Consider the following 144179-nt stretch of genomic DNA (forward strand, 5'->3'; position numbering starts at 1 on the left):
TTTGTTCCTTAAGGACTTGCTTCCTTCTTATCTACCTCCCTGAGGGGATCTCATAGATAAGTTTCCTGGCTTTTGTCCTCTCTGCTTTTGTGCCTGCTTCATCTTTAGGTTATGGCAGCTGCAGCCTCGTCTCACAGAGATTGGGAGAATAGAGGCAGAGAGATGGGAATGAGGAGTAATGGAAGAGACATGAGATGGGGAAATTGAACAGGGCCCGTTCGACCCCCAGCAAAATGTTTCCATTATGGGGAGCCAGGGCATTTTATGCAGCATTGCCCTAAATTACAGAGGGAGGAGAGAATCATTCCATTGATGACATTTGGGGATGGTGAATAGGGGAGTCAGGAAGTTGTTTTTTAACTTAAGGTCCCACCAAGAACCCTTGAAAAATTTAAAGGTGGGACCTCATGAGGAAGAATTGGTGCATAATTTAAAACAAAGTTTGATTACTGCCCTTGTGTTGGCTTTACCGTCCCTAAACAAGCCCTTCCATCTGTTTGCAACGGTGAGCAGAGGAACAGCTTTAGGAGTCTTAACTCAAAATTGGGGAGGTGACAACCGGGGCCTATTTGTCTAAACTATTAGACCCAGTAATCAGAGGATGACCAGTTTGTGTACAGGCAAGTTGCAGCCACTGCTATTTTGGTGCAGAAAAGCAGAAAGTTAACTTTTGGAGGAGCATTGGTGGTAAGCACCCTCACCAAGTCAGAACAATTCTAACTCAAAGGGCAGGCAGGTGGCTTATGGAAAAAGATGATTTAGTTTCAACTACTGATTCCTGCCTCAATCCAGCCACCTTCCTGTGGAAAGGAGAAACAGAGAACCAAGATCTTGAACATGATTGTTTATATCCAATTGTTAATGGGGAAGCTCAAAATATAGAGGAGGCAGGGTAACTACCAAACACATGGTCTGCTCAAACCTGTGAATTGTATGCTTTAAATCAAGCCTTGCAATTATAAAAATAAAAAAAAAAGAAGAAGGGTACTATTTATACAGACTCAAAGTATGCATTTGGAGTGGTTTGGAAAAATTTGGGATGAACGAGGAATGATCTAACGCTTAGGAAGTATGGCTGTGTTGGAATATATACTGTGGTTGTCCTCTTCTTTATCTTTTCTCAGAAATAAAGGTCTTCTAGCACAAATACCATCCTTAGAATTTGAAGTCCACAATATCCAATAAACCACCACCTTACAGTGAGAGTAGGTTCCTCTTAGAGGATTTAGCAGAGAACCCAGAGAAAGGGAATGTGAAAATACGCTTTCCTAGTTGGAAGGGTTGGAACCTCATCACCCACTCAGAAGAAATGTCAGGAGCCAAAGGCGACAAGAAGTTGCAATAATGCTACAAGAGCTTGACAGTGTCAATAATAAAAGAATAAAAAGAAAAAGGGTGGATTGTGAGAGGTGGTTAAAATATGTTATTATTGACAAAGAAATAGTAGCTTGAGCATGCTAAGAGTGCAGCTGTGTGAGAGAGAAGGAAGTAGTGTTAAGTGTTATGGTTATCAAATAGTGGCAGATGGAGAGGAAGTTGTCTCCTTGTGTGGGACAATGTAAATAAATACTAATTTAACCTGGGGCAGTCTTTATCAGTATAATGCAATTAGCTGAAACCTTGAGCAAATTACCATAGACTTGCAATGGATGAGGTGGGAGGGACCAGGAAGAAATCATATAGCGGCCGGAAAGACTGTAGACCCTGAGTACCTTAGCCAATGGGGAAAAGGGGAGGGACTTGTGATCGGGAATGTATATAATTAGGCCGGAGTGTGTGTGTGGGGGTGGCTTCTTATTTGCAATGAAGCCCACCAGCCTTTGCAAACGCTTCCAATAAAACTTTACTTCTGACTAACCTAGAGAGATTTGTGGTGCTTGTTTCACACACAGAGTAACCTGAGGTTATCAGGGAAATTGGTCCTTATTTATATGGGTGATTGGTAGATAAGTAGCAAATCTCTCCAAAGTTGAGAATACAATAATACATGGAATGTGAATAAAGTATTTACAGGATTAGAAACTTGCAGATGTTTCATAACCCAACTAAGTAACATCATCAGTGCAAGTGAGTGTGGGGTTTGCTCCCTGTTTATACAGTAGCTTCCCTTGCCAGTGTTGGTGGAGGTGTGGTTTCTCCTTGGTAGTTCCTTGATCGATTGTTTTCTGCTTGATTGTTGGTCTAGTGTTAATCCCTGCTTATCTTTTTGTTGTCTCTTTTGAATGGTGTGTCTATTACAACCACAGGGCATCCCCATAGCACACAAACCAACCAAAGCCCTCCAAAACATCTTAAGTAAACAAAAGACCCAGTAGCCCAGGAAGAAAAAATAGGAGTTAACTAGAACATATAGTACAACATACAGTAACAGCCACTATGTAGGACAGACAGGCAGAAGACTAGCAGAGCACATCCATGAACACCAACTAGCAGAAGACATGATGAAAACTCCTTAATCGCACAACACATGGACAGACTCACCCACAGTTTCAACTAGGAAACTGTCAGCATCCTAGACCAAGCTAAATCCAAAAACACTAGGGAATTCCTGGAAGCTTGGCATTTAGACAAAACAGCCATCAACAGACACATAGAAATAAACCATATTTACACACCATTCAAAAGAGAGAACAAAAAGCTAAGAAGGAAACAAAAAAGACCAGAACACATCCCCTCCAGGAGCCAGTGCCCAGATAAGCAGGGATTAACAACAGACAATCAAGCAGAAAACAATATCTATATATACAGCCATATACATTCAAATAAATAAACTTCATCTGGTCTTTTTGGGGGGGGGGTGTGCTTTCAAAGTCAGTATTGACTCCTGGCAACTGCCTGGACTAGTCCCTGCAATTTTCTTGGCAACCTTTTCAGGAGTTTATCACTGCCTTTTTCCCAGGGCTGAGAGGGAGTGACTGGTCACCCCGCTGGCTTCGTACCTAAGGCAGGAATAGAATTCACAATCTCCCAGGTTTTAGCCTGGTGCCTTAACCACTACATCAAACTGGCTCTCTCATTTGATCTATACATACACTGAATATGGATATTTAATTATTTCTATTTCTGTATAAGATTACAAGTACTTTTGTTTGTTTATTTTTTGGTTTGTTTTATATTTGAAGTTTTGTGTTCTCATGCATATCCTTTGAAAACCAACATATTTCTCTTTCTTATTAGTCAGTGATTTTCCCTTGATGACAGCACTAGTCATAGATCTTATCAATGGAATAAATCTTTTCTAAACAGTACTGGACAAGCCTCATAAACTGCTGTTAGCTGGTTTTATTTGGAAGGGGTGAGACTTTGCAAGATAAAAATCTATTCTTCAGCAAACCTCTCATCAACAGGTTGGAGTTACCATGCTCAAGGGAAGTGACAGAGTAGCAGTTACATAGAGTAGGTTTTTTTGGAAACAAGTTGGTCCACTAATTCTGAATAGCATTAATAAGGGGTTCTTTTTTCTCCTCCACTTTTTTGGGAATACTGTAGTTAAGATTAGTGGGAAGGGGACTGGCCACATCATCTTCAAATTTTCACTGGTCATCCTTTCAGTTTTTTCCTCTCGTATGCAAAGTTGCTTCCTATACCAGTTACCAGATTTTTTTGCTTCCTATCCCCAGAAACTCAGCAGCTACTAAATACTCCTAGCAGCTGCAGCCCCATCCTCCAACCCCTGATTGTAGAGAATACATTCTTTCCAAATACCTCCCATCCTAGTCAATAAATTGTAATCATTGTAACTGTAATCATTTTGAAAGAGAAATAGGAAAATTTATTACTGCTTTTTTTCTCACTCCTCACATAAGCAGGCTGTTACAAATTCTCCTTGCCAGGGTTTTAAATTAAGTGCCATACAGTATTTAGCACCAAGTAAGCTGAATGCTTTTCAGAGGTTGTAGATTCATATAAAGAGAATTACAGTAACCAATGTAACTGATTCAGGAGTAGTTACAGTTGGCATATTAAACATAATTCTGCAAACACACTTCTTACTCAGTTCCCAAGGGAGAGTTGTTGCTGAGAGGCAACAAGCATTCCCAGACTACTAACCATTTTTTTTAATGTATTTATTTGTTTATTTAAAATATTTGTATGGCTGCTCATCTTAAACAACTCTGGGTGGCTCACAACAGCAGTAAAACCAGTAACTATAAAACATAACCATAAAACAATAAAACAGTAAAATGATAAAAACAAAAACCTTCACTTTAACCATCCCCCTAGGATGCCCTGCAGCTAGCTCCAATTACCCTCATTCCATTCTTTTTATCCTGTCCTGTCCTATCCCTGCACCTTCGTAAAAAGCCAGGGCTTGATGGCCTTCCAAAAGGCTAAAAGGGTGGGGGCCTGCCGAATCTCCTGGGGGAGGGTGTTCCATAAGGTAGGGGCATGCTTCTGAGGTCCCACTAGTGGCAGGATTTTAAGGACGGATGTGCCTACCCTATCCAATCTATCTAGTAGGACAGGCAGATATTCTTAGGGAGAGGCAGCCCTGCAAATAACCAGGTCCTGTGCTATGTAGGGCTTTAAAGGTGATAACCAGCACCTTGAATTGCACCGGGAAGGAAACTAGGAGACAGTGCAGCTCACGCAATAGAGGTATAATGTGAGCGAACCTATGAACACCCAATACTGTGTGCGCCACTGCATTCTGGACTAGTTGTAACTTCCGAGTGGTCTTCAAGGGCAGCCCCATGTAAAGCACATTGCAGTAATCCAAACGGGAAGTGACTAAGGCGTGAGTGACCATGAGTTGTTTTTTCAGGAGAAATACAACTCTATCCAGCATAGACTGTACCCCAGTCTACAAGTCTACTTTTTAATTGGGCAACAGCTTCTCTGTTTTGTCTGGAGTTCAGTGTATTTTCCCACATCTAGTTCAATGTTGAGCTTAAGTTCAAGAATCTGAATTACGTTACAACATTTGTTTTCTGGTAAACATTTCTGGTAAAATGTTGGCAATTGCCTAGAGAAAAAGGTTTCTAAAAGAATCTTATGTGCATTCAGTTCTAATCATAACCATTATTGTTTAGACTGAGCACAACTATTACCAAAATACGAGAGTCTGACAAAGTGCAAAGGACAGTAACCTAGTATGCCCTGTCTCCTCTAGGACATATGCTGTTGGGGGCTATAGAAATACTCCTTTGAGTCAGAGCTCATCTTCTCTGGTCTGGAGATCCTGGCAGATGGGTCAGTGCAATCTTGTGTTTCTGATTTTTTTTATAGCAGGAAAAGATAAACACCATTCTGCATAGAGCATAACTCTGTATACATGCTATTCATATAGTTTTAATAAAGTTATTTATATTGTTTACTTGTAGTTCTATGTTTAATTGGCTATATCAACATACACAACACATCTATTTCCTGAGTTGGAGGTTCTGGTCAAGATGGCTGCTAACAGGCAATTTTAGGAAAATTGCTTAAATTAATTCCAAAACTTGAATGAACGAATGAATGGCTTTAGACCTTTTTTGACAAATGACTGGTGGGCCTAGAACTGTGTGACTATTACTCCTCTTTTTTTCTCCATTGTAAACAATGGGAGACCAGTCGCACAAAAAAGACACTTATCTGAGCTCCCATTGCCTCCTTCCTTAATCTGTTTGTGTCTTCTTCTCCTTCTCCTTCTTTTGATTCACCACAAAAGAAAGCAACCCTTATTCATCTTGGTGCCCTCCAGAGGCATAGGATTACAGTTCATGGTTCAGTTAGGCCAGTGTTTTTCAAACTTGGCAACTTTAAAATGTCTAAACTTTAACTCCCAGAATTCCCCAGCTAGCATGGGCTGGCTAGGGAATTCTCGAAGTTGAAGACCACACATCTTAAAAGTTGCCAAATTTGAAAAACACTGGGTTAGGCTATTTTAGATGTTGAGAAGGGCTCTCTGGAGGTAATGTGCATTTCAAGGCGTGGCAGGGTAAGGGCAAGGATGCTGCTCCTCAGCAGGGCCCCCGGCTTCTGCTCCAGCCTTCTGCTTTGAAATTCCCACTAAGTCTAGCCTATGCCCTTTCGCTTCTTTGGAGGCGCCCACTCCAGCCTTTTCAAAGAAGTCGGTTTTTCTTCCCAGCTCTGGAGCCGCCCATCTCAGTATAATTTTTGGAGTTATCAATGCCCATCATCTAACTAGCATTTTCCCTTTAGCAACTGAAGCAGCGTTTCTCAAGCTTGGTAGCTTTCAGATTTGTGGACTTCAACTCCCAGAATTCCCTAGCCAGCCCAAGCGGCTGGGGAATTCTAAGAAAGTCCACATATCTTAAAGTTGCCAAGTTTGAAAAACGCTGGAAAACGTTTCCTCTGCAAATCTCGTGCTTCCCTTTCCCGCACCTCTGTAGCAGAGGAAACAAGCCAGATCACTCTACAGTGTGCAGTCCTTCCAACATGAAGCCTTCGGTGCTACGCCGAGAGGCCGATAACGGGAAGTGACGTAAAGGCCGAGCGACGGCAGTGACGTTTTCTTTGCCCGCCAGGGAGGGACATTTCCTCCACTTCAGAGAACTCGTGCGCGTCTCTGCAAGGAGTCCGGAGGCTTAGCCATGGCGCCGGGCGGTCAGATGGGGCCTGCTGGCGGGAGCTCCGGCGCGGTTACCCCTGAAGGCCTGCGCGGCTGGATCCGAGGAGCTTACCGCTTTGCCACGGACCGCAACGACTTTCGCAGGTGAGAGAGGTATTGAGGGGCTACGGTCCTCGACCAGAAAACCCTCTGGAAAAAGAGGAGGGAGCGCCCTCCGCTGTTTAGGCCAAGGGCCTCTCGTACCCTGTAAAGTCGTTTTTCTCTATCCACATGCTGCGGCTGGGACTGCTGTAGGTTAAAGCCCAACAATCTGAAAGATACCAGGTTGGAAATAGATCTGCCCTTGATGTATCGTCGTTCTTGAAGATGGCATTTGGAAACTCATGAAGAATCAGACTTTTAGGGGTTACTAGTTATGATGGCTGTATGCTTACTCCATTTTCAGAGGTGATAAGCGCACCATTTGTTCACGAACACAAAGTGTTATTGTATATTCATGTCCCTCTTGGAAGCTTTCCATAAGTGTCTAGTCACTGGAACTACCGCTAGATCTGACAGGCCTTGAGGCAGTTAATCTCTTGTGTTCTTAAGGTATACAGAAGAGCTAAATCAAAACAACAGACACCATCCCTCATCTTATGTATTTTTTTTATAGCAATATTAAAAGACTTGTGGTTAGTATACCTTTCCTCAAAAGGCAGTGGAGAACACACAGATCATTCCTGCAACTTAGAAGATGCTAAGAAAGTTACTTGATAGTGTTGTTAAACTGATTATGTTAGGAATACCTTTTTAGTGTCTTTAGGTAGAAAATTCTGTATTAGGACTCTAATCAGTATCAGCTCTCATTAGCTCTCATTTGTATTTGTTACAGAAACCTCATAGTTAATCTGGGACTCTTTGCAGTGGGTGTCTGGGTAGCCAGAAACTTAACAGACATTGATTTGATGGCACCACAACCTGTTGCATAGCAGAGGTGAGTAGCCAAAATGATAGAAATATACCATAGTGTGTAACTTCTTGTTTCTTCTCATTAAGTAGATTATTCATTTATGCCAAGCCCAATTAACTATTAAACAGATTGCACTTGTTCTATGCAAGCATAATTTCTTAAACATGAATGCAAACTGTTTTGTTAGTATCTTCAGCAAACCACGATGCCAAAATGACAATATTTATCTAGTGACATCATCCCATAAGTGCCACAGTTATATATATTTGTGTCCCAATATCTGATGCAAGTACATAAGTCATGACATGACATCATGCATGTTTTGTGATTTGCACATCCCAATCCTTTAGTGTTCTATAAAACTGTCACATTCATGATCTTTGGTTACATTGAATATCAGCCTTCCATTATAATTTTTTAAAATCTGAGACTAGGAAAAAAAATTGTTTATTATCATGAGTAAGAAAAATACTTTATCAAAAGTGGAAAATCAATATGCCTTTTCTAATATTGACACTAAGTAATTTTTCTTTGGATGGATTTTTCTCCTGCCCTTGAGTTGGGCAGGAAGAAAGTTTTACCAAGCCTCAGGAAAAGGCAGGTGGCATTGCTGCCCTCACAGAAAGTAACATGGGTAGCAACTGGTTCTCCAAAAACAGCTATGTGAAGAGTCCTGCCAACCCTGAATGGGAGGTTCTGTCCTGCTACATACAAAACAACATAGGGGGGAAATTACTTAGCCCTAAGATGCAAAGAGAAGGTAGGGTTTCAAAGCAGCATTCTGCCTCCTAGTCAGAAATCCTCAAAGAGACAAAGTTGCTTCAGCACTTTCCTCTTTCCCTCCTTTCCTCTTGTGCATTTACAGCACAAAGTATGTTATTTCCTTCAGTGAAGGCCTAAGTCAGACACAAATAATTAAATGCTTTTCTCAGCAGAGGGGGCAGCAGACACTCAGTTTGTGTCTGATCATTGTTGGCCTGCAGCTTGCCAAAAGAGGTTGCTCTGATCTCTTTTTACATTTGGAGTGGCTGGTGGGTAGGTAAGGAAGATTCAGCTTTTCCCAGCCTGGTTTCTGGTATAACCAGAGGCAAGGAGACAATTGGAATTCAGCCCTTCCCCTTTTACTAGTTGCTACAAGCTACACTTCCTCCCCCTACCAAAGCTTTTCTTCCTTCCTGTTCTCAAGGCCCCATGTTTAGTATCCAATGCATGGAATTTCCATTCTGGAATTCAAGGGCTCAAACAAGTAGCTGCAGCAAGCTGACAGCTGGCTGCATACTTGCAGAAACATGAATGACAAGCCTCAAAAGTAATTCTTTGCAGAGGCAGGAATCCATATTAGGTCCTACAGAGCCATTTGATTTGTGTCACATAGGAGTATCAACCTTCTGGTAAATGTGAGGTTGGTCTTCTGTGAAATCAATATTTCTTTAAATGAATTAAAAACAAAATCAGGCAATGCCGATGAAGTCCCTCTGGCAGCCATAGCAAAACTAATTGTCAGGTGGGAATTACTCCTACAGCAGGCCAGTTAGAGCCCCCCAAAATCACCACCTTCTGGAAGCTCCTCCATGTGCATGAAAATGTTTGCATAGGAGGTTTTCTTCCCTTTTCCCAGGGAAAATTCTACTTGCAAGCCAGAGCACCTTGGACCAGCTTCAGCCTGCTCCTCCAGTGGGCTGGCAATGAGATGGAGGCTCTGCTCTAAGGGTATATCCTCAGCAAATGGTAAGTGGGGTAACTTTGAGCTGAGGCAAGGAGGCTCTGTAGTTGACTCCTACTACAAAAACCCTTCCACCAGTTCTAGCATTTCTTATGCCTCAGCCATTTTAACATAGAGGGGTGGTTGGATTTATTGTTTTTACAGGTAGTCCTCACTTAACCATTCGTTTAGTGACCGTTCGAAGTTACAACGGTGCTGAACAAAAGGACTTACAACTGTTGCAGCACCCCTGCAGTCACATGATTGCAATCTGGGTGCTTGGCAAACAGCTTGCACTTACAAGAGTTGCAGCATCCTGGGATCATGTGATCACCATTTGCGACCTTCCCAGCTGGCTTCTGGCAAGCAAAATCAATGGGGAACCACATGATTTGCTTAACGGGCAGAGTGATTCGCTTAATGACTGCTGCAAAAAAAGGTTGTAAAATTGGACGTGACTCACTTAACAAATTTTCCAGTCCCTTGAGGTTGTTAAGCAAGGACCACCTGTATTTGAAACTGCAGAGGAAAAAATACTACCAAAGCCTACAGTTCATGAACAAATAGAACCATTAAGCCTGTTTAGGCTTTTGTGGCAAAGTTTGTTCACATACTGGAATATATAAATCTGCATACCTAAGCAGGCATTTTAGTATAGGTTTCTAATTCTACTTGAATTTGTCTGAAAAAAATACATTAAAGAGAGAGATTTGGTATAAAAGAATATTTGGTGGTACTTGGAAGACTATTAACTGTTAAACTGATCACAATGATCCTTGTATCCCTAAAACTGCAACCTTGCTGACAGCATACAGCAAACATTGTGATGTCTTTCTTGATAAGTGGATTTGAAAGTTTAATCTGTGAGATGTTAATTCCGTGGCCTTCCTGAAAATATTAAAGTATACAATCTTTCTTAAAATCTTCATTCTTATCACTAAGCAGTTGTGGCATCTCTATGATTAGCTATATAATTTTAAAGTCTGAGTTTTTAGGATTTCTTTTACATTCTCCCAGCATAAGAATTTGAGAATGAGAGTTGTGTCATATAGACTTCTACCAGTTACAGATTATATGTATTTGTGAGAAGACTGTATGTTGCTTTTTTTATTTAGCTGAGCAGTGCCATCACCCTCTAATTTTTTTTACCATTGCAATTTTTTTACAGATTTTACAAATCTGAACTTCCCTCCCCTGTATGAGAGAAAAAGCAAGAAGAATTGGAGAAAACAGAGGCAATATTTTACCTGTACATCATTCTTCATTACGCTCAATTCATTCTTTGGCGGCATTAGGTTTTATACTCAATAGTAATAGACCACCATTTCTGTTTTTGCTAAAAGGTTTTTGATATGTACATTATTTTACAGAATTTAACTGTTAGAGTCTGACCTGAAATGTGAAATAAAGACATGCCAGTGCACTGGACTTTTTTCTTTTTAATAGGAAATTTCAGCTTACAAAAACAAGGTAAAAAGAGTAGAGATTTACAAAATCATAAAAACATGATTCATATTTCACTTTTAAAGAAGTAACAAGTCCCAGTCCTGTGTTTAAGTAGGACTATTAACTATTGAACGGAAAAATACATTTTAAAAAGGCCTAGGTGAGGGTTAATAATGGCAACTTTCAGCCGGCATAACAGTTGTGTGGTGCTTTGAGTTGATTGTATGTTAAACATGGAAAAAGAATTGTGTTGCATAGCATTTTGATTCCTTGACTTGCTCTATGTGCCTTTCAAGTTAACTGGAAACTATTTATGAAAGATGTACATTTTTTTTAAGTTGAGATGTTTTGCCTCTTTTGGAAGGTTACCACTGCCATTGCAAGGCATCTTTTAACACATTAGTTAGCAAAATAGAATGATTCTTCATCAGAGAACCATTTCCTTTTTCAAAATGTGGATAAAAGATAGCTTAATCCAAAAGAAACACAAACCAATGAATGTATCAGTTGCCGTCAAGAAGGAAATTAGAGGACAAATTCTATGAGGATGGAGTCTTATCTGCCAAAATTTGGGGAGGTATGTTAATGGACAGAAAGGATGTAATGCTGTCAGAGCTTAATTTAGTTTGTTCATAATGGCTGGAAAATGCCCATTTCCACCTTTGTGTCACTAAAGGTTCTTGCATTAAAAAAGAACTTTAAATCCATCTCAACATATCAGTTTAGAAGTAGTTCAAAAATAATTATCTAGTGCATTGGTGGATTGTTGGATATTGACAGGTCTGTCCTCTTTTGTCCACTTCCATTCTACAAAATCTTGCAGTAGAGGCAATATCATATACAGCAAGTGTAAGTCAACTTCAATAATTATACAAGTAGTAGTCAAAAGTGAAGCTGTAAATTACTACTCATAATCAAACTGTTCTCAAAGACAAACCTTTAACACTTTTTACTACTCTTAAATTAAAATTAGAATAATTTAGCAATAAGAAGAAAGTGACTTCGGAGAATTCTTGCATTTAGAAAATACCTTCTTTAAAATCAACCTTTCACTGTGAAATAGGGTTGTTTTGGTGGCAAAATGTATTATTTCTCAGAGAAGACCTATTGAATTTTGTACACTGAAAAGCCAAAATCTAATCCAAGCTCTTTCAGCATATTTTAGGTAAAATAGCAATTTTCTATACAGTTTTGAAAAGCAAGCAGAAACAAAGCCTACTTAATTTTTAGGCTAATTAGACTAAAATCCTAAATCTTACATTTTATGGAAATAGGTTCTCTTCGAACTGATTGGAGTGGGAATAGAATTAAGCTTCTTTGCTGGCAGAATACTATCTGGTGGTGGAGTAACACCATCAACTTTAAACCCAGACTGCCTCAGCTACCACTTCACTTGGTATTAGGTAAATTGTGAGTCTCTTTCCCAATTGTTAATGATGTATTCTGCAGTACTGATACATCAGGATTTCCTAAGTAGTGGTAAACATTTTACTAAGGTCACTATACATCTTATAAATATTTTGTGTGCTGGATTCCTAAGTAACAAAATTGATTTTGCCTTAAATGTAGGATTGTAGCAGTATTAGGAACAAGTTTATGTTTGTGTTCAGTTCCAATCATTTCAATGTATGCTGCACTGGATTTTTAAGGAATCTTACAAGACACTCTGTGTTAGGACTGCTACATAGCATTCATGATAGGAGAATTTTATCATTAAATATATAGATGTAATAACCAGGTCTTTCACCTTATTGCATGTGGGAAGACTACAGGCTGAATGTGTAAGAGAGGCCATTCTAATTTCACTAAGGAATAGTGGCAACTGTGATGTGAATTTTTGGATTCTTCAACTGATAGCATATGCCTAATCCAAGCCTTTCTGTTCAAAAGAGAATGGGTTTTGTTCCTCCAAGTAAAGTCCCATGAAATATTTTAACACTGTTAAATATTTCCCTGTTTATAGTCTCATTTAAAGTGAATTTGAAGAGCACAGTTCAGCCTGCATCTTGGTAGCATTGTCGCATGTTCTGCACTACAAATAATCAGCCGGACCCTATTGAGAAGTATTACAACTCAAAATAGGCATATTACAGCTATGGAATAGTAACCATGAATAATCTTATTCAAGGGGCTGTATTTAAGAACATATTTCCAGTTATTAGACTACTAGATGTTATGTCTAATTTCATGAAATAGTATTCAGTAGATGGTTGATTTTATTATTTTTATACTCATGTGCATGATACATACTATTAAAGTATTATCTGCATGAAGATATGTTGAGTCACTGTCATCTTTAACTAGAAGTAAGAGAAGGAATATCATAGCAAAAGAGAACCTTTATCTTGCAAGGCACCAGTCAGTAGTTTAAGAGCCTTTTCCAAATTGCTTTGTGAATAAGTTGCTCTAGGGATTCTTATCATTTGTGTTTTAATTATGAATTACTTGCTTAAAGAGGAATAATCCTACCTCAAAAAAAAAAAAAAATTACAAGGATTTAACACAAAACCCAAAATGATCTACTTTTGAGCAAATCATTTGCATCATTAGAAATACAGTATTTAGACATATACAATAAAATACATCAAGTTGCTGGTAGGAAACATTTTCCTATTCACATATAGATATGAAATGTAAAAAACAGACAAAAAAACAACCCAAACCTGCTACCAAAGTATTGTAAAGACGCAGATTTGGGAGTGAAGAAACTAAAAACTTGTGTCCCATGCAAAATGTAGTTAGGTACAAGGCACCATTTTAAACTTTAAAAAATTGTTCATAAAGTTTTATCAGGAGGCAAAATTAATCCTATACCCAACTTTCACCCGATTCATAAACATAATATTCAGTCAGCAATACTGTTGGATGTGTCTGCAATTTGTGCTGGGGATAATTGTTACTTTAAAATTCACTTGTTCACTTTCTTTCCTTAAGCATAACATTCACAAAACATAATGGAATTTTACAATCAGAGATTGTATCTATAAAAAGACATGCTTTTTTCTTAGCATCTCCTTATGAATCCATACAACACATTTATTTGTGCATTTTAATTTCTGTGTGTATAAACTTTCCCTGAAGTGAATGAAAACAGCTCATTCAAAAGCAACAGCAATAAAAAAAGAGCATCTCTGTAGTCAACTTTACCATACAACAAAGAAATATGCTGGGATATTGTCCTAATTTATTTGCTTGATAAAGTTGATAACATTTTCCATTGTTATCTAATAGAAAAAGAATGTCATTATTTTCTTTTTTTCCTTCTCCCTACACATTTAGTTTTGATTAGGAGCTGTTTATTCTTCTGCAAATTTTAGAGATACAGATGTATCAAATTAATAAAATCTGATTTATATTAATACTCCTTTTTAAAAAAACGATGTTCTGAATTGCTTCACTCAATTTTATATTTCATCACTAGTTTTGGCAGTAGGCACAGAATTAGCTTTGTTCCGTTGTATTCAATGATTTTTAACTGTAGCCAGCTTACTCCTGTGGGTAAATTTAAAGGCTGTTTCCCAAAGACGCTTATGCAGAAGTAAGTTACTCAGGTTAATGGGCTTGCTTCCTAGTCAGCATAGTTAGGATCATGTAACTCTTAAGGTGACTAAACTGCTACCATGGTTTAGCAGGTATGTATGTGCTTTTAGTCATATCTTTGCTGGTATGCAGTGACTTGTGTGAATGAATCACTGTTCTATGATAAATATTTTCAAATCAGGGCTGGCTGATCCTGTCAGCCCTGCAGTTAATACATATGCAAACAAAGGAGTTGGATGTGGCTAGAAAATTAATAAGGGAAGACGTATTATTTGTTATTCTGTTAGGCTTCCATTATAATGGCAATAGATAGAATTATCGAGAAAAGTCAATTATTACATTTCTGCCAACCAGGACACTTTAAAACAGTGTACACAGAATAGCAAGAACACTGCTTGTAGCAGATAGATATAAAAGAAACAGCATAAAAATGCTATACACTATCGCTTCCAAATAAAAGCTAATATTACAGAAACCTCACAGTGTTGGGAACAGCAAGCTCAATTCAAAAGTAAGTTACTTCCATCTCTCAAGATAACTTTTAATTGCACATTTTTTTTACATCCCATGGCACTGTTATTCACATGAGAGGCTATGACTTTTCAAATCTTGGGAAATGTGAAGCATTCATGACTATTAATACACCCACATCTGAGTGCCCTGTTATCTTCCGCCCCACGTGTCTCCTGTAACTCTCAGATGTTCCTACTTATTCAAATATGGACGCAGTAATCAAAAGGTGAGTATTAACGAAAGTGTGCCAGTTATTAATCAATTTCTCTAGTTGTGCTTTTTTTTTCTTTTTTAGAGGTGGGTAACCTCTGAGGTTTCTGCAGTTCTGAATACCTCATGATACATTCCATATCAGCCATTGTCACAAGGACAAGAAAGAAGGCAGATGGGCACACAGGAGAGCTCAACAACTCAAATTACAGAATCCAAAAACTAGAGCCATTGAGAACTCTCAAGATTGCCTAGCTGCCAGGCAGCATTTTCCTTTCTTTATGGGAGTCGAAACAGCTGGAATGTTACATGCTAGATGCTCCTGGTGATGTTCTGAATTCTTGGGGTGGGGTAGAGTTGGGGGAGCAAGATGTTTTATGGCACTGAATGAGAAAGTAAGAAAACAAATATGGGGAGAAAATGGAATGGATAAGTGTTTGTGCAAATGGGAGTGCTTGAAAGATCTTAATTTATAAAAATGGCTGCCTTTCATTTTTGTTTTGAGATTCGTGAATAGAGGAACAATCTGAATGATAATTTGGAAGCAAAATAAGTGAAGTGGCCACTAGTCTGGACATCAGCCCTGACTATCTTTCCCGGAAATAGTCTTTCAAAGCCTTTCACACTGTAAAAATCAACAACAGGGATCTAGTTAATTTATCATTAAGAATGCTTCTGCTAAAAAAAAAAAAATTCTGGAATGGCAATTATGTTGTTTTATGAGTCACATCTGGGCTCCCATTTGACTGGAGACCACAATCTAACAGAATCAGAAAGTGAATCATAGAGTCAGGACTAACACTGCATGCAAGAATCCCACGCACTTCCAATTTAGTGCCATAACAGGATGAGAAGAGGCAAGTCTGTAGGCTTTTCTTTCATTATTTTGTGATTCAGTTTCATCAGGAACTCACTGATGGACTTAGAAATACAGGTTCAGAGTTGCCACAGGAAAGCACATGAAAACACTGCATATGCCAGAACCGTGTCCATTTTTGTTTTTAAAACCTCCAGCTTGTCACTACCATGCTTGAATTGGGCTTGCTGCAGATCTCTGTAAATGGCATTTCCCCCTACTCTGCTGAAAGCCAAATCCTATACACAGCAATTTATATTGGTTGGCTAGCCACAACACACATCAGCTATTAATGGCCTTGTGAAAAAGCTTGCATTTTTCAAGGCTATGTACAAACCAGCAAAAGAATCCATTTCATATACCTTAAGTGAATAATATGGGATTTGTATGCTGTTCATCAGTATTTCTTAACTGAAAGGCAGCAAGTTGCATAGCCGCAACTGAGGTCTGTGTTTTCCAGGTACACCCTTCACAAAGAACTGAAACAGTGGTAATTGTGAAAGGTTAACAATTAAAAGTAACCATGATAAATAGCATGTTAGTGATACAGTATTTAAAGTCCAGATGAAGCAGTCGTGTGCCTTTCCCTTAGACATATATCAAGAGTTTTGATGCTAGATTTCTGGAGCTGTGTGTGTATTATATCTCTGAGACAGCAAGAACAACAACTGAGGGAAAAAGTCTTTTCTCAATAAGACTCAAAAAAAAGAAAAAAACCCACAAAACCATCTTTTTAAGACTCCCAAAAACACAACAAAGGGGAAACTGAATGGAAAAATGGTCATGAAAAGGAGGATATTACTAGGGGGAAGTGATCCTGTCTCTCTGTGTGATGGCTACTATATTCCTGACCATTTTTTTCTTGTACATGAGAAAGCATTACGGATTTAGGATAAGAGTTGATTTTTTAAAATCTGCTTCTGTTGAACCATGTGTCCTTTAATACTTGTAACCTAAACTTCACCGTTAACCTGAATGGATTCACATGACCTATTCATGCAGTGATCATCATATGATAACCAGTACATGATGAAAACCTTGAAAGTAATGTATCCCATATTAACTATTATAATTACACAGGAAAAGTTAGGTTGCAAATTCAGTTTAAGTAACTGTCTTGTTAGCAACTGTTAATAATAATGTTAGATGGGAAAGGAAAACAGTTCCTGTAATTTTTAGCACAGATTCAAATTGAAATATGTAACAAATTACTCAGATGTGTATACAATTTCCACTTTTGTTCATTCCAACAGACTGGAGTAATTGTAGGGTACAAAAATTTGTTTTGTTACACAAAAGGATATAAACAAGGACCAATGTATTTTCCCAGTGTAGAAAATCACTGCAAGAGTTTTAGTACAGTACAATTCTACCTAAATTACGTTGGATGGAAAGAATGATGTATGATAATTGGCAAGTTATTTACACCAAGAGGTGCAACAACAGTTCACCACATCAACAGAACAGAGATAGAATTCTACTGTACCTGTTCATTTATTTTCTTAAGTAATGTATATATTTATGGTCAGTTTGATGGCTTTGTATCCTGGCTGTACACAGAAGTTTTGGATGTGCCTACTTTTTCATGCCACATAGCTATTCCTCTTTGAAAGAAGATAAATGGTTCTAGACATTGGAGGTTGTTACTCTTTGTTTGGAGGAGGAAGGGTTTACAAATGCATCTGCCCTTAAAAAAAATAGATGTTCTGCTACAATCTCATAGAACAGAGTTGCACATAATAGGAGGACAACTTTTCCAGACTGTGGATCCAAAATTCCTGCAGCAGTATTTGTTCCTGCCTAGCTGAGTTAACTCCAAAGGCTTTTGAAAAAGAATCAGTTGATTGAGATAGTAATGTTTCCTTTCAGGGGAGTGTCAGTCTTCTAACATTGTGTTTGGACAGCACCTGAGCTTGAAGTTGTGTTTCTGAGATACTTGCTCTGCCCTGTATAGTTCTTTGTGTATAAAAAAGAATGTACGCTTGGGTTTTGCATACCTCCTCCACGCTACATACATTCAGTTTGGAGTCATTGCAGTGGACCCAAAACCCTAAAAAGGAGAGAAAACAGAGAATATTAATGGCAAGACTATGGTCCAACAAATTCTTTTTAAATGGTCCTTGGAGGAAAGACATCCAAAGAATAATGCAATCAGTTCCATATGCCCAAGGGAAGGTTGAGATTCTCACTGAGCCTTAAGAAGGCTCTCTTGATCTTTCTGTTCTTCTGTTTCATTGATACTTCTGAGTGATGGGGAAAAAAATTATAGTTCTTTGTACAGAAGGCTGGAAAAATGTAATACAAACATTTTATAAAGAAATGCAATAACTAATGGTTTGGGGAGGAAGCAATTATATTCTTCATTCATAGCAGATTTCTCAACAAGTTTGTTTTTCAGCTTGAGCAGTAGAAATGTCAGTTCTCTCTAACTCTCTGTCTCACACATATACAAACACAACAAGCAAAAAATGCAAGCCTGAGAAAGAGAGAAAGTAACCTCTTTGTAAAAAGCAAGGAATAAACTTTCTTCTCATTGGGTTTAAGCTACAGAAAGCTAACACATTTTTTGATCCTAGTGTTATTATCAATGCACAGTGAAAGCTGAGCAATATAAACTCACACAGAACAAGTATGTTTTTATGGAAGAGATAAATCTATAAGATGCATTAATTTTTTCCCCTGTAATAAGGCTCACGCACCTCCCTCCGTGTTGTAGCAATATGCCGTGTAATGTCCTGAGCCAAACCCTTTCCCGTGATGCATCACCACAGCCGAGAGGTCATAGACAAAGGTCTCTTTGTCAAGAGAGGAGAAAGTATCCCTGCAGCAGTAAGGTTCCATGTTTAATACCTGGTCAAAGAGGACATGGACCCCAATCTTCTCACGGTGATTACGTCCAGACCACCTGCAAATTGAAAACATTTAATCAAAAGGACTTTTAAAATGGTGGAGAACCTCATGCATCATAAAACACTTATATTTGAAAAAGTTTAATATTCTAGTTATTGTCACTATTGTATACAGTACCTTTTCAATTGTATGCTTTTTCAAATTTACTTGACATTAATTTAATAATATGTGTTTTTAAAACTTTGTTATAAAATAACTTCTCTGATATAATATTTGAAAACTATTCTGCTTTTATTTACCAAATCCTTGACATATTTTCTGAAATAGATTATCAGTAAGATAAATGTAATTATGCTAGGACTGAGTTTGTACTTAATGTCCTGGGAAACTGCCAACATTGATTATGCTGCCAGATATATAGATACAGATATTGATATATATTTCCAGGAAGGGAAGGATATGTCTTTCTCCCTTAGAAACCTCTGATGAGAAGAACAATAGTATGTATCTAGTCACCATCAATTGACACAATAAAAGAACTCTCATTCCTACAGGTTAATACTACAAGAAACGTTTTCTGCTATGGCTAAATCTAGTCACAGAAATGTGATTTTTAAGAAACTTTTCAGAAGCTTCAAAGAAAGGGAGGCAACAGAATTATTCAACAACTATATAATTATAAAACCTTCAAAGACCAGAAGTGAGTTTCCCTTTACTGTAAACTGATCATTAAAAGATACATGATGCTGATGAACAATTTCTTCCTAATTTTCCTAATTAATTGTGCAATGCTTTACAATTCACTGCAATCTGCTTTGGGGGTATCCCCTGTTTAACAAACATCAGCATCCACAACTGAAGCAGTAGTGCTATTATAATGAGTTGCTTCCAACATAATGTTTGGCTTCAAACCCACAAAGTGCTGCAATTGTATTACTAGTATTTTCAACTGCTATGTGTATGGACATACTCCATTGGCAGTGGCACTCCTAGGCAAATGGATGAATAATTTTCTACCATGTCTATACCCTAGGTTGACACAAGTAGATTTTAATGTCAAATTTTGAAAAGTTTTCCCTTGAATCGCAACTTGAAATAATTCCAGCATACAATAATTTGAATCCTTATACAATAATTAGAAGAGGAATCAACAATTGTTACGAATATAGCAGATACATAAAACTTGGGAAATCTGTTTAGAAAAGCAAATATACATGAAGAAGTAATATAATGGACTTTTTTTCAGAATTATTCAGTAGCAAACAGGATACTAATCTTTTACTATGTACATCACATATTTACAAGTAGCTACCTCCTTTGTGCTCTGTAATAGTTCTGACAGAAAAATCAAAGAGTAATGTAAAACTTCCAATTATCTTCAAAAATAATATGGCATATATGGATTATATTTTGAGGTCTAGAAATAATATAGTTATAACCATACTGCCATTTCAGATACAAAAACGACTCCACATCTCCATGACCTTCAATTCACCTGAATCGTTTAAGGTGCAGCCGGAGGACCTGAGGTAGTCTGTAGATCATTAACTGCTTTTTAGCTTCACTTAGAATAAGAGGTTTGGGAGAAGACTTCCGTCGTTTGCCTATGTAACATTTAAGAAAGACACAAAATCTGATGAGTTAAAGGGGAAATCTTCCAAAATAAAAGTTGCACACAACAAATTGTCTCTCCATTTTCAGCAGCCATAATCTAAACAATAAAGGTGGGAAGGATAAACATTTCTGGAATTTCTGCATATACCTTTTTCAACAACTTTTAGTTTTGGTGGGGTTTGGGGGAATTGCTTTTTTAAACTGTAATATGCCTATTTTTAGGGCTTACTCTATGGTTTTCATAGCTTCCCACCTCACAATGGTGGGAAACTGTACATTTTCAACAAACATGGTCAAGGGGAATTCCAAGGACCACAAAGAAGATGTTCAAGTGGTATGAGGCTTTGAGCTACAGGTTGCTTTCTCTTGAAGTATGGTATTGCAGCCTGATTTCTTTAGCCATATGTAGACTAGTTATGGATTTCAAAACCAGCTCATTTGTCATTTCATGCAGGAATTATTTACAAGCAGAAGAGTTATAAAAAGAGAAATACAAGGTGCATTCTCTTACCCAGAATTAATTTTTTAAATACCAATTAAATGTTAAATATAGTGGGAATGAAAAATAAGGGACAGGCATTAAACAGTCTGCCTCTCTCTTTGCTATTTAAAAGACTGCCTATGTCAAGTTCAGTGTTTCCCTTTCATAGCTGCCTCTGTGGGAACCAAAATATATGCACCATTCTTCTGAGCTTGTGAAGTGGAACATGAGACCCGAATACATGCATTGTACCAGTGCATTGCCAAGTTCAGAGTAAAGTTTCAAATGCAGAAAATTCATGACAGGTACCTAGTATGAATCTGAAATCTGCCTGCTCCTAGTCATCTATATATACTGTAGCATTTTGAGAAATCATGGCATTACTAGACTTATTCTTCTTCAACCATTACAGGTGGTCCTTGAGTTATGACACCATTCAAAGTTACAATGGCACTAAACGAGTACTACTTATGATTAGTCCTTGAAGTTTCGGCTACCGCAACATCCCATGGTCACGTGATCGCCATTTATGACCTTCCCTGCCAGCTTCCCACAAGCAAAGTCAACAGGGAAGGTCGCAAGTCACTTCTGCTGTTTTTTCTCCCGAGGAGCCCCACTATGGAGTATGAGATCCCAGAGAGCCCCCGCTCCACAGTGCTTGCCCATGGCCCCCACTGGTCTGCCTGTGGCCCCTGTTGCTCCACCCACACTCCATAGGGCCTGCTGGTGGCACCCCCCCCCCCCCGCGGCACCCGCACACACCCCTGTGCTTGCCTGGGACTCCTGCCTCTTCCTGCTTAATGACCTGCACAATCCTGGGGTTATGATGGCAACCAGAACTGCCAGGATTGCCATCCCTAAGTGATGCGGTCACGTGACATCACACTTTACAACTGCATCACTTAGTGACAGAAGTTCCAGTCCCAAATGCCATTGTAACCTGAGAACTACTTGTATTGCTTTCTCCCCATATGCCATTCCTTTCACTTTTCAGAAAGTAAAAAATCCTAAAACTAGGGTAGCTAGACTATTGATTATATATGTGCTTTTGGTTGTACTCCAAAAACTGGATAGTTTCCAAACAGAGAATTAGCGTGGAAAAGATTTAATTATAAATGTAACAATTATTCCAAAGACACATTTAATTATTTTTCCCTTTCGTCTTTTCAAAGATTAAAATTTGATAGCAAAATCTGGAAGGTTTCTAGGGACTATCGCTAGGGTTGTAGGGCAAGGTTGGGCAATGTTTTAATGACCAGGGGCCACTGTACATTTTTTTTAAGGGGGCAGGATTACAATGGTTGATCAGTGAAGCAAAGTGGGCAAGATCATGGCATATACTCTTTTTGGATAGGCCCAGATTTTTATGTTTTTTTCTTCTTTGTAGAGTGGGGATTTAGGGTTTTGTATTTGCTTTTCAATTAAACTAAGCTTATTTATGCCTTAAAAACATAGGTTTTGACTGCCTCCTAAAAATGGCAATAAACTGTATCTCTGGTTTCTGACAACAGTGGCTGAAAAAAATTCTGGACATTCCAAAACAAAAGCTTAAGGGCTCCATGCAATTGTGGAGCCTCATCCAGCCCTGTCCTTTTTAAGGGACTATAGCTAACTATTTCTTTCCTTTGAGAGAAATCAGTCTCTGTCAAGAAATGTTGTTTTCTTGTGTCTCCAGCACACCTATTAGACATCTCAGCAATCTGGCAGAAAAATGATAGATTTATTTTCTTTGCTTTATTTTTTTTGGGGGGGGAAGGGAGATACAAGGCACCGCAGATCTGTTGACAGTTCTTTATGGGAGTGAAACTCTTCTACAATCTATGATCATCTGCAGTCATTGATGATATTATGTAAATATCATTATTAACAACTTTCCTGAACTCTTTCGTGGTAATTTAAAAATCATAAAAGAGAACCTATATCAGCTTTGCTCATCTGGTATTATCTAGATGTGCTGGACTTGAATTTCCACATTTCCCAGCCAGCAGGACTTATGGCCATACTGACTGGGAATTCTATGACTTGACATCCCATACATCTGGAAGCACCTTTTTGAAAAAGACTGAGCTATAGAATTATAAAAGCATATAAGCACATTTCTCATCAGGTTCAATGAGAACATATACCAAAATAGACTTTTCTTACTGTTACACTGGTCACATGCATAAATTCTCCCTTCCAAAGCTTCTGTTTCTGTGAATTTGGCCAACATTTCAGTCAGCATGCACTCCGTCTGATTAACAGGCACAATCCCTTTATTGATAGAGTGATAGCGTTCAGGAAATTCCAGGGAAAGATCCCAGAAGGGTTCCACAGTATTGGATTTATAGTTACACGTTATACAAGTGACCTATCAAGCAAAAAAGAATATCAGAACATTTCAATAGAGACAAAAATGGTGATTCCCATGGACTTTTTTTCCAGTCTGAATGAGCCAAATCTGTAACCATCCATAAGATAGAGATTCTGTTTTAAAATTCTCAGATAAAAGGAATCATCTTAAAAAAAATTATACTGTGTGATTTTATTACCTTCATACAACTCTTTAGTATAAGATGTGATTTTACTACCTTCACACAACTCTCTACTATAAGAATTGATTTTGCCCTATTGAAATCTGTGCCTAATACAAAGACTATTCTGTTAACATAAAATCCATCAGATGTTAATTTTAAAACGTTTTAAAAAATCAAACTATTTAACAATTAAGCAGGAGTAAGCTGAATGTGATTTCTAGATCCCTGGAATTACCCAGTACTGCACTGCTGAAATGTGGTCAACTGCTAAATAACAGTAGCAGGACTGGGGTAGGAAAGTATGTATGTATGTATGCACACGCGCGCACACACAAACACACATCCTACCCTCCATCCCCATTCCAACTGTGCCCTGTACAGTGGTATGGTATTACTGTTCTGTTCCTCTGGCCTTCAGCTGACAGAAAGGAAAAAAAAAAACAGAAAAAAAAGTGAGGCCTCCAGCTGGAAAAGGTGCCTATTACTACATTTGAACTTTCTTTTCACTATAATGAGAAACATTCAAGCATCATAAAGGTAGCTTATGTTTAGTCATGAATGTTCCTGATCTCAGTACCATTCCAAGTACCTCCTCAATATTATAATATTGATCATGTCATTGAACCCTACTCTTCCAAACTGAGAAACAAATCTAAAACATAATATATGGCTTGTTTAAGTTGGTCCTTCTCCAAAAAGCCAGGAACAGTTGCTAAAAAAGCAGCTGGAATGAATGGGCATGTTCACTACTATCCATCAGCTATACTTCCCAAGCAGTACAAGCATAAACTCCAGTTCTTTAATGTATTTGTATGCTCAAATGTATTTTACTTATTATATAACGGCAGTATAGCTCTTCAATACATAAAGAGTTCTTTTTGTCTATTTTCTTCCTAAAAAGAACAAATATGATGCATGTATTTATCATAACAGTCAGTGACATAAAACAGGTTAAATAAAGAAAATGTGTTATTCAATTTGCCAGGTTTATGAAACTTGGAGGCAAGTTGCAACACTGCTCTATGTAATACAAAATAATGATTTGACAGTATATGAGCTTCAGCTTTGAGCAATCCCTCATTATGACTTTTTCCCACACTTCCAGTGTTAGGAAAAGTGGTGGACTGCTATAGATAGCCTGAACATTAGGGAAGAAATCAGAGACTGTAAAAGACAGCAGAGTTCGCAAGACTGAAGCTCATTAAGCATAATGCCAAACTACAAGGATCTGAATTTACACAAGAACCAGCTCATAATATCTATATAATATGTAAGTGAAAAAAACCCACAGAATATTAAATGCTATTTTAAAAAAAAGGTAATTGTTTTTGCAAAGATCCTTTCTGACTTAAAATGTAAAGCCAGCCTCATTTTATCAAAATATTCTTTTGAAGAAATAATAAAGCTTGTAGGAGTCATATGAAAGTATGGCTGGGATACTTAAGGATGCATAATCAAGGAAAGAAGAAAGAACAGTCCCACCTATAGTGGTCATAAAAACCTTAACAGCAACAAGAGCCTGAAGGGGATGAATCAAATCAAACCACAAACACACACACAATTCTCTGCTAAATTTTAAAAGCCCATCTTTGGCTGAAACTAGAGAAAAAGAATCATGCAACATTTATACTGCATTGGAAAAATATCTTAATTCTTTTTCTATGTACGAAAATAAGTATTTCTGGCTGGGCAAAGGATTGGATAACATGCATACCTGACTGAGTAGCTGCCCATGAAATATGGTGTTCACCACTTTCAGGACCTGCTTGGTAAGCTTCCTCTGTGAAAAAGGGATGAGGATCCTGCGTTTTGTTCCTTCAGATTCCAGCTCTTGCTGCACTTTGTCCAACAATTCACAAAGAAATTCCTGAGCATCTTGCTGATCATAACCCCGAAATGCTGGAATCAAACTCCACACAGAGTGTAACATGGCAAAAGGAGACACTGAAGCCCACTTCCCAGACCACATGACTCTGAAGAGTGTGTGCAGTTCATGACAAAGAGAGATGTGCTTTGAACTTGGCTCCTTGGGCTGTATTAGTTCTAAACTTTTGCTTATTGAGGACCCCCCATTTAAACCAACAGACAGGTTTTGCCTGCCAAATGAACCCAGTTGATCATTTCTGCCTGACTCAGTAGGAGTAGGTCCACTGACTAGCTTTCCAGACATTCTAGATTTTCCAATCACAGTCTTAGCTAAGAGTTCTTCAGTTTCACAAAGATCCAGCGTCAAGAAACATTCTCTAAATTTCTGGAGGTGACTTAATACTTGAAGGATAGAGTTCATGTAGCACGTATTTCCCAAATTCTTTAGTCCAGTCACACCAGGAGTCATGAGAGGTTTACGCCGGATGGAATAGAATTGCTTGAATTTGCTACTCTGCACTCGTCTTGAGGTAGGGGAACTTGCTTCCATATCTCTGAACTTCCGAGGAATCAGATTCTCTCTGCGAATGTGCGATAAAAGCCTAGCACTTTTTCTTGGAGGAGTGTTTGCCAGCTCCTCCAACAATCTCCGTTTCATCTCTTGACGCCGCTGCCTGGCCACTTCTTTTTTCCTCTCCAGTTCTTCCATTTGCTTCTTTTGTTCTAGTTTTCGCTGGCCTCTAGAACTCTTATCAAACCATGTTCGCAATGCTTTTGCAAGCAACGACTGCCGTCTATACCAGAGAGCAGTAAGCATCTGAGGTTGTCCCTGAGGGGCTCTTTGATGGTTGCAAACATCTTCCCCCAAAGCCATTGACCGTAGTGTCCTACCACTTCTAGCAGAAGGATCATGCTTCTGACTTTTAACCGCAGACAAAGAACTCCTCAGTAATTTCAGGTCACCCTCGGGATTATCATTCAATACATAGTCTTCACAAAGGTAACAAAATACATACAGATCATTTACTTCCATAGCCAAAGGATGCCTGGTCTCTTCAAAGTGTTTAAGTGCATGGTCCTCAATATATCTTCCACAGGCCACATGGGAACATTTTAGGCAAGCCCAAATGGATTCCGTGGTGTTACAGTCCATGCAGTGCCACTTCTGGGGGTTCAGAATGGAATGATCCTGGGCAAGTCTTAGCCGCCCAACATGTTTGCATCTATCCATGTCTTACATAAAGCTCCACTGCTTTAACCTTACAAAGTAGGCAGAAAGGAATGTGATTACTGCACACAGTCAAAAATATATCATACAAATTCTAGTATTTTCTTTACAGTATCACATATTTGTAGAGTTTAATAAATTAATAAAATAGGGAAAAGGAGAATGGATAAATTCCAGGCATGTAATGTTTTACTAATTATCTGGTCACTACAAGTTTGTTTTTGTGGTATAGAGTAAAGCAGCCTGCTGGGAAACTAGTAGACTGTGCAGTTGGTTTGGCCACTGTGAGAACAGATTGCTGGACTAGATGAGCCAGGAGTCCAACCTAGCTGGACACTAATTATGTTTTTATGTTTTGTGTGTGTATGTGTATGTATATATCATTCAATTAATTCCTGTTGTCACATAAAATCCAGGAAAACTCATTAACCAAGGTTGGTTTCTAATTTTGGATTCAGCATGGATATTTAAATTATATTAATGTTGTTTCATATTTTGGCTTGTTCTGAAGTTACACAATATTACTTTCCCAGTTTACACAAAGCAGGAAACTATTATGAATGAAATATTGCATTGTTTACAGTGTAAAAGGAGTGCAAAACAGCTGTCTGCATGGATACCTAAAGTCTTGTATCTATTAAATACTGTCTGAAGATAGTTACAAGGTCCAAATCTGATTAAGTTCCTTATAACTATGGCTTAATGAAATAATTCTACTTCAAACTAAAACCTTTCCCTTCTACTGTAATATTTTAAGATTAAATACTGCTCCATGTTTGGGCATAACAGAAGTACGGTTAATTTAAACTAAAAGTGAAAACTTCCAGTCTTGCAGCTGTTCTGGAAACGGATGGATGGATGGATGGACACAGACAGACAGACAGACAGACACACACACACACACACTTATACATACATACATACATACCTACACAACTGGTTTAGAATGTGGTGGCACAGGTAGTGATCAGTATGCCATGATACACCTGCGTGTTACTAGTGCTCTGCTGCACTGGTTCCCAGTTGGTTCCCAGATGCAATTCAAGATACTGGTTATTTACTTATAAAGCCATTCATGGCATAGGACCTAATTATTTAAAGGATTCCCTATCTCCAGTATTTTATGCCCAGCCAGTAAGATTGGGCAGAGTGGGTACATTCCAGGTCCCCTCAATTAAACAACATCACCTGTTAGGACCCAGGAAATGCCTTTCCTGTCACAGCACCTGCCCTCTAGAACAGCATCCCCATGGAGATTCATATGGCTCACACCCTTCAGTTGTTCTGGAAGTTTCTGAAGACCTGGCTTTGCTCTCAGGCCTGGGGTCAGGATGGCTGCCGTGCTCCTGATGGTTGTTGTGTGTGTGTGTGTGTGTGTGTGGCAGGGGGGTTGGTGTGTTGGTTCTTTAGACATGTAAGGTTTTTTTTTCTATTTTATTGTTTCCTGTCTTTGGATATAAGCTGCCTAGAGTCATCTAGGAGTCAGGCTGCCTCCAAATCCAAAGAAATAAATAAAGTATATTATCTTAAACCAATGCAATTTGGGGAAAAAGTTATTCTGTAAGGTGATATAAATGGATGAGTGGGAACAGGATGAGATAATACCAAAAATGTGACTGGGCCCTTCGAAGACCTAGGAATGAATAAAAATGGTGATAGTCTGGTAAGAATCTGCTTAGAAAAGGTCTGTTCTAAATACATTGCTCAAGCATTAGTCTATTCATGTGCACACACAGTAAAGGAATGAAACTAAAGCATCAATGATTTGATATTTATGATGAATTTATTTATTTATTTATATTTATATTTAAAATTTGGATACCACCCATCTCACGAGAGAATTACTTCCAGAATTATTGAAGGATACAAGAGAGATGGGAAGATCTGAATATGAGACAGGTTATTAAGAGTGGATCATGGAAAAATGGATTTAGAAGAAAATGAAAGATATAAGATTGCAAGTATAGAAGGTATACTTGCAGAAATACTAAATATAGGTGTGAGTTGCATACAGAATGGCCCTAAAACTTGTTTAAAATGTATATAAAGACTTCATCTGGACATGATGATTGGAGGCATGTAATTACTGACCCCTGATACAAAAGAAAAGATAATCATGAATACTAAAACTACCAGATTAGCTTATTAAGTGTTCCTGGAAAGGCATCTAACATTAAGTATGACTGAAAGGGTATGAAAGGTGACAGTGAGAAAAATTTGGGAAGTGCAACGAGGCTTTTGCGGGCCAGTAGAGTGCAAATCAGATTTTTGCTCTTCAACAAGTCACTGAGATTATGAATGTGAAAAAGGAAGGTTTTTTGCATGTGTTTGAAGAAAACATATCATAACATAAATAGGCTTGAATTATGAAATGTTTTGCAACAATATGAAGGTTTGTTGCTAAATCCGAGAAAAGTGGTATACGATGGAAATAAAACATTCATGGGAATTAATGGAGTGGTTTGACACCGAGCAATGGTTTGACATTGAGCAAGGAGTTAGAAAAGGATGTATGATACAGTACTGGATAATTTTCATCCAGTCTCCAACCTTTCCTTTTAGGGAAGATTTTGAGAAAGTGGTAGGTACACAACTTCAGGGGTCACTAGAAGAAGTGGATTATCTGGATCTTTTCAGTCAGGTTTCAGGACAGGCTATAGTACTGGGACAGCACTGCTCATGTTTGTGGTTGATCTTTGGAAGGCTTGAGATAGGGATGGTACATCCACCCTTGTTTTCTAGATCTCTCAGCAGCTTTCCATACCATTGATGTGGTATCCTTCTGGACCAGCTTTAGGGGTTGGGAGTGAGAGCTACTGTGCTGCAGTGTTCCCCTCCTTTCTCCAAAGCCAGTTCCAGTCAATGTTGGTGGATATAAATTGAGTGCATGTTATGGGAGAAGAACAGATAGTCAACTCAACAGCAACTGTTGTGTGTGTGCAAGTTTGCAAAAAGATGCCTTAAGTATTTCATTTAAGAATTTGATTTTGTAAAAAAAAAACAATGTTCAGAATCTCAGGATTCTATGCCAATCATTAAAAAAAAAAAACATTTTCATGTTATGTAAGAAAAATGGGATTCTAGTCTAGTATGTTTTTTTATTCTCTTTCAAGATTTACACTTACAATCAGAACTGCTGGGAATTGTTTCACTAAAAACTATTGGCACAGAAATACAACAGGTAGCCCAACAATCAAGGGCACATTTAATCCAGCCAAGTGAATACAAAATATCAGAAATTAGGCAGATAACGTCTGGGGAGAAAGTATTCTAAGTGAAAGCGTGTGGGTTCTGGCCATGGTGAATTCTTCCTTGAGTGAGGGGGTTGTTCCTGCACCTCTTCAGGAGGCTTTGGTTCACCCCCTCCTCAAGAAGCCACCTCCTTCCTGGTTCACCTCCTTCCTCCAGGGTCAGTTCCAGTTGGTGGTGATCAGGCAGAAGAGATCCCACCCCTGCCCCCTGCCATGCAGGGTGCCACAGGGGTTGGTGCTCTCATCTTTCCTATTTAACATCTACACAAGACTGCTGGGTGAGCTCATCTGTCGCCATGGGGTGAGGTATCTGTACATCTCCGCCCCTGGCAACTTAAGCGATGCTGTGGACATCCTATCTTGGTGTTTGGAGGCTGTGAGGATCTGGATGGGGAACAACAGGCTTCAACTGAACCCTGGGAAGACTGAGTGGCTTTGGGTTTTGAGCCCCTCTGGTTCTAGGATTTTACCATCTTTGGTACTGGATGGGGTTGCACTGACCCAAAAAGACTCTGTGCACAATCTAGGGGTCCTCCTGGACCCATGACTCCTGCTCAAAGAGCAGGTGGCAGTTGTTGCTAGGGGGGCCTTTGCACAACTTTGTATTGCGCGCCGCTTGCGCCTATTCTGAGATCAGAGGGACCTACTCACAGTCACTCATGCCCTAGTCACCTCCTGGTTAGACTACTGCAATGTGCTCTACATGGGGCTGCCCTTGAAGAATATCTGGAAACTTCTAATAAGACACACATTACGCCTCTGCTTCATGAGCTCCATTGGTTATCAGTTTGTTGCCGGGTCCAATTCAAGGTGCTGATGTTGACCTTTAAAGCCCTTTGTGGCACGGGGCCAGCCTATCTGAGGGACTGTCTCTCTCCAATTTCATCTGCCTGTCCTACTAGATCCAGCAGAGAGGGCATGTTATGGGTTCCATTGCCTAGGGAGCTACATTTAGCAGGCCCTAGGCGGTGGGCCTTTTCTGCTGTGGCACCTGCACTGTAGAATCTTCTTCCCCATGAGGTAGGTTGGCCTCGTCACTGTTGAGCTTCTGGAGGTCCCTTAAGACTTGGTTATGCCAGTAGGCCTGGGGACCCCAGGGGATGGGGGAATTAGTGAGGTGGCTCTCTTATTTTTAACATCCTTTTATTCTTTGTTTTATTTTTATTTATATATTTTTAATATATTTATTGACTGTTTTTAGCTTTGCTGTACGCCACTCAAAGTTGCCTGTAGTGAGATGGATGGCTTTATAGTAGTGGTAGTAGTAGTAGTAGTAGTAGTAGTAGTAGTAATAATAATAATAATAATAATAATAATAATAATAATAATAATAATAATGTGGTGTCCTATTGATAAATTTATTTCATTAGAGAATTTCTATAAATACCAATTATTGGTGTCTTTTCAGCACTAGGTGGAGTCTTTCCTGGCTTTTAAGTATTAAATTGTTGGGGATGGTTTTTAACAGCTTTTTTACTTCCGACTCTTGCTATGATAGAAAATAGCAGTAAAATGTGCAGATTATTATAAATTACTCTACTTATATTGAAGAATGGCAAAAAATGATTCAAAAGAAAAAAATGTGTATTTTTAGGATGGAAATAAATATAGTCAGCTGTGCCAAAATAATAAATTATACTAAACCATTAAACTGTATTGAAATATTTATCTACAATTCTGAACTCTTTCAAGAGAAAGTGCATTTATAAATAAAATAAAAGCTGTTGAGTTATAGTAACATATACAAGAAAAATGTGTATCAGAAACAGTTGAAGCTTGGAGAATATAGAATTAAGTACAATATAAATGCATGATATATCTATTGTGAATCTATGTTTATTTATAATAGTCCTTTAAGATGTCTAGTATCTTTCTCAGACTTATTGTTAAACAATAAGTTGGTCTCTTCCATTATAACATTAATGGAAAAAACATTTAAAACATAGGCTCAACTACAAGAGCTGAAATTGGCAAGATGGGAATCAATTATTCTCAGGCCCAAAAGAATTGTTATATAGAACAAGTGTCTATAACTAACATGGCTTAGAAAAGATCAGCCCAAATCTATTGATTCTAAAAGGTAGGAGAAAAAGGCCTAGGATTTAAACCCTGAGCCTGACATTTTGACAGTTTTATTTCTATGTTTTGCAGTAGGCAGACCCTCATATATATAAAAATTCTTTTTTGCTTATAATGAAGAAACATATATTTCCATTTAAAGTCTCTAAAGCTTCTGCTGCTATTGAAAGCAGGGTTGAATTTCTGGAGAGTTAATTTGTATTGCTATGGTTGTTGAAGTACAACTTCTACCAGCATAAAGTTCCAGTAGAAGCTGAGTTACATACAAGTTTTATATTTTGGTATTTTTTATCAAATTAATTATGTTAAGCAAAATCCTACAAAAGAGAGTACATGACTTTTAAGTAACACGACAAAAATCATAGGACATAGTAATAAGCAGCATGTAACAATTAATGCAGTATTTCTCAATAATAATGGGAATGAAATGCAAATAGCTGCAACAAAAGAAGCATCATGTACAGTAATGATTTATTAGTGTCATGAGCACTGATGGAAGTACTTTCCTCTGTGCTTAGCGATAAGACATGAATTCTCTTGTGTTCAGGTTGAAATGTGGCATATGCTTTTTCAGGGAGAAAAAGTTCAGGCCAGAAAGAAACATAATTTATGACAAGAAACTATACTCACCGATTCATATTTAAATCTTCTCGCAATTCAATAACTGGAGGCTGGAACATCCCCATTTCAGTCAATAGGAGTCTCAATTCTTCTTTCAGAAGCTTTGGATATTCATCAGACAAAGTAATGCAATATAAAAGCCCTAAAGAGAGAAATATCATCATGAAACAAATATATAGGCTCTGCAGTTTTAGAATGTGAACCATTTTTCCAATTTCCCTATCAAGGAAAATGTAATTTAAATGATAACAAAATAAAGCTACCTGGAAGCCACAGAAGTAACACACAGTGATGAAGAAATGTTACATAGAAATTATTTTTTTAAAAATGCAAACCTTCTGCCCTATAAGCATCTGCTAATCATAATCTTTAACTAATTTTATGAATTGCAATAAACTATGAATTCTAATGAACTATTTTGATTTGAGGTTACAGAGAAAACAGCACTTTGTGGGAGAATTCTATCATAAATTTAGCTTTGGTTATTACATGATTTTGGAAATGTGTCTATATAAAGTAATTACAATATATATTATTCTTCAATCAAAATAATAGTATAGTATATTGAGTTTACAGAGGACTATTTACAATGGAAAAATAACTTACTTCTGCACAGTGAAAACCAATCAAATTAACAATACCAGCTGATGAAAAGTTTCATCATTCCTGTGCAAAATACATTATTATAGATGTGCCTGATGGGACTTGCAAAAGAAAAGAATCCCCCACACCAAAAGCATCTGTGACAATATAGTAAATCATTCCACACATTGTTTTGTGCTCACAACTAACAGAGTTGGAAGATCCTTTGTCCTAGAAACAATCCAATTTATCCTCTGGGGGGAATCTCTCTATTTGCATGTGTTCGGTCTCCCACTAAACAGATTTCAATAGGAATGAAATCTGGGTTACCCAGAGTAGGACACTGAGAACCTTTTATGAATTTTAGCAAAGAACAAAGAAGCATCGGATAATATTAAGATGGTGGGTGTGGGTGAAGAAAGAACTCTGGAGAAACTTATCTGAGAGAATGAAAAGTGTCTTGTTCTTTCATGAGTGTAACTATTCTTAAAAAAAGAAATCAAACCACACAAGAGATAAACAGACATAGATATCCACTACTTCTGTGAACAAAGCACAACCCATAAAATCTGTATTTTAATTCACAGCCATCACTCCCAATGAAATAAAGCCTTACATGTCTTGACAACTGTCATATACTTTCTGTTAGTTGTTCTCTTGCTGTCTTCCACAACTGCAGTTTTCTCAGAAGAGTGATCTGTTACTTTTATTTAAGTGTCATATATATTAATGGCAAAATATAAATAATACCAGAGAGACTACAAAGGAACAACCATAGCATTTTAATATATTAGGTGAAATGAACAAAATCAACTGCACCTCTAAAGGAGAAATATACATCAGAAGCATTCTGTAAAGCTAATTTTAAGACAACAACAAACATGTAATTTATTAAGATCCTTTAACAACATAACTAGTATTCATCTGTACTGTTATTTGTCAATACATTCAAAGGCAATGTTTTAGAAACTATATCCCTATACAGAACGCCAACTAATAAAAAAACCCCAACCCAATACAGAAAAATTGCATTTCTTCATAATTAAATAGCTAAACAGCAGATATCCCATGCATATGTTGTTTAAAACCACACTATAAAATATTGAAAAGTGTAAATAGTACAAAAATAAATGTGGCAGTCAAGTCTAAAATACTGTGAAACAGTCATATATTTTACAATATTGGAAAAAGGAACAATAAAAAAATACTTAGAAGCAATGATTAACAAATGTGACTCTCTAATATTATTCTTGTACTATTAATTTTATTAAATCTGTATTGTGCCATTTTTCCAAGGAGTTCACAGTAGCTCCTTTTAGTCTCCTAGCTGCTCCACCAGATATATACAATTGAGAGAACTTGATCAAAGCCAATCCAGTTTCTTAGCATTTTTCAACAATCACATAGAGGTATACTATGGCCTGGAATAAGATTGAATAAGTATATTTTATTCTCATATAAGACTGTATCTCAGTAGAGACTCTATATGATTCTGTTGGTTTAAGTACTGGCTTAAACAAATCTGGGGAGGCAATTCTGTAGCCCTGCAGTTCTCAAAAGTGTGGTCTGGGGATCCCTTGGGTCTCAGAGACCCTTTCAGGAGGTCTGTGAAGTAATATAAATAAATATTTTAAAATTTCTCAGTTTTAATTTTTAATACAGTAAATATAGATAGATATAATCCACATAAACAAAGCTCTTTGGAGTCCTCAATAATTTTTAAGAATGTAGAGGAGTCCTGAGACCAAAATGTTTGAGAACTGCTGCTCTAGCCCAACTAATTCTGATAGACAGATACCAGTCTTCTTGGAAGAAACAATTAATGAATGACCTGGCTTTTTGGGGGCTCACCCCCCAATTTGTGTCCAACACTAGGCTTGGATGACGCCTGGAGAGAGCACAAGCAAAGAATTTTAGATTTTGATTTACAAAGAAATAGAGCCAACACTTCTTATCTCTTGTACAATTCCCCAATTGATTGATTATGCACTATCAAGTCATTGTCAAGTCTTACCAACTAGATACATAGATTTTCTCCATGACAATCTTTCCCTAACCTGGTCTTTCAGGTTTTCCAATGTTGTACTCATTGCTACTGTAACTGAATCCATCCACCTTGCTGCTGGTCAACCTCTTCTTCTCTTTCCTTCCACCTTTCCCAGCATTAGAACCTTCTCCAAGAGATGCTTTTTGCATAATGTGTCCAAAGTAGGATAATTTGAGCCTGGTCATTTGTGCCTCGAGGAATAACTCTGTGGGTTGATTTGTTTTCTTGGCTGTCCATGATATTCTCAAGATTCTTCTCCAACACCAAAGTTCAAAATTGTCAATATTCTTCCTATCCTGCTTCTTCAAAGTCCCCAATACTTGGATCATTTATTAGTGCTGCCTCACAGAGGACTTTCACACTGGCACATCTGGATGCTCTCCCCTCAATGGTACTGTTGGATAGATGTAATTGTATTCCTTACCAAGAGCATTTGTATATTTGCTCAAACTTTGAAATTGAGATAGTAATGCACATGCGTCTGACATATCCTATCTACCACTTATGGAGGGTAGAATTAATCTCCTCTTTAAGTATAAACTATTCAGAGCACTCTCATATGAAAATCACGTGCAATATACTAAACAGTCAAGATTGGGAAGTCTCTAAAACTGTAGCCAAATTCTGTACCATCGCTATGACAATTAGACATTTTTGGACCTGACTGCATCCCCAGGACCCCTTCATGGATCACTGCCTTGTCGTGGCGAAGGGGCTTGCGTAACTCAGTGAAGCCATGAGCTATACCGTGCAGGGCCACCCAAGATGGACAGGTCATGACAGAGAGTTCTGACAAAATGTGGTCCACTGGAGAAAGAAATGGCAACCCACTCCAGTATCCTTGCCAAGAAAACACCATGGACAAAGTTAAAAGGCTAAAAGATATGATGCCGGAAGATGAGCCCCTCAGGTCGGAAGGTGTCCAATATGCTACTGGGGAAGAGCGGAGGGCAATTCCAAGTAGCTCCAGAAAGAGTGAAGCGGCTGGGCCAAAGCCGAAAGGACATTCAGCTGTGGATGTATCTGGAAGCGAAAAGAAGGTCCGATGCTGTAAAGAACAATATTGTATAGGTACCTGGAATGTAAGATCTATGAACCAAGGCAAGCTGGATGTGGTCAAACATGAGATGACAAGATTGAACGTCGACATCTTGGGAATCAGCGAATTGAAATGGACGGGAATGGGTGAATTTAATTCAGGTGACCATTATATCTACTACTGTGGACAAGAAACCCTTAGAAGAAATGGAGTTGCACTCATAGTCAATAAGAGAGTCGGAAAGGCAGTAATGGGGTACAACCTCAAAAACGACAGAATGATCTCAGTGCGTATCCAAGGCAAACCATTCAACATCACAGTAATCCAAGTCTATGCCCCAACCACTGATGCCGAAGAGGCTGAAGCTGACCGGTTCTATGAAGACCTACAACACCTTCTAGAACTAGCATCAAAAAAAGATGTCCTTTTCATCATAGGGGATTGGAATGCTAAAGGAGGAAGTCAAGGAGTAATCGGAATAATAGGCAAGTTTGGCCTTGGAGTACAAAATGAAGCAGGGCAAAGGCTAATAGAGTTCTGTCAAGAGAACAAGCTAGTCATAGCAAACACTCTTTTCCAACAACACAAGAGACGACTCTACACATGGACATCACCAGATGGTCAATACCGAAACCAGATTGATTACATACTTTGCAGCCAAAGATGGAGAAGCTCTATACAGACAGCAAAAACAAGACCAGGAGCTGACTGTGGCTCAGATCATGAGCTTCTCACTGCAAAATTTAGGCTTAAATTGAAGAACGTAGGGAAAACCACTAGACCACACAGGTATGACTTAGATCATTATCCTTGTGAGTACACAGTGAAGGTGATGAATAGATTTAGAGGATTAGATTTGGTAGACAGAGTGCCTGAAGAACTATGGATGGAGGTCTGTAACACTGTACAGGAGGCAGCAACTAAAACCATCCCAAGGAAAAAGAAATGCAAGAAAGCAAAATGGCTATCTGATGAGGCTTTACAAATAGCTGTGGAAAGAAGGAATGCGAAAAGCAAGGGTGAAAGGGAAAGATATAAGCAACTGAATGCAGATTTCCAGAGAATAGCAAGGAGAGATAAGAAGGCCTTCTTAAATGAACAATGCAAAGAAATCGAGGAAAACAATAGAATGGGGAAGACTAGAGATCTCTTCAAGAAAATTGGAGATATCAAAGGAACGTTTAGTGCAAAGATGGGCATGATAAAGGACAAAAAAGGCAGGGACCTAACAGAAGCAGAAGAGATTAAGAAGAGGTGGCAAGAATACACAGAAGAACTATACAAGAAAGATCTTAATGTCCCTGATGTCCACGCTGGTGTGATCACTGACCTTGAGCCAGACATCCTAGAGAGTGAAGTCAAGTGGGCCTTAGGAAGCATTGCTAACAAGAAAGCTAGTGGAGATGACAGTATTCCAGCTGAGTTATTTAAAATACTAAAAACTGATGCTGTTAAAGTGCTGCACTCAATATGCCAGCAAGTTTGGAAAACGCAACAGTGGCCACGGGATTGGAAAAGGTCAGTTTACGTTCCAATTCCAAAGAAGGGCAATGCCAAAGAATGCTCAAACTATCGCACAATTGCACTCATTTCACATGCTAGCAAGGTTATGCTCAAAATCCTACAAGCTAGGCTCCAGCAGTACGTGAACCGAGAACTACCGTATGTACAAGCTGGGTTTCGAAGAGGCAGAGGAACTAGAGATCAAATTGCCAACATTCGCTGGATCATGGAGAAAGCACGAGAGTTCCAGAAAAACATCTACTTCTGCTTCATTGACTATGCAAAAGCCTTTGATTGTGTGGATCACAACAAACTCTGGCAAATTCTTAAAGAGATGGGGGTACCAGACCATCTTACCTGTCTCCTGAGAAATCTGTATGCGGGCCAAGAAGCAACAGTTAGAACCGGTCATGGAACAACCGATTGGTTCAAAATAGGGAAAGGAGTACGACAAGGCTGTATACTGTCACCCTGCTTATTTAACCTATATGCAGAGTACATCATGAGAAATGCCAGGCTGGAAGAATCACAAGCCGGAATTAAGATTGCAGGGAGAATCATCAATAACCTCAGATATGCAGACGATACCACCCTAATGGCAGAAAGTGAAGAAGAACTAAAGAGCCTCTTGATGAGGGTGAAAGAGGAGAGTGCGAAAGCTGGCTTGAAACTCAACATTAAAAAAACTAAGATCATGGCATCTGGACACATCAATTCCTGGCAAATAGAAGGGGTAGAAATGGAAGCAGTAACAGACTTCATTTATTTGGGCTCCAAGATCACCGCAGACGGAGACTGCAGCCATGAAATTAAAAGACGCTTGCTCCTTGGGAGGAAAGCTATGGCAAACCTAGATAGCATATTAAAAAGCAGAGACGTCACCTTGCCGACAAAGATCCGCATAGTCAAAGCTATGGTTTTTCCAGTAGTAATGTATGGCTGTGAGAGCTGGACCATAAAGAAGGCTGAGCGCCGAAGAATTGATGCCTTTGAACTGTGGTGCTGGAGAAGACTCTTAAGAGTCCCCTGGACTGCTAGGAGGTCAAACCAGTCAATCTTAAAGGAAATCAACCCTGATTGCTCATTGGAAGGATTGATAATGAAGCTCAAGCTCAGATACTTTGGTCATCTAATGCGAAGAGAGGACTCTTTGGAAAAGACCCTGATGCTGGGAAAAATTGAAGGCAAAAGGAGAAGAGGACGGCAGAGGATGAGATGGTTAGATAATGTCACTGAAGCAATGAGCATGAAACTGAGCAAACTCAGGGAGGCAGTGAAGGACAGGAAGGCCTGGCGCAATATGGTTCATGGGGTCACGAAGAGTCGGACACGACTTAACGACTGAACAACAACAACAAGCATCCCTAGGTATATCTAGTGCAAGCAAGAACAGGCTTTTATTGGATGCCGTGTAATGTATTTTTTAACATGTGTTTGGCCCATGACCCTATATATATACTGTATATACAGTACAGGGCCTGTGGAATAATCTAGCCTGAACCTGGTCCTCATGCCCCAGATCTTCTTCCCCATGTTTAAAACAACATGTATGTCCCTGGCTGAAGGATTATTTTTTCATATTTATGTGACATTTATCTAATAATTTCAATGAAGTTGAATTAATTAGAATATAATGGATGGGATTGCAAAATATTTTCTGAGACAAGGAAAACAATTGAGGAAAACAAATTCAAGAGGATAGTTCTCTCTACAAAATATTTGAATTAGCTCCCTAATGTCTTGTCTATATTTTATTCTAAACAGACATGCCTTCAGAGAATTTTTATCAGATGACTCCAAATATGGAGAGTGATTAAATTGCTTTTTAATTTCATTTTTTACAATCAAGTGTATTTTAAAACAAGTAGCCTAAAATATATTTGAACATTTTTTGTTTTTTTATTCTTCTTTTAGTGTTACAACTTGAAGTAAGCATACTTGTGTGTGTTTTACTTTATTTAAAAATCTTAAAGTTGAGCTCAAGTCCTGACTTTGCAAATATATCCATAACATTTTTAGTAAGAATATAAAAGTAGTTTGCCATTGAATTTTTTCAACTTCCCAGTTTAGCTACAGTCCTGGTAGCTACCTATCCAAGTACTAACCAAGCTTCTAATCCTGCTTAACTTTTGAGATCAGTCAAGCCCATTTATCTGGGTTTTCTTAAGCACATAGCCAACTGAAAAAAGAAATGATACTTCTATACCAGGGTGGAGGCTATTGTATCCCACCCAACACTTGACACTAGAACTTCATTAGCCCACTTAAGGATGGATTTCATATCCACTTAGATTTTTATAATTAAAAAGCTCCTTAAGCAAAATTTCAGCTTCCCTATTAAAAAAAATGCTATTTACAGGTTAAAGTCTGCATCAATATTAATTTAGCTTTATATTTCTCAGATTTTTCAAACCCGAACTAATGTTGCTAGATCAGCACGTTTTTCTTTAATGATGACACCTTTCTAAGCAACAGTGGATGACAGGTAATACTCAATCTTCTCTATAGTTCAACTGCTCAAGGAGAGAGAAGGCCTTTGGCCTCACAATATGGCAAATGAAATTCAGACAGTTCCATACAATGCCCACTGCCTCAGTTGCTACTTTGCATTACATTTTAGTGAAGATGTTTCTGTTGGAGCATCAGTACATTCAGAGGGACCCAGAGTCTACATGTCCATGAATTAAAACCTGTCATAATAAAAACTTTATCTAAACACACCTCATGAAGACTAATAAACTGTTTTCATGCACCTGTTAAGACTGAATTGTTTAAAGAAATATATGTATGTATGTATGTATGTATGCATGCATGCATGCATGCATGCATGTCGTGCTGTTCCCTAGGTATAGCTAGGCTTACCAGATATCTGAACGGGCAAAGGAGGACACGGACAACTGGAAAAGGGGACAAATTGGGGGGGGGGGGAACTAATTCTTTAACTTTCTTGGCTTCCACAACAAAAATTACAGTGGAAAACTCAAAAAAATGTACTGAGGCCTACATGTATATGAAATTAATTTTTCCAGCATCAGAAAGACTGGCTTTCAGTTACAATATTTTTTCCAACAAATCTTTACTTTCAAGAACATATATTAGTAATAATATAGAATTGATGACAACACACTTTTCAAATTTCACCATAGAAATGTATGACAAGTCATGTGATCTACAGACTATAGTGATCATAGATTTGAAGGGGCTGGATTGAAGCCAATTGTTGGAATCAGGAAATAAATTGAATAACATAAATCTAGGCTGTTGAGTCTGTCAATGGATGAGAGAAAGATTGAAGCAGACAATTTACAAGGTTACAATACACAAAAGTTTGAATGACTGTTATGAAAACAGTCCTAAATATTTTTTTAAAAAAGTCATTAAAAAGCCAAATAATATTTGATTTTAAGGCTATGCCTGTTGGATGGAGGACAGGAGGACAAAAAGAACATGTCCTCCTTTTGCCAGATGGCTGGTAACCCTAGATGTAGCACAGATTCCTTATAAATTTATTAATTAATGTTGCATCTTAAAAACTGTAAATAAATGCTTCTAGCTTTTCTTGTCAGCAGTCAGATAATACTGCCATGTGTAATCCTGAAACTGATTCACTTTAATGTTATGTTATAATTCTGTCCCTTACCTTTGGTTTTTAAGCTTCCTGGCATATTTAAATATTAATACTGTTCAAGTCTAGATCCTGAATCAGAAACTGACAGGTAAGAAAGATTTTGAGAGTCTAAGTCCTTATATCTTCAAGATATTATTCCAGAACACAAATCAATATGTCAATTAGCCACCCATCTTCCAATTAAATATTTTACATTACAATCTATGAGCAACACCAACAATGCTTAAAAGAAGCATAATGCACTACCTTCTACAGCTGAATAAAAGCAACTACTAGAAAGGGCTAGAATATCTTTAAAAAAATGAGGTTGTTTCTATTTAAAAAGGCAGTGCAATGTCAGAAAAAGAAATATTTGGTTTAAGGATTAGAGGACAGAAGTTTTGTGAGGTCTTCCCCATGTTCCAAACCACTTCTTTCATTTAAATCTAAAGTGCTGCACATCCCTTATAAATAGCCCCAAAATGCAGTTGGGGATAATTTCAAAAGATTGTTAATTTACTATTTTGAATTGTATGGGAGAGCCAAAGTTTTGGACAGGAATATCAGTTATATCAACAACCAACAATTACTGAGCTTCAAGGCCAAGAAGCACAGGGCAAAAGGTCCATTAAACCATGGGAAGAATGGGAGAAAGAAACACTAGAATTAAACCACAGTGAACATAAAAAGGGAATTTCACTTTTACATTGACAGAGGATAATCAACTGTTTTAGTGACTTCTTTCTAATAGACAATAAAGATTCTTATCTAGTCATGCTATGCATCAGAAAGCCTTAGTTTATGAGCCTAGAACCTAGTTAAGCTATGTCCTCTCAAGCACCTGAGAATTTCTGCGAGGTCATGCCACTGAGCCTGAGAGGTTGTTTGTATTCTTAGTTAACTGCAAACGATCACATTTCCAGGAAAGGAAAGAAGATATTTTTCATTAAAAAAATAAACATTTACAAAACAAAATAAGCCTGTTGAATAATTGCAGCTTCCTCTCACATACCATTTAAGATTAGTCAATACAGACTTTATCATTTCAACATAAAATTAGTGTTTACTTTATCTTCCTGACCCTTTTTTTGGTAACTAAACATCATTTCACAAACCTCTCTGAATTACATGCTACCAAATTGTATTTAAAGTTTGCAAGTTTGGATAGGAAACCACAATGTAGGAAAATCCCGTTCTTGCAACTATTCATCTTCTCTGCGCAAATTGCTGTAGATTAGGAATGTACAGATTTTATCTACATACACTATCTTCATGCCACACAACTCATTGACAATCTGCTCTTCTATTACTCACTATGTACACATGGTATAAACCAGAACATTTGCTCCATGCTTTTGTCTACGCTGATCATTTTAAGGGACTTCAAAGAACAAAATAAAGACCCGCCTCCCCTAGCACTCTACATAACTGCACATTCTGGATTCAGTTGCATGGTGTAAATTTAGCAGTACTTTCTTATGTACCAAATATATGTGGTAAAATATGTACAGTATTTTGCTTTCTTAATCATACTCTTTTAAAATAAAATTTAATAACTTGGAAAACTGAGTTGTATTTCATTCCTTCACGACCTAAAGGAATATATTTTCCCCCATGCTATTTCAATCACTTGGGCTTATGCTATATGATGCCTAAATACACTACGGAAGAAGGTGAAAGATAAGATTGACAGAAGATGCTTGAATGGCAGTTCCACAAACCTATAAAACAATTCAAGAACATCATGTATTTCAGAGTCGAAGAAACCAGAGAAGACAGAAGTTGCATTCTAGTTTTCCTGCTTTTATACATTTTTTTAAAAATAGGCTATTCCTAACCAGGCATGGAATTGGACTTGAATTAAGGATCATTCCAACATTTTAGAATTCTATGCTTCAGATGGACACACCCAGTATCTACAGTAGTGAAAGACAGTATCAATATAGTCAAAATTATTTATAATCGTCACTGTTCTTGCTATGCTGCTTTTCATTGTCCATTCTTAGGATAAGGTGCCAATCTAAGGACACATGCTTTGGAAATAATTCTACTAAAATTAAAAAGCATGTTTGCAGTTAAACATATTGCATGAATGCTGGTAAATTCTCTTTGGCACTGAAAAGATGCTTCAGAAATATTTGTTAGTTTTTTACAATGTAGCAACTTTACCCTGTCAGAAAAAAATAACACTATTTATGTAACTGTACAAAGACCCAAATGAATACAATAAAGATGCCCCCCCCAACCCATTGTAGATAACCAAGAGATTAAACAGAATTTTACATAGGTTATTGGTTACCAAGATTGCTAAACAGTTATGCATCTGATAGCAATGGTAATTGCAATAAATCCAGTGACATTTCGAGTGATATCTGACTGGTATGCTAAAAGATAGTGTTGTTTATTTATTTATTTATTTATTAAATTTTTCAACCGCCCATATCCCCCCAATGGGGAACTCTGGGTGATTCACAACAAACATTAAAAACATAAAATATATAAATACATAAAACCTTAATTAAAAACATTACTAAAAAGGAGAAAGAGAGTCCAAGAGGATGAAAAAATCTGAGGCTGAAGGCAGAACGCCTCTATGGGGGCTAGCCATCCCCATGCTTGAGGTATTCCCATCCCACCCCAGGCCAGGTGGCAGAACCAGGTCTTCAAAGCCTTACAGAAGGCCAGGAGTGTGGGGGCCAATTGCACCTCCGGGGGCAGAATGTTCCAAAGAGCAGGGGCTACCTTAGAGAAGGCCCGCCTTCTGGACCCCGCCAGTCGAAGTTCTTTCACCGAGGGGCCCCAAAGCATGCCCTCCCTGTGTGATCGGTTGGGACGGGTTGAAGTCATAGGGGAGAGGCGGTCCCTTAGATAACCTGGTCCCATGCCATGTAGGGCTTTAAAGGTGATAACCAACACCTTGAATTGGACCCGGAAGCAAACTGGCACCTAATGCAGCTCACAGAGCAGAGGTGTTACATGGGCCCTCCTTGGGGCTCCAACAATAGCCCGCACAGCTGCATTCTGGACCAGCTGTAGCTTCCGGATACTCTTCAAGGGTAGCCCCATGTAGAGCGCATTGCAGTAGTCTATCTGGGAGATAAAAAGGGCGTGAGTGACTGTTCGAAGGGCATCCTCTGAGCTGTTGTAAAAATGGAATAAAGGCATTAATATGTTGGCTTGCCATACCATATTTATTTATTTATTTATTTATTTGTTGAAGGATAACACAGAAACATCTGGGAGACTGTTTCTATTTTCACCAACAGATAGGGGCAAAGTCTTTCTGGTGTAGAGATGTTAGGGATCTATTGCTTATTTTGGAAACAACAGCTCTTCTATTTAATAATATACTAAATTTCTCCAGTAATATCCATGTTTTGATGTGGATTATAAGTCCAATACAGCTTACTTAGGAATAAAGTAACTCAATATAGCCTACTTCTGAGTAGACATATATAGGTTTTCTTAAGCAGTGTCAGTGTATTATTCTGAGCAATAACAGATACCAACAAATGTCCAGTGCATCACTGATTTCATTCCACTATGCAAATTCTTATTTGTCTAAGCAATAAACAAAAAAAATTCCCCTCTCACCCTTATGAGTCATATGTGTTTTCCTCAATCTTGGGTCCTCTACCAGAGGACTGGGAGTTTGCATAGTATCTTAGCTGTTCCTAGCACTGCATTCTTCTGGACAGAGAGCTCTGATGTTGTTCCTGGGATCTGTTGGCACCACTCCCCAAGTGCTCCTACCACCACTGGGACCACTTTGGCCTTGACTTTCCACATCTGCTCTAGTTCCTCCTTCAGGCCCGTGTAGCTTCTCATACTCCTTCCTGATGTTGTCATTTGGCAGTACTACATATATCAACACCACTGTCTTCTGGTCCTTGTCTACTACCATGGTGTCTGGTTGATTGGCCAGTACCTGTCTGTCCGCCTGGATCTGGAAGTCCCACGGGATCTTGGCCCTGTTATTCTCCATGACTTTCTCTGGAATCTCCCATCTGGACTTGGGAGAGTCTAGCCCATACACAGTCCAATGTTCCTGTACACAATGCCAGCTACTTGGTTGTGCCGTTCAGTGTATGGTGTTCCTGCCTGCTTCTTACATTATGCCATTATGTGTTGGACTGTCTCTGAGGCCTCTTTGCACAATCTGCACCTTGGGTCCTGTCTAGCATGGTAGACCCCTACTTCTATGGATCTGGTGCTTAGTGCCTGTTCTTGTGCTGTTATGATCAGTGCCTCAGTGCTGTCTTTTAGTCCAGCCCTTTCCAGCCACTTGTAGGATTTCCCAATGTCAGCCACCTCAGCTATCTGCCAATAGTACATCCTGTGCAGAGTCTTGTCTTGCCATGGCACTTCCTCTGCTTGAACTTTCTCCCATTTCTGCTGCTACAGCTTCAGGCATTCTCTCAGCAGCTCCTGGATGCTCTGGGTTTTGTCCAGGGCAATGGCTTTGACACTCACCAGGCCCCACCTGCCCTCTTTCCAGCTGGTGTACAGTCTCTGGGTGTTGGACTCCTTGTGAGGAGCTTCTGGGTCTTCACATTGACAGCGTCCATGTCCTCCTTTGGCCAGCTCACTATACCAGCAGGGCATATGTGTTGATGGCATGAATCTTGTTCTTCCCATTGAGCTGGCTCTTCAGGACCTGCCTTATCCTTTGGTGGTATTGGATGTTGCTGCGCTCCTTGCCTCCTCCCCTTGTGACTGTGAGATAGCAATGTACTTGTAGCTGGTCTGTATGTCTGCTATGTGGACCGCTGATAGTTCCATTCCATCAGTCTTAACTTCCTTCCCTCTCTTTACATCTGGCCACACTTCTTCAGTCCGAATGACATTCCAACGTCCTCACTGTAGATCCATGTCAGGTGAATCAGTGAGTTTATGTCCTGTTCACTCTTAGCATACAGCTTGATGTCATCCATGCAGAGGTGGTGGCTATGGTAGTTCCACTCTTGAACTTATATTGGTATCCAGTCTTGGTGATACTCTGACTGAGGGGGTTCAAATCTATGCAGGACAGCAACAGGGACAGTTCATCACCATGGTATATGCCACACTTGATGGCCACTTGTGCGAGCTGTCTTGAGTTGACTTCCAGTGTTGTCTTCCTCAGTCCCAATGAGTTCTTGAGGAAGATCCTTAGTGTCCTGTTGACTTTATATAGTGCCAGGCATTCACAGATCCATGTTTGTGGCACTGAACCATAGGCTTTACTGTAATCAATCCAGGCTGTGCTCAGATTGGTTTGTCTAAACCTTGAGTCTTGGATGACTGGTGTTTTGAGCCTCTGGTGTTGTTCCCAATGCCCTTTTGAGCTGTGCTCATGTACTGGCCCATATGGTCCTGTAGCTTGGCACCTATGATGCCTGATAGGACTTTGCATGTTGCGGGGAGGCAGGTTATTGGCCAGTAGTTGGATGGTGCTATTCCCTTGTGGGGGTCTTTCATGATCAGCACTGTTCTTCCTTGTGTTAGCCAGTCTGGGTGGGAGCCTGCTCCTAGCAGCTGGTTCATCTGTGCTGCTAGGTGTTCATGCACTGCTGTTAGTTTCTTTAGCCAGTAGGTGTGGATCGTATCCGGGCCAGGTGCTGTCCAGCTCTTCAAGTTCTTTATCCACTGTTGAATGTCTGCTACTGTGATGGTAACTGGTTCCTGTTCTGGGAGATTGCTGTGGTCTGCTCTCAGGTCCTGCAGCCACTTTGCACTGGTGTTATGTAGCCACTTTGCACTGGTGTTATCTTTCTCCCATATGTACTGTTCTGTTTCTGCTGTTGGTGGCTCTGGTGTTACTATGTTGTTGCACTGCAGTTGAGAGTACACCTTGGATGGTTCTTTGGAGAACAGAGCATTTATCTTCTTGGCCTCTGCTTCTCTAGTGTATCTCTTTAGTCTGGTAGCCAATGCCGCAAGCCTTTGTTTAGCAGTCTCTAGGGCTTCAGATGGCGTCAGGCCCTTGTATTTTTTCACTAGCCAAGTCTTATCTCCATACCCTTCAGTAGTTCCACCAGCTGACTAACTTCTCTCCAAGTTCCCTTGATCTTAGCCTCCAAACTCATTTTCCAGGGAGGGTATGTTCTGCTGTTCTTCCTGATCATGTAGCCAAGCATTTCCAGGAATTCAGAGGCTGTAGTTCATTGGTTTGAGTTATGGTGGTAGTAGGGATAATTGTGAGGGCTCTGTTGGCATCTTCTAGTATACTATGTGATGGTACTTCTCCACTGAGGCTTGGTAATTGGTCTCGAGGGTTGACTGTAGCTAGTTTATCCATGATCTTATGCCTCATATCAGCTGGTATGCTCTGTAATGGAGGGGATGGCAGTGACATTCCAGCTTCAGGTGTTGGCTGAACATCCAGTTGTACTTCCAGGTCTTCTTGAGTCCAGGATGTAATGTGTAGTTGGTCTATCTCAAGCTGTAAGAGCAGCTTCCTCTTCACTATGTTGAAGCATTGGGTAACTGTTTCTCAGTTAGTGTGGATGTAGGTCTTCTGTCCATCCATAGTTCCCTCATACATTTCATCTATCCCCTCTCATTAGGTCTATTGTTGTGGTAGCATTCCATCAGTTCCAGGCTCTCACCTTGTCCATCATATGGTTTGTTCTAGTAGCCTACTTATTGTCAGATTGTCCTGGTTCCTCAACATATGGTGCCAGACATTGAGGAACCAGGATTATTTATAGATATAACTAGAATTATATATTATTAATATATTAATTATTATAATTATAGTTAAACAACAGTAGTTGAAGTTTGACTGGGAAGATCCAGGTTCAAGTTACTAGCCACAGAAGCTTACTAGATGACTTTGGTCTACTCACTTTCTCTCTTAGTTCACAAGATTAGGAAAAAAAACTGGAGGAAGGAGTGTTCTGTACACAATCTTCAGCTCCCAGAGAAAAGGTGGGATATAAATCTAAATAAAAATTCCATAATGTTGGAAAACAGGGAGCTCTGCAAATTGTGTTACGATTAACTCAACTGTTGTAAATCTGAGATTAAGAGATGGCCATCTAGCCAGACTTTTAAAAAAATAATACTGTTTATTGGAAGAAAATTATTTTTATCTTGTTTAGAGGATTGTTAGAATGGGTTCAGTTGCACTCATTCATTTGGACTCTATACAATTGGCATAGGCAGCTCATCACACTTCTGACCATCCAAATGAAAAAATGGATAATTGATAGAATAAAGGGGTAGATAAACAAATCAACCTACAGCCAGTTATGCAAGTAAACACCTATCTTCATAACTTCCTTTTCTTTTGTTTCCTGTTTCTACTGGTCCAATCTCAATCAGTAACAGAATAACACTACTGCATATAGCCCATCACTTTTGTCTCACAGGGTTGAGATTGGAAGGTCATCGTTACAATACATTTACTGTTCACTTTTAAGAGGTTAAAATAATGTATGTTCAATATATAACAGGAATCTTCTGTAGGGGTTGTTTTTTTTTTCATATTTTAGAGAAAAAATGCTGGTTTCAGCATAATTGAGATGTTTTCTCAAAGCAAAAAATTTAAAAAGTTTAACATTGTAGGTAAATGGAAAGAAAAAAGAGGAAAGGGAGTGAAAGCCAAAGGGTATAAAATATGTGTAAGGTGTATCTCAAATGCCACTGTGTGTGTGTGTGTGTGTACATTTTGTATGAAAACCTAATGCATTTTAAAAATTCCTCTGTTAGGGGCACTTTGTTTACCAGCTAAAACATTTAAATTAGAGGGAATTAGTCTCTTCAAATTGGACTGCAACTAACTGGTCTGTTTTAATTCATAGCAAGTTTCAGAAATGATGTTTTAATACACTGAGGAGGATGAACAACATCAGAATTTACTGACAATTCATTTGACAATGGGCAATGAACAAACAGATACAACTGATTGGAAAGCAAGAGGGAGGGCAATTTTTGCTTTTAGTATGAGTCAACAATCACTTTATTTGCTTGGCTACAAAATGTACACAGCGTTAATAATGTCAATTCCAATGTTAAAAAAGCACATTACAGGAGAAGATAAATAACCCTGAATATCTCTGATTTCTGACACTGTAACTCTACGGATAACAAGACTGAAAGGAAAAAAAAAGACAAACATTAAACATTATGTATTTCTCATTACTTAAGTTTGCAAAAATGTTATATTTAGAGTGACAAGGAGCACAATAACTGATCCTAAAATTCTGAACTACTGTCCTGATTAGAAAACATTTCCTCCAATAAGTAATAAATATTAATTAAGGGCTACACAGAAATAAACAGTACTGGAAAAATGATTTTAGAAGTAAACCATGTTTACTTTTAAACATGTGTGTTTTTAAAACATACCTATTCCTTCTCTAAGGTTGAGCTCTGAGAAAATTGGTTCCACCAGTTTGCAATAGAAGTCTGCTATGTAAAGTGTTCATTGGCTATCACCTGTGACATCACAATCCCTCCTCTCCTAGTTGTTCAATTTGTTTAAACAACACAGTCACTTAACCAATTAGAAGTAATTGCAGCATTTATATTGTTTAAAATGATAGTCCTTAAGAAGCAAGGAGAGACAAAAATGACTAGCACTGCACCTGTCAGCTGTAAAAGTAAAGGCAGGCTTAGGATACAGTGCAAATCTTCTAAGGATCTGCATGCAAAAAAATTCTCTAAAATTCTCACAAAATATTTTCATATTATAGTATCCTCCTTAAAGATTTATGCACCACACATCTGACTTTCAGTTCACAGAATCACAGAATTGGAAGGGACGTTAGAGATTGTCTAATCCGATCCCCTAGTTGGTACAGGATCTATTACAGCATCACTGACATCCACCGTCTCCGAAGATCTCTAGTTAAAGAGAACTGATCTTCATGTGACAACCTGTTCCACTGACTAACAGCTGGTCTGGTCTGGTCTGGTCTGGTCTGGTCTAGCCTTGAAAATGTGATTCTTCTATCAATGCTGGGGATCCCATGGCAAGTCTGCAAAGTGGTTGTATGAGGCTAAATGATGGTTGTTCTTGCGCTAACTTGGGGTTCTTTTTTTATTTTTGTTGTTGTTTACGTTTGATGTTTTTATATTGTGATATAGTTTTAATTGTTACTATGCTTGTAAGCTGCCCAGAGTCACTTTTTGTGATATAAGTGGCTATATAAACTTGTTAAATAAAATAAATAAATAAATAAACAAAAATAAAAATAAAAATAAAATAGTAAGGAAGATAGCACTTGCCTTTTTAGCAGCTGCTCCTGTGGTCAAAATACCACAGGATTTTTGCATGTGTACTATAACAGGTTATTTTTTAATTTATCTCCTTATCCATAACATATCCCTCTCAAAGCAAAATCAAGGACCTGAGAAATATATTCACCTGTAAGGTTTCTCACTGAATTAAAAGAAAGAGAAAAAGAACATTAAAACATATCCAAACAGACCTTTTGGCCTTTCCCTATTGTTTTTAACCATAGTAGCAAAATGTCCATCTTTTCTTTTATGCTTTGTTTACATGATGCTGCCTTTATCTGTCCCCAGCCTACAAAGAGAAAGGCTTAAGACTTCTTTATCTGTTACATTTTTCCTCCTTATTCTGACACTGTCTAAGGAAAGCCTCAAGGTGTATTAGGCAGAAAAATCAGGTCTAAGCAACTTCACTAAATAAAGCACATTTCACTGAAAAAAAGCTTTGCTTTAATATATTGTTTCAGACATTACACATCATCAAATTCTAATGACGGAATATTTAAAATCAAGGCTTAAATCTAGGAAAGAATTCAACATTTTCCATAGATAACATACATGCTTTGTAGTGAGTAGTGTTGACTACAATTGTATTAATTCAGATCAAATTCCTACCCAGAGCACTTTTACATCACTACACTTCCATTGTCCAAATCTTCAAAAAGCAGTGGTAAGTGACTACTGACTGGCAGGTATGAGGACAATCTCAAAATGTTAAAAATACTATGGTGAAAAGAGCCTAGAGGCAAGTTGAGATGAATTTTACTGCTAGTAAGGAAACAGGTACCCCAAACCTCTGTTTAAATGCAGCACTTTAAATGCAACAAGAAAGACTACATTTGCTGTAGTTTCATACACTACAGAACAGTCAGATTGTAGTTAACACACAGCCTGTCCCAGAGGTCCATTCCCACGTGGTCAAGAAGGGGAACAGAAGAATAAATCAAAACTGATGTTTCCATTAGAACCAGTTGTTTTTGTACTTTGGATAAGCAACAGAGGATCAGCTATTCCTACAGGGGCCAATCATCTTCAATGCTTGTAAGGGATTAGAAACTTCCCAGCCTTTAGGTAAATGGACATGCTAGCAGAGAAGTTATTCTGTATTGAAAGATGACCAACCTATTTCAGCCTTAATTGCCTCAGTCACATTATTATACATTGGGAAAAGTACTTGGGACACAGAGCTGTATTTAACAGCTGCAAGAGCAGAAAGCCATTCATGCAATTATTTTTTCTCTTCCCTCCTGCAGCTCCCTGAATGTCCTGAAAAGACATTCCAGAATAAATAGCAGAAGGATGTTCACTCCTGAATAGTATGACACTGGGTCTCCAATGGAAGAGAGGAAATTAGCTATAACTGGGTGAAAGAAACTTATGTGAACAATTACACCAGAATTACATCCTTTAGGCACTTGTTGAAGTTTTTTTTTAAACTGTGCCACCAATCTACATTTTTACCTAGCTGTTCCTTATATGAAAACTGTATGTATTCATACAGGTTTCATTTTTGTTTTGCCTTCTTTCAATAATTATTTCATTTTTATTGCTTCATATTATATTAACGACCCCTCAGAAATTCATGTGGCTCCCACCATTATGACATTTTGGAAATTGCTAAGACCTGGCTGTTCTCATAGGCCGTGGGGACAAGATGATTGTGGAGCCCCCTTTTGTTATGGGTGATATACAGCTGGTGGTCTGCTCTTCTAGCTGGCTGTGTTTTTCTTATATGCATTGTTTTTTATTTGTAGGCTTCCCAGAGTCTCAAGAAGTTGGGTGGCCTTGAAATGGCCTCAGTTACTGTGGCAATGACTGTGCCATTGAAAGACCTGAAAGACCAGGTTAAGGACAGATAGTCATGGAGAAAATCTACGGGGTCACCAAGAGTGCAAGACTTAATGACACATAATCAATTAAAAAATTATTTGTATGTTGCATTTTATTTGCAAGCAACTTTGAAATTTCTAATAATGGATAGTTGCATACAAATATATTAAAGCAATACAACTACTTTTATTTGCACACTGTTCCTTTATCTAATTTTGGCCAATTCTCCATATTTACTCAACTCCTTCCCCCATATTACAGCTCCAATTGCTTAGAAAGAGCCCCAACTCTCTAGAGGTTTAGTTCTAGGATTAGGGAGAAAGATTAATTGAAGTATTTATCTAAACTAAGGCTGCAGTCCTATACATATTTACTGAGGTGTCCCCATTTTATTAGTGGGGACACCGAAGTAAATATGTATAGGACTGCAGCCTTAGTTGCAGAACAGACTCCAGAAACTACATATTTCTCAATGATAAGCTTTTCAGCTCTAATCAACATCCTATCAAGATAAGCTGAGCATACAGAAATTTGGTGCTTCTAAATTCTGATGAAGCATTTCCCCGCTCAGTGCTCAAGAATTTAGTGTTTCTGAATGTTGAACTTTACTGGAGAGCAAAGCACCTGAAGAAGGAAGAGATGTACACAAATGGGGTTTCCCTTTTCTGAAGCACTATCATCATCTAGCTGACCAAAAACATTATGATGAATAAGGTAAATTACAAATTCTATAATGCATTTTTCTAAAATTACATCCCCAAGAAATGATAACCAGTGTCATTTGATTATCTGAAATTTGATACTCAAGAGGTACTATGTACTATTCATGTGCTATTGTACTAAATAAGTCTACTTCATAGTATAATTATGAATCATATTTAAAAAGAGCATTCCAAATTGTTTCACAGAAGCAAAGAGATCTGTCAAAATTATAAAAAGTTTCAAAGTCAAAGCAGGCCATGCCAAGCCTATCAATAAATTTCCACACTAAAGAAGTAACAGACAGAAAACATGGACTTATATGGAGTTCCATATAAATCAGAAGACTGACAGAAAGCCAATACCACAAGACCTTAGCAGGAAGTGACATGTGTAAGGTTGCAGTGTGAGAAACAAATAAAAAGTACCTAGCTGCTATATGATTTCCAGATTAAAGCATCATAAAGATGAAAGATTTAAAGAAATCAGTATATGGAACAAGTAATAAGGTAGCATCAAGAATCATGATCTCGACAGAAATTCTATGGGGCTAGGGAGGCAAAAATCTAATGCAATTATAACTGTAACTTGTGTATACAATATAATATGCCTGTCCATTTCTTAATACATACATGTCTTTTATTAGTACTCTGTTTATAGTATTAAAATTAGTATTGGCTATTTTTTGGCAATACCATTTCTTCATAAATTTGAACATTTCACATGATTTGTCAACAATAGAACAGGAACATGGCAAACTACTTTATAGAAAATCACGCTATTGGCCATCTTAGTGCAGAATTGTCTCCTGATTAACAGTTATTCTCTGGAGTTTCAGATTGGAGTTTTCCCCAGCTCTAACTGGACTGCTAGAAACTAAACCCAGGACCTTCTGCATGCAAAGGTCTACTACCATCAGAGACTCTACTACTGAGCTACAAACCCTTCCTTCATCTTGGAGACAATGGTGAGCATTTTCTAGAGAGCAACAGTAGCATCTCAATGGTGTATCTTTGCAATAGAGATACAGTCAATATACTTGGCCAGGGCTCGGGGTTTACTTTAATTTTTTTTTCCCTGTCAGCTAATAAAATTCAAACACTACATTATTTGAAAGTTATACTGCACAAATGATCTTGGAACTGCAGATGGTCTGGCTATATATTTAGTATTAAAAATGTTTTTAAAAAGCTCCCTGATAGACCTGTTTTCTGATGCTATCATTCCTAATAATTCTGATGACTGAGCAGATCTAGCAGATAGTGATAGGGAGTATTTTCTTTGTTATTAATTATGAGAATGTTAAAGCATAAAAAACATTTCTTGCAGTGGAATCCTAACAAGGTTTTTGTTTCAGATTATATTAAACAGGTTAAGAGGTTGAAAAATCAATCATATAATTAACTCTAGACCATGGAATTACAGGTGAAATATTAACATATCCCAGGTAACATATTGATTACATTTGGACTCATCTGCTAAAAAGGTAAAGTGCCATATTATTACCAGACTTATCTGTTATGGAAATATTAAATAAATCACTGATTTTTAGGTAATTATTCAATGGTTGGTCAGCAGGGTTAAGGTAAGCAATCCACAAACTCTAAATCCCTCAGTGACAGTGCATGCGCCATACATTTATTAGCCTGTAGAACCTTCAAAATACTTTCTAATTGTATGGCTCTAAAATGTATCTCTGAGTAAATGTAACACTAGAACTAATGTTATAAAAATGATGTGACAAGACAAAATGCTTTAATGTGTTTCCCTTTCAAAAAATGAAAAATTTTGAAATACTATTCGAGGTGGAATATAGAATCTGTGGAGATCATAGCTGATATCTTTTGCAAAAGCTTATGAAACAGCAGTAGTTGAACAGAAATGTAAATCAGATGCCTTCTCAAATGATTTATGTAACACAATTTGTGTTTCTCAAATCATCTGAACTTCTCAAAGGTTCAAATTTTTTACCCACTGAATTTACTAGAAATATAATAATCAAATATAATTTATATGATTTTCTTTCCTTAAATTAATTATATGTCCAAGAAAGAAAAATGCGCAGCTGTAGAACAACACCCTTCAGTTAGAATTAATACCATCAGAAAAACAAAACCATCATGGAGAAATTTCAAGAGGCACACATGTTGGGAGAAAAGTAGTGAAGGAACATTTGTTAAAAGAAGTGAAAATGGCTGTGCTGTGTTTGCTTCTGCCCACTTTGTTATAGGGAAGTGAGAGCAAAATATATCAGAAAAAAACATAAAAGTTTTAAAGCAGTGGGAATGGGGTACATAAGAACTCTATGTGATAAAACAATAAGAGACAGGGTCTAGAATGAATGGATGATGAATGAATGTGGGATTAAGGATAAAAGTTAGTGATCAGTATAAAAGAAGTATGTGGTTTGGTCCCATAAAAAATGAAGATAAAATTACAAAACAAATATATAAAGAAACAGCGAATGAGTTAAGAAGATGGGAAAGATTGAGAAAGTCATGGTTGGGTACAGCTGATGAGATTTCAAAAGGGGAGAGATGAGAAGTTAAAAGAGCAAAAGGCAACATATAAAGCAGTGTAAGTACATGGTGGAAGCAGACAAGGTTTGCAAGGAAAGGCAGGCACAGGTATAATGCATGGTGGTGGTGCAAATTTGTTTTTACTTTGTTTTGTGTTATCTTCTCTAATTTTTTTGCTTACTATTTCTTACTGCTTTTCTGTACTTTATATAGCATTGCTTACCAAAAAGATAATAACACAACTTATATGCATGTATGCATGAAATAAACTGGGATAGTATGACTGCAAGGGACCACTTCCTGGACAAGTCTTCAGAATAATGAATCAGTCATATACAGTATTTGGTACAAGGGATCAGCTGATATCCTATGGAAGTTTTAAAAGAAAGTACACAGCTATGACCCATATTTCTTGATTTCTGCTGGGATGTAAACAACATTAATCCTACTACAAGTGCATATATCTTCATAAAAGAATTGCTTTGACATTTCTTCTTCACTTCTTCAATATATAAACATTTCCAATTATAATACAGCATAAAAATATATTGCGGCATATTACCTCAACAGAGTTTATTATGACACAGTGTGCTGAAGAGTCTAGGGAGTTTTAAAGACCTTCTCACTGAGCAGTCATTAAATGAGAACAACCTTACCTGAAATAAAATTAGTTCTATCAATGTTCCTCTGCAGTGGACAAATATGTTGCTTGTATTTTAATCACACATTCAAGCCTTTGTGGTCTATTATTGAAGCTTTAAATCTCACAAAAATATCTCACATGAACTAAACTCCTGGATCCTTAGCTTACATGCCAGTTTACATGGCAAATAAGTCATTATGAAAAATTCACTGAATGTGACCACCCTCTACTATAGAATAAGCTGTTTGAAGAACTTAAATGAGCTGTTCTGAAGAATGCATTGTTTATACTGCTACTGTATACATGGCAATAATATATTTAAATCCTCAATAATTCTTGCCATATTAAAAATAATGTGTATTTATAAGTTAAGCACAACAGATCTAACTTTGAAGTACCTGTATGCTTCCTTTATATTTAAGAAGCTTTATTAGAGGGCAGTTCTAATTGGAACTACCTTTCCAGTGCTGCATTTCTGATCCAAATAGTTTCATCTTAGTATTAACACTTGTTCATAGATCTAGTATGGCCTTTAGTCTAATTTAACAAATGAATTAGTAATCCACAACACTTTATATGTTCAATTTCAAATAATACATACTTGTAGTACTATAATTCCATTGACTGTTTATTAAATGGTAAATCTTACAAATTGGTAACAAAAATAAAAATCAATCATACTATTACAATTATTAGAATAATTATTAGAAGACTTAATGGAACATTAAGTTACTTTTTAACTAGTTTCTTTTTTATTCTTATTCTGTAGTAAACAGTGAGATCAGAATATAATTTCTTTAAAAAAATACCACTGTTTCCTGACTTCTTAATGTACTTCTTAATGATCACAGCTTAGCTATCATCAGATGTCCTCCTCTTAGAGTGACAGGGTGCAAGTGTCAGTGTTTGAAGTTGGGAATCCTCCTCATGAACTATCCTCCCTGCTGCCTGGAACTAGCCTATGGTTGCCATAGAGGCCATGAACTCCCAAAGATTCCTACTGAGAGTTGGGAAAACTCAAACACCAGTCACTATATTTGAGCTCTTCTTTGCCTTGGAGCAATTGATGTGTGATCTAAAGATGGAGAACATTGTCTCAAATGCTTTGTCACAATCAGTTCAGTTCCAGATCCAAATTAATCACAACCTGAGACTACCAGGGAGTGACACTAATTTAGATGGACTGTTCCAGGTGCTTTGATCCAGATGGATTCCAACAGGTACTTAGGGATTTTCTCAGTAACCTGACAAGATGTTAATGGTCTGGATTTACCATTTTGTTTATTTACCTTATTGTATTTTTTATTTTATTGTATTTGTATATTGTGAGCCTTTTATGTGAATCTGGAATCAGGCAGTACAAAAGGAAGGGAGGGAGGGAGGGAGGGAGGGAGGAGCACCTGGTTGAATGTTAGAGTTGGGAGGTGACTAGAATACTTATGTGATTGCCCTTGAGCAGCCACTCTCAGTTCACCCATCCCAGGTTGCTCCTTAGTTCATCAAGGTGCTCCAGGAGATTAAATAACAGAATAGATGCCTGAAGTGCCAATGGAAGGCGGCAGAAAATGAACTTGACTAAATACAGGTAAGAGTTTGTGTTTGAGCCTATACTTAGTGGATGACAAAACATCTGTATTACTCCATCTTATTACATCAGCAGGTTATTACCAGGAACAGTGTTTAGGCAAACTGCTTCCTGTTAGGGATAGATGAACAGGAAGATCCTCTAATGGGCCACTGTGATATGTTTACACATTTTGCTGATAAAGTTCCTCGAAGTCCCTTGAATCTCAATTGTTCATGGATTAGGATTATGTAAAACGTACTAACTGGATGACCCAACAGAAGGGCCTGGTTGAGGAGCAAGATAACTTTAGACCTAACCAATCAACCTTTGATCAATGTATCATCCTGAATCACTTGGCAGAAAAACACTCTAGCCATCTACAAGAAACTCTCTTTTCTGCCTTTATTGATCTGAAGATGGATTTTGATTCAAATCTGAGAGAGAGGCTATAAAGGAAATTCACAGATCACCAATTACTCCAGCTGATCATGACAATGTATGAGAACACCAAGATGCAGATCAAATGTGATGCCATTGGACTTTCTGCACCAATCCCTGCTCTAAAGGGAGTCAAACAAGATTATATCCTCATCTCCTACTATTATACTGACTGCATAATACAAATGTTTGCAGAATGCAAGCCCCATTTTTCAATTCTAGATAATAATCCTATATCAATCTTACTTTATGCTAAAGTCATTATTTTCTCCCAGATTCAAAGTGGCCTTTGAGGGAGTCTCTGGACTATAGTGATGTTTTGCCAGAATGAAAATGAGAATTTTTTTAAAAAGTGGTTTTATTTATGAAGTAGAATGCCAACTGCCACAATTGGAAAATCAATGGCATTCAAATTGAACAGATTAAGATTTTTAAATATCTAGGAGTCTATCTGCAATCTATGACTACTTGGAAGCAACAAACTCAAGAAACCACAGCCCATGCCCAGAAGGCTTTCAGTTCTCGAACACAACTCCACATCTATAAATATATAAAGGATTTTGAAACAATTTAGTCAAAATGTAGCAAAATTATGGTTGGTGTTCCTTGATCCATGTGAAAATCTGCAATTTGGGGAGTGGAACTGGAATGTGTTTCTGAGAGAAACTGCTGTCTGAAATGTTTGCTAAAACTAATAATCTGGGATGGATTCTTGGTTCAACCAATTCTTGCTAATAAGTTTATCTTTTCCTGAAAAAAAAAGTATAACTGTAGATTTATCTCATACTGGCCTCCCAACAAAATTCCTATTAACACTTAGACCAAAGAAAGTCATGATAGAAGTCAAACAATAAGTCCTTGATTTGGATCTACAGAACAACATATCCAAAGTCTCAATTCATTACTACAGAGGCCTCTGTAGCAGACATTTCATTATACCTAATATCTTCTATCATTCTCTATTCCACGCAAGAAGGCATTTTCATTAACACTTTATCCTCCAGCATGTAAGAAGGAAGTCTTAATAATATCCCATGCCCAGAGCATCTCTGTCCACATTTGATAAGGCCATAAAGACAGCTCCACATATCTTGTTGTGCTGCCCTTCATATCTATTGACATTCAGAGTTAATAGTTCCTTCCTTACTACATGCACTGGTTACCTTGAAATTTAAGTTGTGTACCTTCTACTACTGGACTGATCTTCTGAACTTTCTATGAAAGTTCCCAGATTCTGTTCAGTTGCAACCATCATTAGTAGACTATGGGTTTGAATTATGCTTAAGCTTGGATGGTCTAACTACATATGCCTTCCATAGAAGACTGCCAGCATTTAACTTAGTCTTCTAATAAGCTAATTTCTCATCTTGTTTTATCAGCTTTTACTATAGTATTTCCTTCTTTGTAACTTGTACATACATACATATATATTATACACATGTGTGTATGTACCTATGATTTATATTTAAAGGCCCAAAATAAATTACAATAGGCTGATAAAACAAGATGAATGAAAACAAGATGAATATATGGAATGTGATTTGACATTTATTTCAGCTTGTGAGCTCTGATGAAACAAACAGGGTGCTCTCTACCACCTGCAGCAGACACTGCCTGCATCCTGGCTCCTTTAGCTGGCTTGGGGATGTCCGAGTAGCTGGACCTGAGAAATGATCTAAGCGGTTCTACCTCTTGAGGATAAATTGTGGCACCTTTTGAAGAGATCTTCCCTGGATTCAATTATATTGGACAACTATAATCCTGGTGAGAAGGGAGCAAAACTTCAGTTCCAGAGGGCACTACAGGAAAATTATCTGGACCTCTTTCAGTCAGAGTTCAGTCCTGGGCATGGAATGGAGACAATCTCATTTTATGGGATCTTGATGGGGGGAGTGTGCCTTCCCTGGTTTTACTAGATCTTTAAGTTGTACTTTATACCACTGATCATGGTATCCTTCTGTGCTGGCTGCAAGATCTGGGAGCTGGGAAAACTGTTTTACAGTAGTTCTGTTCATTCCTAAGCAAACATTATCAATCATTAAGAGAGGGATCAGCAAGTAGTTGCTCCCTTGTTGGGTTCTCCAGGATCTAGTTCTCTCACCTCTACTCTTTAATATCTATATGAAACTGCTGGGACAGGTACATCTGAACCTTGAGAAGAACTGGAGATGCCATTAAAGTCTTGACTCAGTGTCTGTAGATTGTGGGGGACTGCTTGGCATGAAACTGGTTGGTCCTGAACCCTAACAAGACAAAGCTATTGTTTGTCCAGAAAGCATTTGGCTATCTGCTCTGCTTTTAACTCTGGATGAGGTGGCACTCCCCTAAGGAGCAAGTCCGTGACTAGAGAGTCCTCTTGGGCTCACAAGAATTGCTCGGTTCACAGGTGGAAGCTATGGCCTTAGGGAATTTTGCCCAGGTTTGGGTGGTGTAAGAGCTGCCATCCTATCTTGAAAGGGAGACCCTGGCAGCAGTACAATGTAAGGGTGGGGAGGCTCCTTGAAGATTACCTAATCCAATTTCTTCTACAGGGGCTTCTGTGTTATCATTTGTTTCTATGTATATTGGAGGTAAGGGGATGCGGTGGCACAGCGGCTTAATGACACTGAAAGTTGCCGGCCAGAAATGGTCGACACTTCAGCAGTTCGAGCCCAGCTCCGCGCGGCAGTGAGCTCCTGTCTCATCCCCAGCTTTTGCTAACCCAGCAGCTCAAAAGAGTAGATAAATGGGTACTCTCACCGCAGTGGGAGGAAAAACGCTGGCGGCGCCTTGCATGGGAGACGGGATCAGTTGCCGGTAATGCAGAAGCTGCGTATGCCCAAAAAAGACATGAAGCAATGGAAATCCCGCCTCCTGCGCTCACCAGCTGGGTTCCGCTCTAGGAAGGAGGCAATAGCAAACCACTTCCGAAACACCTTGCCATGAAAACTGCAGGGACTCATCCAGGCAGTCACCGCAGAATTGGTCACGATTGAGTGCGGATAAATACATATATATATTGGGGATGATAATCTGCTTATAATTTCTATTATTTTATTATCCAATGTTACTGCTTGTTATTTTATTGATTTTATGAACTGAATTTTACTGTCGTTTTGGTTTTATTTGTATTGTAAACCACCCTGAGTTTGATTCAGCAGTATATAAAGATAATAAATATATTATGTGGCAAAGATATTCCAAGGAATATTTGTACATGTCTTAAATGTAATAGGTTCCTTCAAAAAATATAGAAGAATCTCAGAAATATAAAGTTTGAAGGAATTTGGAGTTCATTTAGTACAATTCCCTTACCAATGCAGGAATCCATTACTATAGCATCTCTGACCAATAAACATCCAGTGTCTCTTTAAACCCCACCAATGAATAAAAGTCTACTGCTACCTAATGCAATTTGTCCACATTGCTGAACAACTCTTAACCATTGGAAGATTATGCACTGTTGTTTGAAAGTATGCATAAACACAGAAGGAACAGACAGCTCTGTAATCTTCAAAACCACTAACCTATGATTATTTATAGCAACCAGAATGACCACTTTATTAAGAATACTTTTTCTATTATACTTGATATGTGGGATACATATGTCAGCCCTTCAAGGTAGACCAGACTAGGGAATCAATGCTATGTAGGTCAGTACTACTTTTATTGCAAAGCTATAGGAACAGAATCTTGCAAGTCTGAATATACTTCCCCCTTCCCTTTCCTTCTTTTTGTGTGAACAAGGGAGGGGCTTGTCTGAGAAGTTTACTCACATTACTTACTTGATCTGGGCTCAAGCTATGTTTATATGACCACTGCCTTGGTAGCTGCTTTTCCTCCTGTCCTTCAAGGCTATTCCCTCTTCCTTCTGCATATGGGGTTAGAACCATATTTTCTTAGGTATGCACAATTCCTCCATAATACCTATTGGTTATGTTAACAGATACACAAATATATAATATCTTAAATACCTGTATTAACATAATGTATTATTTATTGCATGTACAGTGGTACCTCTACTTACGAACGCCCCTACATACAAAAATTTCGAGATACGACCAGCTCCGGCACCAAAATTTACCTCTACTTACGAACTTGCCTCGACTTACGAACTGGATCCGCGGCCATTTTCCCTGCTGCCACGCGGTCACGGCTTCCTGTGGGCGAGATCGCGGTAGCAAGGAGACGTTTGGTGAGGCTTGTGGTGTGTTTTGTGGCATATGGAAGGTTTTGGAAGGTGTTTGGTGTGCTTGTCAGCATGGCTCCAAAGAAAATGCAGAGCAGGCTTGGCAAGAATAAGGCTTTGAAGAAAAAAGTGACGATCCAACTTAAGGAGGACATTATAGAAAAGCACGATCGTGGTATTCGTGTGACTGATCTGGCCTCAGAGTACAAGATGGCAAAGTCGACCATCTCGACTATTCTGAAGAATAAAGATGCCATCAGAGGAGCTGATGTGGCAAAAGGAGTGACAATCTTAACGAGGAAGAGGACACAAGTGGTGGAAGAGGTGGAAAAGCTGTTGTTGGTGTGGCTGAATGAGAAACAGCTGGCAGGTGATAGTGTGAGTGAAGCTATCATCTGTGAAAAAGCCAGGAAGCTGCACAGTGATTTACTGTGGGAAAACCCCTCTACCAGCGTAGCAAGTGAGGAATTTAAAGCCAGCAGAGGCTGGTTTGAGAAATTCCGAAAGAGAAGTGGCATCCACAGTGTGGCAAGACATGGTGAGGCTTCCAGTTCTGACAAGGCTGCTGCAGAAGCCTACCAGAAAGACTTTGAGGACTTCATGAAGGCGGAAGGATACGTCGCTCAGCAAGTGTTCAACTGCGATGAGACAGGGCTCTTCTGGAAGAAGATGCCAAACAGAACTTACATCACATGGGAGGAAAAGGCACTGCCAGGGCACAAGCCCATGAAGGACAGATTGACCCTTTTGCTGTGTGCGAACGCAAGCAGCAACCTGAAGATTAAGCCGCTGCTCATGTATCATTCCCAGACCCCTCGTGCGTTCAGGGACCACAATGTGAACAAGGCCAGACTGCCAGTCATGTGGAGGCCCAATGCGAGAGCATGGGCCACAAGGCAGTTGTTCATGGAATGGCTACATGAGGTGTTCGCACCCAGCGTTAAAAAATACCTGTCTGAGAACCAGCTGCCTGAAAGGTGCCTTCTCCTGATGGACAATGCCCCGGCACACCCTCCAGCCTTGGTGGATGACATGGACACCGAGTATGATTTCATAAAGGTCAAGTTCCTCCCCCCCAACACGACACCTCTTCTGCAGCCCATGGACCAGCAAGTGATCTGCAACTTTAAGAAGCTCTACACCAAGGCGCTCTTCACCAGGTGTTTCAATGTCACTGAGGAAACATCCTTGACTCTGAAAGAGTTTTGGAAGAAACATTTCAATGTCCTCCACTGCATCAGCCTCACTGACAAGCCTGGGGAGATGTCACCTGCCGGACCTTAAACTCAGCCTGGAGGAAACTGTGGCCAGAATGTGTCGCTGAACGTGAGTTTGAAGGGTCTGATCCAGAGGTAGTGGAGGAGATTGTGTCCATGGGCAAGAGCATGGGTCTGGTTGTGGATGATGCGGACATAGAGGAGCTTGTTGAGGACCATAAGGAGGAGCTGACCACAGAAGAACTTGCTCAGCTCCAGAGTGAGCAACAGAAAGCACTTGGCGAGGAGCATTCCACTGAGGAAGAGGAGGAGAGGGAGGAGGTGAGCAGTGATGCGATAAAATCCATCATGGCGAAATGGAATGAGTGCCAGGATTTCATTGAGAAGCACCGCCCCAACAGAACTGTGACAACCAGAGCATTGAACATGATGAACGACAACGTGTTCTCTCATTTCCGGAGGATTATGCAGTGCAGGAAAAAACAACTGACTTTAGACAGGTTTTTCCCCAGAACTGAGCCTGCAGCTAAGAGGCAAAGAAGAGAGGAAACCCCTGAAGATCTCTCCTCTCCTCCAAACAATAACTGCCTCCCCACCCCATTCTCCCTCATACAGTACTGTGCTTTTTTTCATGTTTTTGTGGTTTCAAAATAAAATGCATATGTTTCAGAACTGTTTAACCATATGTATTTACATTGAACCTTATGGGGGAAATGTGCCTCAACTTGCGACCAAATTCGGAGGGCGGGTTAGCCGTATTTACACTGAACCTTATGGGGATATTTGCCTCATGGTGCGACCAAATTCGGAGGGCGGAATGGATTAACCGTATTTACATTGAACCTTATGGGAAAATTTACCTCAACTTGCGATCAACTCGACTTGCGACCAGAGTCATGGAACGGATTAAATTCGTAAGTAGAAGTACCACTGTATATCTGCTTTTTCTTACAGATGTCCTCTCTAGTAATCACCCTGCATGGTAGGTTAAACTAAATGGGTCAGAATAATTCAGTGAGCTCCATGGTCAAATATCCGTGGGCATCCATGGTCCAAGTTCAATATTTTACCCAGCATACTACTTCAAATAATTATACAGATGTTTATTTTCCACTCTCCGTGTTAAAAGTGTTCAGCTCTGAACATTAATCCAATATCCAAATCATGCTAACTATGAAATGGTTGTTTTTATGAAACAACCCTATGAAACTCTTGTTTTTAGCTCAGAAATGGAGAGGAGGGAAGGAATCTTTGAGGTGTTTTATGCACTTCAGAAGTACAGTACAGTTATTAGAGACAGGATTCTAAATCTTCCACTCTTAGCAGAGGTACAGAGACTGTGGCAAGTAGAACTTTTGGTGACTAGTCAAAGGAGTTTAAAATTGATCTTAATAAAGTTTATTAAAAAAAGACATTTTCATTAAATTGAAAAATGTTCTAATACAAGAGATAATATGTAGCTCAGGGTTGAACTGTCAAGTCCTTGGTGCTCTCTGAGCTTGGTTGTTTGCTTGCAGATGTTTCATTACCCAACTAGGTAACATCATCAGTGTGAGTGAGTGTGGGGTTTGCTCCCTCCACTCCCTTGCCAGTGTTGGTGGAGGTGTGGTTTTCTCCTTGGTAGTTCCTTGATTGTTTTCTGCTTGATTGTTTGTCTAGTGTTAATCCCTGCTTATCTTTTTGTTGTCTCTTTTGAATGGTGTGTCTATTACAACCACAGGGCATCCCCATAGCACACAAACCAACTAAAGCCCTCCAAAACATCTTAAGTAAACCAAAAGACCCAGTAGCCCAAGAAGAAAAAACAGGAGTTAACTACAACATATAGTACAACATACAGTAACAGCCACTATGTAGGACAGACAGGCAGAAGACTAGCAGAGCACATCCATGAACACTAACTAGCAGTCAGAAGACATGATGAAAGCTCCTTAATTGCACAACACATGGACAGACTCACCCACAGTTTCAACTAGGGAACTGTCAGCATTCTAGACCAAGCTAAATCCAAAAACACTAGGGAATTCCTGGAAGCTTGGCATTCAGACAAAAAAGCCATCAACAGACACATAGAAATAAACCATATTTAGACACCATTCAAAAGAGACAACAAAAAGCTAAGAAGGAAACAAAAAAAGAGCAGAACGCATCCCCTCCAGCAGGCAACACCCAGATAAGCAGGGATTAACAACAGACAATCAAGCAGAAAACAATACCTCAATCAAGGAACTGCCAAGGAGAAAACCAGGACCCCTACCAAGACTGGCAGAGCAAGCTACTATATATAAACAGGGAGCAAACCCCACACTCACTCGCACTGATGATGTTATCTAGTTGGGTAATGAAACATCTGCAAGCAAACAACCAAGCTCAGAGAGCACCAAGGACTCCAAAGAACATGTTTCCTAGTAAGTACACTTTGGATTACAGCCTACGCCATTCCTAACATAAGTGCTTAATTAAAAATTTCAACAATCAGGGCACTTCCACAGCATAGTGTTTCCAATTTCTCACCAACAAGTGTGAAGCCAGCCTGTGATTGCCTGCCTTTTTGCTGGCCTCAAAACACAGAGAACATCATGAGCCAATCAATGTTATTCCTCCAGCTAGCCAGTAGGAGAGCACAAAAACTATTCAGCCAGATTCTGACCCTTCCTACTACTTGTCCAAAAATAATAGCTGCCAGGCTGTCATTCCTTTACTTTGTTGCACTGAGAAGGCTTATTATTGAGAGGTATGCTGCAAATTTTGCAACTACTGTAGCCCAATATTGTTGCATGTCATCGTATAAAAGGGGAGGGGAGAAAAGAAAAAATACCTTCAAACAGACACCAACAATAGGATTCTAAAGGTTACTTAAGGGAGAGAAAGGTATGACACAATCCAGATCCACTTACCTCTTACCCAACTCCACAGGAAAGAAAAGGAATTGCTAGCTCCCATCCCATCCTCAAGAATTTGCTTGAAAAAAACATCACAATGTATCCTGGCACTTTGCACATTGGATATATAAGAGAAATGAAAAACACCTGCTTCCTTTCCTGGGCTATTGTACTTTAAGGTAACATTTTTCAAAGTGTTCCATGAGAACTTAATGGGGTTCCATGAGAACTTAATGGGGTTCCATGAAAGACTAAAGGCAAAAAACCCCACCTGTCAAACGCAGACAACTTTCTATCATTAGAACTTTGCTTACTGATCAAGGGTACCAAGGCATTTTTTTTTAAACTTAACAGGTTCTGCAGCCTGAAAAAGTTTGAAAATCCCTGCCTTAAAGAACAGTTACTGTACAAGGATTTGCACACAGTCAAAACAGCTCATGTGAGCTGCATTTTAAAGTGGAATCGGTAAGACAATATGCATTTGCTGAATCATACACACACACAATCTGAATGCATGTTGAGTGAGACTTGGAAGCCACCAAACCACCTTTCTCTTTTAAGATCCTGTGAACAGTGCCTTACTTCAGCTGAAGCCCAGAAGCCAAATGAGTCCCACCAATGGGAAAACAGGCCACCCACAAGTTCTCCAAAGCAAAAAAGATTACTTCTTTTGGTGCAATTTTGGATATGCCACCATTGAACCAGAAATAAGCCAGCTCAGCTGCTGAACGCAGGCAACAGGGTAAGATCTGAAGCTCATCCTGGGGTGGTGCAAAGACCTTGTGTGGAAGTGCTCTCACCCAGAAAATGACTTAAAGACATCTACACTGCTGAAGCGAAGCAGAAACAGTAAGACAGACATTTTTTCTTTTCTTTTTTTACTAGCCCTGGCCCTAAGCCTTAACAACAGCTTGACACACAGCTTTCCTTGTTCTTGCCTATCTCAATGTCAAGAATAACGTCATACACTTATTTTCTATTTATAGGCCACTTTTAAAATCACAGCAATAGAACTACCCAAAAAAATGGCAACCCAAAGAGAAATAAGCAGTATTTCACAAGTTCACACAATGTACATATCACTTTTGCTTCCAATTTTTTCTTACAACCCTGTGGAATGGGATGGGCTGAGGGAATGGCTAACCTAAAGTTACCTAGCGAGTTCCATGGCTGAGGGTCAGTTGTATCTGGGTCCCCCTACTCTTACTTCAACACTTTAATCGCCAGGGGAAAAAATCAAATACAATGAAAGAAAGGCTTTTGTTTATTTAACAAAAGAGATTTATGTCCAATGTATGTGACAAAGGTGAACCTTTTAAGCAAAGACCCAGATTTATAATATTTGTTTAGATGGAAGAAGACGAGTGAATGAAACTGGCCAAGCAATATAAGTTTATATTTTGCAAAATTTTAAAACAAACTGCCTGAATCCAAAATGATAGTAGGCATTAAATAACTTTAAAGCAGAGCTCTACAAATCAAAATCCAATTTTTAATAACTAATATATGTATTAAACTACAAGTTAAAAATAGCTGAAAACACTATTTTTAAAAAGATAAATATTGCCCAGTAGGTATATACATACAAGTGTGGGTGTAAGAGTTAACTTTCTCAATGAGTTATTTACATTTACTGGGCTGCTTGTAAAAGTAATGTTTCACATACATACAAAGCATTCCAGTACAGTTCACAATGTTATTGGTCTTTTTCAAAAGCATATTTTAGTCCCCACCTCTCACAACTGTTAACATTAATTGTAATGAGTTGTAGAGGTGGGGGAGGGAAGAGATCTACAAAGCATGCAGGAATCACACTGACAGCTTGCTAATCAAGGACAAGTGTTTATAGGCCTGAAATTTTAATGTCATTTGTAGTCAGTTGCTAGGGAAAAAATTATTTACCATCTGCTCCCCCCCCTTCATCAGAAAGGAAAAAAACCCTAAATTAAACAGAATTGTTTAACAGAACAACTTAAAAGAATGTACTAAAATATAGAATTTGACATTTTAAAATATATTTTTCAATGTAAATTAACAATATAGACTGATTTTTGAAAGTTGCAGGATACCTGGATAGTATTCAAGATAAATGTACTTGGATAGTACACTCATTCTGGCCGATGACTTTCTAGTTGAAATAAAGTTCATGTAGAATTTAGAATTTTAAAAATCTCTACATTAAATCAGGAGAACTAATGTTTACAGTTACCATCAAACCTAGAGTTCAGATTATTATATCCAGTTCAAAATATTAGCTTGAACTAGTATTATTAATAATTAATAAGATTCATATCAAAATGTTAGCATTCAAAGCAAAAAATGCCAACAGCAGTCTTAATTCAATGTGTTCACGTTTCAGAAAGAGCTATGTATGTTATACATAATTTAACCTCTGATTCCAAATTCTTTTTTTCTTTCTCAAGAAAGGTGCAAAAGTGAGAGGAAGAAATAGAATCTGTTCCCATAAAAACCTAATTTTACAAACTACAGGACACTTATACAGTGAACTATTTTATGTGAAACAGTAAGAATTCCTAAACATAATAATTAAAATAGTGATTTAGACAAATAAGATGAATTTCTCAGCTGTATTTGCAGCACAGATAGAAATATATTGGGCAACAAAATATGATTGTTGTATGAAAACTCAATGTTCCCACATTCCCTGATTCCTACAAGAAATCAGGCAGTTCACTCTCTTGTTTTCAATAAGAAAAATTATACCTTTCCATTTAGTTAGCTATGATTGGCAAGTAAGTTTCTTTCATCTTGCAAAGCTTGGTACACGGCTGAATCTATCCTGCTTCTTCATTTTAACCTCAAGCAGAGAAAATTCCTGTTTACCCTGTTTATATTTCTTTTTTACGTTTTTAATAAAAACAATTCAATTAAAAATATTTCCCCCAACTTAGCTAAAATAGTTTACTATTAATTATTTCTCTTTTCAGCTCATCTAACATAAGTACACTGTGATAATTTGCAAAGCCCTCTCCACCTCAAGTTATTGGTCAATCAGTATGTTGAGTGTATCAGTCCCCAATACCATAAACATCCCGTCCTGGATTCTGCCTTTAGTGTACAGGATATGTGGATAATCAAAATCAACCCTAGGGAAAGTTAATATAAATCTCGCTTGTAGTAACCTTTATTTGTAAAAATTAAGAAGAGAATAAGAAAATCTGCATTTGCATTTCTGTGACATATAGTAATAATTTAGTCCTGTGAGAACCAACACTTCCATGATACCTCACTTGGCATCCTTCAGGCTCCATATCCCACCTGATTTTTTAAAAAGTGTTTTAATTAAAAAATGAAATTGAAAGCTGGCAAAGGTTCTTATAAGAACCTTTCTTATTCTTCTCTGTTTAAAAGGTTACCTCTGAGCTCCATATAAGACTTCTAGGCATTTGTAGAGCAGAAACATAAAGAGTGGTTGCACCCATGTATTCGTATGGAAATGTGTCCATCTGCCCATAGAAAAGGAATAAAAAACAGACAGTAGGAAGCATCTGGGGAGGAGGTTATTAGAAAAAGATAGTTGACCAGTTTGTTTTTGACCCATTTAGCTATAGTGGGTGTTCTGTAGTCAGTTAGGTGCATTATGACAGCCATTTTGTGAATAGAAAAGCCTCCCCCCCAACAGCCATTTTGTGAGAGTTCCCTTGACATGCTCACAACATTCCAGATGTGCCCACCAGTCCCCCAAATTATCAGCTTCAGTCATATGCAACAATTCTTAATATACACTTTCCTTCTGGAGCTTTATTTTGTATAGATTTTTGATAAAAGAACAACATACACTAGATAAAGCTATGAACTGCCTGCTGTCCTGACACAATAGATTTGGACTGCTGAATCTCACTCTTTCAGGCACAAAGAAATCTGTGGCAATTTCTTTTATATTACCAGCTCTTGAGGGTGCATACACACAACTAGCCTGCAAAGGGCTAGGCCAATTATGCACAAGCTTTATAAGTAGCTACAATCCACCCAAATGATAGCATTACATGCAATTTGCTGCACAGCCAATTAAGAATAAACACTACAAAAAAGAAATTCTAATGTAACAAATATTAATGAAATACCATCCAAACATGCAAATTAACCATAATAGCACAAATATAACCATAGTCTGTTACATTCATAGACTGAAGACTGAATTCAAATTATAAATGTTTATTCCTTAAATAGTTCAGTAGTTAACAATAAAACACATAAGAGGCATACCCATAATGATGATCTCCTCATCTGAACATATATCTAAATGTATCTCATGTTTATACCTAAGGCCATAAAACAGTTTTTTCTAATACAAATGTCATGTAAATAAAACTATAAGAGTATAAATAGAATTAAGTCAAAGTGTAAACCAGTTCCTTCAGGTTTTATCAGTTCTTAATTTATTTAAATAATGTTTACAAAAATAAGATGCTCTGCTGTACTGTAATTTTTTAGCAACTTGCAGAAACTTAAGCAATATTCAGACAATGTTATGTACTGTACAGTTGTTAAACAGAGATATTCAAAAGAATTACAGATGAAAGTTATGAAACATTATAAGGAAATACTTCTATTGAAATAGAATTGAAGGGAGAAACCAATGTGGTTGTCTTCTACAGACCTTGATGGGTTTGTTTTTTTTTTCATAGAAAGTCTAGCATCACCTGCTACAGCACCCAGCTTCTATTTACCGTCTAGATATGTAGAGGGGCTGCAGCCATTCTCTTTCCAGGCACCCATGTTGCCAAGCTAACACTTGATACAGTATTGGATTACATAAAGTTCTATTCCTTTTATGAGCTGCTTATAAGGGCTGTTTATATATGTGTGAATGTACTCTAAACACATCATCCCTTTTTTTTCTCTTAGCATTTTCAACATCCATCTTTAAATTTGCTACTAAAAAAGCATATTTAAAAATGCCATAGAGCATCTATGAAAAGAAGCTAAATAAAATAAAATAAAGTTAAAGCAGCCATAATATATTTTGGGACTTAATGAATTCTGGAGATAATGCAGACCCAGCTAACCCCTGAATGTCTACAAGAATCAAAGGAATCTTGTGAACTTCAGTAATTCTTGCCACTCCAGCCCTCTTTCTCATCCACACTACACTATCCCTTACATTCCTTAGTTTCTTACAGGGTATTTTATGTTATCGTATCAATTCTACCTGCATCGAAAGCAAATACATCATCCGCTACTCCTTCAGTAAGCTTACTTTCCTAAGTATAGTTTTTTTTTTCCCCCTCTGATTAATCTTCTACTAAAGTTTCTGGTTTTTTTCTGGGCCTCCTTCCTGTTGCTTACATTGACTGCCCACCCACCCTTTTGTACCCAAATCCATAACATTCAAGTTCCAGTACTTCCCTTCAGCCCCCACTAATTTCCATGCCTATCAACTCTCTTTGGAAAACAACAACATCTCAGCAGTTGAAATAGTGGCTGGAGTGGGAGAAAGGGGGCAATCAACAGCCTTTACAGCCACACACTATTTACAATTAAACTGAATTTAAATGGATCATAGAACATAACTGGAAGGAAACTGTGGCTTTATATTCCAAACTGAAAATGTAATTCTACACAAGTAAGTCCCATATTAATTCTGCACTGCAAATCTTTTCTCTGTAAATGATGGTTGCAAAGATGGATGTTCCTGTATTGTCCACCAGTTGTCAGACTGAGAAATACTTAGAGGGATCAGTTTGAATGAGTATGTCAGTTTGGATCCAACATTACTCACCCAGGATGACACTAGTATGTTGAAAATAGCAGAGGTTTTCCTATGGGTGCCATCCATAGCAAATGTTCCTAGTGCAATTGCCCCTCTGAGGAAACCTCTTTCCTCCAGCATTGCAATCCTTATCCAAATAATACCTATCCCCTGACTGTTAGAGAGAAAAAGAATAACAGGAGATCAACTATATCTCTCCAACATTTCAGCTCCTTCACTACTGTGAACCCAATTCTGGAACATACTATTCATGGATATTTGGAAACATGCTAGCCTCTAGAGTTTCTATATTAAATTATTATACAGAAAAGTCTAATAAGTAAACCCAACTAGGAATAAAAAAGTGAAATAGCCAGGGAAGTTCTGAGTGGGAAGTTAAACTTGCAAAAGTACGTTTAGAAAAGGAACAGACAAAGTGTGGTCAGGTAATGTTGAAGTCCACGTCTGATTAGCCTTAGACATCATGGCCAATGGTTGGGGTGATAGAATAGCAATCCAACATCTAGAAGGCCACATATTTCTCTATTTTTTAAATCCATGTTCTATGCTTTGAGTCTTCCTTTTGCATTATAACAATACTTAACTGTATAAGCAAGCATGGAATTTGATACTGTAATAGAAAAATATTTTTAAATGAGTACGACAGCATAATTGAAAAGCAATAAACTGAAATAGTATAACTTATTTTTGCAATTGTATCGTATCACACATTAGCTGAAGTATTTGTTTAAATGTTTAAGGATACCTATTATGTTTCTATTATTACTAACTTTTTTCATGATTAGTACAGTGGTACCTCGAGTTACAAACACCCCTCCTTACGAATTTTTCAAGATACAACCAGCTCCGGCCCCAAAAATTTACCTCTACTTGCGAACTCCGCCTTGAGTAACGAACCAGATCCGCAGCCATTTTCCCTGCTGCCACGCGGTCGCGGCTTCCTGTGGGCGAGATCGCGGTAGCAAGGAGACGTTTGGTGAGGGTTGTGGTGTGTTTTGTGGCGTTTGGAAGGTTTTTGTGGCATTTGGAAGGTTTTTGAGGTTTAAAAATAAAATGCATATGTTTCAGAACTGTTCAGCCGTATTTACATTGAACCTTATGGGGGAAATTTACCTTGGGGTGCGACCAAATTTGGAGGGCGGATTAGCCGTATTTACATTGAACCTTATGGGGAAATTTGCCTCGTGGTGCGACCAAATTCGGAGGGCGGAACGGATTAACCGTATTTACATTGAACCTTATGGGAAAATTTACCTCGAGTTGCAACCAACTCGAGTTGCAACCAGAGTCACGGAATGGATTAAGTTCGTAACTAGAGGTACCACTGTACTATGTAAAACTTTATAGATAGCTAACATTTAAAAATACACATTGTATTATTAGAAATATAGTGTTTCCACATTCTGCACTTTAACTATTCACCCTACATATTCTTCATAAGTGGGGAAGCATGAGATTCTCATTTTTCTAATTCAAATTTAAAATTTTAGTTCATAAGTACTATTAATGTACATTAGTTTAACATGAATTTTAATTTGTTTTAGAGAGTGAAAAGAGAGGAAATTTTGTTTTTCCACACTGAAATGGGTTTACTGTGACCAAAAGAAGGAACCAGATTTCACAAAAGGCTTAGAAGCAAAACCAAAAAGAATCAGAGATGCTTGATTTTACACCTTCACTATTATTTTCCATACACTGTACTTTAACAAAGAAATTAGTTTAGAGTAAAGACTTAGCTCCACCCCCTTTTCCATTAACAATGTGGGTGGGAAAGAAAAAAGCAAAACTTTAAATAAAGTAAGCAAAGGAGCTTTGCTTCCTTTTGAAAAGATCAGTGAGCCAATACATTCTGAAACAATAGGAACTTTAAACTTAACAGACAGTACAGTATTTATATATGCAGGTGGCTATAGATTCTGTTTATGTTGCAGTTTGCCATTATAAGATCATGCCCATCTATCAAAGCAACTAGTTCATTTCTCAAAAAAAAAAATCACTTCATTTCTTTTCCTGTATATTGAAGAAATGTTTTCATTATAGATATGTAACTTAGATATTAAAGAAAAGAGTCCATTATATCGACATAACTACATCAGAAATTATGTTTAGATGAAAAGGCAGTATTAACAATGATTTCAACAGCATAGTTGCTGTATAACAAACAGCATTTGAAAATGAATTGTTATAAAAGCTCAATCCATGTTTAAAGGCCAAGAATTCCCAATTGCATTAACTCTAGGGACATATAAGTTCTATCACCTGGTCTCCCCAAACCCTGCTATTTATATGAGCATGCTAATAACAAAGTTCAAATCATATAATACATTCTAAAAACCATTTTAAGGTACTTAAGCTGAAATATAGAGAATGAAACATTACTGGAGTTAGTGAGTACAATGCTCTGAAAAAAAGAAGCTACGAACGTCTTACTTGATATTGACCATGTAAGACTCTAACTTGCAAACAAAGAACTACAGTGCACACAGCTAAGCAATACCAACATGAACCCTTTCTATTGCCTATCACTATTCCAGCTTTTTTCCATACTGTTTATGCTAACACCTCCAACAATGTGATATTCCTCTTATTAAACAACTGCTAATTTGGCTACAGTTATTTCTTCCAACTCTTTTGCTGCTCTCTAGCCACAAATGGCAATAGCTATGAACAGGCACATAACTGTGTTTTAGCATTCAGCAACTATGCTGTACCTACCCCAGTTGTTAATTTAGTTCTTAATCTCCTTAAAGTGCCTTCTTCCAGAGTCCTGCAAGTTTAATTTCCACCAGTTTCCAGTTCACTCCTCCCTCCCTTTTTCTGCCTGAGCCCTCAAGCTATCCTATCTAACCCTACGGGTTTAATATATTCCCACTAACTGTACACCACAGCATAGCCTGTGTTTACCAAAGCAGAGTAAAGTCTGTCTCAGACCTTCAAAAGTCAGTTGTTAGCCAATATCTTTGCGTGATCAGGCAAATCCTGTCACAACTATCCACCTTTTCACTTGGGAGGGTTGACTGCTGTCTTCTGCCCCGCTCCCTCTAAGAGAGGCCAGTGCTTCCCCCCTCCTCAGTGGGCACAACCTTCCTTATCCCCTTCGGAGGGGCTGAAGGAAGGAAGGTTCTTCCCACCCCCTATTCTTTAGGGGTCAAGACCTCTTCCCCTCTACCGGCCTGCCCAAACGCGTGAGCGAGATTCCCTCCAAATCAGAAGGTGGGGCTTAAATCAGCACAGCCCTCATGTCCCCAATGTGGAATCTGAGCTTCAAAGGGGTGGAGCCCCCTCAAACCTTCCACGACAATTGGGGGGTAGAGTCTCCCCAACCAGCTACAACCACGCGTGAAACACCCCATTCTGTCCCAGGAAGGGCTCTCCTACTTCCCCCTATTTAAGGTCTAAACCCCAAGGGGGTAAAGCCCCCGCCCCCCCTCCGGCCCCTTTATTTACCGCCATCATCAGCACGCGCGAGCTGTCACCAAGCGCGAGACACCCCAACCGGTACACGACACGCCCCCCCGCCCGCCATTGGCTGCCAACTTCTCTCCGCCCCTTATTGCCATTGGATAAGACGCACGCCAAACATTATTTCCTCCCCACCCTCGGTATGTGGCGCTTTCACTATTCAGCTATCTCATTTACGCCGTCTGCGCACGAAGGCTGTCGAGAGTTTTCCGGGACGATTCTTTTCTTCTTAACGTCATATACGTAACAGGAAAGAGCGGGAACCAGTCTCTGATTTACGCGAGTGACGCGCTGGAGGATATACGTTCTTTTCAAGAATCAAAAAGATTCTGTTCATCTCGTTTGCCCTAACTGCTTCACTCAAAGGAACGCACGCTCCTTTTCTACTGCAGGAATTGCTTATTGGTGGCATTGGCGGAATCTGGCAAATCCTAGCCCCATTCCCCAAACTCGAAGCTTAGGACAAGAGGGTTTCTCAAAAGTGGAGCCGGGGAATACATTTAGCTCCACCCAGGAACTGTGACATCCTTCAACTTGTGAATCGCGGGGGGAGGAAGCGGGGTGAAGTTTGGTTGAGTCGCAGGAGGGTAAATAAGGATGTTTCCGAGACAAAGGGACTCTTAAAGTCGCAGTGACCCATTTCGTTAGTACTCCGCTCGGCCACCTCTCTGGAGCTCCGCGGAGGGCTTTGCCAGCTCAGACGTTCCAGGCAGCGCAGACTGTGCTTGAAACGGGTGTAGAGACACCGTGTGCATGCGTGCGCGTGGCTTGTTCAGGCCCAGGGAGTGTAGAAGTCTGCCGAATATCAGCTCCTCGACGACGGCTTCTTGGAACAAGGGCAGCGCCTGACAGGTTCACAGGTGTAAGCGCACCTATGTAATCCTAATCCTCGCGCCGTCCTGCAAGATCCTTGAGCGACCTGGCAGGTGGTCAGCCTCTCCGTTACCGTCGGTTTCTAGTCTAGCTAGAATGCGTTTTGCTTCACAGGCTGCTTTCTGTTCTGGGAATTATCTCGCAGTTTTACTAAGAAACAAAAAGGTTTTACCTTGTTAAGGTCACTAAGAAAATCCAGTTGTTTCAGTGTGACGGCTACTTTTAACATATTTTGCACCTGTACGGGACTAAATGTGACATTTTGTCTGGTTTGAGCAAGACCATATTGTAGATGGGGCAGTCTGAATCAGGCAGGCTGTGAGCAATGAATGAAGAGTGGACTCTTCAAACAGCCCGTACCAATTTCCATCAATACGTATTTCTTTTTGTAATGGGAATGGTTCACCATTATACAGAAAAACTTTGTAGCAGAAGGTTAGTGAGTTTCTTTACAGGATTTCATTCTGGTGGCTGAATTTGATGGTGCTTCCAGACAAACCCCTCCCAGCACTGCAGTCAAATAATATTGGGCTGTTATTCTTTTTCCTCCTTAATAGAACCTTTTGTTTTGTTTTTTTAAAGGACAAAAGCTATGGGAAGATGTAGGAAGGTTGTGTTGTTTTGCCCCTTTCCTTGTAAAACTCCATGAATGAGGTATCACAATTGCACAATAGAAGCCTTGTTTGGAAGAACTTCTATTTTCCTGGGCAACAAACATGTAACATTAAATATATTTCCATTTTCAGAAGAAAATGTAAGAATAATAATTAAATGGGACATTTATGGGTTTTCTACTAATCGATCAAATTATATCTCACATCCGTGTCCCTTCACTGTAGTGTACATGTAACAGAATCAGTGCTTTGTGATCCTGCTATGAAGTTAAACTGTGAATCTTAATGGTTATTACATATAGTCTCCCAAATTATATTTCAAATGATGCCCTGCATTGCAAACAAAGGATCCAAGGAGTTGCGACATGACAGTGATGTGAAAACAGCAAATTCCAACCTGCATCTATTATTCCAACATAAAAAATCCAAATCTATGTTGTGTTTAATATCTAGCTCAAAGAAGAGTTCAAAACTTGAAAGGCTTCATAATTTGCAACATTCTGATTGGTCCTAATAAAAATATTGGCTGACTATATTTTGGAATATTTCTAATGGATTAACTTTGCTTTGTATACCTCTAGGAATATTGCACATTCCAAAGCATGGAGTTTCTTTCTTTTTCTTTTTTACAGGACTCCTCCCCCCTCAATACCCACACGCAGTCCACCACCCTATCTCATTCTTGTTCAGGATTTACCATTTGCAACACTACCGTGGCACAGAAACCTGATAATGGAACACATAACTGACAACTAAAACCATTCCACGCACTCCACTGTTAAAACTGATCCATTGTTTTGTGTTGCTATTAAGACACTGCAATATGGATGTTCCTATGTGAATAAAGGCTAAATTAATTTCTTGAATATCACTTTAAAAGAATAGCCATATTTGAATAAATATTACAGAATCAGAATTAAAACAATGAAGCATAGCCTTTGATCCCTTGATGTGGATTTACACAGTATTACTGTACAATGTTCAGTATTTAACTGAATCAGAGATAACACTGTAATAGCTGCATAATATATATGTTTGAGAGATCTGCAATAAGAAAATGCATGCATGGGATTTCATTGTGACTATTATACTTTGTGTCATTAAAATATCAGAGCATACACATAACTACAGTGGATTTTGGGTATTTGCTTGTAAATATAATAACTCATACCATTTCTTCCATAAGCAGCTGTATTGTTTTTATAATCAAAATAGGCATAGACATGAATTGTAATTAGACAGTGGTCTTTGGGTGATTGTGTGGTTTTCATGACAGTCATCCCACAAACAACTGTATTGGAATACTTAGTATTTAGTCCATGGCACAAAGGTAATTTTTGATCTGAAAATGCCTTTTTTGCAGCCCATAAGCACGTTGTGTATTGCAACTAGATTTTTGCATGTTGGTACCATATGCACTGAATGATCCAATTTTGGAATACATTCTAGGCAAGGATTTGCCCTCCATATTTCTGATTTATGATATCTATCTAAACCAGTTTTTAACATTCATCCTGAACATCCCCTATTGAAAGCTGGATTTATATCACAGTGCTGGCATAATGTCTTAGATATCTGTATTGTTCATTGGCATTGATATTAATGGCATTAGATGATGGATTTAGGATGTCTTCATGTAAAATTCATGATACATTCAAGTACCTAAGATGAGTAATTTTGCACCGCTATTGTAGTACCATAAAATGTACTGTTTATCATTTTTGACATAAATGTATATACACAGCTCTAAGCCATGATCACATGATGGGGCTTTTTTATTTGTCAGGATCTTTCCTGATTCAAAATAAGGTTGATTGGATCATACTGGTTCTATCAAACACTTATTCTGTTACTGTACAATTTTTTAGCATTGGTAGATATTAAATTCAGACAGTAAATTTAAAAGTACTTAAAAAAATGCATCTATGAAATCCATGCCCCAGATATGTTCTTGTGCCACAGTGGTGACAAATGTACAGCTTAATTACTACTGCCCTCATTATACTGATTGTTTTTCTTTATGCCTATTCCAGTATGTTTTTTTTTTTAAATGTGATACCTATAGCTGGACATGGAATTGAGGTGCATATTGGCCAATGCATACTTTCCAGTCCAATGAGCAGTCTTTAGGTATGGAATTAAGCCAGCTGTGAATCCACCTAAATAGATCATTGGAATTTAGTATTATTGGTATGCAAAAATCTGTTAATACTAATTTTTTCTATTATGATAGAACAGTAAAGTAGTTCTATAGTTTTATTGTGTCTTCTAGGTAAAGGAAAACGTAATGATAAGCAGCAGAAACATATGTATAAAAATCTAAGGTGTGTACTATGATGATACTGTATTTCTGGGTCATCTGCATAAAAAAATCAGTTTAACATTTACTACATAAAACTTTAACTTTTCACTTCCACTATGTGTAAGTAAGGAAGGATTGGCCAACTGAAAGTTAACCTAGGATGAGAAGCAGGCTGGTGATAGTTTTGGTTGCCATGGGAACTAGTGAATAGAAAGGGAGACAAAAAGAGGCCAACTTTGGGGGAGGGGTGAACAAAGAAATATAGAAGAAAATGATAATATGGGAAAGATATATTGAAATCTTAGAAAATATTACCTAAAAACTGTAACTCTCAGTTTTATAAGCCTATAAGAGAGGGAGCTGAAAAGCAACGTACTTGAAAGGAACAATCACACTAAAATCCAGCTGAGCCCAGTACCTTGCAGGTTCAGCAGCTGCAACAACGAATAAGGTTGAGGACCAGGATTATAACATTTGCCTAGCTGGCAACCCAAGGATACAATTGAAAGGAAAATGCCTTAGACCCATTGGGGAGTTATGAGAAAGAAAGGAAAGGAAAATAATTTGGGCTCCGTCCTCCCCGATCCCTTTTCAGTGATCTCAGTGGGATGAACTTTGCACCTCTCCAGGATTTGAAGATGTGAAGGCCTTCACCCGCCCACCCAGTACGACTCTTTGGGAGGCAAGAAGAGAAGCAAAGTGGTTCATTAGAAATAGTAACTAGAAATAACTTTTAAGAATAAAACTGGTTGGCTTTGGGTCTGAGCCCTCCCTCAAACTCCAGCAAGCCCAAAGAGGAGGAGCCATCTTTTCTTTGCCTCACACCCCCACCTATTTGGCAAATAATTTTGCTGGATCTCCTCCCCTTGGGTTTCCCTGGGTCCAAATCTACCACAGCTGAGGCCTGTAAATCACAAAGCTGCTTTTGCATGCAAGGCATAACCCCATTAAGGAACTAGAAAAACATAGGGGATCTGGAAAACCCTTGTTGCTTTCAAGTATGTATCATGCTTTCCATGTCAAACAGTCCTACCGAATTCATCTTGAAAGGTGAGACCAGGGGCCAATTCTTACTCTCCTCATTTCACTCTCCTCTGGTGGTTTACTAGCTGCTCCCTTTTATTGTGAAGAGGGAGTGCTGCATGTGGCTTTCATTTCAAAGATACTGAGCAAGCCTCCAGGAACATACAGATCTGATGCCCTCCCTGGTTTTTTTTGGGGGGGGGGGGGATTTTTGGGTAGAAAAAGATTTTTTTTTTTTTTTGCAAGAATTTTAACAGGCCTGATCTGCCCTGCTCAATGGAAGGCAACCATAACACCCCCATCTGAGTTTGCCCCAGAGATTTCAGTGTCAAACAGGAGGCTAAAACCTAGAGTATTAACCATGTCCTGGTTAAATCTATAGAGATGTTAAATCTGCTGAGAATCATCTTTGCAATTGGTTAGCACGTAGCAATCATGTCGGCTTAGTACATTCAAAACACTTTATTTAACAAGGCCTATTAGAGTGCTACTAGTGCTACATTCTGATTGTTTACCCCCTCAAATAAACCTAAGAACTCTTTGAAAGCATCTAGAAATACATTTGCTTTTTACTGAAGCCCACACCTGCCCATCTGTGGAAGTATTGTATAAAAAAGCACCATAAAATGATAATTTGGAATTTTAAAAAATCTTTTCATTTTCATTCTTTTGATTACAGTAGATAGTAAAATAAATCTAAGTAATTAAAAAAAATAAAATAAAAAAGCCTAAATTTGAGTCCCCCTTTTAGCTCGAGGTCCAGGTTAAATGGTCTTGATGATCTAGGAAGAAACTTATAGAAAAAGAGCCAGTTTAATAGTTTCACATGTCACAAACAGAGGGGTCATAACAGGAAAGGAGGTTTTCTGCAGAAAACCAACACAAGTCCCCAGTAAGCCCATTTCCTATCTTTTTTATGGTAGCTTTTTCATTTCAGCTTTAGTAAGAGGCTAAAATAAGAGGCAGCATGTTTGTTGCAATGTGTAGATTAGCCTTTTCAAGAAAGAAAGAGAAGCAGCAGCAAAAGACAGCTATTTCATATATAATATTTTTAAGGGTGCTTGTCTCTCTCCAAAATTAGAAAGGATCAGGAAAAAGCTCACCTCAGGCAAAAAAATGAGAAAGAGTTCATATGGTGATGGAATACAACAGTTTCAGGTTCTGTCCCAAGTGTAGCAGCTTTATTCCAACGTATACAACTTAACAGCATAGTCAACAGATGGAAGGCACAGAATTTCATTTTGAGAATGTACTAAGCGTTGGGCAGTGTTGTCTGGCATTCAGAACAAACACTGAGGAACAAAAGTGACACATGCTATAAATAAATACACCTAGATTGCCTGAATCATTGATCAGCAAAGTCCAGGATAAAATTACTTGCCTTTGGAAAGAGAGACCCATCCTATTCTGTCCATAGGAAAATTTCCATTGGATACAAGCCTGTGTCTATTTGGAGAAAATGCTATGGCTCCAAGGAACACAAAGCAGGAATGCTGTAGAGCTTCATGGCACAAATACCAGGAATATGTGGAGAAGCACTTTCAGGCTGATGAAGGCAAAATATTAACACGTCAGAGCACAATGAACAGTATCAGCATGCTGTGGCAGCTATACCAAACCAACATAACAAAGCTTCTCTTTGGATTATTTAAAAATACTTCTTGAGGCAAAGTTTAATGATCATAGTTTTTTATTGGAAAAAAGACTCAGGAATTTCAGAATTTTCTGTGCTTCAGCACTCATTCTCTTGCTTCCTATATAAACATACATTTGTGGAATTGTGCAACATAATGCTTGAGTGGCTGGTTGTAAATTGGCATATTGAGGCTTGTGCAGGAAAACAGGACAAATTTAAAAAAAATTACCCCAGGGCTTTTTTTCCCCCGCATAAAATGGGAAATGGATTATGAAATAATTCCAATATTTTGTTTTTAAATGATACATAAAGTAGCTAAGATGTGAAAGAAATTAGGCTATACTGGCATATTGAACCAAATCAAGAATTGAACTACTGTAAAAGGTTACATTTTTTCCTATCCATATGCAAAACTTCAGAAAAAGAAAAAAATGTTGAAAAAACAGCTATACAGATAATTCAAGTGATAACATTAATTCATCAATAAATGTCTGAAGAGTTCTTCCGTTGAATCAAAGTTTATAAAGGTCTGCATAAATTTAAATGATAAATTTTAACACCATTTTGACTGTTTTCCCTTAGGTGGCCAGTAGGTGGCTCTCATTACATTTTTTTTTCTTGAACTAGCAATGTCTTCTCTTCAGTTCCTTAGTCAATTTGCCTTTTATTGAATTGAGACATATTCTATATTTCTGTGACAAAATCTTGGATGCCACAGTTTCATACAGTCTTCATGCAAATACTCGTTTATAATGTTTAATTTCTTATTATATATTGAACTTGGTAGGTCATTATCTTGATGATAAACCAAGCAGTAATTTTCTTGAAAACAATTTTACACCTATGGCTTACGTCTGCTCCTGTACTCGAAAGACTGTTTGCCAACAGTATGGCCTTTAATGCACTTCATGAATCAGCATTTCTTATATCTATTTCTCATTAGCCTTACAAATCAAATTGGTCCCTTTCCCTCATTTTGGTTTGTCTACTGCAAGTATACAGGTACTTAACTTTCACTAATTAAGTGGAATAGTTTGAGCTGTTGTAATATCAGAATATTGCCCCAGTGCACAAGTGAATTTGATTTTTGGCTTGGGTGTTATTAAGATTTACGGTACAGATCTTTTGTCTGGCAATACAGGATTGGCTTTGCTCCCCCTCCCTTCTTTTCCAGGCATCTTGTCATCACTTTAGGGTTTGTCTCTTCCTGTTCTTCACAGGGCAACAGTCTTTCATATGGCAATTGCTTTTCCAGAAATATTTCCTGCCTGCTAATTTAATTGCTACTGCTTCTAATTTTACTTATTTTTCTGATTGCTTTCTAAAATTATATTCTTTCAAACAAAGCCAGTTTAGTTTTCTTACATCCAAAGAATATTAATAATCCCCTGATATTCTGTGAAGCATGCTTCTTTTAGTTGTTTCTGGTAATATTTCACTTTGGCTTTCCAGTTACTTTAAAATTCCAGAAATGAACTCGTATGAGCTGATAATTCTTTGCAACTTAAAGCTTTTGTTATATAGTTGCAATGTTAAAGACAGCTGAGAGATCATGCTGCTGTGCTGGAATAGCCCCTGCCATTTAATCTGCATATTACCCACTTCAAGAGTGTTGTTCCTGTAATAACCAGGATGTAGAGTCAATGAACGCATATTCCTCTATTGTATCTTTTATTTTAGCTTGCATAATGACCTGATAATCCTATTTTAACACCTTTTCCTGGACATTCAAATCAATTGTATATTAAATATCTGTTCTGTAATCAAATTCCTAAAGTGACTTTAGCAGTGGCAAAATTCCTAACTGGTGCTATTAGGATAAGGAAGCAAAGTGATGTTAATTCATTTGGCAATGTTAATTCATTTGGCAACACTGAAGGCTATGATTAAGGAAGTCAGATAATTTTGGATTTTAAAATAATACTGTTTTTTGTTATGATGTATAGACTGTTCAGATAAACTGACATATTTTTCGGCTGTTTGTCCTCAATATGAATTAGCAAGTCACTTCCTGTTAAAGATATTTATTTGTTATTATTTGAATCCCATTGTTTTTGCTTCTCCCCAGTTGGTTAACCTCTGTTCTTCCAAAACATGTGCCACCCAGAAAGTATTCAGCAGCATTTTTATTCAAAAGTAAGCCACCTTCTCTAGTTCCTGTTGTTCAGCATCTCAGTAGAATCAGCTCCCCTTGCTAGACACATCCATTCAGCCTGCTTAATTTGTATGTTTGCAGATTAACAAGCACTCTTTTAGAAGATAAACCTCCTTTTTCTTCCTAATCTTTAAATCTCTCTCTCATCTTGGCCCACAACCTCTTGCTGGTTAGCAGATACAGTTAAAAGAACATAGGAAGAAAACTAAAATGATCAGTATAACTTCGGTAAGAAAGTATTCTGACGTCTGCTCCTTGGGTGAAAGAAAACAAAGATAAACTTAATCTAGGGCATGGCTGGCTGGGGAATTCTGGGAGTTGAAGCCCACACATCTTAAAGTTGTTAAGGTTGTGAAACATTGATCTAGGAAATAACAGTGATAGAAAAGCCTTCAGTCTATCTACAGCTAAGAATTTGCACTGTGCTCTCAGGGAGAGAGAACAAGTCAGATGAGAATCTGACCTGCACAGGTCAGAGTCAGAAGAAAAAGGGGACTGAACTGAGAGGGGAAGGAAGTGACAGTCTTGAGAATATTATTCTAATCAATAGAACATTATACATAGATACAAAATGTAAGATTTTAAGATGAAAGGGGAGTTAAGTACAGTATCTCTGCTAGCTATCTCTGTATCTATTGCCATTAGTAGTCAGCTTCATAGGTTTAGAAAACAATGCATGCAGAGCTGAATTCCACCAATAGCATCCAGTTTCAATAAGTTTTAGAATCATATTTCCAGACCATCTGCAACAGCAGCCTCACATATAGTGCACTGCAATAGTCCACACTGGAAGTTACTAGGGTGTGGATTATTAACATGAGACCACCTCTATCCAGGTAGGACCATAAATGCTAAAAGGTCTTCTGTGTTACAGAGTATATTTGTTCCTGTAATGACTGAGGGAATCTAGAAGCACCCCAACCTTTTCCAGAACAGGTCAAACCCCACTTGGACATACCAACCATCTACTAGTATAACTGCCTTGTCCAGTTAAGTTTCAGTTTGTTGATCTACATTTAGTCTATTACCACAACTAAACACTGATTAAGTATTTCAAAGCTTCCTCTGGAACAGATGACAAGAAAGGAGACTGATGGCATTTTATTCTAAATCTTGGACTGTGCTCAGCAATGTTATATAGGTAAGTATTTTCCAATCATGGTCAGATACGTGGCCACTGATTTCAGCTTAGAATTCTCAGCAATGGCCACGCTGGCTGGGGAATTCTGCAAGTAGAGGTCCACACATCTAGAAGTTGCCACAAAATTGAGAAACATGGATGTAGATGTTATATAGATGGGCGATAAAACAGAGCCCTGCATTTGAACATCAACTTCCCAATCAATAAGTATAAGCAGAATAACTAAAACTGTTCCACTCACACCTTTCCAAAAGGATACCATGGTCTGACGGTACTGAAAACTGCTGAGAAGTCTGGTGACCTGAGCAATTTTAGTGGTTAAAGCCAGGCCTAACTCTGACTGAAATATAATAAACCTCTTTCATCCAAGATTGACTAGATTTGATCACCCACCATTTGTTTAACAGCTTATCCAGAAAGGGGATGCTGACCACAACTCTAGTCCATTTCTCCCCCATCACATTACAGACTTTGATGATGATGCAATGACTGTAAGAAGGACTTTTAAAAAATCTCCTGACCCAGTTAAGCTCCCCCTTCTAACTAGATCTAATAAGCCATTAGGACCAAGGATCAAATAGGCAGTTAGCTGAACAAAGCTTGTCTATATCCTCATGTCTTAAAACTGAAACGCATCCAAAACAATCTAATCAAATAGTACTCTGGATACTTCTACATACCGAATTGTCAAAACTAGAGTCCAGGTCATGATAAATATGGATATCATGACTTTTATTTACAAAGACAGCCTGGCTGGAAAGACATAAACCAAGCTCTATCTACCCGCAAGTCCCATTCTTCACTCTCTGTGACATTTAATGTCTTACTTCCATGTACTGCCTTGTCGTGGGGAAGGGGCTTGCGTAACTCAGTGAAGCCATGAGCTATACCGTGCAGGGCCACCCAAGACGGACAGGTCATGACAGAGAGTTCTGACAAAATGTGGTCCACTGGAGAAGGAAATGGCAACCCACTCCAGTATCCTTGCCAAGAAAACCCCATGGACAATGTTAAAAGGCTAAAAGATATGACACCGGAAGATGAGCCCCTCAGGTCGGAAGGTGTCCAATATGCTACTGGGGAAGAGCGGAGGGCAATTCCAAGTAGCTCCAGAAAGAGTGAAGCGGCTGGGCCAAAGCCGAAAGGACGTTCAGCTGTGGATGTATCTGGAAGCGAAAAGAAGGTCCGATGCTGCAAAGAACAATATTGTATAGGTACCTGGAATGTAAGATCTATGAACCAAGGCAAGCTGGATGTGGTCAAGCATGAGATGACAAGACTGAACATCGACATCTTGGGAATCAGCGAACTGAAATGGACGGGAATGGGTGAATTTAATTCGGGTGACCATTATATCTACTACTGTGGGCAAGAAACCCTTAGAAGAAATGGAGTTGCAATCATAGTCAATAAGAGAGTCGGAAAGGCAGTAATGGGGTACAACCTCAAAAACGACAGAATGATCTCAGTGCGTATCCAAGGCAAACCATTCAATATCACAGTTATCCAAGTCTATGCCCCAACCACTGATGCTGAAGAAGCTGAGGTTGACCGCTTCTATGAAGACCTACAACACCTTCTAGAACTAGCACCAAAAAAAGATGTCCTTTTCATCATAGGGGATTGGAATGCTAAAGTAGGAAGTCAAGGAGTAATCGGAATAACAGGCAAGTTTGGCCTTGGAGTACAAAATGAAGCAGGGCAAAGGCTAATAGAGTTCTGTCAAGAGAACAAGCTAGTCATAGCAAACACTCTTTTCCAACAACACAAGAGACGACTCTACACATGGACATCACCAGATGGTCAATACCGAAACCAGATTGATTACATACTTTGCAGCCAAAGATGGAGAAGCTCTATACAGACAGCAAAAACAAGACCAGGAGCTGACTGTGGCTCAGATCATGAGCTTCTTACTGCAAAATTTAGGCTTAAATTGAAGAATGTAGGGAAAACCACTAGACCACTCAGGTATGACTTAGATCATATTCCTTGTGAGTACACAGTGAAGGTGATGAATAGATTTAGAGGATTAGATTTGGTAGACAGAGTTCCTGAAGAACTATGGACGGAGGTCTGTAACATTGTACAGGAGGCAGCAACTAAAACCATCCCAAAGAAAAAGAAATGCAAGAAAGCAAAATGGCTGTCTGATGAGGCTTTACAAATAGCTGTGGAAAGAAGGAATGCGAAAAGCAAGGGTGAAAGGGAAAGATATAAGCAACTGAATGCAGATTTCCAGAGAATAGCAAGGAGAGATAAGAAAGCCTTCTTAAATGAACAATGCAAAGAAATTGAGGAAAACAATAGAATGGGGAAGACTAGAGATCTCTTCAAGAAAATTGGAGATATGAAAGGAACGTTTAGTGCAAAGATGGGCATGATAAAGGACAAAAAAGGCAGGGACCTAACAGAAGCAGAAGAGATTAAGAAGAGGTGGCAAGAATACACAGAAGAACTATACAAGAAAGATCTTAATGTCCCTGATGTCCACGCTGGTGTGATCGCTGACCTTGAGCCAGACATCCTAGAGAGTGAAGTCAAGTGGGCCTTAGGAAGCATTGCTAACAACAAAGCTAGTGGAGATGACAGTATTCCAGCTGAGTTATTTAAAATACTAAAAGACGATGGTGTTAAAGTGCTGCACTCAATATGCCAGCAAGTTTGGAAAACGCAACAGTGGCCACGGGATTGGAAAAGGTCAGTTTATGTTCCAATTCCAAAGAAGGGCAATGCCAAAGAATGCTCAAACTATCGCACAATTGCACTCATTTCACATGCTAGCAAGGTTATGCTCAAAATCCTACAAGCTAGGCTTCAGCAATACATGAACCGAGAACTACCGGATGTACAAGCTGGGTTTCGAAGAGGCAGAGGAACTAGAGATCAAATCGCCAACATTCGCTGGATCATGGAGAAAGCACGAGAGTTCCAGAAAAATATCTACTTCTGCTTCATTGACTATGCAAAAGCCTTTGATTGTGTGGATCACAACAAACTGTGGCAAATTCTTAAAGAGATGGGAGTACCAGACCACCTTACCTGTCTCCTGAGAAATCTGTATGCAGGCCAAGAAGCAACAGTTAGAACCAGTCACGGAACAACCGATTGGTTCAAAATAGGGAAAGGTGTACGACAAGGCTGTATACTGTCACCCTGCTTATTTAACCTATATGCAGAGTACATCATGAGAAATGCCAGGCTGGAAGAATCACAAGCCGGAATTAAGATTGCAGGGAGAATCATCAACAACCTCAGATATGCAGACGATACCACCCTAATGGCAGAAAGTGAAGAAGAACTAAAGAGCCTCTTGATGAGGGTGAAAGAGGAGAGTGCGAAAGCTGGTTTGAAACTCAACATTAAAAAAACTAAGATCATGGCATCTGGACCCATCAATTCCTGGCAAATAGAAGGGGTAGAAATGGAAGCAGTAACAGACTTCATTTATTTGGGCTCCAAGATCACCGCAGATGGAGACTGCAGCCATGAAATTAAAAGACGCTTGCTCCTTGGGAGGAAAGCTATGGCAAGCCTAGATAGCATATTAAAAAGCAGAGACGTCACCTTGCCGACAAAGATCCGCATAGTCAAAGCTATGGTTTTTCCAGTAGTAATGTATGGCTGTGAGAGCTGGACCATAAAGAAGGCGGAGCGCCGAAGAATTGATGCCTTTGAACTGTGGTGCTGGAGAAGACTCTTGAGAGTCCCCTGGACTGCTAGGAGGTCAAACCAGTCAATCTTAAAGGAAATCAACCCTGATTGCTCATTGGAAGGATCGATAATGAAGCTCAAGCTCAGATACTTTGGTCACCTAATGCGAAGAGAGGACTCTTTGGAAAAGACCCTGATGCTGGGAAAGATTGAAGGCAAAAGGAGAAGAGGACGGCAGAGGATGAGATGGTTAGATAGCATCACTGAAGCAATGAGCATGAAACTGAGCAAACTCAGGGAGGCAGTGAAGGAACGGAAGGCCTGGCGCAGTATGGTTCATGGGGTCACGGAGAGTCGGACACGACTTAACGACTAAACAACAACAAAACAAATTTAGAACAAATATTTAACTCCTTTAAAGGCACAATATCAACACCCAAAGGCCTGAGCCTTCAGTCTTTATTCCCTGCAGTTCATTGGCAGCCATAAAAGTCACAACATATTAAAGTTAGATATAGTTCATGGATCAGATTCAATTTTCTTATGTTAAAATTACTCATTTACTTACAGTACAGACAATTTTCTGCACATATTATGAATCAATTTGTCAAATCTTTTTGGGCTAATAGCCAATGAACAAGGCTAAAAATACTGAGAAACATTTCTAGGTACTTTAATGTTTTGATGTACAGACTTAAGCAATGACAGTTGCTTACCAATAAAAAACATATGTCATGAATAATTTGGGCAACATTTGTTTTGAATCAATGAATAATATTGATAATAATTTTTACTTCCATATAGTTTTAATGTTTTCCAATAGAAGAACATTAATAGATCAAATATAATTAATGGCTGCAGTGTTTGAGCATAAAATCAAAGCTTCAAATAAATATTTACTCTTTTAGCAGAACAATGCTTATTATACATAGACAAATAAAAGTTATTACAATCCAAAATCAGACTTACAAAATAACAGTCGCTACTTTGATCATATACAGATTCTGACTACCAACAGATTTAATTTTAATTTATGTGGGTGCATGTTGAATAAAAAGTTTCCATATAAAATCCTAATGAAGTTTACATGTTTATGACTTGTTTAGAGTAGAAAGATTGAATCTTTTCTTTCTTTCCAAATATATTTACCCTCTAGTTCTGTAAATTAAACAGCTTCTTATGTGCAAGGAAACAGAAAGCTCAGTTTGCATTTTAAAATCATACCAGAATATTTATATGGACAGGAATAAGAATCAGTTCCTGGAATATACTTTTTTCACAACTAAGTTGTTAGGTGTGTTAGAAAAGGAATTGATGTGATACTGCCAATGCTGGATTTAAGGTAATCTTTAGGGTAAACTATATGCTGAAGCTTGGCTCAACCATATGCTTAGCCATTCTATAAATATTGAAATGCCTGATTTTCTCCTCTACCCTCCAACAGGGAAGTAAAACTTTTTTTTTAAAATGATTACCCATACTACATTAGTTAACAGAACAAAAATACTTAAATAACTTTTAATGATATTACTACCTAGATTACATTAGGGTTAGAGAACAGATATATTTCAATGATCTTTAAGATGTACTACTAGATGTCATTGATGGCTACCATTCCCATTAGTAAAAACATACCCAAGGGGTCGAAGTGATAATTAGCAACTGTGTTTTTTAAAGGCTGTGGTTATCTCTGTACAAGGAAGGGAATTTCTAGTACTGAATATTAATATGTTCTTTTTCATTATTATTTAAGCCTCTTATTGAAACCCAAAGTCTGTTTTTCTGGCATAGAACAGCATAAAATCAGAATATACAAGCAGAGCAGAGTACATGGAGAGATTACTGTAAGGAGAGAGTTACGGAGACAGGTAATTATCATCAAGATCTGGACTAAATTAATTAGAAAAGAGGTTTTTTGTAGCTTTTTAATTTAGGAAGATCAAGATATTCATGTGGGAACTAACAAAAATGCTTTGCAGGAGCAAAATGCAAACTAAACAACAAATAATCCCTACCAGACATAAAAATACAATGAGGGGTATTTTACAGTCAACATCTTTAATAAATTTGAGAACCTGCACATCTATTCTTTGTACAGCTTTAGACATCATCTTAGACAAATGTTTTAAGTTGTAATAATTTGGCCAAAGTCTCATTCTTACTGAATTTGAATACATAGAATACACTTTCCTTCTTCTATGACACAGACTTTCAAAATCAGAGGGTATAAAATTTAAAGCCTTCAATTTCAGTACTAGTATCGTACCACTCAAATCTGATAAAAGTCTCACAGATTTATAGATGTTGTGGGAGACCAAGAACTTAAAATTAGGGGATTTTCTTGAGTCTGTTGATTCAACAAGACATATTACATTTTTTGGCCAAGTAAAACTTCAGGGAAATAACATCTGCAGAATTCATAATACGTAAAAATACAGGCATTCCCTAGCTTACATAAGCCATGACATGTAATTGTTATGCAAGGAAGAAGAAAAATGAAGGTTGTAGTTTTGTGCATGCACAAAAATCAGTTGCCCTTTTCATGGATGTATGCAATCTGATGCTCATGAAAATCAGCTTATACAAGGGTTCTTGGAACAGAATGCTTCCATAACCTATGGATTACTGGTAAATTTTTTCAATAGAAGTAATATTAAAATATTTAGAGCATCCAGATTCCATGCTTTCATTAACATAAAATTTAGCCTATGTTTAATAGTGCAGATATTGGTTTCCATGACTCTTAGATTCCCTGAATCTAAAACAAAGGCAAAGTAACTATGGCACACAATCCTGAGAGTCTGATATGAGACAGCATTTATCCTTCAACAAGAAGACATTTACAACAGAGACATACTGCTTTGATGGGTAACAACTGCCATCTGGAATATTGGGTTGGAACATACTATTCAACAAAGTGGTTGGTCGCTTGAAGGACATTTTCCAAAACCTTCCTCATCTGATACCTGCAACGGGTACCTGCTGCTGCTTGCGAATTTTATTGAAAAGTTCCATGTATTGAACTATTGTGTCAGCTGGACTGTAGATGCTGTCATGCTTATTACTGAACACAGAAGGGATTCCGGGGGCATGACTTCCCATAAAGCTCTGCATGAATTCCATTACGAGGTTCCAACAGTCAGTGGCTACCACGCATGGACAATATTCCACCTGACAACAACAAAGAAAGATTTAAATCATGGACCAAGCACCATTAGCGCCATAGCTAACAATTAGACAGAAAACTTGAGGGAAAAAAGAATATTCACACAGATGTTCTCAAGTTCTAGTTATATTTAAATTTGGGCATGTAGCATATTGCAATGGTATAATAGTATATTCCTAAAATAAATACAGGGCTTTCTGGCAAAGTTCAAAATATTGCAAATATGTATCTTATAAAATGACTCACAGCAAGTAAGTTTTTAAAATCGTCTACAGAACCATAATAAAAAGCATCAGTTCTTTCATAAACATCCATTCCTTGCAAGAGACCTATACTATCCAGTACCTCTCTACTAACATATCTTAAAATTTCTCCACACGTTTCCTATCTTATACTAAGTATTCTAACAAAAGACACAGGTTCATCTACTTGCTCTAGTGTTTTTTTACTAATTGTATAACTTAAAATTGTTCACTCCATTTTTCCTGTCAAACATAACTACTCTGGTCTTTGATACATTCAGATTCATACTCATGACATCATAGAATATATTTAATACTCACTACAAACCATTTAGTTTTCAAGTAACAACGTGGCACTGTTTGTAACCAAAAGAGCATACACATGACCCCAGTCAATATATCCCTATTAGCAGCAGCAGCAGCAGCAGCAGCAGCAGCATTCCTTATACATTTATCCATAAATACATGAAACAAGAGGATATAACACATATTTTACTTTCTGTGAATTATTCACAGCTATTCACTCAATAGTTTATGTAGACTGATTTACAATACTGACTTAGCAACCACATAGATAGATTTTCTCCAGGACAATCTCGCCCCAGTCTGGTCCTTCAGGTCGTCCAAAGTTGCACCCATCGCTGCTGTAATTGAATCTATCCACCTTGCTGCTGGTCATCCTCTTCTTTTTCCTTCCACCTTTCTCAGGATTATACTGTAGACTTCTCTAAACAGCTAGTCTTCACATAATGTGCCCAAGTATGATAATCTCTAAAACATCCCTGCCATCATTCCCTCACTTGGTTTCATCTGAAATCATTTTGTCACTTTTATTTTTAGTTCCATCCATTCTGGAGGCCCCCTTCATGGATCACTGCCTTGTCGTGGCGAAGGGGCTTGCGTAACTCAGTGAAGCCATGAGCTATACCGTGCAGGGCCACCCAAGACGGACAGGTCATGACAGAGAGTTCTGACAAAATGTGGTCCACTGGAGAAGGAAATGGCAACCCACTCCAGTATCCTTGCCAAGAAAACCCCATGGACAATGTTAAAAGGCTAAAAGATATGACGCCGGAAGATGAGCCCCTCAGGTCGGAAGGTGTCCAATATGCTACTGGGGAAGAGCGGAGGGCAATTCCAAGTAGCTCCAGAAAGAGTGAAGCGGCTGGGCCAAAGCCGAAAGGACGTTCAGCTGTGGATGTATCTGGAAGCGAAAAGAAGGTCCGATGCTGTAAAGAACAATATTGTATAGGTACCTGGAATGTAAGATCTATGAACCAAGGCAAGCTGGATGTGGTCAAACATGAGATGACAAGACTGAACATCGACATCTTGGGAATCAGCGAACTGAAATGGACGGGAATGGGTGAATTTAATTCGGGTGACCATTATATCTACTACTGTGGGCAAGAAACCCTTAGAAGAAATGGAGTTGCACTCATAGTCAGTAAGAGAGTGGGAAAGGCAGTAATGGGGTACAACCTCAAAAACGACAGAATGATCTCAGTGCGTATCCAAGGCAAACCATTCAGTATCACAGTCATCCAAGTCTATGCCCCAACCACTGATGCTGAAGAAGCTGAGGTTGACCGCTTCTATGAAGACCTACAACATCTTCTAGAACTAGCACCAAAAAAAGATGTCCTTTTCATCATAGGGGATTGGAATGCTAAAGTAGGAAGTCAAGGAGTAATCGGAATAACAGGCAAGTTTGGCCTTGGAGTACAAAATGAAGCAGGGCAAAGGCTAATAGAGTTCTGTCAAGAGAACAAGCTAGTCATAGCAAACACTCTTTTCCAACAACACAAGAGACGACTCTACACATGGACATCACCAGATGGTCAATACCGAAACCAGATTGATTATATACTTTGCAGCCAACCCTGATTGCTCATTGGAAGGATCGATAATGAAGCTCAAGCTCAGATACTTTGGTCACCTAATGCGAAGAGAGATCTCTTTGGAGAAGACCCTGATGCTGGGAAAGATTGAAGGCAAAAGGAGAAGAGGACGGCAGAGGATGAGATGGTTAGATAGCATCACTGAAGCAATGAGCATGAAACTGAGCAAACTCAGGGAGGCAGTGAAGGACAGGAAGGCCTGGCGCAATATGGTTCATGGGGTCACGAAGAGTCGGACACGACTTAACGACTAAACAACAACAATTCTGGAGGCTCCTCCTTTAACCTTCTTCCCCACATCCAAAACAATGCTTTTATTTCTATCAAAATTTCTCTTTGTTTTCTCTGCTTTTTAAGATCTTAACTGTTTCTTGCTCTTTGACCACATTCTTTGTAGTTATTTTTCTATCTAGACACATTATACAATATCTTTCCATCATCCCTTTTTTTCCAGCAACCATATATATATACATTTTTGCATCCATAGCCTTCATTCCACTATGCATTCTTTTTCATGCTTTCTATTAGCATAGCTCTGCTCTCTTCTTGTGGTACTCAGTAACATTCTTTTCACTCTGTTTGAAGAAGCTTCTACATCTTCTATCCTTCCATATAGTTTCCATTCATGCTGTGGAAAAATTAACTTTTTCATACAGGACTTGTACCTATTCTTCCTGCAGTCATTCTACTTTCAGTCAGTTCTCTCACTTTTTCCTCTACTTCGATGTCCTTCTTTTCCCAAGATCCACTCTTGATGCTACCAAAGAATGGTTTGTCCCATATTCAGAATCTCTTATCATCTTTGTATCCTTCAATAATTATTTCAATCTTTCACTATACACAATTAAATTGATCATGTTTTTTTAATCCATTTCTTTTCTTTGCAGATGCATAAATATACTTAAATCATGTATTTGAAACAAAGCTTTTTCTAAGCAGATACTTATTAAACAAGTTCATTCATTCTTGGGTATCTAAATGGCCCAATATTTTTTTCTGTACTCTTTCATCTCGTTTTTCTACCCATCCAGTCAAGTCACCCAGTGAAATAAATTTTCCCTTGGATCCCATTCATTTGGAATGTTGCAATTTTTCCTCAAAATTCATCCATTATTCATTCCCCTGGTTTTTCCATTATTACTATTCAACTATCACCAACCTATGGATTTCTATTTTCATATGCACCCAGAACTATCTAGATGACAGAAAAATCATAATTTTTGACATATATTTTAGCTCCACCCCTATTATTTATTCACTGACTTAAGTCACCTGAATCCTAGACTCTAGGCAGCTTTCATTACAATTAAACATACACCTTCACTTCCATACGTGTATTCATCTATTCTACTCCACAAGATCAGATCAACTTCACTCACATTTATAACATCCTTTCACTTTCTCTTAGCCTGGTCAACTTTCTTAATCTGGTGATGACTTTTGCCAATACATGGTTTTATATAACACTTTATAGTAAATTAGGTTAGTAAATAAGTTACCAGCCATAGCCATATCCATGCTACATTAAGCATTCCCTGCTAATACTAAGGCACACTTGGTCAGTTTTGAACATTTTGGCCAGTTTGCCATAAGGCTACCAAAGTCCAGTTTTACCCCAAGCTTGTTTATGCTGTTCTAGTCAAGCTAGGATCCCTAATCTAGAGATTATCATGTAAACCAACATACTGTTGGCCACCTCCCACCAATTAGGCTACACATGCAGCCTGTTGACACATTCAGGATATGACCTCAAATAAAAAACCTCTATTATTATTCTAGATATTAATCAAATGTTGGATTTAACAACCCTCTGAGAAAAAATTAAAAGCTCAACGTTTCCAGTCCAGGCTGGAGATTGTTAATTTTATATTTATTTATTTCAGGTCACCCTTACCTCAACAGATATTCCACGAGCGCTGGGCCCCATGGTGACTGTGCCAACCTTCACCAAAAAATCACAGTATTGGTACCGAGTGCCTCGGCTCTCTATTTTGTTCCCTTTGGCGTTTTGAAAGAAGCCTTTCAATTTCACCATAAGGATGTCGAAGTTGGCATCTGCTATAAGGCATGGGCCATTTTCAAAGAGAGCAAAACAGCTGAGGGGATATTCGGAATTGTGCATCACGTACATCAGTTTGGCAGCCTGTCCTGAAACAAGAACAGCATGATTTTCACTTCAAGAAGACTATTTCATCTTAGAAACCTGAAAATATGTAATATCTGTTACATCTTTGTCCCTCTTTCAAAGCACTTCATTTTATTACAGAATCATTATGTTATTCATTCTCCATAGAAATTGTGCTGGTTGCTGAATGGCTTATGTAAGTAAAATGTAATAACATTATTCAGCTAAAAGAAGCACTATCCTGACATAGAGGAACATTTGCCCATTCTATTGTAGAATCTTCAAGTAGCAATTGACTTACTTTACTCAATTCAGAAAACTCTTGCTTATTTGACTCACTTCAGTGCTGTTTTGCATGGAACTGAAGTCTTCTTGACACTGATAATTCTAATGGTTTTGCCTACTTTAAGGTGCCTGAAAATGGAAACTGACAGGGATTGTCCTTGCATAGTAACCATAATAAATACCTGCAGGGCTTAAAAATACAACACAGGAAAGGAAGATATGTTAACAAAACATGGAAGAGACTTCATGCAATAAGACTTTACTTCCAGATGATAGGATTTCAGCCTTATATGTAAGAGATGTATCTTTCAAACAAGCATAGAACTTGCTTCCAGCTGACTTGAAAAAAAATGGATTTTCTATGCTGTGAACTTTTAGGTTAGGCCTAAGTAAAGCTAACTTTCAGGAGTAGCAGCAGCACATTCTGTGGCCAGCCACATAAGTGAATGTTCAAATAGAATATTTGGTCCTGTCATATGACTTTCCTTCCAGCCAGCACCCAGAACCAGCTAAAATACTATCTGCCTATCCATTCTAGCACAGACCATGAAAACACTCCCTAAATAGGTGTTTTTAAGATTTCAGTGTTTTCAATATTACAAAAATTAGGTTATTTATTCCTCTATCTCAGTTTGCTCTACTGAACACCTGGAAGGCAACCTTTAAATCAAAATTGTACCAAAAAGGAAAGCACATTTGTTTACATAAATAACAGGATGAAAAAACATAAGTAGTTCTGAAAAGCACTAAAAATATAGCATTCTAGTTATAAGGGGACAGTTAGGTCACTGAGTTCAATCCCTGCTCTGCCCAGAAATCCAAATTAAAGCATTCCCAACAAAAGCTTATTTAGATTCTTCTTCAACGCTTTTAGAGAAGAAGAGCTGGTAATTGATTCCACTGTTATTCTTAGCATTTGGAAGTTTTTCCTAATATTCAAAGAGAATTTGACTTTTTGAAACTTAAGATCATTTCATTTTCTGTACTCTAACATGATCATGGCCTTCTTCTCTGAGGCATTTTTCCAGATAGCTGAAGAGTGGTATTACACTCCCTCCTCAGTCACTGTTTCTCAAGGGATATTTAATCAGTTCCCTTAATCTCTCCTCACAGGACTTAGTTTCCAGCCCATTAACCTCACTGCTCTTCTTTAGGAAGGATTCTGCCGAACAAAAACATGTGTGAAGTATAGTGGCCATAACTGGATAAGCAAGACAAGGTGAAGTCTGTTGATCTATGTAAAATAGGATGGAACTCTTCTGTCCTGTCATTTGGAAACTACACTTCTATTGATGCAGCCTAAAACTGAGATTGACTTTTTTCAGCCATATCTTGCCATTGTTTGTGATCAACTACAATTCCAAGATATATAGCAAATAATTCCTTTCCAGCAACCAAGTAAGAAAGCTTGATAGGGACTGGGTGCATTTGAGCAGACAAGCATGTTTTTGTGCTCTAGAAATGTGCAGCATTGCTGTAAGATACCAAGATTGCTGTTAAACTATTAGCTTTTCCTATCCCCTAAGAGCTAATAGTATGCCATCTTCATATGACTGAGGTAAGACAAAAAACTAAAACACAGAAACTTTAATACTTCATTAAAGTATCCAAATTAATAGAACAGCCCACAGGACAGCATTGTGTCATGATAAAATATGCACACTGAGGCTCTAGATTTCCAACATGCTTCCTTATAATCTCATTAGTTCATGATCAGTGCATGAAGACAAGATTAATTATTATATTTATGTCCAAAAGTTACTATTTGCATAATGGTTTGATTGGATGGTCAGGACATATAAACTGTCACCTTACTCCTTATCCAATTGAGCAAACTACATATCAAACAAAGTTAACACCATGACAATGGATTTGATAAAAGTTACTATACAGAAAACGCTGGATACAGAGTTATTTCCTAAAATGCATCTAAATGCTGACATTTTCCAATTAGAGAATGAAAATGTACTAGAAGGATCTGAACAGACCAATTTTTGTAGACAAAGAAGCTCACCTTGACTGCCCATTGTGGAGGCTGCAGTATGGTAGGTTTCACAATCTACACAAAATGTTCCTTGCTTTTCTGCTCCGAGTAGCTCCAGTTTTCTTGTTAAGATTTCAACTGTTTGCTGAACACTTTTTCCCTCTGCTACTGGCATCTGAGAAACACTAGCACAAAAAAATAGGACGTTTTAACTATAAAAAACACACACCTCAAAATCAGATCTCTGCCTCTAAGAAACCTAAATTTTAATACTATGGAAGATAACACACAAAGAGACAAGGAAATAAGAAAAGTGTGAGAAATGGAGCACCCATACTCAGGTCCTCTTTAATTCTATATAAGTGTGCTAAGTATAACATGGAGGAAGGGAAATTCTTCAACATTCAGACTCTCCTTTCTGCAAGTTAACTTTTCTCCTTATAAAAAGTTGTGTGTGAAAAAAGAAAGTGACCACACTTCAAAATTTCTTAAATTAATATCCCATCCTTGCATCAGACAACAAGACTGCCTGTATATTGCAATAGCACATTCACTAAGCATTGTCTGGCACTAACTATAGGCAAGATATTCTATGTCCAACAACAGACAAATCAGGATAATCCTATTTTGCCTGTGAGCAGCCATTTTTGCTTGTATTCCAGCAGTGACTAGCCAATTACATTTTCTGGTTTCACACTGTATTAAAAAGCCACAGTGACCCAAATGTGATCAGAGCCACTGCTATGCTTTTTGTGTCCCCCCCTTTCTTCATCAGTGGGAGAGTGAATTGAAGAAGAGGAAGAGGACATATGGTGGCTAGAGAGACCTCATTATGAAATCACTTCAACCCCCCACTTTAGATTAACTTCCCATCCAGCTCCTGACAATATGAGGAACCAAAATTAAAGTACAAGGTAAGCCATAACTTGACCTGTGATTCCTTCAGATAGCACATTACAACTCAGAGCAAACTGACAGAGACTGCATATGACTGTAGTCTTTGTCTCCCTACTTTAAGCTATTAATATTTTACTCTATTAAACATAAATGACATCTAAAGCATAGCCTCATATTCATGGAGTCTGTCATTGCCCAAATCCTTTTCTAAAAAAAATAAAGATAATTATGTTTGGTGCTAAACAAAACTGAAAACCACGAAGCCTACAATCTCACAGACATTTACAAGCAATTTACTAATAAATTATTACACAAAGTCACGTTTGGACCTGACAACATTAAACAGGCTCCTTCCCAAGGTATATTATGAGTTTCATGGTTTCACTTTCGAGCAACATCCTATATTAAAATTAAAATTAGATACATTTATTTTTTCCTGTTGCTATTTTAGATTCAGATAGCTTAGTAAAAATATATTAAGCAAATGTTTAGTACATAAGACTTATTTCTCTCTGTAACTGGAGTAACTTCAAGGAGTGGTTCAGTTCAAATATAGTATAAAACTTCGATTTGATAGAATAAGCTCAGATGCAGGTTCGTGATTCTATTTACAGATGTACTGTAAATGCTCATGGGGAAAAAACCGAACACTCAGGAAATCCATCACCACCACAATGAACACGTTTTTTAAGGCTGGCTCAGGACGCCTGACTGAATGAATTCACAGCAGTGCTGTAGCACTACTGTAGCAACTCAAAAGGCCACGGGTGAACCGTTGCTGCAAATAATCAGCCGCCGCCGCCAAAAGCATGGCACAACAGCCGCACACAAGGGAACGCGCGGCTCTCGGCGATTTTTCCCCCCACGTCAGCTGCGTCTCTTCTCCGGCCTCGCGACCTACGACAACTTGGCGCTCTCCGGACGTGTTGGGCAACGATCCCCACCTTCTCCTTTAATTAGGCGGGCTGAGGATAATGGGAGTTGTAGTCCAGCGCATCTCGCCAGGCGGCTGCGTTATAAGCACCTCCTTGACGGCAAGCGGATAAAGAAATCAGCTTTCCCCCCACCCACCGCACGGAAAGCCTCTTAAAAGCGTCTGCAGCTACTCAGGCCATGCTACGGCCTCTCCTGCTACCTGCGGTGGCAGCGTTTAGACACAAACATGCGACAGTTCCAGATCCTCTTTCTTCTGTTAAGGCGCCAACCTTGTTCTGACGCATCCTCTGGCCCTACCGCACCGGGAGCGCTCAAGCCAAAGCGTTACACTACAGTATCAGCTTCGACCCCTCCAAACGTCCTACCAAGTGACGCCCATGCTTGCAACGGCCTCCACGTGCGACCGGGTCAGCTCCTGCAGCAAGAACGCCCGCGACTCGGGCTCGCTTCCTCTTGGATCGCGAGCGCGCAGCAACTGTTGCCGGGAGCGGCGCGCACCAGCCTCCCGACCAGACCAGCGCAGCACCTCGCCTTCCCCGCGCTCGCCTCCCGCAGAAGAAACCAAAGCGGAAGTGGCGTAAGCGAACCACCACGTAGCGACCCGGGACGGTCCTGTTTCGAACCGTTCTCGTGGCGTTCGAAGCAATTTCTCCTACCGAAGAAGCCCCGTCCGCTCTTTGTGCGTGTTTACGCAGAATTAATCCCACTTAGCTCCACAAGAAGCGCACCCCAGTAAGGCTGCAAGGGTTGTCGCATAAAGAGGAGAGCTCGCTTGCGTCTGCGGTAATAGCGCACTGCACCAGTTTGCCTCCAGATGTGTGGCGTGCGCCCGTTGTTTTTAGTGGAGGTGAGGGGAATGCACATTTTAAAGCAGGCGAAGAGGATTTGTTGCTCCCCGGGGGTTGTTGAACTACAACTCCCGTCATCCCTCAGTTTGGTCGTTTCAGGTTGGGCTATTGGGAGTTGTATTTCAGACTATTCAGAGACCGGTAGATTCCCACATCGGCTTTAATGTGCGGATTAAGCTGTCTTTCGCTTACCTTTCTGCGTCGCAAAGTATTATTTCGGTTATTTTAACTATATCTCGGGCAATTTCGATTACAGTAGTGCAATCTTAAGGATCGCGCAAAAGACAACCTAGGCTATTTGCGTCTTTGATGAAGCGAGCACGGCCGTACTGGAGGCGTAGAAAGGGCTTTGTTACCGGCTCTCGTCAAGTGGACTGTTTCAAATATAAACTTATAATTTTAGATTGATTCGGAAGGCTACTTTCTGTTTTCAGTGGCGGCGGGAATTATCAAGAGTTTTGGACTGATCGCGTATAAGTCTGCCTACTTTCAATTTACAATGAAGGTACACCGCAGAGTTTCATGCAGCTTCATCTGAAACTCTCGACCTGCCCAAGGCTACACGAAAGGCCACTGCAAGGCACGCTCCTGTCCAGCCGCACGCCTGAGGACAGTGCAGCGCATCCGCGTTGAAATAACACATGCGGTGCGATTCTTAAAACGGTCAAGTGGAGATAACAATAAAAACCCGAGTTCCAAAGAAAAAGCAGGAATTGCCACTGATGTCCCTCGGAGAGGTTTTAAAAAGTCTCCAGGACCGCCATTCAGTCCGCCTTCGGACAAGATCCACCTCTTCGTCAGCCGTAGCTCTGCGTCCGGCGAGGCGCGTTGAACGCATGCGCGTGGGCGGCCCCTCCTCTTCCCGGGCTGCGTGCTCTGTCGGTGGGGATCATGCCCAAGGCGAGGCGGTCGAGAGGCTCCGGCGGGGCGGCGGCGGCGGCGAGCGTCCCCTTGGCTGAGCAGATCGCTCAGAGCGATGCCGTGAAGCCCGTTACGCGGGTCAAGCGACGGGGCCAGGCCGGGAAGCACGGCGGTGGAGGAGAAGAGGAAGACGAATATGTGGACGAGAAGCTCTCCCGGCGGATCTTGGAGCAAGCTCGCATCCAGCAAGAGGAGCTGGAGGCCGAGCACGGCGCCGGTAGAAGCCACGAGCCCCGGAAGAAGACGACTGTCCTGGGTGAGTGTGTCTAGTAAGCTTGCGGCTGGAGCAAAGCAGCAGAATGATGGGGCAGAGTATTTTCTTGTCCAGCCAAAGGTGTTCGGATAGACACGTGTTTTTTAATGAACGTTTTTGCTGCGGTTTACCGAAAAAACTAAAAATGATTAAAACTCAATAATAAAGTGCAATAAATTAGCGAAAGAAGTAATCCATAAGGTTTACACAGGGAAACCCAGGGTGAACGCATAAATCTTCAGGAGGCCATTGTGGAAGTCACCGCAGGGAAGGCCTACTTATAACTTGCAAGATAAATCTCTCAGTTGCAGCATCCCCAACCAAGAATATCAGAAGGCATTGAGCGATCAAGCAGGAGTTGGACCAGCCTCTCTCATAGGAGATTATCTGTCAGGAAAACCAAAACTGGCTAGGTTCTAAAATCTGGTCTTGACCCCGACTGAAAGTAGTCAAAATCAGTATTTGTTTCATGCAGACACCATCAGTTGATCCGTGCATTTGGAGGGAGGCTGAAGTTAAGCTTTGGAATCTGACCATAATTCCTGGGCAGTTTTCATTTTTAGTAGACAGGATGGTTAGCTTCTTACACTGAATGCTAGAAATGTGAAATCTTTTTGAGTTCTATTACCTACAGCTCTTATTTTCTCTATCCAGGGCAGTGATCTGATTGGGTAAATGAAAATTTGATGAAACATTGTTTTCTTGGCATCTAGTTCATGGCTGATTTTTTAGCTGCTGCTATTATATATTTATATGATATGATATAATATAATATAATATTGTATCATATTATATATAAGACTTGAAAGACCAGGTTAGGGACAGATTGTCATGGAGACAGTCTATGTGGTCAGTAAGAGATGACACCAGTTTGATGGCACGTGATCAGTTAATCATTATATAAGTACAGTAAACCCTCCATTTAATGGACTGTGGTTTAGTGGATTTGCATAAAATACACACATATAAAATCCCATTCCAATTTATGTATACCTAACAGGTAAGATAGACATTTATAAAATGCCATTGGGATTTAATGGACATTCTGCTGTAACAGATACCCCTTCCCCCACTTTAGTCATTTAAATCAAGGAGTTACTGTAATCTAAAGAAGTTGCTTCCTCTAAAATATTTTCTCCTTTCTTTTTCAGGGCCTACCTCAAAGGATGGAGATTCAGATGCAGAGGATGATGAGTGGCCATTGCTGGGGGCAGCTGGAGCCATGGAGAAGGAAGAGTACTGTGAAGAGATGACTGTAAATCCAGATGATGAAAAAGCCATTGAAATGTTCATGAGCAAGAATCCACCAGTGAGGTAAGTCAAATGATCAAATACTGATATTATGGTAACCTGTAGGATAAATTCTTTTCTACATTTTCTTTTGTTGCTGTCATTAGGTGAAAAATGGAGAGAGCACACAACACTGGTATAGAAAAGGAGAAATTCTGTCTAATTACCTCTTGTGTTTGCATCGTGTTTGTATCTCTGCTCCAGTGCTCTGTACTGTATATACCCAATTGTGTATGCCTGATTTCTCTGACTAGTGGAAATTAAATTTGTGGTCAAACTGTGAGCGGGATTATGAAACTATTTGAATTGTTTAGGTTCTCAGGAGTCCGGGTACTTTGAATTTTTCTAGATTTTACTATGGCTTTTATTCCTTTTCTCAGCCCCCTTTATTTCATCAGCTGCAAAATGAGGAGCAAGGCCTGTGTTCCTATTTAGTCTTGCTAAACATTACAAAACTCTCCATTGTGGTCATATGAAACATTCCAAAATCCATCACACCAACACAAAGTCACAATAATGTAAAAGAAAAAAAACTAAAAGATTGGAGAGACAAAACACAATAGGTTTCCAAACCATGGCATCCATATTTAATTATGATTTTAAAATGGAATGTGAGCAAATGAAGATGAAAAGACAGTTTGGCTTATGATTCTGTGAACTGGTCCTTAAATAATATTTAGTCTAGGAGCTACTTTTTTTACCAACAGGAAAAAAAAACCCAGTATACATTACAGTAGCATTACCAATTTGTTCTTCATGAGTATGTATGCCTGTCAGCAGTCTTATGCATATGACATGAGATAGGAGGACTTCCCATGTTAAGAGTGTTTTTTTATGGAGCTACTAATGCACCTTCTGTATGAGAATATTTGCTGGGCAGATACTGGATAGGGAACATCGCATATTGGGTAAGGACCTTTGGATGCTGCCAGTAAGGATCCTTCCTTGCAACAGAGGCATTGATCCCTGCCATGTTTATTTTTTTATATATATAATTTTAATTAAAAAAAAACAAGGTAAGAACTAATACAAACGAATATAAAGTAAGGGAAAAAAAATAAAATAAATCAAAGAGAAAGCTGAAAGTGCAAGAAAGGAAAAAAATAGGAAAAAAAAGAAAATACAAAGAAATGGCTTCCAATCTTCTTTACAGCAGTTATAAGTACAATTATAAATTTACCTCTTACTCTATGGTTACAACATAAGTCTCTTCTTTCTATAATCTATCCTGTTTAATCTTCAAAACCACAAATCATAAGTTCATTTTTTTCTGTTTTATGCAAAAAGTCTATAAGGGGTTTCTAGTCAGCAATAATTTAGATATTGTCTTTTCTCTAATCAAGTCAATTTAGCCATCTCAGCAAATTCTATCATCTTCACCAACCATTCCTCCATTGTGGATAACGCTGAATCTTTCCATCTTTGTGCATACAGTAATCTCATTGCAGTTATCATGTACAAAAACAGAGTTCCATTACTTTTTCCCAACTGTTTGTCCATCAATCCCAAAAGAAAAACCTCTGGTCTCATTTATATATTAATCTTTAAAATCCTCTGAATCAATGTGTGTATTTGAATCCAAAATTTTCTAGCTTTTTTTAGACATCTACCAGACATGATTGTTCACATTTCCAACATAAATCTCAAGTGCCTTTATACATTCTAGACAGTTTCTCTGGTGACATATACCAATGGTACATAATTTTATAAAAATTCTCTTTAAGATTATAACATAGTATAAATTTCAGTCCTTTTAACCACTTATTTTCCCATTGTTCCATCTGTATATTATAACCACATTTTTTAGCCCACTTTATCATACGTTCTTTGACTTCTTCTGTTTCCAATTTCAGTAAAAGTTTATACATTTTAGCAATTACATGTTCGTCATCTGTACACAATTCTATTTCAAACTCAGTCTTACAATGTTCAAAACCGTAAACTGTTTTGTCTACTTTAAATCTTTCTAATAACTGTCAATAAGATCCCTACCATGTTTAGACAGCTAACTCATTTGCTTCCCATCACTTGCCATGCTCTGGTCCAGCTTGGCAGTAGCCCCATGCTGTATAGTCACTTTCATTCAAAGGAGGTTTTCGTTTCCCTTTCTCCATAGAGAATACTTAGGTTATAATTCCTCGTATAAGTAGGTGCAGGACATCAGCAGATTTTATGTCACTATTGTAGTGTTTCAAGCTCTCATAAATTAATGATTAGGAATTCTGCCATGGGCCAGATTTTATTCATATCCACTGCAGGAGCTTCTCCACTGTACCCAGACATGACAGTTCAAATGGCACGTATCAGAATGCCAGTTTCTCCACAAGTCAGTCTCTCCTAATGGGTCTAAGCAGCTTCAGCCTATCTCAGAAAGGTTCACTTATTCAGGAGCCTCCAAGAGTGATTGACCTACAGATGCAAGTCCTAGGGGGTTGGTGATGTTCTATCACTAATGCTTCAGCATGATTTCCTTAGGGGATGGGGAAACCAGTGCTACAGTTAGCAATGCGGTATAATTCTAAAGCCTTTCTTGTTGCTGTTGTTTTAACCAGCAGATGGTGCTTTAATTATTGGATAGGGCATATTGCATTTAGAATCTTGAGGTTCACATCTACATTGTTTTGTGTAATATTGTGTATGTATCCAAAAAGGTACTATCTTTACAAATTTAAAATACAGCACACAATATTACATGGGTTACATCCCTTAGAAATTCTTCTTTATTTTAATATGCTAGTTATAGCATGCTAAAGTTCTTTGGACAACATAGATTTAAGGTAGTATTTCTTGTTGGCATAACTTTTTCTATAATGTAACTTTTTTAATATATTCATCTTTAACATTTGTAGAATAAGTAGTATGTGGATATATGAGAAGCTGTGCAGTTGGCATTTTGAAAAGTACAGCTTATTCATCAACTGTGGACTGCATTTAATGCTTATGCATTGCTTGTTCTCTTCCTACTGCAGCCATTGCATGCACCCCAAATCTGCTCTGAAGAAGACTTGGGGATTGTATGGGAGAACAAAGGAGGAATTCCTCCACTGGCAGCTGTGGTTCTATCATAGAACTTGTGCCACTAAATGTAAACCAATAAGCTTGTCTTTTCCAAAGAGATTGGACAGCAGTATTAAATGATAATATAAGTAAAGATTCTATAAGTAAATTCATTTCTGTAAGTAAAGATGTCAGGCTCAGTCCAAGAACAGCAAGGAAACAGTTCATCCACATTCAGTTATATTATTGCTTACACCACATAGACAGACTCTTGCCAGACTAAATCTATACTACCACAACTAGGGGATATACCCTGGAAGATTCTAGGGAGTGGCTATCCTGAACCTCTTATGCTCTCCACACTCCAGCTCTGGACTGTGTTGTCTTTTGCCTCCCTGCCCTTCCTGGAATGCATTCCTGATGCAAGGCTATCAGGAATGTCTTCCTGATAGCCTTGCTCTCTACTGCAATCCACTGCATCGCCCTCCCCTTTGTAAATAAGCAACTTGAAGATGTTGCCATCTTCAAGTTGCTTATTTTTACCATCATCTTCTGAACAGTGAAGGGCCACCTGTGAAACTTTCTTCTGCTCTACTAGAAGTCAGATTAGGAATCACCCTTAATGCTGCCTCTCCTGCTTAATTTGCTGATAAGGGGGTGAATAAGTTATCTGCTCCATTTCCCCCCTTTTGGTACCCATCAGGCGCACCTTAGCAGACATTATCATGGAGAAGCTGACAGAAAAACAGACGGAGGTGGAGACAGTGATGTCAGAAGTATCTGGCCGACCCATGCCACAGCTTAATCCTCGTGTCCTAGAAGTCTACAAAGGTGTCAAAGAAGTAAGTGTCATGCTGTGTATGTGTTTGTATATCATATATGTAGATAGCTGTGCATATGGAGCTAATTGCTGAGAAAACCTTCTAGTACAACCATTATCTTGGTCTTCTGCCAAAGCAGTACTGCAGGAGGGTTGAGGAAAAATAGGTTGTGTGGTGTTCATGACTAATACTGCACTTCAGTTTATTGTAGCAGCTAATATTAATTTGAAATGTTTTTGATGCTGATGTGTTAGCACAACCATTGTTGATATGTGAAAAAAATTAGAGTAATATCAATGAAAGACCTCTAATTTATATATTTTCTACACAACTTTGTGAACAGTAAATACAGCATGGAATTAAGGAATGCTGTCTATCTCAATCATGTAATAATCACTTTAAAATATTTCTAAAGGTGTTGTCAAAATACAGAAGTGGAAAACTGCCCAAAGCCTTCAAGATCATCCCAGCGTTATCCAACTGGGAGCAGATGCTTTACATCACAGAGCCAGAAACATGGACAGCAGCTGCCATGTACCAGGCAACCAGGTGGGATTCTGCTGTAAATAATGCCAGCATGCGGTCTTTCATTCCCTGCTTGTAGCTCCTTTCTGAGCTGGACACATTCAAAGTGACGGTTTCAAATATAAATGAAACTTGTGTGTGATGAAATATAGAAGTGAAAGAGGCTATTTAAACTATTTAAAATCCCAAGGCACCCTTTTCAGTTTTTTAAGTGTGGGATGTAATTGTGGTGTAATTATTTATTGTTAATATTTGCACATGCTTCAGCTACCCTGGTACTGTAGTTGCTTCTGTGCTTCTGAATGTTATTGCTGGGCATAATGCTCTCATAAAAGAAACTCATGCCCACTTCAGAAGATCCTGTATGGACTTTTTTGTCAAGGAAAAGATGCAGTGTTGAATTTTTTTTTCTTATGCTAAAACATATGGGTGAGGAGGACAAAACCGGAGCATTTAACTCAATGGATAGTGGGTGAAAACCACCATAGGGACACAGTTTAGGGACAGTTCATATTCTTTCTCACAGAGAATTTTTTAAACAGGCTTGTCTTGACCAGCATGTCATATCTTGGACACTTTCAGCCATTTCTGGTTTAGGAGATTTGCTTCCAAAAACCTTGTGAGTCCACAAAAAATGGCACAGCCTGGAGGAGGTTCAGCATGGCCTGGAAGGGGAACAGAAGTTCTGTGATTCTCTGGAATGTTCCATTCCTGAATTAGTCAGTTTTGCACATTCCTTCTTTTAAACATTAAGGTCTCTGCAAAGATTAATTTTCTTGTTGGGGATAGTTGTAAGAATTTTATGAGAGCCAGAGTTGTTAAAATCTGGTTTTTATGTGGCCTTTATTCTCATTAAAATGGGTTTTATTTTTATTTTAAGTTTTGTCTTTTGTGTGTGTGTGAACTGCCCTGAAGACTGATGGTAGTATAAAATGTTTATTAAGATATTCTAGCATTAATGGAGGAGACATTGTAAGGATATTGAAATGATATTCATACTATGTTGTAAGAGATTTGATCTTCACTAATCTAGTTTTCCCAACTGGAGTGTTTCCTTTTTCACCTTCTCTCCTTCCTGCCATGCATTTATTACCCCTTCTAGAATTTTTTCTTCTAACCTTAAAGAGAGGATGGCTCAGAGGTTCTACAATCTTGTGCTCCTCCCACGAATCAGAGATGATATTGCTGAATATAAACGCCTCAATTTCCATCTTTATATGGCATTGAAGAAGGCCTTGTTCAAACCTGGGGCATGGTTCAAAGGTGAGTTGATGGTAATTTGAAATATAAAATTGTCAAGCAATTCTTAGTTTCCTAGTATCAGATAGAAGACACATTGCTAGTGTTCTCATCTTATGAGCATTTGCTTCAGATTTATTTTCTCTTATACCTGACTGGTGCCATTGTTCCTGTAATAAACTTACTAAAAGAAGGTAGTATAATAGGATGTGAGCTAGACATTTCATTTGATCTGAAATATGTGTTTGCCTTTCTTCTATTTTTGCTTGTCAGACAGTATTTGTTCCCCTGCTACCATAAATTAATTGTTTTTATACCAAAGCACCTGTTTACCAACAACAACAAAAGATTCTGATGGATTCAAATTCAGTGAGGCAAGTCTCTTTCCTTAGGCTTATAATCTAACATCAAGGGGTTTGTGGGATAGGGGCACCCATCTCTGTCTTCTGTCCTTAATTCCAACTAGCTGAAACGAAACAGTCCAAAGGAAGAGGAACTCGGTGTTACTGAATCATCAGCTGGATAAAGGGAGAGGCTGACGTCTTTCAAAGTAGAATTTGAAAGAGAAAGATTGAAGCATGATGGGAGCGTTAATAAAGAGAGACAATTAGTGGAGGTTAGACCAAGGCTGGTTAACCTGTTCATAGCAGTGAGCTACAATTGGCAGCAAAAAATGGAGATCGGTGAATCTGTAGTTGGTCCACACACAAGGTAGTAGATCAATCGAAGGAGGTTGATCCAAGGGCAATATAATTCTTGAAGTTTCAGGTACTTAAAGCGTGAAAAATCTGGTGGTGTGCCAGTGTGAGCTTTTGATGAGGGTTTTGGTTTTTTTGCATGTTACATTAGAAAAGACTATAGTATCTCTGTGCTTCCCTTTCCCTTTCCTCCCAGGAATTCTCATCCCTTTGTGTGAGTCTGGAACATGCACACTGCGAGAAGCAATCATTGTGGGCAGCATCCTCACCAAGTGCTCTATTCCAGTCCTTCATTCAGGGTAAGAGGGCTAAGCTAATTTAAGAGTGGAAGGAAAATAGTCCTGGAATGATTAGGGATGTGTGTGTGGAGGAGGGTCTCCTTTGCCATTTTTTTTTAAAAAAAAATTTTAATTTATAAAATTTGTCACCGCCCATCTTGTGAAACGACTCTGGGCGGTTTATAGCAAGATAAAATTCATTAAAATGCAACATAAAAACAGTCCTAAAAATAAATAGGTTCCAAGAAGATGGAGAGTTGGTGAGTAATTCCGGGGAGTGTCATTAGGGGGCTAATCACCCTGTTCATCTATGTATCCTTGGCTCTCAAATCTTGCTGGTGAAAAATTATTTTGGTGTCTTGGGAGAAAAAAAAAATTCAGAATATGTTTGTTATAGAATGTTCCCTGATGCTGTGCTAATAGCTGGACTGAGAGTCTGCAGCAAGAATATGAAACAGCCTGCTACAAATCCTTGCTTGATTTGTAATATTCTTGTATTTAGTTGTTTACTTGTCCCTTGGGTTTGTAGAATGTAATACAAATGACATTATGTTATTAAAATAATGTTATTTCCTGAATGTTTTGGAAACATGACTTCATGCCAGAATTAGGGTGGTCAGTTTTTCCACTGGTCCTACTCCGATGCCCTGACAACAGCAGATAACAGCAACTAAAGCTTAAAGAAAACCCTCAGATTCTTATCTCTACAAATCAGGTCTCTCCCCAAAGCACAGAAAACACCATTAGTAACAGACATTGGCAATCTAAATTGTAACCATTTTGTACATTCGCTGCTCCAACCTCAACCCAAAGCTGCCTTTTGGCCAGTGCTTGTTGGGTTTGCTCATCATTCCCCAATTTGGCGCTCTCTATATGTGTTTGGCTTAACTATAATCCCAGCCAGCATGGCCAAATCCATGTCTGAGGCCATTGGATTTGGGGGACGGGGACTGGATTTACCATTTCTCTAACTTTCCCAATTCCTTCATTATTAGAAATACCAGTTTTCTCCTTCAAAGCAAATTTGAAGTATATGGAAGTTCCCTTAATGCTTTGCCCCTGATCACTCTTCACTTAATTTTGGCAATCAGATAATCAAATTGTTATATGGATATCCGTCCAAGTGTTGCTTCCATTTTGTTTCCCTCTCTTGTCCCAGGGCTGCTATGCTAAAGATTGCTGAGATGGAATATAGTGGTGCCAACAGCATTTTTCTCCGTCTGCTCATTGACAAGAAATATGCCTTGCCTTTCCGTGTTGTAGATGCTCTAGTTTTTCACTTCCTAGCTTTTCGGAAAGATCAGCGGATCCTACCTGTCCTTTGGCACCAGTGCCTCTTGACATTTGCCCAGCGCTACAAAGAGGACCTGTCCTCCGAGCAGAAGGAAGCTCTCTTGGAATTGCTGAAGTTTCACAACCATTCTCAGATCTCTCCGGAAATTCGCAGGGAACTGGTGAACTCTAAGTGTCGGGATATTGAGGGGATTCCACCAGTTGCAATGGAGTAAATGAAGGAAGGGATGAAGGACTCCATTTATGGGTCACTTCAGCTGTTGTAATTTGCTCTTGATGGGACTTGTAAATTAAAGAGTAAAATGATGCTACTTCATTGGAGTTTGGCAAGCCTTTTTGCAGGAGTTAGCTTTTATAGTTTTTTTAATTAACTTGCTGTGCTTGGGACAAGATAAGATTATTTTTGAAGATAGAGCCCTCCTGTAATGAATAAATATATATTTGATGGTAGAATTATAAAGTTCTTGGAAACCCCCCCCCCCATTAGAAAGGACTGTGATAACTGCTTGACCTTTGGAGACACTGATGGAGGAATATTATTAATAAAGAACAGCAAGATGAAGGGTTGCAATTCTGATTAATGGGAAGATTAAAAGACTGCTAACTAAATGAGGCAATCTAAACATCTGCAGAGGGCAATCATTGCTTTGTAGAATATGGCCTTTGTTGTAAGTGTGGGTAATCAAGAATCTTGTTCCCTTAAAGCAGGGATGATCACATGGTGACCCATGACCCCATCCACCTTACCCAGTCCCTGTGGAGTCAAAAGTGGCACTTGTATGCTGCTGATTTGGATTACTCCTTTCAGTGCTGAATGGAAGGGCGGCTGGTCAGACCAGACGGGATATGCAACTTGAGCATGGTAGGTAGAATCTGATCAGCTTTGCTTTCTGGGAGGGATGTTGTCCAAGTGTCGCAGATCACGCATGGTTGTCTTGCACTGCTTTTTAATAAGGTAATGAACACTTCTGTTCTCTTCTGGTCACTGGGAAAACTAAAATGAACTCTTTTCATTTTGAATGTTGACAGTTTGTATTCTACATCACAACCAAATGATTCTCTCTTTCTGTGTCTCACACACATACACATGTTCATACACAAAAGACAGCAGCCTTTATTCCACTAGTTGGGATCTTCAGCATGTTTCAGTTCCACAGTCAAAGGACAAGTGGCATTTAATTTTTTTTTTTTTTTTTAATGGGGAAGCAGTAAGTAATCTTGTTGCAGGTGCTCTTTTTTTCCTGGCTAACGGATGCAACCAGGAAGGTTGCTGTAACTTACTTCCCAGAAGTCAACAGATGCAGCCTCCCACTATCTTCCTTGTGATATTACAGTTAACTATGCTTTAGTGCTACAACCTCAGGACAACTCATCTCAAACAATTTAGAAGTGATGTCCTGTTGAGTCCTTGGAAAGTGGCTTATTTCACTGGCTGCTTCTGAACCAGACTGTTGGTTCAGAAGCAGACTACTGTGGCAACACATATTGCCACAGAGAAATGCCCTAAGGATGTCCAGGACTATACAGAGTTTGCTGGGGTCTGGGCAGAAGCTGCACATCCCTCAAACAGCTTGGCTGAGGAGGATTTGGACCCACAGGACTTAAGAGGAAACTTTCCTGCTTTCAGTACACAGTTACAAATCGCATCTGTTGCTATATTCTTGGTAAGCATGATGTGGTCCTTATGGGACTTTTCCTTGCCAAATTCTAACATTCAGAGCTTCAGCAGATGGCCACAAGTATTAAAACCAGAACTAAAATTGGTACGATACTTCCTCTGTCCTGAATTCTTCCTCCTTTGTTCTCTTCAGAATGCTTTTCTGATGTTGTACCTCTAACAACACCCAAGTGTATGGTTTTGTTCTCTGCTCCCTCTTGCCAAAATAGAATATATTTGGGTTATAATTCAAGCCACAGGAATGTTGGACAGGCGCTATTGTAGAATGTAAGGCTTTGACTACTAGGAACAGCTGGCTTCAGATGACCATCTGTGGTGGTTCTGATATAGCAGTTCGCATCATTACTTCTTTCCATAATACATTTCCTTCCTATTAGAAGCTGGGCCCGCTGTAGCCACTTTTCTAACTCTGATTAACACAGATGTGAGGATACCAAAGGTCAGCGCTTCCTTATTGGCAGGGAGTCAGCAAGGCACTTTTTCCTGTGCTTGTCTGATTGATGCAGCTCTAGGGCTGCATTAAGATCTTCGTGCTTTTGGGGCACGTTCAGTAAGCAGAACCCATTATTCTCAGTCTGAACTGTGGACAAGCTTACTGGTCATTCCTGCAGCAGCTGGGAATGGGAGAGTAATTGGTTTGAACAGGTTTCAGCTTCAGGGGTGATTTGGTTGAGTGGCTGTTCTGAGCAGCAGGCTTTTCATCCTGCGATATGTCCCCTAGGACAAGACACTTGCTAGAGCCCAGATTACTGAACAATTTGCATGTCGCCCATGTATCTATCTGACAGTGTAAGTGATCATAGGCTAAAGCTGTTAACTCTGTACAGAGCTGGTAAATTAACCGGCTGATGCAGCCTAGACCATTTCTGTGGATAGAGTTCTATGTTAGCGACTAGTAGCAGGATGCTAGAATGGCACTTGAAGGGGAGAAAGTAGTAAAGCCAAGCCAAAGAGAGGCAGTATCTGCCACACTTCTGGAACATGTTTCTAGACAGAGGAACCCAGTTGAGAGGCTTTGAATAGACCTTGTACCCATTGTTGTATAAAGTGGTGAATGGAATCAAGTTAGTGTCTCTGGTGGTCACTGCTTTCCAGCTGCATTTACACCCATTGGAATCATCCTTGGAAGAATCATTGTATGGTTTATGTCTTTAGAATTTTAGGCTTGGTTTGCACCACAGTAGAGTAGGCTAGGGCTTGTTTGTGGTCACAGTATAGGCTATTTCTTTGGGCATAGCATGTTCATGAATGCAGCCATTGTGTTTTGTTAACCCCTAATATATTATGTGGTTCCAGCTATAAGAGAGAGAGAACCATTTATGTTACTGAGTCCAACCTGCTGCTCAATGCAAGAATCCAATGAAACCATCCATGTAGGCATCAATAGCTGAGTGATTGGTCTGTAGTTCCTAGGTCCTCCTTTTTCTTCTTCTTGAAGTTAGAGAAAAGATGTGCCCCTCCAATCACCTGTTTTCAAAATCTTTATCAAAAAAGCTGGCCAGATCAGTAAGTTCCTTCAATAGCTAAGATGCAACTCATCTGCTCTCATTGAAGGTCAATAGACATTGTCTTTAACAAGCAAAATCTAGTCATGCTCCTTTATCTCTCTTCACAATGGTATGGTGGAACACATACCCTCTTCTCAGAAAAGACTGAGCCAAAATAAGCTCTGCCTTTTCTTTGTTATCTATAAGCTATTTGCTATCTTCATTGAGCAACTGGTATAATTGTTTCCTTTTTCTTTTTTGAACGCATCAGCCTATCTGAAAAATTGGTTATTGAATTCTAGTTCCCATTAACCTTAATCACTATGCCTTATGGGAGAGATGATAATTGGCTAAGTTCACTCATAGTGCTCAGTCATGGTTTGCTTAGCCAAGATTTACTGCATAAACTATAATTAGCTAGATCCACACAGCACAGCAAATCAAGCAAATGACATCATGGCATAGAGCCGGGGGTTTCAAAAACTTTCAGGCTCAGGAAAAGAACTAGAAGGGTGGGGCTTCTGATGTCAGCTGACAAGCTCACTCCTCTATACTATAGAGAAGGTATAAAGGAAAAAAACCCTCTGCAAAAACCCTTGTGGACTTGTTGTTCAGTCGTTAAGTCGTATCCGACTCTTCGTGACCCCATGAACCATATTGCACCAGGCCTTCCTGTCCTTCACTGCCTCCCTGAGTTTGCTCAGTTTCATGCTCATTGCTTCAGCGATGCTATCTAACCATCTCATCCTCTGCCATCCTCTTCTCCTTCTGCCTTCAATCAATCTTTCTCAGCATCAGGGTTTTTTCCAAAGAGTCCTCATGGACATCACGGACATTAAGATCTTTCTTGTATAGTTCTTCTGTGTATTCTTGCCACCTCTTCTTAATCTCTTCTGCTTCTGTTAGGTCCCTGCCTTTTTTGTCCTTTATCATGCCCATCTTTGCACTAAACGTTCCTTTGATACCTCCAATTTTCTTGAAGAGATCTCTAGTCTTCCCCATTCTATTGTTTTCCTCGATTTCTTTGCATTGTTCATTTAAGAAGGCCTTCTTATCTCTCCTTGCTATTCTCTGGAAATCTGCATTCAGTTGCTTATATCTTTCCCTTTCACCCTTGCTTTTCGCATTCCTTCTTTCTACAGCTATTTGTAAAGCCTCATCAGACAGCCATTTTGCTTTCTTGCATTTCTTTTTCTTTGGGATGGTTTTAGTTGCTGCCTCCTGTACAATGTTACAGACCTCCATCCATAGTTCTTCAGGCACTCTGTCTACCAAATCTAATCCCCTAAATCTATTCATCACCTTCACTCTGTACTCACAAGGAATATGTTCTAAGTCATACCTGAGTGGTCTAGTGGCTTTCCCTACATTCTTCAATTTAAGCCTAAATTTTGCAGTGAGAAGCTCATGATCTGAGCCACAGTCAGCTCCTGGTCTTGTTTTTGCTGTCTGTATAGAGCTTCTCCATCTTTGGCTGCAAAGTATATAATCAGTCTGGTTTCAGTATTGACCATCTGATGATGTCCATGTGTAGAGTCGTCTCTTGTGTTGTTGGAAAAGAGTGTTTGCTATGACCAGCTTGTTCTCTTGACAGAACTCTATTAGCCTTTGCCCTGCTTCATTTTGTACTCCAAGGCCAAACTTGCCTGTTATTCCGATTACTCCTTGACTTCCTACTTTAGCATTCCAGTCCCCTATGATGAAAAGGACATCTTTTTTTGGTGCTAGTTCTAGAAGGTGTTGTAGGTCTTCATAGAAGTGGTCAACTTCAGCTTCTTCGGCATCAGTGGTTGGGGCATAGACTTGGATTACTGTGATGTTGAATGGTTTGCCTTGGATACGCACGGAGATCGTTCTGTCGTTTTTGAGGTTGTACCCCATTACTGCCTTTCCCACTCTCTTATTGACTATGAGTGCAACTCCATTTCTTCTAAGGGTTTCTTGTCCACAGTAGTAGATATAATGGTCACCTGAATTAAATTCACCCATTCCTGTCCATTTCAATTGAATTAAATTCAATTCATTCCTGATTCCCAAGATGTCGATGTTCAATCTTGTCATCTCATGTTTGACCATATCCAGCTTGCCTTGGTTCATAGATCTTACATTCCAGGTGCCTATACAATATTGTTCTTTACAGCATTGGACCTTCTTTTCGCTTCCAGATACATCCACAGCTGAACGTCCTTTCACCTTTGGCCCAGCCGCTTCACTCTTTCTGGAGCTACTTGGAATTGCCCTCCGCTCTTCCCCAGTAGCATATTGGACACCTTCCAACCTGAGGGGCTCATCTTCCGGCATCATATCTTTTAGCCTTTTAACATTGTCCATGGGGTTTTCTTGGCAAGGATACTGGAGTGGGTTGCCATTTCCTTCTCCAGTGGACCACATTTTGTCAGAACTGTCATGACCTGTCCATCTTGGGTGGCCCTGCACGGTATAGCTCATGGCTTCACTGAGTTACGCAAGCCCCTTCGCCATGACAAGGCAGTGATCCATGAAGGGGCCCTTGTGGACAGTCTTCCCGTAATCTTTTGTGGAGAATTTTTTCCTCAGTCCATTACAGAGTTCTCCTCTCCATGTTCCCATGGAATATATTCAAGTCCTCAGCTTACAGCAATGTGTGAACTAGGTCATAATTAGTCACCATTGAGAGGACCATTGCCCACATTTTGCCTATCATAAAAGTGACATTCTGGCCTTAGACTAATCAGCTATGGAGGCTTTTTTAAAAGGTCTTTTTTTTTTCTGAGACTCATTTGCCATATTTGATCAGAGCAATTAATATGAATGCTCATACGTTCCTGCCCCCAGCTCTTCGTTCTGCTTTTCTAAGCTCCTCGTAATGACTCTCTAACGTGTTAATGTACTGATTCCACCAGTTTCCCAGAGTATATTGTTCGAAAACGTATAGAGCAGCTCATTGCAGGAGGGTTTTTGACTGCAACTTTTCAGTAGAGTTGAGATTTATAGATACATGCCTTGTTTTCCTAGACCATAAGAACGTAAGCAGGGCCCTGGTGGATCAGACCCGTGGCCCATCTAGTCCCAACAGTCTGTTCTCACAGTGGTCAGCCACCTGCACAAGGAAGCCCACTAGTCTTCCAGCAGATGGCCTTCATTACATTTACTATAGGTAAGAACTGATCTTTGGATTTGGTATGTTAGTAGAAATAATATACCGTAGCAGTGGACCAGCATGTTGGATTTTAAAAACCCATCCTTGCAGTGTTTTAAATTTCAGAGGCCAGAAATCAGATTAGCTGAATGGGAGATAAGTGCATGACCCTTTGTACTGAATTCAGAAGACAAAAAACGTCATTCAAAATTGATCTGTTACTGAGTTAAATGATAACCAGCACGTTTGCAGATGAGTCCCATTCCTGAAATCTTTTCCCAAAGGCATCTTTCTCATTAAAATGTATTTCCTTTAAACTGAAGTTTAGGTTGCCTTTTGAAGTAAGGGAGACGGAAATTATAGTAGCATGAATATATAGCAAAGTAGTTAAAATGTAAAAACCAGTTCAGGGTGAAATACGCACCTGACCAAGAATAATATCAGAAATGGCTTCAGGCTAACTTCCCTGGGGAATGGCTTTCATACAGGAAGGGCCATCCATGACCATAAAAACCATCTTGTAACCAATCACTTCATATTAGTTATTACTAGGGATGTGGTGAAAGGCCACTAATGGTAAATGTGGGGTTCTGCAGGCTAATGGCATAATAAAGCGTTTCAGGCATTTTTTCACTTACTGTACTCCATTGCTTCATTTCCGCAAGAACAAAAAAAATGGCGTATTACACAAAAAAACAAATCACAATTCAACCACGCAATCTCAAATGTCAGCGCTATCCGCTGGGGCAGGCATAATCTCAGCATCCTCCAAATGCTCTCCGAGAGCCACGTGTGCAGAGTCCTGCAGAAGCTCAACCAGGAGGGAAAGATCCAGAAATATGAGGCAAGTTGTCCTCTGTCCAGTTCTTTGAACCGTAAGGATTTGTTAACCTCTAAGGGTGACCAGTATTACTGGCTACACCATATTGCACATACAAAAAAGAACTACCAATGCAATCTGAAAGTCTTGTTGTCAGGCACTTGTGCGCCTGGAAACCAACTAATAGCCATTGTAATTGTAGTGGTTATGTTCTATATATCCCACTCAAGTTAATAAACTAGCTGCTTCATTTCATGCTGCATTTTGCTGATTTTTACCTCTATAATATTAAAGCATAATCATTAATGTTATAGTCCTGTTGCTGTCCTTAACCATCCATCTGCGGGATTTAGCTGCCACAGCTGAGAAATGTATTCTATTGGAATAGTTAGAAATTGAACAACATTATGAAGTCCTTAAAAGGCATAAACTACGAGCAGCCTATATTTTTAATAGCAGCCTTCTTTAGAAGATACTCAAACTATATTGTAGATCCATTTGGTTCTTTTAAAATTGTATTTCTACTGCTCAAGAAAGACAGCAAGAATGTGCCAGTTTCAAAAATCTTTTATTGCAATATGGTAAAATACCAAAATTGTCCTAACAACTGAATTTCAAATGACAGTGAATATCATATTGTCAAACTTTACTTAAAGCTGTAATATATATATTTATATATTTCTCTCTCTCTCTAAAATGCATTCTCCTCATTTCCAAACTTGTATGAAGTTCTAATGGATACAGACTTCCATTTGTTAGAAGTGTGACGACACTTTGATTATGACATAACCAGGCTAAGCATAGGGAAGGGGGAAATAAAGGCAAAAATGGAGGGAAAAAAGGCTTTTTTTTTTTTTTTTTTTTGGTAAGCATGACTGTCTCCAGTGGTGTTTGAGTTTATAATCACAATGCCAAAATGACAAAACATGTCATGACATCATAATGCAAGCTCCTCCCTTTCATACTTGTGTCGCATCACTGCATGCAAGCACACAAGGGGGCAGTTTGTGCTGCAGCGCTGCTGCACATTTTGTCACTTGCCCCTTTCCCCCACAGGGGATGCCTGTGCATCAGTTCGCATTTCTAGTACAGTCAGAGGGCTGAAGAATGGAATACCACTAGAACTCAAAGGCAAGGTTTGCTCCCATCACTCTAGTTCACCTAATATTTCTCAAAGTGATCTTTCATAAAAGCAGCATTTGGGGGGGCAGGGGAACCCAGCACATTTTTTTTCCTGAACAAACAAGAATTTAACTCTTGACACCAGTGCAGTCTGCAGCTCATCATATTGTAAACTCTTAGGGGAAAGAAATTAATCTTTTATCCCCCTTATAAAAGCAGGTGATTACATTAGAAAACTTTTTACTTACTCCTACTCCATCCATCTCCATCCAGCTCTCCTGCCTGCCTTTTAAAAGGTTTTTGGCAGTGAAGAGAAGAGGGATTTATACATACAAGTATAGCAGCAAGTGTTGGGTGTACTCTGAATGTGAATGACTTCTACAATGACTAATCTCTCAAAGTAAGCAACCCAGAGGTATGAAGGAGAATGAGGAAACAACATTAAGGCACTATTTTATATGGCAAGATGGGACAGACCAGAATGCTGATGTCCCTTCATTCTGCAGTTTTACAAGATTTAGTTCTTACAATAAATAAAGCAGCTCATAGATCTCACAGGAGTAAGCAAAGGCAACCAGGTGCAAGTAGAATGTATCCCTTCGGGCCTCCCCACATTTTCACTATGACAAGCAGCACCTTTATAAGCACCTACAAAAAGCAAGCAAACCCCCCACTCGTTCTCAAATGAAGGGCTCAAGGATTGTGCTACTCTAGATCTTCAAAGAACTAAGACGTCCCTGGCACTGAGTGAAGCTGGAAAGGGATCTCAGTGCTATACTCTCTATTGCTTGGGCTCTTACCAATGACCAGTAAAGGCAGCCTGAGCAAAACAGCTTTAGCCAAGGTCGTCTCAGGTGAACATCAACAAGTCTTTATGGAAGGTGAAGGTGATTGAGCCAACGAAAGTGCATTCTCTCTCTTGACTTGCATGCAATAGGCATGCAGCAAAGATTGAGATAAAATAGCAGTATATCAGCAATGCCCCACCAATGAAGAGACCCAAACCAATGAATGTTTTGAATTGACACTATGCTCACTCATCCTTCCCAGGTTTAAGCTTGGTTCGATTACCCCAGAAGGCTCCCCTGATCCTTGGAAACCCAGGCTAGCAACACAGAAAAACAGTCCTCTTTCAAGAGGCCTATTCCTTCTTGAGTCCCACCCAAGTCCACTACAACCCAGTGCCAACAGCCTTATATAGAAATATGGTATCTGCTGGGAAAATTCTCTCAGTTCTTCAGTGATGGTAGAATGTTCCAGGAGGCCTTTTTTTTCTGAGAACTGGGTAGTCACCAGGAGGACTTGGTCACAGGTTGACATCTGTGACATCCGTAGGTGTGCTGGTCAAGCTGACTTCCTGGCTGTCCAGGTAAGCTGCATTCTTGGAGGGGCTATATTCTTGCTGAGGCTGAGATATTCGTTTCAGGTTCTCAGCTAAGGCAGCCTCGATCTGCTCCTGGCAAGCTTTCAGGCAGTCCTGGAAAAGGAGAGGAAGAAAAGAGTTGTTCATGTCCACATTTTGTACCCCTCAGGCCTGTTTTCAGCACAACTAAACATCTTCAAATATCTGAAGCATTCATATTAGGTAGGATGGTACTGGCAAGTTCCAAGGGAGAAGCACAGTCAGTGACTGGTTTCTTAATCACCATGCAGGAACAAATAAATGCAACTGATACTAGCTGGTCTACTTAGAGGTTTGCATAGAAATTGGCAAAATAGGGCCACCTGGGGCCATTCTTGGTTTTATTACCTTAAGTGCGATCACTTCAAAGTAGCCAGATTAGGCCTGATTCTTGTAGCGGTGATCCCAGAATGCTAGAATGGTACAGTTCTTCTGACTATTCTAATCTTCATACAGTTGAGGAACATATAAAAAATCAGTTTGATTACAGTTAAATATTTGCTAATCATTTCTTTGTGAATGTGCACACTGATTTATTTCCTTCAAAGAAGTATTTTGAAGTGTACTGGGAATTCCAAAGACATTGTGCCAAGGAAGAGACCGTGCAATCCATTCCTACCATGTTTGCACAGAAGACACAGTTGCGTTAAAGTTTATGCTCTAACATGTAGCATTAGCAAACAGAATTGGAGGGGAAGAACTGCTAGAAATACACATTACTGGTAAGCTATCTAGTGTGAAGTATTACCACAATATTTGAAAGGGTTCAGGATTCCCCCCCCCCCAAGGATTTGAATGTGCTAGATTTCTTGTGACTGTTCTCCAGAAAGTACTGTCACTGCATTTATCTTAATGCAAGGGAAAATCTTGACCTTAAATTTGGGAGGGGTTATATACAGCAATACTTTTTCTCAGGGAGATGAGAAAATTCTGCAATGAATCACAGTGGTAAGCCCTAACTATAGCTCGCTGCATCTCCTGCTATAAAGACTAGAAGTCATTCTCTTGCCCTAGCCTAAAACATAGTGACATTTTCTATGCAGAGTCTCAGGGTTTTGATTGGATCCTCAACAGGCTCCTTGAGGCTGCTCCGTTCACAGGATCCTGTCATGTATACAATCTTACAAAGAATCCTCTGATGGTTCTTAGAAACTGACAGAGGATGTGGCAAGTAAAAATAGCAACACCCAAGCTCTTTTCCCCAAGACGGTTCCAGTAAATGTGGCCTCTAAAACCTCTGTTTAACACCCACCAAAGGCTTAGCAAAGCCCACTTTAAATTATTTAGCCAGCTTGCAAGCAGATGATAAGGAAAGGGAAGTAAAAGCTATGCAGGAAGGGTTGATTATAGAATTTAGAACATTGGACTTCTCATGATAAGTTCCTTCTCTGAGTGGAAGAGAGAGTTTTAGCTCCGACAGACAAGACTCCAATGATCAAGCATGAACACAATCCTCTATAGGAAATAATTCTTCCTATTTCAGTATATAATCCAGATGCCAGCATTGCCAGTGAACTGAAACATATCACAGGTGGCTTCAGTCCTATATGACAAATGCTTAAATTATCTCAGAATGTTCCAGTTTTACTCCAAGATGTCCTCAGAAATCTCTAAGAACTTCAATGATACTCAAATAGAACATTGCAACAATAACTGTAGCTTCTCCCTTCTTCATGTCTTTGTCTTGAAGTCCTTTGCTAGGACAATGGCGGTGTCTGAATATGGTATTTTTTTTATGTTTTAAAAACCAATCGGAAACCCTGTAGAACTGCTGCCAATCAGCATGTAGACAATATAGAGCTAGATGGATCAAGGATGTGTTTATTGTAAAACATGTCCTAGACTATTCATGACTTGGTACTGTTATTAAAAAGAAGCAACACTGTACATGACCATTCAAAACATGTATTCTCAATGCTGCCTTCTAGAATCTTAAGACATCTGACACATCTAGTGAATTGTATGCAAGAGATACCAGCCATTGACATGTGAGATTCTAAGGATTAAATGCAACTGGGAGTAGCGGGGACAAGTGTGAAAGATGCAGGGGGCAGAAAGAATGTGCAGGTCCTCCAAATGCTAACCTATTCTTTTTTGTTTTTGAGCCAGTCTCACAGCTTCTATTTTTACATGGCCTGAAAACTAGATACATGAAAAGAATGCAAACATCTCAACATTTTAAAAATTGTTCCTGATTACATACATGCTTTATAACAAACCGTCATCCAAAAATAGGAATATATGTCCATACTTCCTATAAATCTCAATCAGCACCCTAAATTTACTTTCATCTATACATATTGAAAAAGCAGATTTAAAGGCTATTTTCAGAAAACAGAAAAGTTTAATAAAATAAAACAACTGGAAATAACCCAAGTCTCTGCATGATGCCTCTACCCACTAAATCTTCAGCTGAAGCCTAATAAGCATATCAAACAACAGGGCAAGGGAAAATACCAGCTTCTCTACCAGCATCTTCTCCAAGCTTCAGTTCAGGAGACAAAAACTTAAAAGATGCAAAAAGCGGGAAAGATGCCAAAAGGAACTGGGCAGGAGAAAAAACCAAACTGACAAGATAAACATAGTGTTCCAATTTAGGTCAGAACTTTCTAACAGCATGAGGCCTTGAAGTGCCCTGCTTTTTCTCTTTATGAGATTTTCCTCTTTTGTAACCCTCTTTCTACCTCCCACCTGTCCTCTACTGTCTTCCATCAACTCTGCTCACAGGCTCAGCATTCAAACTCGATTTCCAGGCTCACCCTCATTCACAGCAGCAGCTTGCAAGCAGCTGGCCCTGGACAGTTCAGAGAACATGGGGCAAAAAGCCAAAAACTTTAGCAAAAATGCTGTTCACTTCATGGTTGTCATGCAAGTTATTACTAGAGCTACAAGAGAGACACAATTCCCCAGCTCCTGCTTTGCCTGCTGGTTTGGGCCAGGTAACAGAGTGTGTAAAATGTCAAATTTGCTTTTCTGGGATAGCTGGCAACCAGGGAAGGATCTGGAATGCTACCTGAAGTGTGCTTCTCTGGACTCCATATTTGCCCCTGGCAGGAATCCTACACTGACCCACATGAACAGAACAGTTCAGTTCCAAGCCCATCCCCATACACCAACCCAATCTCCAACATCTACCTGCTTGGATGAATTTTTGCTTTTCAAAGACCCCCAGTGTGCAAAAGAAAAAAAGCAGCAACTAATCTGGAACATCACGTAAGTAATCAATGGAAGAACCATCTGCAATATGCAGCAATCACGAACTCAGTGGTAGGTCAGAAGCTGCCATAATATACCAAGAAAAAACAGTTGGGTTTTAGAAAACAGCCAATTTTTATAGCAACCCCACTGAGTACTTTAGAGTCACAACTGTTTTGGCTTAACGCTGAAAAGGGAGCACTGGCTTGGGAATCTGAGTAGATGCAAAGCATGGAGACGTCGCCTGCCAGCTAGGAGGAGAGCAGATGTTTTCCTATGCCAACCATGTAATCTTTGCACTGAGCAGGCAAGAAAGCTCCTACTGTCCTTCATTTCTAGAGGTGACAGGCTTTCTGCACTGGGCTGGAACTGAAGGAAGACTCATTAATAATATAGCCATATGCACCAGACAAAGTCAGTTGCTGCATACAGAATCTTTTGCCAAATCAAGTAATCTCTAAAATGTCAGGGGTGAGTAAGTGGAATTATATGTACAGAATGAATGACAACTTTTCCAGAGCTGTGAGAGCAAGAATTTTACACAAGTGGTCAGGTGCTTCTGCATGCTATATTAGACTCCCAACATTAGACTCCCAACATTTCTCCTCTCATCTGTGGCTTCTAATAATGCATCAGAAGCTCTTCCAGACAGTTCTTTGTTCTAGGCTTCCAAAAGTAGCTTTTAAGGAGCTACTATGGTAGAGACAAAAGACTGTAGAAACTTAGCATAACTGCTTGAACAATACTGATAGGAAAGATAGCCAGGAAAAACAGAGTTGGAAGGTTTACTTTGTTCAAAATCTAAGCAGAACACATGATCAAGGGCCCATTATCCTACTCCTAAGATTCCTTCCGTTTTAATAACAAGATAGCATCATGAAGAGTCCAACAAGAAAAAGCTAGTAAAGAGCACCTGGATCTGAAATTTCACAACACATGGTAACACAGGAGTTTTTAAAAATAATTCTAAATGAATATTCCATTCATGGTAGAGAAGCCAGACCAAAATAACTAATTCTATCCCCAGCCAGCCCATTAGTTGCACACACAGAATTAATACAGAAGGGTCTGGGCAGGAATTTATGAACTCCATTTCCACGAAAAGCACTAGGACACTTTAAACATACTTCACAGAATGAAGTAAGTTTAATCCAGGATTGGTCAAGGCTGTAATTCACAACAAATACTACTGAATTCTGAGGATTTTACTTGTAAAATTTACTAGTAAAATTTACTAGTAAAAAATGAGAATGGTAGATCATCAACATGGATTATAAAATGAAAATCTGGGTTTATTTTCTTCAGCACATTTGTCCTGATCTCCATTTATTTCTCTGAATTGCAGCTGTATAGACATGTCTCAGTTAAGGACAAGAAGTTCCTTGGGCTGAAAAATGAATAGCAATTTTTAATTCTGAAAGCTGACTCTTTCTTCTCTGTTTGCGCAGCAATATCAGCATCATCATTCAGAATGACTTTTGAAAGAGTTCTCTAGAGGTTTTCCCCATCTACCACCTCCTCAAAAAGACAGCCTTGGTTTAGTGTGGCTAATTTTATGATGTGTACATTGATTTGGGGTTTGATTGTTGGGATTTTTTTCTTTTGCTATTGCTTTTAGATGTTTAATTATCTGACAGAAATTTGGGATTCAAATACTTTGAATTATTATTACTATAGACGTTGCTGCTGCTGTTGCAATATTGGGTCATCATCTTAGATTTGACAGCTCAAAAACTGTGGAAGAGAGGCAGATGTCTCTAATCATCAAGTACTGGTTTAAGCAATGATTTGACAGTCTTGTAGTTTCTGAAGGAGATGCTAAATGCCATCTATTAACCCCAGATTTTCTGGCCACTTTATAAGCAAGAACAAGTTTGGATTGTGGAGGGAAGAAGCCACAGTAGTTTTCCTTGACCCAAGAAACAAAATGTTAGTAGAACTCTAGTCCCTATTTTGCATGCTATTGCCTCCAAGCAGATACTCACCACCTCTGTGCCAGTAATGCTAGCAAGGAGTTCAGTAAGCGCCTCGCCAGAAAAATGGTCAGATGAGGTAGAGAGGCCATGGACTGCTGCTCCAATGCAACCCGTAGCAATCATGGATGGTGGATACATAGCAAAGGTGTATTCTACAAATCCAGAAGAAAGGGTATTAGGATGAAGAGGGACAAATTCACTAATTACTTCATTCAGCAAAGAGAGACATCCACATAGAAAGCTTAAGCAGATATTTTAAGATAGAAAACCAAGCAAATGAAAACTAAGCAGCATAGGTTAGCTTTTCCAGTTTCAGAAGGAATACAAAATCTTAGTTCTTTGAACATTATTTAAAGTATTTATACCCTGTCTCATTCCCCACCAGATGGCTCATTGCAAATTTCAGCAATACAGCAATGGACACTAATTTTTTAAATAAGAAAAATAACTTGCAGCAGAAGCAGTTGATATGGGGACCTATTGCCACCAACATACCCATAGCACCTCTCCTGGAACCCACCACATTCACTGTCTTCTAATGGAAGTGGGGTGGGATACATTCTTCTAATTAAAAAATGCCCAGAGTTAAAGAACTCTGGGCATTATTCTGCATAATATTATTATTATGCAGCCCCAACAGGATTTTTGGTGGGTTGCTTTCACTATAAAAGTGCACTCTTCTCTTGCTGCCTTAAAAAAACACAGGTAAGCTGGGATTGCAGACAGTATTTATAGGTGAGGGACATCTAGAGATGGTGACAGGAGCAATCTCGTAAGATATCAGTGCTTTTGACTGGGACCACAACACACTTTCATAATTCTAAAAGGGCCTCCGAGACTGAAAAGTTGCCTACTCTTAGCATATAGAAATCATTTTGCAACATATTATCAACATATTTTACAGGAGAAGCTTGCACAAGAGAGAGGAGGCACGCATATGATGAAAATCCCAGCTTCCAAGCTGTCACTGTCATCATCATCATCCTTTGTATTTTAATAGTTAATGCTACTGCACATCAGACATTAGTATATAATTAGTTTGCCAGCTACAGGAGAAGAAGGAAACCATTACTGCCTGAGAGATCTCCCATTCACTCCAAAGTCACCAAAAACTGGAATGAAAAACTTTGGAGCTAGCTGGCAACTTCCTGCACTGCTTTGAAACCAACAGAAAGGCACATGAAATCTACCTAAGATGTTTCATTAACCTACCTAAGAGTAATCTATACGGTTACATGACCATTTCTTTTTGATAACATGTTACAAAAGGCAACAACGCCCCTTCCTGGATGAAGAAAAAGGAGAGGCTATCCTTGCACATACACAGTAATAAGTAGCTGGAAGCATGAGAAAGATGCATTTCCCCTCCAGGACTGTACAAAGAATTCAAGAGTGATCTGATGCCCAGTTCCAGTGATCAATAGGCTGTATCTTTCTGGTGACAGAAGAGAAACTAGAGATGATATTCTTCAATAGAGTGGTAGTTGTTCTCAAAATGGCAAGAAAAAGAGATTAAGTTGATCACAGATTTTAGCAAAAAGCTCTGCCATGGCACCCAATTGCCAAATGCTTCCGTGAACTGACTGCTTGGACTGAATTTGTCCTTAACATGCAAAGCAACATTTTGTAATTACTTTATGTCATATTTCATCTTTATAGATAATGGTACACTTAACCTGAAATATTCATCATCCTTGGTTTTCAGAGACAGAAACCAGACCTTAATCAATGGGATCCTTGGCCTCTTTGAAAAAGAATCAATTTACTACAACTAGCTATTAAGCAATTCCTCTTTTCAACCGTTGCAAATTAAGCTGCTTCTCCCTTCCAGAGAAGCTCACTTTCTGAAACACAAACATACCTGTGGCGCACAACGCAATGAAGGTCTGGGCGTGTTTCTTCACCAAGTCCACCTTAGGCTGGGGAAGTGGCAGCCGATGGAGAATGTGATCCAGGAAGTCATTTGCTATTACCAAAACCAGGTCCCATTTGAGCTTCTCTAAGACCAAACACTCCCAGTCCTAAATAGGAAAGGGGGAGCAGGGGGAAGAATTATGCAAAACAGATTTTTTTTTACCTGAAATCACACAAGAAAAAAAGCCAGATCCATGAGGCTAATAAAGATTAGGTGTATTTTCCCCCAATATCCCAGCAAAAGATTACAACAGTAAACAACAAGGAGATGAAGGCTCTGCTTTTTGGAATTTGTAAACTGCAGAATATGTTTATCCCACCTCCCCTCAACTGGGCCTATGGGCAGGCTTTGGCATGCAAACTTTCTGTCATTGCACCTGATGGATGAAGCATTCCTCCTCTCAAGCAAACACCACAGAGGAAAAAGCAGGGTTATACAGGATCTACACCTGCCAATTATGTCTTCTTTCCCCTGTGCAGTCAAGGGCACAACTGAATACAGCCTCTTCTAGGAAAGGAACTTCTATACATGTATTTCTCAAACTTGGCAACTTTAAGATGCGTGGACTTCAACTCCCTTCAACTCCTAGCCACGCTAGGGAATTCTGGGAGCTGAAATTCACAGATCTTAAAGTTGTCAAATTTGAGAAACACTGTTCTATACCATCCATTTGCCAAATGCTATGGAAACATTTTTAATAGACTCCCCATTCTAGCTGCTTTCTCTGTTTTCCTCTTAATGTTATCAGAATTTCTTTCTTCATCTGCCACCACCCATGTATTAACCTCTAATTCCCACCAGCCTTGGTCTGGCCCAAAGCTTCTACAGGTCAAGTGTCTTGAGGGCAATTTCAGGGAGGCTGCTGATGCCTCTTTTGCCTAAAAGGCCATCCCATTTCTAATCCTCTGGTTCCTCTTCCAACACCACTTCTTCATAACTTCTTAAATGCTCTATCGTAGGAAGGAAAAATACCAGGTCTCTTGGCAAACAGAATGACAAGAGCAATGCTGCTCTATTTTGCTCAAAATAGCCAGCGCCTCTTTTCTCAATTTTCCCCTCTTACATTGAACAGCTTGGGTCAAGCAGTATAAAACAAACAAATCCAGAATCACATCTAAAGATTTGTTTCTTCTTACAAGCAGGCAGGGGCTGTAACTCAAGATAGAGGACATTCTTTGTATGCCAAAAATTCCAGATTCTGTCCTAGCAGCTCCATGTTGGGCTGAGAGCAACTCCAGTTTGAAACCCTGAAGAGTTACTGCCATTCAATACAGGCAATACCGCACTGGAAACATTAGTACTCTAACTCAGTGTTATCCATCTCCCTAAGTCCTTGTTCTTAAAACAGCGTACCCAAGCATGGTCCCTTACCATGCCCATCCTCTCTATCCAGTTTATCCTTCTGAAACTGCATGTCCAAGATATAACAAAGTGCTTTTCAACTCCCAGAGATCAATCTGATATAAGGACCAGCCAGAAAAGCTGCACGAGAACAAATGGCACTCTGCACGCCCTTGTCTTGCCTGCAGATTTTTACGATCTGATTCCAATGTGCTTTTTGAAGTCAGAGCAGTTATGCCCTTCACAAGTTGAGTGTTGCAAGATTCCATGAGATAGTAAACATGACCGCTCTTTGCTTCCTTTCGATTTTTCAGCACAGATCATTTTCCCATCAGGGTTTGCTCCTCAAAATGATTTCAGGTCCTTGAACACTTAGGTTACACGCAACTTCTTCCATAATCCCTTAATAGGCAGCCCAAAGGGCCATGTCACATCTAAACAGGCTTTCAACTGGCCCTCCGATCACTTGCTTTTTTCTCTTAACTCCTATTCACTCACCTTTCCTTACTATTTGCAGTTCCAGGCAGCAGGTATTTTTAGAATTCTATAGATCAGTGTTTCTTAACCTTGGGAACTTTAAGATGTGTGGACTTCAATTCCCAGAATTCCCCAGCCAGCTATGCTGGCTAGGGAATTCTGGGAGTTGAAGTTCACACATCTTAAAGTTTCCAAGGTTGAGAAATACTGTTATAGATACATATTTGCATGCTAATAAGGAAAAATGGCAGCCAGGATTGCAACCTAAGAGGCACCACAAGCAGCCTGTACATGCAAAGGTGATATGGGCTCCAAGACACAGACTTCCCACTCTGTGAGTAACTTCCAAGAATTAGACAGATCTTTCTATAGTGATCACAATAAGGAGCCTTGTTCTTTGTTGTTGTTGTTGCAACAATACTTGCTTTTATCAACTTGTAAGCAACTGCTGGGAAAGATGCACAGTCCTTCTGAAAGCCCCCTATTCTTTGGGGAACACTTTCCTGGTTTTGCATTTCCTACTTTAAGGAAATATAATGTCCCCTACTCCCTTTTCTGTATGTAAGTCCCTGGGCTTATATTAACTGTGGTTTCCAAAACCGAAGAGCTAGAATTGAAAAGACAATTTGGCTTTCTGCAACAGTTATCAGTCTCTTCCTTAAGTAAGAATCAAGTGGCGATTGGCTTAAGTTTCCATATTAACTTTCATTTAAAAAATTGCCATGGGAGAAACAAAAGTGACTTCTCTCTGGCTTTTCAAGCATTAGGTCAGAGAGAAGCCTTCTTGGTTTATTCGGGTTTAAAGTTCCCATTTTGCACATGACCCAGAGAAATTCTGACGCTGCAGCTTTAGAGTACTGTTGTTTTATGGAAAAACTCACCCTTCACTTGAAAAACAACATATTACCACATCAAGCTGAGGAAAAAAAAAAAAAAAAGCCAGAGCAACTCCCACAGATGCAGCTAGCATCAAACTTGTTCAGTGATAAATGTAAATCCTTAAATCAGGGAGAATAAAGGAGTCAATATTACAAATAGGAAGTTTCAGTTAATTTCAAGCAATGCTCTATTGACCTCAGCAGGCTGCAACAGGTAGTACTTTAAAGAACCAAATCCCTTTCTGCATAACCAGAATTATGCGATGGGCTCTTTAGCTGGTGGTTGGACTTCTATGCCTCAAGTTGCAAGGTGGGAGGCACCATTTTTAAGTGTCCCCCACATTTAAAAAAATCCAGCAAATTGTGGAGAGAAAAAGACAAAGCCAGCTTTATATGTTTACTTATGTGCTGGCTTTCTATTTATAAGGAATAATCTAGAAAAAGAAGTACTCCAAAAATTATTTTGTGTTAAACTTACACCAGTAAACTGCCTTGAAAAAAACAGGTAAATTTTATTGTTCCCCAAGTCATATGTGGAATTGGCTAAGGACTTTTGTAAAACGATAGCTCCCTAACTATGGAGCAGACTGGAGCAACTTCAAGATCAACAGTCCCAAGTGCGGGATAGGCCAGATGGTTAATGAACGAATGCTGAAAATAAATCCCATCAAGCTGAAGACCTTGTGACCTGCTGACATGAAATACTCTGTAACCATCTTTTCAGCTAAACATGCATGCACAAATTGGCTAAGTGAACACACAGCAGCTTAGATAATACCCGTGGACGGAAACCCAGCTTCCTTCAAGTGGATAAATTCCTTGTTGCATCATTTCCTTCTACTAAGAATAACTTCATCATGATTTTGAGCGCTGAACTGGTATCAAGCAGGCATCCTCTTCTTTCCAAGAGGAAACTGACCTGCTAAAAAAGTGAGATAGCTTTCCTTCCAGGAGCTGGCAGACAAATTGCCAGGATACACCCATTGTCCAAACCGTGATGAAGTTGCTTTCTCCTTCCTTTCCCTGGATCGGATCACTCTCGCTGCCCAATTGTGAAAGAAAGAAGCATGGGACATTATTAGCACACAGGAGGGAAGTAGCAGCTCTCTGTGGTTGGGTAAGTGAAGAATTAACACTCTGAAACCCAGAAGCAGATGCCATCCTGTATGACTCAAGAGATAATTGACCTATCTTCTTAGTATTGGTGAACTTCAAAGAGCAGGATGGAAGGCATTCCACAGTCCAGCAACATACAGAATACAAGGTATCAGCTTCACAGTTCAATTTGGATCCGTCTTCCATGTAGAAGATGCAGTTCCTAACACATTTTGATGCCTATGCCATTGTGCATACCTCCTTCAAACAGAACTGATGGCCAGATTCAAAGTATTGATAATAATTATATTTTGATTCAACATACTCTGGCAGTTATGTAATTCAGATAAAAAGAAATTGAGTTTAGAGACTCAACTGAGTTGAGAAGGATTTTATGATGTTTTCCTGCTGTAACTTCATTACTGTTAAGTAGATCAGTTAGGGTTCTACTGAGCTTCCTGCTGCTTCTGCACATTTACAGGAGCAGAGTGGGATCAGGAACACGACCTGATCTTATCAGTGGTCTGAAATCAAGAGGAATTCCAGAGATCTCTATGAGTGGACAGGAACTGCATACATGCATGACTGACCTAAAAATTTACGAATGAATGATGGGAATGGGTAACTTTTGATTCACAGAAAACTGAAAATGCCTAACAATAATGGTAACTGCATTCTTGATTGTCTGTATGAATAAAACCCCCTCCACCTTTGGTCAAATGCAAACCAATACAGTAGAAAATGAATACTCAAGTAAAGTATCTTTTAGGAGTTGAAAAAGGAGATCCATGAAATTAAAGGGAATTACCCTGTTTCCATTTATATTAAGAAAACATGGCTACTCAGAAAGGATTCCTGTTCCCTTGACATACAAAATGTGTTTAGTTGACACCTGCAGAAAACAGGGTGGCTGAGAATATTTGACCCACCCCTTGCTCTCCCATTACAACTCCATCATCCTCTGCAACCATGACCAATGCTGGGATGATGAGACAGGTAGTGCAACCAAGCTAGAGACATGAGGTGTTAGATGCAACTTCTTTGAAGGAATCAGTGCTATAGTGACAAGCAGAGTAGCTTTTAAAATCTGATTTGTTACATTTAAATCAGATTTTATTTTTTAAAAGAATATCAATATAACATGTTTAGTAAAAAAAAAAAAAAAAGTATAAATGCAAAGCATGTTAACGTCTACACTCCTTCACATTTGTTTTTTACATTTGAATCCAAAGCTCTTTGTCAAGCATACCAAGCTAGTTCATTCTTTTACCTAGAAAAGCACTAAGGACAAAAGAGAGAGACTTTGGAGAACAGGCATTATCATGTATCAGACAGTAAGCCACACTCTGTACCTATTATTATTTGGCTAATTATCCATGCAGTATTTAAATCTGATCTCTGAAACAGCAGGCAGAACAATCCTTGCCCTGATTAACACTGAGATGGAGATGCACCACTGCCTGGCAGGCCAACATGCTCTGACAGTTCAACTGTACTTCTAGGGAGATCCGTGGCATCAATCTACCTCTGGTGGAGCTCCCTCTGGAGGAATAGGGATTACACCCCCAACAGGCATTCTTCGGACAGGACAGAGGCTGCTTGGGATATGCTGAATCTCAATTCCATATGATTTCCTATTTAGTTGCCAACAGATAATTTCAATGCTTATACCAACCATTTCAAATGCAAATCTCTTGGGAAAATATATGGATATTTAGAAAGATGAAAGTTGTTTTAGAACAATTATTTAAGTCAGGCCTTTTCCAGTGGTGGATTAAATTTCCTTGAATTAAATCAACCCATCCTGCTGACAGGAGCTTGTTGCCTTCTTGGGGTAAGAGTCCTGCAGAGGCTCCTCAAAGGAAAGACACAATTTATTATACTGAGAAGCAAGCTGGGTAAAACCTAGTACACATTTCCCAGCTCTGCTAGCAGGATATTCCAAAAAACATCCCCCCATTATTTCATGCTTGAATTTCTGCTGATCATCTCCTTTTTCTACCTGTACTTTAATGTATCTGCACTGAGTATAAAGTGTGAATCCTGGGACTAGGTGAGCCCAAGCGGAGCAGAGATGCCGTCTTCTTTGCTAAGGCAGACTCAGCAGAAATGTAAAGATGGGGAAGGAACCTAAGAATCAATGGGGCAGGTGCGGCAGCTTCTTAGGTTCTGCGGATCTAGCCCAGGCTCATTAATCCTGACTGGTAGCAGCTTGCTAGTTTCAGGTAGGAGTTTTCCCACCTGATCAGGAGATGACAAGGATCCTCTGCATGAAAAGCAAGTGCTCTTCCACTGAGCAAAGGTCTACTGTCCTGGGAAACGAACCTCTGACTTGCTTACTTTTTAATAAACATACACAAGTCTGCTTACTTTTCCTCTACTGTTTTAAGAGATGTGCTGATTTCTAGAAATCCTGCATTATATTCACTCTAGCCTGAAATCCAATGAAAAAATACCCACAGGAACCTCAAAAATACCATATTTTGCACACCCACTCAGAATACATACTACATTCACATTAAATGGGTGACTGAAAAGAGTTTCTCCATCAAAAATGAATGTAGAACCTGCATCTATACACAGGACAACAAAGACTGTGATATAAGTGCTGAATTGTTCTTGATATAACTGATTGGCAGCAATTTTTAGGTCAGTGTTGCATTCTACCAATGAACTGCCTATCGGTAGAAAAATTACATGTTTCCAGACCAAGTACCATGACATATGGCCATATCTTATGAGAGAGCTGTTAACTGCCTAAATATTTAACTGTTTAAATATTTTAAAAATATTTAAAAGTATCCTTTTGCAATGGGTGTACTCTGCAGGTTTAAAACTGTAGCTACTATTGAAAAATGGCTATTCTTCTGCAATGTCTACATTTCACTGGAGACAGTTCATTTTTAAATGAGATTTTGCTAAACTTTAAAAACCTGCATTTGTCTCAACCATCCCCAACTAGTGACCACTTCTGTCCTTAACAGAAATTGTTACTCTATGTGTTTTCTTCAAGCACTATTTCCTGCATGATTACTTGTCATTGCAGGAGAATATGACAAAGGAACAGGTTTCTTTCCAACATAAATTGTGCATTTGGAAAGAATATAATTACAAAGATTCACAGAAGCATGACTGGATTGTGCACACATATGAAGCACTCAGTTAGATTACAGCAAAGGTTCCTTCCTGGTAGAGCATTTTGTACCCATTGTGCCTAAACAGTTGTCACCATAGGGAAGCTCACAAGCAGGGCACGAGTGCAAAAGCCTGTCCTTCTTACTTATGAGTTCCAGTTTTGGGAGGGGGGTTGTCCCATGCACATCATTTTATTCTTGTTTCCACTCAATAAGATTTGCTATATACATATGTCCATTTGGGAGTTCATTTCTATCCATTTTTAAAGCACTCCAAGTAATTTGATGTGTTCAGCAAATAGGGGCAATTTACTATTCACTTCTAACTTCAAGTCATTTATGGGCAATTACACTCAACAGGCCAGAATCAAGAGTCTAAAAAAGATGTGCAAACAGAAGAAGGAAAAAAAAGGAGATTATAGCAGGAAAAGGAAAACCATATGATACTTAAGAAGCAACCACAGTGCCCATCCATGATTAAGTAATAGAACAAGCTGAGTTGTAGAAATATGAAATATTATATCTAATGAGGGAGGAAACTTACCAAAACTTCGCATGGTGTGATGGAATTGTCTGTGTAAATGCAGAGTTTCTGTACGCTTAAAGGCATGGTTTCTCGCAACTTGGAAGCCAAAAGCATGCAGACAGCTCCCAGGAGTTGCAAGTGGTTTTTGCGGGTGGGGACACAGGACAAATAGCGATCCACATAATTCATGGCCAAGGGAAACACCTCTTCTTCACATTTTTGCTCCTCACAAACCTGATAAAAAATAATCAACAACAGGAAAGAATTTTATACATAGGGAACATCTACCATACTGTAAATAAACTCTTCAAAAATAGTCATTATCAAAGCACTTTGCCTTTGTAAATATCAAGGAAAATATGAGGGTTAATATGTAGAACAGGGAAATGTGTTCTCTGCTTTGCTCCTAGATCCTGCTGCAAAGCTGGTTTGGTCAAATCTGGATTATAGAATCAGTATTTGGTTTTTAAAATTCTGGCCTGATGCGTCATGTGCAATGAGTAAGATCCTAAATATTCAAAAGTATCTCACTACCCTAATTCCATTTGCTACAGAACATTACAACCCTTTACATCTCATGCCAAAAGAAATACCAGTGAAATCAATGGTACTTCCATGAAGGAAGCCATCATATGATGACAATATTAATCAAGAACCTTTCGTGGAAGTAAAAAAGCCAAATTCCCATTCTTGTCCACTGACTATGCTGACTGACTTTATTTATGCTGATTTATACTGCCCCCACTGAATCTATTAACTCTGTTTAACAATTAAACCATGGAGATTTCCCCTTTAGCAGAAACTCATTATTATTTATTGCATCACTTATAGGAATTGGCTTTTTTTTTTATGGATGTACTATGACTTGGCTTTCCTGTTCAAGATGCTGGTATCTGTCTCATCAGCTTAAAGTCATATAAATGAATTTAAATCCACATCTGCTCCTCCTGGTCTACTTACACAGGACTGCTTCCATTTATGACACATTTAAGGTATGATGGGTGGGGGAACTCAAATCTCTCTTCCAGTTTGAGCTTCCTGCCTTGTTTTCCAGAAAGCAATTCTTGCCTGTTACAGATGATTGGGCAAGTAATGTTTTACAAACCTGAATTTAATAGCCCAAATGCATTAATAGCATTGCAGAAAGTGGTCATTTACACTGAGTGCTTTGATATCTTGCAAGCAAACATAGAAAAAAAACTGAATTCATACAAGACATTATTAGTAAGAAGACCAGCTTAAAAACATAAAGGAGTCCTGTTCTAGACTAAAAGTCCATTTAAACCACAATTTTCTTTCCCAAAGGAAGAAACTCAACAAGTGAAGCTGTGTTCCTGCTTAGTTCATGTTAGAAAAAAGCTCTAATTTATTTGTGGTTGTTGTACAATTATCTAAGGCAACATAGTCTATTTTGAATGAGGACAGCAACTCTACTTCAGTTCCATTTAGGTGAAAACCCATAATATTTATTGTAGGATATGGCAAGACAATCCTAGTTTGACTTCCACGTTTCAACCTTTCTTTTTCTGGTAGAGAATGGGGGGGGGGGTTTAGGGTTAAAATTTGTCTTTCCTGGTTGTTCGTTTCTCCCATTTCACCTCTTCTTCATGCCCGGCATTCTAAGTTTGAAAAACTGCATATTTTTAACTGCGCTGTGATCAGTCCCTGAATCTTGTGCACAAGCAGGGCTAGTGACCGGGACGCCTAGAGGTTGCACGCCTTACTGCCAAGAAAAGGTGCACGCTCCTTGAATAAGAATCTTTCCCTCGGCGCAGCGCCGTCGGAGTGCTTTTCAATCAGCCTAAATCGCCAAAGCAAAAACGGAGGGGCTGGAGGCCTCATTTACTTTTCAATCATTTCCTTTTCCCCAAGCCCCCCACCCCCCCAGATTGGCTTGCTGTTGATTAAGCATCGATACCTTCACCCCACAACCCGAACACTTCCCACCACCTTCGATCGACCTCTCCCCCTGCAAATCCTTCCCAAGAACGCCTGAATCCCGATCCTTCCCCGCAATTAAGGTTAGCCTTTCCCGCTCCATCAAGACTAACTCAAGGCCTCAATCCTTCCTAGGGAAACTCCGCCGGCGGTAGACTCCAGGGAATGAACGGAATTTATTTCTGAGAAAACGTGCCACAAAGTCGCCTATACCCGACGCATGCTTGCCCGAACATATGTGCCACTGAATCCAACGAGGCTTCCTTGTAAACCCGATTCAGAAAGGAAGGGGAAAAGCCCCACTTTCTAAGGCGACGGACTAAGAGCCAAGAGGCAAGCCGAGCTGAGCCCACAAGGAGAAGAGGGCGGGCAAGCGACACCCCGGCACAAACCTCCAACATCCAGAACGCCAACATCTTCCGCATGTACGGCTGGATCTCCTTCTGCACGCACTGGAAGTAGGAAACGCGAAGGCAGCAGCGCTCTTCCTGGCTGAGCAGATTCTGCAGGACCCGCCGGTCCCTTAATAGCTGCGGATCCCGCTTGGCCCGGATTACCCCCTCCACGCACAGCAGTTCCATGTGTGCGAATCCGGAGATGGGAACGGAGCGCTGAAAAGAAGGGAGCCGAGCCTGCGAACGGGGATCCGGAGGCCACGAGGAAGGGAGAGGACGACTCTTCGGCAGTCTCCGCCCGGGCGCGGGCTGGATCCGGCGGCGGCGGCGGCAGCAGCAGCAGCAGCTGCGGCGGCGAGCCCAGCAAAGCAGCCTCCCCTCCCCCTGCAAGGCGCCTCCAAGCTCCTGGCAGCACTGACACGAGGGAATGTACGGCCACGGGCCTTCGGAGAGGCGGAGTCGGCCGCTGGCCCTCCTCCTTCTGACGGACGCCCCTCAAGGCCACGCGAAAGGGCTGCCATCGTAGGGGCGGGGGATCCTCCTTCCTCTCCACCCCGGGGAAGTTCTCTTACAAAGAACCAGAATGTTCTTTGCGGAGAGGCGCCGGCGGGCGGATCTGGCCCGCTTCCTGGGCATTACTTCAGGATCGTTGGCTATTCAGGCCGTCCCAACAAGGAAAGGCAGTGAAGCGAGGGGATCCTGCAGCGCGACGTTTTGCAGAGAAAGAAGTACCCGAAGACGCAGTCGCCTGCCTTGCACTGGCACGTAGGAATCTGGGTTCTGTGCCCTTGCAAAGCAGGACGTCGGCGCTAAAGGAGCCCCGAGTGCTCCGCCGGTGCCTGCAGTCGTCTCGAAGGATAGTATGTGCTACAAATAGGGTTATACCTGCAAGCTGTCTTGCAACAACCCCACGTCCTCGGGCAATACCCCTGTGCCCAGATTGCTGCAAGCGAAGGAATTGTCCCGGTGACGTTTTGGTTCCTCCCCTCCCTCCCGACGGCCAACATGGCCACGGTTGAGTTTCAGGGCGAGGAAGGCGCTGCGCCCTCTTCCAAGTGCCTCTTTGCCCGGGGAAGGGTTACACAGATAGCGGGTTTCTAAATCACGGACAATCACTGGGGGGCAGCAGTTATGTTTTTGCTGCCGTATGATGGTTGTCCGGATTTTTGCAACCCATATCTGGTACCTCCAGCATCCAATTTTCCTTACACACGCACACGCATTTCAGGGCTGCTGGCCAAAATAGACAATTATTTTGTCCCTGCTTTATTTTTTCCTGTACAGATTATTTCTGTAAATCTGAAGGGACCCCATCTCACACTTTTCCTATATGCATTCATGCTTATTTAGCTAAATAAGCCAAGAGACTTTTGAACGTCTGAGATTCAGGGCACAACTGGGATCTACAGCAAGAAGGTGCAGTGTTCATGTGTGCAGCCACTCTGTTCCATTTCTCCCTTTTCCTCTCTCTTTTTGCTTGTTAAGATTACGACAGACAATCAGCATGCTCATTCTTCTGTGGATTTTAGGGGAATGACCTCTTGAGAACAGGCTGATTTTCTTGTTTTCTGCAAATCTTGGAGTTCCCCTGAACATGCTCTTCCTTTTGTGGATACTGTAGATGGATGATGCCATTTAGGTGACATAATGATTAACACTTCAAAATCAGACATTCCTGTGAAGAAGCCAGGCTGCAAAATGAAACTATTAATGCTGCACGTGCCATAGTTTCATAATCATATTATAATATCTTTGCATGTTGAAGCTCATTTTTATCTTTTCAAGGTTACAAGAAACTCTTAAATGACAATCCCATGTGCCAAATCTTTCTTGCTGTGAAAGGATGAAGCCGGTGACTGCCTCTAGCCTAGCATCTATACCAGCAAAATACTAATTTGTTATAGGTTAGTTCGGTTAAGATGGTCATTTTAGAAATTAGAAAATATCAATTCACAGATTTCGTCCAATTAAGTGGTCAAAGAAACACGCAGGAGTATTTTTTATTTTGCATTTTCTCTTTTTGTGAAAAATAATACTCAAAGCAGCTAACTATAATAAAATAAAGGTAAAAATAGAATAGTTTATAAATATATATATAGACACACACACACTGTATACATATGTAAAAGTATCAGTCAAGGAATACTTAGAACATACCAGTAATAAGAAAGGGCTATCAATGAATCAGAACTTAGCTTGCTCAACAAAGTAGCTTATAAACAAGCCTGCTTTTGACCAAAAGGCCACAAAGAGAGAGAGAATCCACCTGCTCTCCCTTGACAAGGACTTCTAAGCCATGGGACCAGCTACCATAAAGAAGATCCCTACTAGATCAGACCAAGGCTTATCCAGTCCACCCAGTGTTCTGCTCCCACAGTGGCCAGCCTTGTGCTGATCACGTCCTCTTGCTCATCTCCCCCAGCAATTGCTATTTAGAAACTTCCAATTCCAGAGACAGCATAAAACCCCCAACTCAAGTAACCATTATAACTGTCATCCGCAAATTTGACTGATTCCCATCTAATTTGACATGGACACTTTCACATGAGGACTCTGCCAGTTCAAAACCAGCTCAAAATCTTTGCCATCCCATGACTGGCAGAGTTTGAGTTAAATGGATTTATTTCAGGCTCTGCTGCAGAGTATTTAAAATTGGAGTAAAACTAACTTTTAAAAATTCAACAATACTGAGGCATTGGGGCAGCCTCTTTCCCCATTTATAGGAATGCTGGTCTTGCCATGTCCTGCCTCTTGACTTCACGGCTGCAGGCTTTTCAAGGGGAAAGATGGCTTGATGCCAACCAGGCAAATGCACGCAGCCCAAAGTAGGTGTGCACATGTGTGTTGGCAATTTATTTTCCTTTTGTATGGAGTGAGTGTGAGGGGATTTTTGGTACTGCCAGACTTATGGCAATCCAGGGGGTGGCATTGATTTCTGTCCCTTCCAAAGTTGGGAGGTATATCTTCAAATGACTTTTCACAGATGGGAGAGTAGGAAGTACTGCCAATATTGTACGGGGCCATGCAATACTCTTTCAAGTGCTTTTTTAAAAAATGAGGTGACCAGAACATTGAAAATATGTTGCCATATCATATTGATATAAACATGATCATACTGAGATTATTATTCTTAATGACTGGGTTCACATTCCACTAACCCATGGTTTGACCACAGTTTATTGAATAAACCACATTTGGATGGGTTCATATAACATATTTAACCACAAAGGCTGGGTTTGTACAATTGATTGATTGATTATGTGCCATCAAGTCACTGTCCTAGCGACCACATAGCGTAGATGAATTTTCTCCATGACGATCTGTCCCTAATTTGATCCTTCAGGTCTTCCAGTGGTGCGCCCATTGCCAACAGAATGGAGACCATTCACCTTGCTGCTGGTCATCCTCTTCTTCTCATTCCTCCCATATTTCCCAGAGAGGGTTCATACAATATACTAAATTAAAGTCAAGCTAGTTTGAAGTTAATAAGGCACCTACTGTTGTATCTTCCAGGTACCTCTTGGAGATCCCTTTCTCCAAGTTTTCTGTCTATGAAAATAGGATGAATTGTTTTTGTTTGTTTCTGCTTTTCTTTTCCCTTATGTTTTTCATCTCTGTTATTGTTTTTATTGTGCGTATCATATTTGGTAAACTGATTTGAGATGCTTTTCTACTGGAAGCAGTCTAAGTATCTCCAATCTGAAAGATGAATTTTTTACAGTTCTGCGAGAAATATCTACTTGACCTGAGATCTCTATGTTGGATAATCATAGTTCATAAAGATCCTGACATTGTATGTTTGAAGTTGCCATTGTTGTAATGTACATTACTTTGTACTTCCTCATATTGAATTCTATTTGCCATTTTGTTCCATGCTGTCAAGTTTGTAAAATCATTTTGGAGGTCTTGGCACTTTCCCTGGACTTTCACCATCTGCAAAATTGGATGCCTCACTATTTCCTTTTGACTCCAGATGGTTTATGAATATTAAATTGAATATTTAATATTGTAGGAAGTAGAATACCAATGCAGATTCTCTACTTGTTTATTTCCACTGTCTGCCTCCCATTCTTTATTAACTGCTGATGCAAAATAAGGTCCATCATCTTATAAGATTTCAAGTTTAATTCAGGAGACTTTGGCAAGGGATTTTTGCCAAAAACATTTTAGAAGTCATCTGAGAGTCTTGTGTTTTTGCTGCAAAGGACTAATACAACTCTGCCTCTGGAAGCTTTTCAGAAATGAAAATACATAGAATGTTTATTAGATTACTATTGCCTATATGCTCTTTACAGCCATGAGAATTCTAATAGACAAGCCTTGTTCTATATTTTTGATATTGCTTCCAGCTTTAATAATGCTTTTCACATTAGGTTAAGACACATGTGAATTTGTTCATTTCAATTAAATTCTCCCCTTTTATAACTGATGTTAAGATATTGTCTGCTTTCCAATCTTTTGATAAGGAGTCCAATCATACTGCACATTTTTGTATTATCTAAAAACTTTGTATTTGAATTGCTGTAAACATTTGTGGAAGAAATATCCATATATGGAGTCCAGCGCATTGAATAAGTTTTGTACAGAAGAACGGAATTCATTCAAAAATATGTATTCACACATTCATTTCCTGCCAACAATGGAACGTAGTAATAATTTGAAAGATGAATTGAAACATTTATGGGCACACATGTTTAGAACCCATCTACTACTTTGTATAGAGAAATACAGAAGAAGAAATATGAATTAACTACTATAATATCACAGCAGACAGAATTCATGCTAACATGTTGACAACAGAGATATTGGCAGAATGATTAAAGACCAGGTAAAATTTGGGCTAATCATTTAAAACGAAAGATAGGGTTATGATTCCAATTATTACAGGTGAAACAGATGAAATATATAAAACTTCAAAGGATAGAAATTGTCAATTTTTAAAATTTTATTCAGAATTATATTGCAAACCAGAGAATATGTTGAGTGAGGAGATAGAGGCCTTCTTAGATAATATAAATCTATCATACCTAGATGATATACAAAAACAACTTTTATTTGCTCCACTGTCTGAGGTAGAGATTAAACAAATAATTTTTAAAATGGCAAGTGGTAAAATACCAGAATTGAATGGATTTCCTATAGAATGGTATAAAACATTTGTAGATCTTTTGGCACCAAAACTGTCAATTTTATGATGAGATACTTGATAAGGGAATATTATCAGAGGCATTTTATCAGGCTTATATTGCAATTATACCAAAACCAGGTAAAGCTCATACTCAATGTGCTAATAATGTCCAATTTCTCTGATTGTCATTGATACAAAAATCTTAATAGCAGTGCTAGCAAATAGATTACAGCAAGTGATACCGTTCGTTATTAAGAAGGATCAAGCAGGGTTTATAAAAGCTAGGCAAGCAGCTGACAACATTAGGTTAGTTATAGACTTAATAGATTTGAATAAAAATAAAGACCAATTTGTAATATTATCTTTAGATGCGGAAAAAGCTTTTGACAAAATATATAGACAGTACATGTTTGCTGCATTAAATAGGTTTAGATTTCCCTTGAAATTTATAAAATGGATCAAGATATTATATGAGTCACCCACATCTAAAGTAAAGGTTAATGCTATTCTTTCTGCTACTTTCCCATTATTTAGAGGAACTAGACAAGGATGTCCGCTTTCCCCCTTGCTTTTCAATATCTGTGTGGCTTGTGCCCTTGGCTTGTGCTATTAGACAACACTGGGAGATTTACGGAGTAGTACATAATTCAGTTGAACACAAATTGGTTTCATTTGCAGATTATATTCTTTTGTTTATTACTAAACCTCATACTACTATGAGGTCTCTTTACATATGGGTAGGTGGGAGTAATTAAACCTTACCCTTTGGGGAAAGATGAATGCTCTCACAATGAATATTATTCCCAGATTAATTTATATTCTGAGAAGAATTCCTGTTCAAATATCTGGAAATATTTTCAGAAAATATTTTGTTTAGAAATTTTGATGGGATTCTTCGATTCCAAGAATATCTTTACAGAAAATGCAACTACCAGTTAATGAGGGAGGATTCGGTTTTCCAAATCTGGAGCTATATCAACCACCTTACCTATTGTCAAGTATTAAATACTGGAAGCCAACAATTGGTGTTAATTTTCTGATTTGGGCAACACTGAA

At 39.1% G+C, this 144179-nt stretch overlaps 5 protein-coding genes across 12 annotated transcripts; 2 read left to right on the top strand and 3 right to left on the bottom strand.

The window, feature by feature from the left end:
• The first annotated feature begins 6452 nt into the window (after positions 1–6452).
• On the top strand, positions 6453–10594 carry TOMM6 (translocase of outer mitochondrial membrane 6). Of its 2 annotated transcripts, XR_001560067.3 has the most exons (4): positions 6453–6661; positions 7392–7493; positions 9088–9197; positions 10340–10594. XR_001560067.3 is itself a non-coding variant. In XM_007436411.3 (3 exons), exons 1-2 carry the CDS (start codon positions 6540–6542, stop codon positions 7486–7488), a joined length of 219 nt encoding a protein of 72 aa, XP_007436473.1. In that variant the 5' UTR covers positions 6458–6539; the 3' UTR covers positions 7489–7493; positions 10340–10594. The 2 variants fall into 2 exon arrangements, 1 of the variants encoding a protein (XP_007436473.1); XM_007436411.3 differs by lacking the exon at positions 9088–9197 and having other exon boundaries at positions 6458–6661.
• Positions 10595–10596: 2 nt separating this feature from the next.
• On the bottom strand, positions 10597–75430 carry USP49 (ubiquitin specific peptidase 49). 2 transcript variants are annotated; one of them, XM_088153342.1, is made up of 7 exons: positions 75387–75430; positions 32252–32384; positions 24912–26322; positions 22827–23031; positions 20082–20190; positions 18436–18641; positions 10597–17786 (listed from the first exon to the last, which is right to left on the bottom strand). In XM_088153342.1, exons 3-7 carry the CDS (start codon positions 26292–26294, stop codon positions 17602–17604), a joined length of 2088 nt encoding a protein of 695 aa, XP_088009468.1. In that variant the 5' UTR covers positions 26295–26322; positions 32252–32384; positions 75387–75430; the 3' UTR covers positions 10597–17601. The 2 variants fall into 2 exon arrangements, with proteins under 2 accessions (XP_088009468.1, XP_088009469.1); XM_088153343.1 differs by having other exon boundaries at positions 17607–17786; positions 18587–18641.
• A 14156-nt stretch (positions 75431–89586) lies between these two features.
• MED20 (mediator complex subunit 20) lies at positions 89587–101516 on the bottom strand. Of its 5 annotated transcripts, none has more exons than XM_088154245.1 (4): positions 101376–101516; positions 98533–98687; positions 96003–96256; positions 89587–91970 (listed from the first exon to the last, which is right to left on the bottom strand). In XM_088154245.1, exons 2-4 carry the CDS (start codon positions 98675–98677, stop codon positions 91755–91757), a joined length of 615 nt encoding a protein of 204 aa, XP_088010371.1. In that variant the 5' UTR covers positions 98678–98687; positions 101376–101516; the 3' UTR covers positions 89587–91754. The 5 variants fall into 5 exon arrangements, with proteins under 5 accessions (XP_088010371.1, XP_025021304.1, XP_007426451.1 ...); XM_025165536.2 differs by lacking the exon at positions 101376–101516 and adding an exon at positions 100605–101178; XM_007426389.4 differs by lacking the exon at positions 101376–101516 and adding an exon at positions 100701–101175.
• A 511-nt stretch (positions 101517–102027) lies between these two features.
• BYSL (bystin like) lies at positions 102028–118729 on the top strand. Of its 2 annotated transcripts, XR_015798551.1 has the most exons (8): positions 102028–102360; positions 103509–103671; positions 107348–107486; positions 107881–108014; positions 109093–109253; positions 110124–110226; positions 111365–112360; positions 116829–118729. XR_015798551.1 is itself a non-coding variant. In XM_025165535.2 (7 exons), the coding sequence occupies exons 1-7, from the start codon at positions 102075–102077 to the stop codon at positions 111711–111713; spliced, it is 1335 nt and encodes a 444-aa protein (XP_025021303.1). In that variant the 5' UTR covers positions 102028–102074; the 3' UTR covers positions 111714–118729. The 2 variants fall into 2 exon arrangements, 1 of the variants encoding a protein (XP_025021303.1); XM_025165535.2 differs by having other exon boundaries at positions 111365–118729.
• A 423-nt stretch (positions 118730–119152) lies between these two features.
• CCND3 (cyclin D3) lies at positions 119153–138811 on the bottom strand. The gene is made up of 5 exons (XM_007426392.4): positions 137993–138811; positions 135681–135896; positions 128158–128317; positions 126306–126448; positions 119153–121200 (listed from the first exon to the last, which is right to left on the bottom strand). Exons 1-5 carry the CDS (start codon positions 138179–138181, stop codon positions 121030–121032), a joined length of 879 nt encoding a protein of 292 aa, XP_007426454.1. The 5' UTR covers positions 138182–138811; the 3' UTR covers positions 119153–121029.
• Between the last annotated feature and the right edge of the window lie 5368 nt (positions 138812–144179).

Source organism: Python bivittatus, unplaced genomic scaffold, assembly GCF_059951505.1.
Source record: "Python bivittatus isolate LINGU-HERP-01145 unplaced genomic scaffold, Pbiv_v1 ctg000700_np1212, whole genome shotgun sequence".
In the NCBI taxonomy this organism is placed as follows: Eukaryota; Metazoa; Chordata; class Lepidosauria; order Squamata; family Pythonidae; genus Python; species Python bivittatus.

Bases quoted from the DNA above. Each gene is read 5' to 3' on its own strand.
- USP49 (XM_088153342.1), bottom strand. From the start codon at position 26,294: ATGGATAGATGCAAACATGTTGGGCGGCTAAGACTTGCCCAGGATCAT. The intron at 20,191-22,826 runs GTAAGAAAAGTC...AATGTTACATAG, and splicing joins TGCATGTGACCAGTGTAACA to GCAAACGACGGAAGTCTTCT. The intron at 17,787-18,435 runs GTGCGTGAGCCT...TCTCCTTTTTAG, and splicing joins TTGCTACAACACGGAGGGAG to GGTTTTGGGTCCACTGCAAT.
- BYSL (XM_025165535.2), top strand. From the start codon at position 102,075: ATGCCCAAGGCGAGGCGGTCGAGAGGCTCCGGCGGGGCGGCGGCGGCG. The intron at 108,015-109,092 runs GTGGGATTCTGC...TACCCCTTCTAG, and splicing joins GCCATGTACCAGGCAACCAG to AATTTTTTCTTCTAACCTTA. The intron at 110,227-111,364 runs GTAAGAGGGCTA...CTCTTGTCCCAG, and splicing joins ATTCCAGTCCTTCATTCAGG to GGCTGCTATGCTAAAGATTG.
- CCND3 (XM_007426392.4), bottom strand. From the start codon at position 138,181: ATGGAACTGCTGTGCGTGGAGGGGGTAATCCGGGCCAAGCGGGATCCG. The intron at 135,897-137,992 runs GTTTGTGCCGGG...ATTTTTTATCAG, and splicing joins TGGCGTTCTGGATGTTGGAG to GTTTGTGAGGAGCAAAAATG. The intron at 121,201-126,305 runs GTGAGTATCTGC...CTCCTTTTCCAG, and splicing joins GCATTACTGGCACAGAGGTG to GACTGCCTGAAAGCTTGCCA.
- MED20 (XM_007426389.4), bottom strand. The intron at 96,257-98,532 runs GTGAGCTTCTTT...TTCTTGTTTCAG, and splicing joins CTCCACAATGGGCAGTCAAG to GACAGGCTGCCAAACTGATG. The intron at 91,971-96,002 runs GTAAGGGTGACC...TGTTGTTGTCAG, and splicing joins CTCGTGGAATATCTGTTGAG to GTGGAATATTGTCCATGCGT.
- TOMM6 (XM_007436411.3), top strand. From the start codon at position 6,540: ATGGCGCCGGGCGGTCAGATGGGGCCTGCTGGCGGGAGCTCCGGCGCG. The intron at 6,662-7,391 runs GTGAGAGAGGTA...TATTTGTTACAG, and splicing joins GACCGCAACGACTTTCGCAG to AAACCTCATAGTTAATCTGG.